General features: G+C 38.6%; 1 pseudogene; it reads right to left on the bottom strand.

Annotated features, from left to right (window-relative positions):
* Positions 1-52,743: 52,743 nt before the first annotated feature.
* Positions 52,744-52,853, bottom strand: LOC116476066 (small nucleolar RNA U13; annotated as a pseudogene).
* Between the last annotated feature and the right edge of the window lie 91,326 nt (positions 52,854-144,179).

Here is a 144,179-nt window from a genome sequence, read left to right as displayed (position 1 = left end):
TGAGATTTAGAGTCATAGAGCCACGTGTCCAAAGTCATAAAATTAGCAAGTGTCGGAATAGATGTATATGCAGGTAGTAAACTGCAGATCTGTGTTTTAGGCACAGGGTAAGATTAGCATCCACTTAGGAGACACAAGGAGTGAGTGTGGCTGGAGGCTGCAATCATAAGGCAAACCTGTTTGCTTGACAGTGGGTGGCTGAGATGCCAAATCTGCGGAGCAGGAAGGTGTACTGGTATCAGTTTGGCCATTCTGCCCACTGTGTGAGTTAGAAGCAACACTTTTCCCAGGGAGTCTGTGTTTAATGTATAAATAAATAATCCAAATATAAATTGCAATCTCACAGTGCCCTCCTCCTTTTTCCACTTTGTGATATAAAAAGCATGTACAAACATATGCTTCTGCTGGATTTTTCTTTGCAGTGACCTCTCTGTGAAGACACTTAAAAACAACACCTCATGGTCTATTTTATGGCCTGGACCTCTGGTTTGTCATTTACAAAGTACAGAAATATTCCACGTGTGGTTGAAGGCGGTGCCAGTACAGATGGGAAGCTTTATTCTGTGGCTGCTCAGGTTATGCATGAATGAAGGACTGGGGTCCAAAAACAAGCTCAGGACTCTGCACAGGAGAGGTGACCATTTCCATTCAGTACTGAATTAAATTGAATTGCAGCCACAAGGAATGCTAGTGACAGGTTGCTTTTAATAAGTGTCCTGAAAAGGGACTATTGTGCTCCCTCCCACACTACCTCCTGGCTCTTAGGTTATTGCCATTATAATTAGTATTAATTATAATGCTATGGCACTTTAAATGCCAATTTCAGTTTGTGACTTAAATAAAAGCAAAACTTTAAAACCACACACATTAAAGTAATCAGAAGGATTTTTAATTTGGTAAAGGAGCAAGCTTTCTCTTTATTGAGGTTCCAGATCTCTGCTGCAATTGCTACAACAGCAGGAAACAAACCAGCAAAGGAACAAACAAAAACTTAAGGCATTCCCTTTTCTCCCTGTGAACCTTTATACTAAGAAGTAGATAATAGCATTTTATTATTACCAGAAGTACCAGGCCACATGATGCATTCTTTTGGAGGGCTTTTCTTGATGAATTCAGTTTAAAAATCTGAGCAGACAGCAATATTATGATCTGAATACAGAAGTGTTCATGCCAGCTGGAGGTTCAAGGTTGGGTTTCCGAATGTGTGAATGATGCCTACAGCTTGCCACCTCTCAGCTAGTCTTTGAATATTAACTCTTCAAACCTAGGAAAAGTTTCCCAGATAACTAAATGACCTTTGCATATTTGAGAAGCAAAGTGGTAATAATTGAACTGAACTGCACTGAATTATATTGAATATTAAGTCTAACAATAGCAAGTAGAGAAAATAATTATATTCTAATGGTTTTCAAAATTTACTGTGCAGTTTCATAACTTTATTACTGTGGACTCAAATAACCTTTAATAAAAATATGGCAATCACAGATTTTCCCTTTCTCAAGGCACCTGCATTCCTGAGGAGAAAGTGCATTCTTTTCTCTATTTCTGTTCTGATTAGTACAGTACTCAATGAAAAGATGAAAAAAAAGTATGCTCCTAAATTTATGGGGGATAAAAATCAAAGCTCACTAGGACATACTTTGTTGTTTCTCCATTATCTTCTCTGTTTACACATGTTTAGTAAAAAATCAGACTCTATCACATATGGGGAGGGCCAGGACTAGGTGAGGTCAATTAGGTGCCTAGGTGTTAAAAAGACCCTTGCTTTTAGGGTCATGCAAGTGTTTGATCCAGCGATGAAGACCCCAGAACCTACAGGACAGGTTTACTTCCTGAGCCTACAGGACAGGTCAGTCAAACGTGAGCATAGGGGGCGTCAGCTCTGGGCCATGCCTGCTAGAGCACTGTGCTACACTTCATTCATCTATACATTAACTAACTTAGCAAATATTTATTGAGCATCTGATACGGACAGTAGTCCCCTCTTATCTTCAGTTGTGCTTTCCATGGTTTCAGTTATCCATGGCCAACTGTAGTCCGAAAATAGGTGGGTTCAGTACAATAAGATCTTTTGAGAAAGAGAGAGAGAATCCACATCACATAGCTTTTATCCTACTCCGTCACTTTACTCCACTTGAATGGCTCTTCTCAAAAGTTACTGATGACCTCCATGTTACTCTGCTGTGCCACTCTACTACTAACATCCTATTTTCAGGCATATCTTTATATACACAGAAAATAATTAAATGCTTTCCATTGAATAAATGAATTTGGGATTATTCAGTAGTAAAAGAAACTGGTGGATGTTAAAAATGCCAATGATGAAGTTAAAAATAGCTCCCTAGGCTGGAAAAGTTGTTTGGATATAGGTCAACAATCCAAAGCCTTCTAAAGAAAGTGGAGAAGATATCTATCAATAAAACAAAATTATATGTGACTCATCAGTAAAAAATTGCCAGGTTGGAAATTGTCACCAAAGGGACTGTACCATAATGGTGTTTAATTCAGTTATTGCTTCAAAAATAGGAAATACATCAGGATAAACAGCTAATGCCTGCAAGGCTTAATATCTAGTTGATGGGTTGATAGGTGCAGCAAACCACCACGGCACATGTTTACCTATGCAACAAACCTTCACATTTTGCACATGTATCCTGGAACTTAAAATCAAATAAAATTTTAAAAAGTAGGAAATGTATTGCTAATATTTTAAAAAATCATTATTTCAAAGAAGCTTCTAAAATGGAAGCGATGTCTCTGGAAGCAAGCAAACAGCAGGCATGGATTCATGGCTACCACAGTAGCATGCAAGATATTTCATATTAATTCACTCTTCTAAATCAAATTTTTTTAAATTTTTTTATTTTATTATTATTAATATACTTTAAGTTTTAGGGTACATGTGCACAATGTGCAGGTTTGTTACATATGTATCCATGTGCCATGTTGGTGTGCTGCACCCATTAACTCGTCATTTAGCATTAGGTATATCTCCTAATGCTGTCCCTCCCCCCTCTCCCCACCCCACAATAGTCCCTGGAGTGTGATGTTCCCCTTCCTGTGTCCATGTGTTCTCATTGTTCAGTTCCCACCTATGAGTGAGAACATGCAGTGTTTGGGTTTTTGTCCTTGCGATAGTTTACTGAGAATGATGGTTTCCAGTTTCATCCATGTCCCTACAAAGGACATAAACTTATCATTTTTTATGGCTGTATAGTATTCCACGGTGTATATGTGCCACATTTTCTTAATCCAGTCTATCGTTGTTGGACATTTGGGTTGGTTCCAATTCTTTGCTATTGTGAATAGTGCCACAATAAACACACGTGTGCATGTGTCTTTATAGCAGCATGATTTATAGTCCTTTGGGTATATACCCAGTAATGGGATGGCTGAGTCAAATGGTATTTCTAGTTCTAGATCCCTGAGGAATCGCCACACTGTCTTCCACAATGGTTGAACTAGTTTACAGTCCCACCAACAGTGTAAAAGTGTTCCTATTTCTCCACATCCTCTCCAGCACCTGTTGTTTCCTGACTTTTTAATGATGGCCATTCTAACTAGTGTGAGATGGTATCTCATTGTGGTTTTGATTTGCATTTCTCTGATGGCCAGTGATGATGAACATCTTTTCACGTGTTTTTTGTTCTAAATCAAATTTCTAATCTTGTTAGGGTAGTGAAAATCAATCTCAGTCCTTCCTGGGGATCCCAATTCCATCAGGATTAGGCTGAAGTCCTGGAGTGAGGCTTACACAGTCCAGATCTTTTATGGAGTCACCTTTAGCTGTCAGTTCACAGAGGTCATTGTGATACGCCTGCTTAGAAAAGTTAACATGGTTGGTTCTTTTGATGATGGGTGCCCAAGAGCATCTCTGCGGAGGCTAGAAGTCCCTACAACTAACATTTCTTTCTACTCCAATGTATCGAACTGCTTGTTTTCCTCAGGTTAGCCCTCTACTCAAGACAGAGAAATGGCAGGGCGAGAGGAGTAGGTGAGGATCCCTGAAAAAAAATACCCGTTTCCAGTTTTGGATAATTTCCCCCTCCTCCAGATAGACAGTTTTTGCCTCTGCCATGACTAACATTCTTCTTCATCCTCTCTTGTATCTACCATTTTAGGCAAATTTTGCTGTACTAACAACAGCTTCAAACGCTCAGTGGGCTTACAACACAAAGGTTTGTTTCTTGCCCTTTTCATGTTCATGTTGATTGGATATGGCTCTAAATCATGCCTTCTTAGTAGATCCAGATTGTTGGAGCTGCTCCTACCTGGTCTCAAGGCGGAGGGAAAAAGGGCAATACCACAACCATGAAATGATCCTTCAAATTTCGGTTTGGAATTGCATACATCATTTCTGCTCGCAATTTATTGTCCAAAATATATCAGACGGCCAAGCTTGATGATGATGGGTAGGGAAGTACATCACTCATTGGGAGAGGCACTGAAAAATTGAGAACAATAACACAACTTGCTATACTTCCCTGGGGGAACATTTAAGGGAAATAAAGTACGACATCTTTTTTTTCTGGAGGTGGAGAAGTAAAAATGAGAAAATAAAACCAGTTAGAATTTTCTTTCTTATTAGCTCAGTTTGCTGTGTAAGCAAGCACTTTGAAGTTATAAAAAGAGGAAATTTGGGAACGTAGGGTCTAACGATTCTATAATATTGTCAATCAGGCTCGAATCAACCATTTAATGCATGTTAACTCATTAAAAAGAACAATTCCATGAGGTAGATACTATTTTTCCTCCCCTCACCCTCTCATTTTTATAGACAGATGAATTTAGGTATAGTGGCAAAGTCACTTGTTAAAGAAAAACAAGTAAAAATTGTGGGTACAGGATTGGGACCCTAGGTGTTTAGCTCCAGGATCTAAGCTCTTAACTATTGTCCTACACTATTATTGAGGATTAGACCCATTCAGACAGTACTTATGGGATCCTAAGATCATAATAAGAGAATCAGTGGCAATCATCTGGCTTCATTCTATATAATATCTTTCTATATATGTCTGAAAAATAGATTTGTTTCTCTGTGTTTCTTTGAAGCTTAAAATCTTGCTGTGCCATTTTGGGATTAAAGCTCAATTAAGAAAATAAAATACTCATGCTATTGGTCTTTTAGCAGAGAGGTTACAGCTATAATCATTTACTCTTAGGAGTCTGTTATCTTTCCAGATGCTCATCTGTGACCCTTCATTAATTTACAGGGATTCCTGAGCCCACAAGCCAGGTCCTGACATGTCTTGCTGTGTGCCAGGAATTACCCCCAAATTATTAAGGCTATATAGGCAGATCCACATCAGATATTTGTGCCCACTTTCCCCTCCCTTTCTTCTATCTTCCTTTCTCTCCCCTATACCTGATATGAGAACTGGGGTGTATGAAAGCAACAATCCCAACATGCATTGCTGCTAGGACCCTTCCTCTTTCTATCACCTTCCTTCTGCTGTACTGAGGGAGGGTACATTTTCCAGGATGAAGTGCCACACTGCCATGTCTGTGCTTATCCTCTTAATTCACACATACACAAACACATAAATCCCAGCACAAACACACAAGGACACATACGTATGTCTGCAGGAATGCACACACATTCCTGCTGCTCTTTTGTTTCTAGACATTGCATTTTCTGAATGTTAAATACCAAGCTGCTGAGACTCGGTACTACACAGGACTGCCTCAAGAAGTAGCATCCAAAATGTAGAGGAATGGCTGCCAATTCCATATATCCCACTTCTTCCTTTTAAAGGATTTTTAAAATGCAGAACTTAAATTAAAACTGTCCAGTTGTACTTTCTTTAGAAAATATTGATACTTAGTAGTCTTTTGAACTTAGTGGTCGAATGTGGAAGAGCTGGTGGCTCCCAAGCAGTAAAGCAGCACCTCTGCTTGTTTGCTTTGCTCTTAGTTCTACCACTCCAAACCCACCCACCAAGACTCTGAACCTGTCCACTCCCTGCACATAGAGACCTTCTAGCTGGGTCTCCCACGCCACCCACCTCCTGCCCATGTGAGCTGAATTTGTGTCTTTGTTCCTTCAGACAACCGTGGCACGACGTCTTATCTTAAGTAACCACCCCACACAGTCAATGGGCTAAGCCTGAGCACTTTGGGTATGGACTTGCTGCACCCATCTGTGGGCTATCTGGCTATCCTCCTGGAAACAACACAGGGAGAGGACAACATTCACCTGAGAGCAGCAACATGTGGTGGGAGTGCTGTTTGCTAAGACATTTCCATGAGGGAGGAGGTGGTACTGAAACTCAACTTGCCCAAGTCCAGGGTACAGGTATGGTTTAAGGAATGAAGAAGAGCTAAGTGCCACCGACCACAGCAGCAACAACAAAATGGAGGTCAAAACAAAGCGAGACCTGCTATAAAGAAGCCATATCCAGTTCAGGAAGGATACAGAACTTCATGCTTGTAGTTTGTGGGTGTGTGTGTGTGGTTTTTTTTTTTTTTTTTTTGAGTCTCAGTCTGTCGCCCAGGCTGGAGTGTAATGGTGTGATCTCAGCTCACTGCAACCTCCACTTCCCAGGTTCAAGCAATTCTCCTGCTTCAGCCTCCCAAGTAGTTGTAATTACAGGTGCCCACCACCATGTCCAGCTAATTTTTGTATTTTTAGTAGAGATGGAGTTTCACCATGTTGGCCAGGCTGGTCTCGAACTCCTGACCTCAGGTGATCTGCCCACCTCGGCTTCCCAAAGTGCTGGGATTACAGGTGTGAGCCACCACACCCAGCCAAAATAGGTTATAATAAAAAGCAAAATTCAGAGCAACTGAGTACTGATCTATTAGGTTGGCGCAAAAGTAATTGTGGTTTTTGCCATACTTTCAATGGCAAAAACCGCAGTGACATTTGCACCAAACTAATAAAAAGATTACCTTTGGCTAGAGGTGAGCTGGACTGAAACTTTATGACAAAATGCCTCTGGACAAGGAGAGTGAGAGAAGAGAAACAAAAGGACATCATCTGTAATTTACTGTTGGTAAGCCTAGCAGCAAAGAGACATTGGTCAATTACTCTGATGATGATGAACTATTAAATTGAGATCATTGTCATTTATACTTACAAATGTTAAACTTGGAAAAGTTATATATGCATAAACCTTTTCTTCTTTCATTTGGCAGATATATATAATTATATCAAAACGGTTCTAGCATACACAAAAAAGAAAATACTTAATATCAATATGAAATGGAGATGTGCTTTTTTCATTCCTCTATACCACAACTCATGATATGTTCTTCACAGATAACATAAGGGTTTTCTCTTGTTATTGAACCCTGTGCTCTATCATTAGGAAGTACAATATTCTGTAATATATAGTATTCTATAATATATATAGATTCTATATATATTACATATTCTATATAATTACATATATAGATAATATATATAATCCATATATATTACATATTCTATATGATATGTAATATATAGTATTTTAAAATAGAATAATTTTTAAAAGTTTCAGGTTTTCTAAAAGTAAAATGAGGGACTATAAGCTCTCCATTGGGATAAAATAGTTTCCCTGACATGCCTATGTTTTTTTATTTCTTGAACATAAATAAATTCCTCTAATCTCTGGTAAAAAAGCAAAGTAAATCATGAAACTACAATGGTAGCCCAATATTTTAGTGCTCCATTCCTAAAACTCTGTTTCTTTCAGAACACTAAAATCATTCAATGATAAGTTGTTAATTGATGTTTTGGGTTGAATTCTCAAGAGTACCAATAGAGGAGGGAAATGAGACAGGAAATAGAGGAAAGTCAAGAAACTATGGATTATAAAGAGGGTTTCCTCTAGGGGCACTTGGGGTCTGGTCTCACGGGGCACTATGGGAGGTACTAAAGAACATGCTTTCTACCTGAAAGTTAACTCATTTAACTGTCATTCATCAATGCCTAAGGGCTGCTCCCAAGGGCCTTGCATCCCTCGCATTTCCAGCCTTCCTCTCACCTATGAAAGAAAGCTCTCAACTGCTTATAGTTATAGGCACACACTGGAATTTTGAGTTTTGAAAGGATATAAGTAGGGCATCAATAGCTTCTATTGTAATTGGTGTAATGTTATAAACAGACAGCTGGTTAAATAATTTTGGAATGCATAAAAACAATTGCTAGGTTGCTTAACTGCACATCTTTTCACATTCTTCTGTGCATTAATATACATAGTGAATCTCAAAGAGGAGGCTGTATAGTATAAAATCTATCCCCAGGCTACTTTGCTATAAAACTATTTTTTTCATATAAGGTCTACTACACATCCTAGCTTATCAGCTTTATAGATGTGTCATGACCTGATTTTACTTTTAATAACCTGTATATTATTTTGTTTACTTTTAATAACCTGTATATTATCTTTCCTGTATAATAACCTACATATCATTCCACTGGAATATAAGTTTCATGAAGTAGGGACTTTGCCTCTTTTGTCACTATATGTAATTTATACTTCAATATAAAATATAAGTAAAAGTGAAAACATAGTCAAACCCAAATATTTGGAAATGGACATTCTCACTTCCCAAACGAAGAAAATGTAATGGAAATTAGAATGTTTAGAAGTAAATGACAATGAAAATAATACATATTAAAATTCATGGGATATAGCAGTATTTTGAGAAAAATTTACAGCATGTATTAGTATATGTGCGTGTGTACATACTCATGTGAAAGCAGAGAGTTTGAAGAATGAAAATTAATGAGCTAAGTATCCAATTTGAGAAAATAAGTTGTAAAAAGAATAATAAAGTGATATTTTTAGCTGTTTTGTATATGCATTGTGAAATAGTCATATTTGATAAAAGCTGATGAGAGACCTCTGATGTTTAGTTCATACTAGCTGCTACCCGCATGGCCCTTGCCCTTGGGCCATGGTCCATCTGAAGGCGTGCAGCTTCTCCCCTTAATGCTAATGTTTGCCTAGTATTTGTCTGGTATATATTTCCCAGCATTTTTTTGTTTTTTTGGTTACCTTATGTCTTCAGCATGTCTTCTCTAAACAGAATAAAGCAGTATGTTTTAATGCAAATTGAGACTCTTTGTTTTTGAACTAGCAAGTGTAGCCCATTGACGTTTATTGTGAGTAATACCATATTTGAATTTATTTCTTCCATATTACCTTGTATTTTTTGCATATTTTTTTCTTCTATTTCTTTAGTGTTTTCCATTGGTTTGAGTTTTCTTCCCTTCCATTTTTGCCTGATTCATTTAAAAGTTATACAATCTGTGACCATTTCTGAATCTGTCAGGTTTTCTAGTACATAAGCATGGTCTTGCTGCGGGAAACAGTAGCTAGGTTGTGTTCACAAAGCTTTACCATGGACAAACTTCCTTTGGTCTGTTGATCCTATGGCAATTGTAGGGGTGGATATCCCTCAGTTCTGCACAGATAGAAATGGAAAACAAGGAAAAGATACAAATCTTAACAGCAGAAGGCTATGAAATGATGAAAGTGACATTTGCAAGCAATGAAGTAATATCTGCTGATTACTTGTTATTTTAAGTAGAGTATAAATGAACTTGTTCAAAAATTCTTTTGACTAGTGACTTTTTCTTGGATTTCTGAGCCTTTTATTTATTGCCATAAAATATTTTTAATTGATTTGATACTGGCGTAGAAAAGAATTTGTCTAAATCAACCAAAACATTCCTTAAATTAGTGTAGATTTGTATTTATCTAAATTCTTTGGGACTTATATGTCTTCCACCCGAAAATACACATTTTCTATCTGTTCTGGAAATTTATTCAATCATTGAATATTGAATAGTATATTGAATATTGCCAATGACCATTCTCTCTATTCTCTCCTTCTTAACTCCTCTTAGATAATGTTGGACCTTCTCATCACATCCTACATGGTGCTCAGAATCTTTTTTTTTTTCAACTCTTCATTTATCCATTTAATTTAAATCACTATATTTTTTTGTTTCAAAACTTCTAGTTTGATTTGTCTTCACACCTGCTCATTCTTTTTTTCAGAGTCTTGCTATTTCTTGATAGGTTCCATATCTGTCATCATTTCAGTTGTGTGTATGTATGTATATTCCAAGTTCTTGGTGGTATTAATCCTGTTGTTTTTTGTGTCTGATGACTTTGACTCATGGTGAAGTTTTCCACATGTTTTGCAACTTTTGAGTGAGAATTAATTTTTCCGCAAGGTTTGTTTTCCATATAGGAACCCGTCATCTTTGCTGGTAGCTATATCTCATGCGTGTATGCATGTGTGATTGTCTGTTAAGTGCCTCAGGGGTATTACAATAAAAATAAATCCATCCAGCTCTCCGAATACTTGTTCCATGAGAGTTTCTGAATTGGCTTAGTTTGCCAAGTTGCCAGAATTGAAAGTAAAATTAGACTACTATCTGCCTTTTTCAGTGTAACTCTTTTAGTCTCAATAAATCTTTATTTCATGACAGGTATTTCTTGGAGCCATTCTGTGGACACTTTAACTCTTTAACTTGGCCAATAAAAACACTTGGTCACAGCATAGTGGTGAAAAAGAAAAACAAACTTTGGAGTTAGATTGTCTCCAGTTGGAATCCCAGTTTTTTTTTTACTAGCTTGGTAATTTTGGCCAAGTTACTTAATCTTCCTGATCCTTGGCTTCTTCATGTAAAGAGAGAGACAGAGAGAGAGAGAGGGAGAGAGAGACAGAGACAGAAGATATACCTGATTAGATTGTATATATATATATGTGTATGTATATGTGTGTATATGTATATATATGTGTGTATATATGTGTATATATATACACACATATATATAAATACTTGGGACATGGAATGAATTTTTCATATGTTAGCTTTTTTCTCCTGAACAGAGATAACTTTCCAGGATTTCAGGCCATCTTACACATTTCTAAAGCACTATTGTTGCATTCTGAGCTAGGGCCTAAAATAACATATTACAATTCAGTTAAATTCAGCTAAAACTGATGAAGTAACTATTCAATACCATACTGCTATGGACTGAATATCTGTGTCCCCTCCAGATTCATGCACTGAAACATATCCAAAGTGATGGCATTTAGAGATAGGGTGTTAATGAGATCAGGAGGGTAGAACCTTCACGATAAGATTAGTGCCCTTATAAGAAGAGATGGGAAAGAGCTTGCTTCCCTTCTCTCTGTTCTTCTCCTTATGAAGACAAAGCAAGAAGATGGCCATCTAGAAATAGGAAGCAGGCCCTCACCAGACACTAGATCTTGATCTTGGACTTCACAGCCTCAGAACTGTGATAAATAAATGTTTGTTGTTTAAGCCACCCAGTCTATAGCAGCACAAACTGACTAATACATAAACATTGTGCTACGTTTCAAGTTAGGCTTTTCCACCAACAAACTAGCAAATTATGTCACCTCCTATGGCCTATTTCCTTAGGGTAAAGATAATCTTTCAGGTCTCTTCTAACTCTTAAACATTTTATGATTCAACGTATTGCCAGGAAAGTATGCTATTTATTTATAAGGGTCAAAGCTATTTCACAAATAGATTCAGGAAGACATAAAAATCCGTATCTTTCCCTTTTTGATAAGCTCCAAAGCCTTGGATAGAATTGGTGTTAAGAACAGAGAGAACAGACCGGGGAGCAGCTTTGTACTTGAGTGATTGCTGGCAGTCCAGTGCAGTCTGACAATGACATTTCACAAATCAATGCAATGATTCCCATCTATCTTTTATCACCAGGGAGATGTACTTCTTGTGAGTTGTAGCATTTCAGACAGGTATTCCCCAGATTCTTATAAAAAGAATAAGATACATGTGAATTGTCATGACTAAAAAGCTTGGATCAACTGGCACTTCACTGTAACAGGAGTTAATTCAAAATAGACATTCATCACGTTTATCACTTTACTCAAGAGAGTTGCAAAGCTACAAAACACACTGGCAAAATCCCTACCAAAACAACTGCCCAGCAACCACTGAATTATTTGCTGATGTTCATGCATGGAACACGGAGATATAATTTTACTTCCAATATCCCCTGACTGAAATACGTATTATTTGATTTTAATGTAGCAAACCTAATTTATAGGTATCTGACAAGAAGACAAACCTCCCACAGGCAGAATTGTCTTTGGCTTCTTTGAAACATTTGTGTTATTTTTACAATTGTATGTCTGCAAAGAAGAATAATATTTGCTCTCATTCTATTCCCAAGAAAAACTTAATTTTTAAAGCCTTTTGGGGGAAAAAGTAATAATAATGCAGGTAATCAAAACATGAAACAAGGTTCAATTTCACTATCATTCCCCTAGATTGCTCCCAATCTAGTGTGTACCAGGAGGGACTAATTCAGTAGATAAACTCAGCAACTACGTGTGCATTAAAAACATCAAAGCAACATTAGTTTGCAAATCATTCCTGAACCTTAATAAAATCATTTCTAATAACAGAACATAGAACGTACAGTGGCCTCCTAGAAGAGTGTGGTTTTGTCTATGTAGATTAAAATATTTCCCTAGTTAGTTGTCAGGGAGAATTAATTTATAATGAGTGTTATACAAAAAAGGTTGAAATAGCTCCTCTGAGAGCACTATTTTATGGATATGCAACCAGAGCTGAACAATTCAAGGCCTTTGCTAGTGCATCAGATTTATAATAAAAGGCAAGTGACAGTCTTTTGGTTCACAGTATTTCTCAGCTCTGATTGGAACCTTATTTCTTCATAAGATCCTTTTAGCTCTGCTAGCACTTTTCTTTCTTTCCAAATCAGGGCTACACACAATTTTTATTTTGTGTGTGTAAATCTTCTATGTTGTGTTTAGTAGTGACCAAATTAAGCAGGCACAAATTCCTAGTCAGCCACACAAATGAAACAGAATGGGCAGGCTTGCCATCAACACTAGGGCCTCATGGTCCCATTCCCAAGTTCCACCACCTAAGGAAGACAGCATATTGAGATACTGGGTCAGGGTATGTGTGTATGCATGTGTGTGTACGTGTGTGCGTGTGTGCATGTGTATGTGTTGAGGGTAGGAAGGAGAAGACAGAAGTTTTTCAAACAGATATAATGACAAATGCAAGGGTCTGGAGTTAAGAAAACCTATGGTGTGCTTGACAAATTAAAAATTTTTAACCAAACTAGAGTAAGGTAAAATACAAGCCGGTAAATGGATAGAGCAAAGCTGGAGAGATATAAATTTGCATCAGAACTCTAGAAATGCAAGATAAATCATACATTTTTTAAAATTTTTCTAAATTCTAAATATAGCTCAGTTCCTATCTACAGGATTGAGGGTATCCATTCTCAGTCCCAGTTTTGTGATTCTTTCCTCTTCCTTGTTGTACTTGAATTCTGGAGTATCCATATTGTAGAAAAGTTAGTGAGGCACCTTTGATGTTTTGTCTACCCTAGCTGCTGCTGCCCTGCTCTTCATCCTTTCTCCACTCCCCATCTGAAGGCCAGCAGCATCACTCTATCCATCATGAGCACTGCATAGACAGGCACATTTTCCATGGATCCCAAGATAAAGCGCTCAGGTCTTAGCATTCAAGAACACACATGCATCTAAGGTCCTAACACCCTTTATGGCCTTGAATATAAGCAAAGTCCTGGTCCCTGCCTTTCATGAAACCCACAGCTTTTCTGTATCCCCAGGTTCACAGTAACCAAGAATTGGTTCTTTCTCTGAGATTGGGTCAAATTCCTCTTCTTCTCAAAGTGTCTATTTCTATCCTGTCTTATATAGACCAGTGCTTCCCAAACAAAGGCATTTGAGGGTATCTTTAGAGACATTCAAAAACACAATGGAATTATTTGTCCCCACTATTACTAGGGCAAGGAGTCCAGAAGACAGACACAGCTTTCTTTCCAGAATGTGAATGTAAGAAATGTTTAGCTTTTCATTGTCTTGAGTCTCCTTCAGTAGACTTAGAAAGACAATAAACTGACTCTCCTGCTAGATGAACCATATTAAGGAGTTTGAACCTTACTTTTAGACTATCTTCAGTTGTTTGCTATAGAATGAGATGAGAGGCAGCAGCAAAGATCCATCTTTTAGGGGCAGTACATTCCATCTGGAAGGTAAAGAACCATCCAACATAACAACAAAAGGATACTCCGCCAATGAGGCTTCCTTAGGACCCAATGCAAAGGAGAAAAGATGTGGGAAAAGGCAATACTTAGCATGCAGGCCAGGAACAGGAAAGAACAACAGAGAATTTTGACACTTTAAGCTGAAGCAGTTGCTGGATAAGTTACTTAGGAATAGGTACCTTTTAAATCCAGGTTGGTAAAAGCAGCATCCCATCAGAAGCACTTTAGTGCTGCACCCCAAAGATGGGGGAGCGGGCAGCTGTTTCTATACTTTCTGCCTCAAGTCAGGGATGTTTCTCACATCCAAGAGAGATGATGAGCCTGCCTCCGTCGAATGGGGATAAAAAGCCTACACCATAGGGTGTTTGTAAAAGTAAGAGATAATATGCCTAAAGTGCATACAGTTATAGTTACTGGGCACAGAGTAGGCACCTAATAAATGATAAGTAGTCTTACTTCGCTGTGTTATCAACTCCTCAAACCCCACACATACACACATAACCACCTCCGATGGCCACATAATAAGCAATCACCTTTTTCTTGTTTTCTTTATTGTTTTAATTAATAGATTGGCCAGTGGTTTGTTTCTTCACATTAAATAGACTTTTCCTGCCAAATTCCATTATGGTGGGCAGGTGTTCTCACACTCCTAAGTTAGCTGTAAGTGATTCTGTATCCTTACTGGAGCATCCAGCTTCACAATGACACCACCATGAAGAATGCTGGAGCTTTAAACTCTTTTATTAATGAGTCATGAGTAGGACAGAACTTGCATCCCTTGACACTTGCTGCAACGATTTCTCATGAGCTTTCTTCTGACCATTTCTCTGGTTTACAGACTGAATGTGTTCTTGTCTGAGATGATCCCAGAGGAATTAACCAAAGAAGCCTAGAACTAAATGAGGGAAGGAGTATGTTTCCAGTACTTGCCTCTGTGGGTGTAATATGACCTCCATGTGTGCCCTGGGACACACAGTGGTGCTTCACTCAGCTTCTGAAGCTGCTGAACTAGTGCCTATTTCAAGGAAAGACTAAATTCTTCTTTCCCCAATGAACTGCATGATGAGAAAAAACAAAAGTCATATTTACTTGGAAGTCCTTTGTGTGCTAGAAATACAAACACTATGAACATTAGTTACAGATGCAGAAGGCCTGACATGAATAATCAGTGGCATCTCCCCAACCACCCTTACCTAGCTGCCCATGGAAGCTTTATCCTCTCTTTTCAAAGCACTTTCAAAGTTACAACTTTTTGATTTTACAAAAACTGTTGTGAAATATATCATTCCTATAAAAGAATATATAATGAGAGTAATTTTAAAGACTAATAATTATGTAAACATTCATAAAGTTTTCCACCCAGATGAAGCAATGGAGCATTGTCATGAACCTAGAGTCCCCTGTCTGTCCCCTCCTGAATTATCTTCCTCTCTGTCCTCAACAGATGTGATCACCACTTTGAATTTTTTGTTAATCATTCTTGCTTTACTTTCCCAAATGGTTGTATTAGGGCTGTCCAGAGTAACAAATGAGTAGGATGCCCATAAAATATATAGGCATAAAATAAATATGCCTATTTATTATAAGGAACAGACTCACAATTATGGACACTAACAAGTCCTAATATTTTCAGGGCGAGTCAGCAAACTGGAGGCCCAGGAAATTGAGGATGTGGTCACAGTGTGAAGGCTGGCAGACTCAATGCTCAGGAAGAGTTGATGTTTCAGTTGGAGTCCAAAAGCAGGAAAAAAGCTGTTGTCCCAATTTTAAAGCCATCAGATGGGAAGAATTCTCACGTGGTTGGGGGAAGGTCAGCCTTTTTATTCTACTCAGGCCTTCAGTTGACTGGATGAGGGCCACATATATTATGGATGACAGTCCGCTTTACTCAGTCTACTGTGTTAAATGTTAATTTCATCAAAAGTTCCTCACAGAAACATCCAGAATAATGTTTGACCAACTATGTGGGCACACTACGGCCCAGTCAAGTTGACACACAAAATTAGCCATTCTATGCTTATATTACATATGAATGTACCCCAGACAATAAATATTTTGTTTTGCCTCATTTAAAACTTTACATAAATAGAATCATCCTGCATGTATTTTTCTGTTATTTTCTTTCACTCAACAACAGGTTTGTGGCATGATTGATTCATGTAGTTTATTTTTTTCCCCCTTCCATTTTGTATTCTACTGTCTGATAAACTACAATGAATTTATCCACTCTGTTCTGATGAATATATCAATTGTTTACGTTTTTTTTTTTTTTACAAGTCTTAGAATAGCTGCTATGATTATTTTGGTGCAAGTCTTCTGTTGCTTTTGTTTGCATTATTCAGATCAGCTCTATCTCTACTAGTACTTAAGATATAGACCAGGCTACTGTAGCAAAGCCCAACAGATCTGTGACTTACACAAGGTAGAAGTAGTTCTCTCTTCCAAAATAGTGTAAGCATCAGTAATTCTGGGCTGTTACCTACTGTACCTATTCAAACATATGCATACACACCTCTCACCATATATAACCCAACACTCCCTTTCTAAGGACCACAGTCCCTCCCTGAAATCCCATGCAGAACTGTGGAATCTGAGTGATGCCCTGTTCACACCACTAGGTATGGCTATGGGACCCCACCACCCATCAATGCAGGCTACTTTTATGTCCACCCTCATCACCCTCCTACACAGTAGTGGAAGATAAATAAGAGAATGACAATAAAAGCTCCCCGAGAAAAAGGGAACATAGGGGACATCCAGCAGTCACTTCTCCATAGGAAAAGTTTAATGCTGCTGGGCAGGCTTTGTGGAGACTTCCTGTCCTGGCAGCGGAGGAAGATTCTTGCTTAGCTCATGTGGATCCTATTGTTTCATGTTTCTGGCAGAAATTCCTTTGTCTTTTGTCCCCTGACTTTGCCATTAGAAGGTGCTTTCCTGTCTATTACACATCCTGTGGTCACATGGAAATGGCTATTGGAAAATGCTTTCTCCTTCGGGAGGCAATGATATTGCTGGCAATTCCTGCTCATCCAGACTTGGGGGCTTGACTCCTTAAAGGAGTCAAAAAGCACAGATTTTTGCAGACTAGACATGTGGGGGTTTTGGCAAAATTCTCTTACGCGTCTTAGACTGCTGGCTTCTGGTCAGTTTCATGTTAGAGTGACCACAGCAAAAGATCTTATGTCAAACAGAGCTGTCCAAGTAGTGCATTGGGTATACTGGTTAGCCACAAACAGATTACAAATACACCCAAAATATTATTTCCCTTAGCCTCTGTTTGAAATGACTGAAATATGCAGGCTGGTCACCACTGGCCATGAGTAGTCTCATTCATGTATGCCTATGGTGATAAAAAGGTTATAGTATATTATAGGGGCATGATGTGGACAGAGTTGGAAAGCACTAATCTAAACAGAGTTTTCCAATTCTGGAGTTTTATTAATGATCTCTGTGTTTTGCCAATCCCACTCTACTTCAGCCTATTGGCAGTTACCTTGAAGTTATTCAAGATAAAGGAATTGAGAGGGAGGGCTGTGTCAGCATGTGGAAAACCTGCCAAAGTATCTCAGGAGATAAATTTACCAGATGATTTGCTGCAGGCCTGAAGATTCCAGCCTGCTGTGTCTGCATTCTCAGAGCCTACAGTGCACCTTCCCAGGGCATGCCATCAAGATTCTGTTCCTACAGTTCCACTTCTAGAGTTGAAATCTGCATGTGTTATGATACTGATATTGTATCAAAGACTCAAACCAGCCAGGAGTTTACTTCCCTCTTATGTAGCAGTGATCACATAAGCAATCCAAGAGGTTTATAGTGTCCAGGGCCCACATGCCTATTTTGTTGGTCTTCCCCTCGACACATGCCTCCATCTCATGGTTCATCTCTAGCTCCTACCTTCACATATCTATTCCAGCTAGCAGGAAGGAAGACAGGAGAGACCTGGACAGACCACATTTTCCTTTTAAGGGCATTATCCAGAAGGGGCACTTGTACTGCTGCATTTTTTCCTTTACCAAGAACTTGGTCACATGAACACACCTGGGTATCAGGGAAGTTGGGAAATGTGGTCTTTATTCTGGATAGCCAAGTACTTATTTCAAGAAAGGAAAATAGCTCCACATATCAGGCTGAAAGTAGCTGTGACTGCCACAATCCTTATGATTTTTCTTTGCTTTATCTAGCCATGATTGAGCATGTTTTAAAAATCTTCTACTATGCCAGTGGATTTGCCAATTTCTCCTTGAGTTCTATTAACTTTTGCTTTATATTTTTTCTAAGCTATATTTTTTCTAAGAGTGGCCTCCAGCCTCCAGCACCCTGGAGATACAGACCTTGATGCCTCTTTAGCTTATTTTGAAGCAATTATACCTATTTTATATCTAGCCTATAATGTTTTTCTTCTTACTTTATTGGCTGCTCAGCTACGGTTAAAAACAGTGTTTGGAAAATAATTTTATTCTGCATTTTCAAGTCTTGAGAAACAGAATAACATTTTCAGTACGGGTAGTCTATAATATTGCAAAAAATGAAAGCTTTCAGAGTTGTATTTTTATAAGCATATAAATGAATATTTGTTTATTGACAAGAAAAGTGGAAGCTCCATAATAGTTTTTGAATGAATACAAATTAATGTGAACAATATAAAGACTATAGAGATGAATGGGACAGTGGAGATACTAGAGGTGGTATCAGGAATTAAATTCAGACTCCAGAACACAGCCATACCCTGACAGGTCTGCGGGCCCTGAGAGGTTATGCATTTGTGCGAGGAATCAATACTAAACTGAAGTAGTAGCTGATGTGGCAATGTATAAGCAACAAAGATCAACTGAAAAAGTGAATTAGCCATGGTTATTGACTACAAATAAAATAATAAAGTTATTATCATTTCCAATTTATTTAAGCACTGGAGATGTGACAAGGAAGAAAATCTGACTTGGGCATTATTAAAGGACAAAAGAAGACATTGGAAGAACCATTTCATAGGTGGTTGAACAAGAGAATGGCAAGATCAAAAAGTGATCTATGGCCTGCTTCCTGCCAAGATGGAATAACAGGACTTGATTATACTCCCTCTCCACCCTACACCACCCTCTACTCTTAAGAGCTAAATAAACAGAACAATATATTGTAAAATGTTTTTCAGACATTAGATAACAAACAGTGCAAGACAGTGGTCTCTGAGAGAGTGGAAATAAATAAAGTGAGGCCTACCATTGCCCCAGCCTATAGCTTATAGAATGTTTCCAGGCCACAGTACAGCAAGGGAAAACCCAGGCAAAGCCTTGAGTTCTCCTTGAGTTGAGGAGTGGAGACAGGAGTTTTCAAGGCTGAGAGATTCCGAATTCACAGCCTAGGGTACCAGAGAAAGGAGGTGCAGAGAGAGAGAGAGAGAGAGGAGAGAGAGAGAGAGAGGAGAGGGAGGGAGGGAGGGAGGGAGAAAGACAGACAGAGAGAGAGAGAGAGAGATCGAGATCCACTTGCTAACTGGCTTATGCATGTGACAAAACCACCTGAGTTCAGGGAAAGAACTACCCAAAAGGAGAAAGTAAAGCAACCCCTGGAATGCGCACAGGGCTGGGATCATTCCTGTTCCCACCAGTCAGAGCAGACTAACCTTGTAACTCACGGAGCACTAGGTAGAGTACTCAGAAGGGTATGCCTCTAACAGCGGAGCAAAATCAGCCCTAGAATAAAGGCTCTTCCGGTCCCATCTTACAAAGCTTAAAAGCAAGCCTCAAAAAGATCCAAGAATTTCCAAGTAACTTATCTGGATGCTAGAAAAAAGTTTATGGATATTGAAAAAAAAGAATATTCAACACCTAGCAATGTAAAATTTAAAAGATTTGGCATCTAAATCTATTAGACACACAAAGAAGCAGGAACGTATGATTCATGAGCAGAAAAAAACAACTTATCAAAGCTGACCTGGAAATAACAGAGGTGACAGAATTAATACCAAGTATATTGAACCAGTTATTAAAACTGTATCCTATATGTTGAAGAAGTCAGAGGAATACATGAGCATGTTAAGGAGAAATCTAGAATAGATGAAAAAGTTCCTGGCCGAACACCTAGGTATGAAAAACACAATGTCTGAGATGAAAAAATACATAGAATGGGATTAAAAAGATGTGTCAAACTGAAACAATGAAATTCAGAAAAATTGATTCAGAGTTTATTTGAGAACAAAGCATGAAGATGACCCCTGAGAAACATAGACTCCAAAGGAATGAGGTCACTGTTCAAGAGTGGGGAAGTTAAAGTTTCAGTTATATAAGCAGAGACAAACATTTTTTTAAAGAAAAATGCTTAAGTTTATTAGTAGTCAGGGAATTGAATCAATAAATATTGATCTTTAGCAGGAAACAAGTAAAAAAAACTTCTATTGCTAACAGAGATATAAGGGAAAAGATGCTTATGCCTCGTAGGTATGATTTTTTTTCTCCCATAATATTGTTAATGTGATGACACCAGTGGTTTCTATTCAGGGAGAAACATGTTGTAATGAAAAGTTTGGTTTATTTGCACTTGGAATACTATTATGTGGCTTAGCCACTTAGTAGTACCATGTCTCAGACAACTCATGATTCTCATGATTCTCTGCTGTGGGCTTCAGTTTAGTCATCAAGACAGAGAGTTTCATCTAAGTTATTAGATGAAACTCTTCAATCTAATTTTCCTCATAGTGAGTGGAAGTAACCATCCTTAGGTGAATACTTTCCTCTGAGGCTGAATATCAGATAATGTATATACAAGGTTTTTGGAAATGATACAATGGGATTCAGAGAATAGTAGGACAAGCTGTGAGCTTTTCAGTACCAGAGTCCCAGAACAAGTTATATAAATTTTCTAAATGTAAATTGCAGTAAAGAAGGGTCTTGTAAAGGAGGCTCGATTTCTTGGTTGCATTTGTTTTTGGATCGTTCTGCAGGCATAGAACAGCACTGTCCAACAGAACTTTCTGCAAAGATGAAGATGCTCTCAGATCTAAGTATTTTCCAATATAATAGCCACTAGTCACATGTAGTGGGTGAGCACTTGACATGTGTGAGTGAAACTAAGGAACTGAATTTTTTAATTTTATTTAATTCTAATTAATTTTTTTTTTTTTTTTTTTTTTTGAGACGGAGTCTTGCTCTGTCGCCCAGGCTGGAGTGCAGTGGCGCAATCTCGGCTCACTGCAAGCTCCGCCTCCCAGGTTCACGCCATTCTCCTGCCTCAGCCTCTCCGAGTAGCTGGGACTACAGGCGCCCGCGACCACGCCCAGCTAATTTTTTGTATTTTTAGTAGAGACGGGGTTTCACCGTGGTCTCGATCTCCTGACCTCGTGATTCACCTGCCTCGGCCTCCCAAAGTGCTGGGATTACAAGCGTGAGCCACCGCGCCCGGCCTAATTTTCCAATTTAAAAAGCTACATATGCATAGAATAGTACTATATTGGACAGGACAAGAAGCCTAGGCTACACACACCTATTATTAAATGTTCATGTGAGGCAGTTATAACCAGATGCCAAATAGATTCCAATGAGAGACGTGAGGTTTGTATTTGCCAGGGCTAAAATGAATATTAAAATGTTTTTGGTGAGGCAAAGAACAGAAAAAGGGAACTATTAACAGAAGATATTAAATTTGAGGAAATTTATCCGACAGTAGAAGCTAAACATTCAGACTTCTCAGCCAGAAGTCCACACGTGCTGGCCTAGGTGCTTTCTCAGGTCAGCTTTTACTTTCTTTGCAGAGGCCTTGCTGCCCAACACATTGTTGCCATTGCAGTCCACGTCTTCAGTCTTCTGGAGGTTGTAGCCTTGGCTCTGCTCTTTTCTCTGTTGTGAGTCTCTGACATGGGCTTCAGTTTATTAGTTAAGGCAGACAAACTTTAGTAGGATTAACACTTTTTTTCTGAGACAGAGTCTCACTCTGTTGACCAGGCTGGAGTGCAGTGGCGTGATCTCGGCTCACTGCAACCTCTGTCTCCCAGGTTCGAGCGATTCTCCTGCCTCAGCCTCCCAAGTAGCTGAGATTACAGGCATGCACCACCATGCTCAGTTTTGTTGTTGTTGTTGTTGTTGTTTTTTGTATTTTCAGTAGAGGCAGGGTTTCACCGTATTGGCCAGGCTGGTCTCAAACTCCTGACCTTGAGTAATCTGCCTCCCTTGGCTTCCCACAGTGCTAGGATTACAGGGGTGAGCCACCACGCCCAGCCACTATTTCTTCTTTTTTTAAGACCAGGTCTCAGGGTATAGCAATTTGGTTACAGATTGCTACATTTTAAGGAAGATTACGTTATTACTCCATGATAGGGTGTGGGGTAATGATCCCAGGAAGTCTTAACTCCAGCACCATTTGGCCTTCCTAATTATTTACAGGAGAAAAAGGCAGAAATTGCAGCTACATGACTTGTGACTCCGGCTGCACAGCCACATGCCTCTTAAGGCTCAGAATAATTTAAAGTTCCAACAACTTTAAGTTTGAATTAATTAATTTCACAGATGCTAGATATTACAGAAGAAAATAGCAGTGAATTTGAAGATATACAGCAGAAACTATCTAAAATGAAATACAGAGAGAAAAATATCTGAAAAATAATGACCATCAGCTGTAGGACAATTAAGTGTAGCTAATATGTTTATAATTTTGATGGGAATGCTTTGTATCGTGATTTTGGTTGTGGCTACATGATCACGTTTTCAAAATTGCAGAAATGTACACTAAAAATAGGGTAGATTTTTCCTCCATGTAAATTATAACTTGATAACTTTAAAAACTGGAAAAAAAAGTGATCAGTAGCAAGCAATTAAACCAAGGTGAACTTCTAGCAAAATAATGCAGGAGGACTCTGCACTTGGTCTATCTTCCTCCGTGTTCAATGTTCTAGGCTTTTACTATTTTATGAGCAGAAAGACCAAGGTTCCCTGTCCTGGCTCTTTCTTTATTAATGATAGGGACCCAGACATGTTACTTAACCTTTTTCGAACTCAGTCAGTTGACTCATCTTGAAAGTGGAGGTAATTTAATTCACTTCCTAACTTAGTTCTACATTGAACAATACTCACTGAGTGCTGATGGAGTGCCAGGTACTGTGGGAAAAGAGACTTACTGGCTGCCTTCGAGGGGCTTAGTCACAGAATCACAGGATAAATACAGCATATCTCTGAAACACTCAGAGATCCTCTGGTCTAACATAAAGCAACTAATGTTCCAACAATGAAAATAACTTCTTGCTGAAGGGTTTTGAATTCATTAGTGTCAGAGCTGTGAGTACCTGTCTCCTGTCTAAAATGCAGACCTATTGTTAATGATATGGTTAAAAATAAAAAGCTGTTCTTGTTCCTCCAGCAAAGGTTATTTTCCCTTTAATTTTGAGACAGTAAATCAGTAGATGCTTGCAGAAGCCAGGAGTACGGATTAGTGCTATTATTATTTTACCTGGATTGTGTTTTTAAAGAATTTCAGTGTCATCTACATCTGAAAATACAGGAATTTTACATAAAAGTTGGGATTTTTAAAAAAAGAATTTTAATATCTGGCTCTACTGGCACTGAAACTCACATTCTGATGGGGTGACAGTCACTGAAAATAAATAGCATTTCTAATTAGCTAAGACCCAGGATCTCCAGTGGCCATAGTCCTTACCCACCCTACCTCTTTTATTTGTTACCTGTTTGGCCCCTAAAAGACCTTATATTTTACAATCCCTGCCTTAAATTTATGAGACTGCTCCCTAATGCCTGATTGTAGTTACCATCCAGCCAAGATTATTTTGGGCACCACAGTCTTCCCAATGAATTGCCAAGGCAGCCATCAACACAAAATATCAACAATATAGGCCCCACGCCATGCTATGATGATACTTAGTGGTTAAGGAACCTCAACGCAGCAAGCTAGACTTTTGCAGCCACATTCATAGATACAGGAGGTGGATCAATATATATAAATAAATGCTAAGGGCATTGATCTTCTATTTTTGATCTGTAAATTAATTTAGAAAACTTTGATTTATTTCCACTTTTCCATTCAGTGGCCAATACAGCAAGATATAATTTCCTTTGCTTTTTTTCTAGTTTTTTTCTTTCTGGCTTTGCCTCAGAGTTCAATCTAGTTTCATAAATCTGCATTACAAGGCAGCACAAACACAGAAAGATAACAATAAGTCATACTGACTCCCCCAAATTTGGTTCTTTCTTTACTAGTACCACAGAAACATTTAAAGCATTGTTAAGCAAATCTGGCCACATTCTCTGAAGTGCTTCATAAAAGGATAAACTAGGTTATGCCTCAGAGTTGATGTGCCCTGTCTGGATATCTAGCTACTCAGGGAGGTTTTAACCTCATTACTGCAAGTTAAGTGGTTTCAACACTGTGCCAAAATACGGCCCCACAGCCTGTAGGGTGAATGCCTCTCTGGAAAGATAAAGCTGAAGTACCAGAGGAAGCTGGATTTTAATAGCAGGGTCCAGACAGGCAGTGTGCAAACCTAACTCCCATGTCTGTTCCTGACCACAGATTCAATGGAGTTGGGAGCCCGGGGCTGGCATGGAGTCTACAGGTAAAGAAGAAAGGAAGTGCTTATTGCATGACATTAAATTGGGTACTGAGTAGTGTGCCCCCAAATTTACGTCTACCTGGAACCTTGATATTTGACCTTTTTTGGTAATAGGATCCTTGCAGATGCAACTTGCAGATGAGGTCATACGGGATGACTATAAATCCAATCACTGGTGCCCTTATAAGATGAGACACAGAGATACAGTGGAAACACACACAGAGGGGAAAAAAAGGCCATGTCAAGATACAGGCAGAAATTGGAGTGCTGCAGCTACAAGCTAAGGAACACCAAGAATTGCTGGCTGTCACCAGAAGCTAGGAAAAGGCAAGGAAGGATGCTTCTCCAAAGCCTTCAGAGGGAGCAAGGCTTTACTGAAGCCTTGATTTTGGATTTCTAGCCTCCAGAACTGTGGAAAAGAACATTTCTAATGTTTTAAGCCATCCAGTTTGTGATCATTTGTGAAGGCAGTCCTAGGAATCTAATATAAATTGTAATGCAAACATGCAATCAAATGAGAAGGGCTGCTGAGGATGCTGGCCAATATTGGGCTTGGTCTGGAAGCAAGTTCAGGACAAGGGTGGCCCTTAGAGTGTGTAGGTTCTTGGCAGAGAGAATGAGGTGGAATAAAGACTTGGCAACACTCATTAGGATTATAATATGTACCATACAATATATGACATACAATACTCCAAAGCCAAATTTTAAGGTCAAATACAGATATCTGAGATAAAGCCTTTCTTTCATCATTATGGTCTAAACCTGTGGATATGCTAATACCTCAGCTCTTACAGTCTGTAAGTCCATAAAAACTCACCTTAAAAAGCAGTGCCCTGGTGAGAAGCATAGGAAGAAAAAGAGATGTCAGAAGGAAGAGAGAGAAGTGAGAAAGGAGAAACAGAGAGATATAGAATGCTAACATGATGTGATTCATGTGGTTCAGTCCTAGAGTGAAGCTGCGGTCAGAAGAACATAATCCAGGTAATCAAAAGCAATTTACAAGAAACTCAAGTTCTTTAGCTGTATCTCTTGACACTAGAAAAGGATTCACTATTTCTAGCAATATTTGTTGAGATTCCCTGTCTTTTTCTCTGCTCTGAACACTACCATCACATGGTGTAGTCGCTTTCCTCAACTCAATTCTTCAACCTCTCCAACTCTTCCTTTTAAGTGCCTCTCAGGCTCCTCTTTTCTTCTTTTCATCCAGATTCTCCATTATGAAAGCCTGAGAGTCAGTCTGTCATTGCAGAACCTTCACTGGGGTGGGGTGGAGGTAAAAAGGCTGTGAAGAAGTAGATGGAATAGGTCAACCCATCATCCTCTTCACTAAACAAGGGCTTGGGGCAAGACTGACAACATCCAGAAATGAATGATTTTGCCTGCCAGTACGTATATGGGTATCAGATTACATTTTGAAACATTAACCCATGCTTCTTTGGCTGACATGTCCCACTGCTCCAAACCTTCTTCTCCCACATTCCCCAGTTCAGGGTAGAGCTGTTACAGCAGAGAGAAATGAAGAGACAATACTTAGCTTTCGAGTTTCAAAGTTAATATCATAAGTGATACAGACATTAGCTTGAAAGAAAAGGGTTTTTTTTTTTAATTTTTGCTATTGGAAAAAAGTAACTATCCAAATGCATGATGCAGTAGTGTGTTGAATCTGTCTCTGAAGTGATAGAGATCTTCTGGACTTGCTGGTATGGGGATGGGAGAGTCAGAGAGCAAAATAGTAAGATGCTGATGAGTGTGCCTGGCATTTCTCCATTTGGGGCTTGGCCTAGAGAGGGCATGGCCATGGGACCAGGGGCTATGTCCCTTCAGCCTACTTCTATTCTCAGAAGTTCTAATGAGTGAGCAAAGACCGACCTTACAATGGCAGCATTTTAGGATAAGTGACAAGCTTCCTCTGTTAGTCTTCCTACTTTCTCCCTCAAGGTTTTGTCTTAGGATGTAATAGAACTAGAAACAAGTATTAACACCTTCAGGGGGTAGTGGTCATCAGCAAGGTGGGCTAGGGGAGCAAGAGCCAGAGAAGGGACCCTGGGACTGTCTCCTTAAATTTTGCACCCCACTCACCTCACCATGTATAGCTCTCTCTTCAGGTCCTCTTCTTTTTACACCTATCAGTAGTTAAGGTGCCCCATTATTGCTAGGTTCACAGCACTGAACTTTTTCTCTTGGTTCTCTAACAGCCTACACACTCTTATTATTAAATTCTGCTCTAATTACCCAACTGGAGTGTGCCATCTGCTTTATTCTGCTAGTCTGACCAATATACATATTTTAAGCACTCAATATGTAACCTTCAGTATTATTATGGTAGGACAGCTGGCCCTCAGGACCATCTCTAAATGCCTCATTTGAACAGGGCTGCTTGAACAGCTGAGTGTTCCAGTCATTTTCAACAGTGCTATTCAAATTCATGTACTTTTTCAGCACCTGCCTTCATCAGATGATATCCATATCCACTGACCTTTGTGATAAAAACATATTTGCATTGCCTCCAAGTTATACTTTGAAGAATTTGTATTCTATAATAGGACAAACAGAGTCAACTGAGCACAGCGTCATCTCAGCAAATTAAGCAACATAACTCCCCGAAATCAATGTTCTTTTCCCCAACCAGGTTCACACCCAGAGTGTAAACTCCCATCTGCCAGTACATATATGGGTATCAGATTACATTTTGAAACATTAACCCATGCTTCTTTGGCTGACATGTCCCACTGCTCCAAACCTTCTTGTCCCACATTCCCCAGTTCAGGGTAGAGCTGTTACAGCAGAAAGAAATGAAGAGACAATAAAAGCAAGCTGCATTTGACTGGGGGAAGAAAATTAAAAAAAAAAAAAAAAAACTAAGTCACTGTGAGATCCATTTTCCATTCTTGTTCTTGTTAGTAAATAGTTCAAGTAATTTCTCCCAAGGATGATTGATTATAATTTTATTCATAAAGTTTGGGCTTTTATTATGTGATTCCTTGTGAAGCTATCTTTATGGAGAAACAGCATTGTTAAGTAAGTTTATATTCCCTGAATGAGACATCAGTCCAAATATGAAATAAGATTAAACTTGACCAGCTTTTCCCCCAAAGTGGTTTGTTCTTGTTTTCATACATATGTAAAAATTATATTGTGGGAGCTACACACAAACCTCAATACAGCAAGTTCCATGATGTGGTGATTAGAATAAAGTTACGGAAAACTATTTGCTTTCAATCTTAAATATATTGTAAACAATTTAGAGGGGTCAGATGAGCTAAATGCATTTTGGCTCTTGCTGGATTTAAAAAAATCTAACTACTTCCACAAATATCTTCTAGTATCCTCTTGTTCTACTTTCACTTCTTTTTTTTTTATTGTACTTTAAGTTTTAGGGTACATGTGCACAGATCAACTCTGTAGTTGTTGCTGTTAAAGGATACAAAATCATGGCTAGCCAGGAGGAATAAGTTCTAGAACTCTACAGCACTGTAGTGTGACCAGAGTTAACAATAACATATAGTTTCAAATAGCTAGGAGGAGGATATTGAATGTTCCTAATAAAAAGAAATAAAAATGTTTGCGATGCTGGATATGCCAATTACCCTAATCTGATCACTCTACATTATATGTATTGAAACATCACTATACACCCCATGAATATGTACAAATAGTATGTATCAATAATTTTTAAAAAAAATATCTCAGTAATGAATGGATTATAAGCTGAAGTAGTACAAACACTTAATTGAGAAAGAGAAGTCTATCTTAGTGACCACTAATCATGAGCCTATGCTATGATCATGAGAAGACTCCTGCATGAGTCTTCTCATCCTTGGATGTAAATACAGAATGGGGATGAAGCCCAGACTCATCCATCATGCCTACCCTTTCTTCTGTTTACTCTGCTTAGCAATTCACTTAGTAATTATCTTCCTCAGCTTCCCATGGTTGGCTCTAGCAGTAATGGATTTAGTTAGTTAATTTTGATCAGAAATATATCAGAACTCCAGTCCTCCAAGTAGTAGGAAAAATCAGAGTGCAAGCTACCAGTTTGAATTGCTGAAAGCTACCAGTTGAATTGTGAAGTGCTGGCAACCATTGTCGAAGGAACAACTCTCTGCAGAAGAAGAGAGTAAAGCCGGCATGAGAGGTGCTGAGCGAGAGCATGGCAACATGATGCCCTGGGTTCTCATGTCATCAATGACATAAACTCCAGTCCTTGCTGGTTATGAGAGTCAATAATTCTCCTTTTGTTAAAGCTGTTTTAGCTGCTTTTCTGTAATGTCTAGCTGGTGGACTCCTGACTAATCCAAAGACAGGAGACCTCAGCTGGAATTTAGGTTTATTTATTCAATTATAGAGCTATGTCTCAGGTATGCCTCGGGTATGTCTACCTGTCTCAGGTATGCTTCTGAGGCTTTGGGGCTCAATTTCAGGCCCAGTCCTCAGAGAGCTTGTTTTTCCAGATGCAAAAGTGAAGTCACCTCTAAAAATTTGAAATGAATATTATCCTTCAAGACCTAAAACATAAAACATAGTGGCCCAGTGTAGAGAAGAGATTATACCAGAGATTACACTCCCTACTGAATTGGAGTTAACCTAGTAGTAAAGGCAAAAGTAGAAGAGAAAAGGAATGAGAGGTAGGGAAGGAGAGCATGAGGTAGAAAAGTACATTCTAAACTTTAATGTGCACTCAAATGCCCGAAGACCTTATTAAAATGAGCAAGCCGATTCAGTAGATCTGGAGTGGGGCTGACATTCTGCCTTTCCAACAAGCTTCCAGGTGACACTCATGCTGCTGGTCCCCAGACCACACTTTGAGTTGTAAGGTGCTTCAGAGTACTTTAAGGAAATGAAAATGGCCTAAAAGACTAATAATAATAATAGCAATAACAATAATAATACCTGATGGATGCTGTTATCATCTAAAGAAAGAATACATACATCAGAAAGGTAAGGAAGAAAGTGGGCAGCAATGAAGTACAGACAAAAGAGAGTCAAAAAAAAAAAAAAAAAAAAAACAAAAAAAAACCAACAACAACAACCAAAAAAACACCAAACCAGAATCACAAAAGCAATGTCCAAAAAAAGCACTATCTCCTGACAAGAAAAAACCCACTTTGCAACTAATCCCTGTTGTGAATATGAATACACTGGTTTCTCCATCTCCAGTGAAATTAAACTTTTGTAATCCATCGTTAACTTCTATACTCATGAAGCAACCTTTTGAATTTTATTTGCCTTTTTGTATGACTTTTCAATAGGAAGAAAATGGGCTTTCCATGCAAAAAAGAATAATCCGCTCCTCATGGGAGCTCTTTTATTCACTGTAAATTATGAAATTGTTATGATGTTTATAAATAACAGCTCCTTGTGAGTTTGATTTGTGAGACTCAGCATCCCTATGTCTAATCATATTCAAATCATTGAATTGGAGTTTATGAGACCATAAAGTTGAGGATGTTTAAACCACCAAGTTTAAATGATAACACTTGGGTCTATTGACAAACATTAAATACTCACCTACTCATCCCATACATATCTGATGTTGCCAGATGCTTTTTTGAAATTTAACATGTCCCATAAAATAGTGGCTTAGGATACTTTCCTCTTTTTTTTTTTTTTTGAGACAAAGTCTGGCTCTGTTGCCCATGCTGGAGTGCAGTGGCACAATCTCAACTCACTGAAACCTTTGCCTCCTGAGCTCAAGCCATCCTCCCACCTCAGCCTTCCGAGTAACTGGGACTGCAGTTGCATGCCACCATGCCTGGCTAATTTTTGTATTTTGGGGGAGTAGAGATGGGGTTTTACTATGTTGCTCAGGCTGGTCTCCAACTCCTGGCCTCAAGCGATCTGCCAACTTCGGCCTCCCAAAGTGATAGGATTACAGGCGTGAGCTACCGCACCTGGCTTAGAATACTGCGCTTTAATTTGTTAACAGGTGGTGTCATTTTATGATTTTCTTTGTTTTTAAGACAACTTCTTTTTTCTAATTCCATAGATCCTGATATTGGAAATAGCCTTTCCTGCATCTTCCATACTCTCTTTTGATGGTTGGGGGACCCATTGCTTTATTCACAATTTGCTTTTCTCCACAATTTTAAGACATTTTATTGTTTGCTGTTCCATTGTACCTTATCCCCCGATTATTCTTTTTATTCCTCTTTATTCTTGATAAAAACAGGAGTGTTGTTTGATTACATTTCTATATAATCAGTTGGGTGTGTGGCATTAGAAGGAGGTTAGTAAAATTCACCTTTCCCATTTATAAACCTCATATCAGCATGTCACACATAATTAGGAACCATTAGAAATGGATGCATTCACTATGCGAAAAGCAGACATACTATGGCTAATGATCATCACTGAGCTTCTTGCTTTTGTGTCCACACGAATACTGTTCTTGTAAACCAAGCTGCTTTGGGGACATCTTGTCAAATGACTCATCAGGGAATACACAAAGAAGGTGAGATGGCTTTTAAGTCACTCTTTTGTTAATCGACGATTTAATCTTCTGTGCAGTTACAACCACAAGACCAAATTAGTTTAGATGCTGATGATATTTTCCCTATTAATTTATGAAAATAAAGGGAGGGAAATTGGGCAGATGGGGGTAAGAAAAATAATGGTTTATTATAGAATCTCCCAGGAGAAAATAAGAACGAACCAACAATTTATTTTCACTTTGTAGCTTTACTTTGATGTGGTACAGCAGTTTAATTTCAGTCATGCAGATCTGCCATTGTGTGAAAATGTAACTCAATTCTCATCAGCATACACAAGTGAGGTATTTGATGTTTGCTTTGTTCTTCCCCACACACTGTAAAGCTAAATATGAGTTCTCACCTTAAAGTTTTCTATGTCTCTTGCAAACTGAGCTGATTTTAATAAAAATTTTTAGATATCTGACTTTTAATCAATGATCCAAACTTTTGGCCTGCATATTAAATATGCCACTCTACCCTATTCCACATCTATTTCTCATTTCCTTTTTTTCTATGTGCATGCCTAAACCCTTTTGAGATAAGATTTATGATCTGGTTTCTGGCAGTCTTAATTTGAAAGGATATTAATTGTTAAACCAGACTATCTACTAATCATATCTTTTAAAAGAACATAGAAAAATAGTTTATTAAATGGCTAAATATATTCCTCATGCTTCTAAGATCTTGTTATATCAAATCCTCAAGGAAGGTCATTGGAGAGCTATTTTAGTAGCTGAATTTCCATCGCAACAGGATATACAATTGTCAAGCACTAAGACCAATGACCCCAAGTGGAGAGATTTGAATATCTTAGTTCCTATTTCTCATAGATGGCAAAGTTCAGAAATAAAAATCTCCACCTACAAAGCATGAAGTTTCTTCCTATAAGCTTCCTGCTGAATCTTCCTGCTTTTAGAAGGAAGTTAACTTGACTTTCAGGTCACAAACCTTAACATGCATGGAGAATATCAGTAGAAAAATGAAAAAGATGTGAGCCAGACTCCCTTTAAATGGTCGAAGAAGAAGAATTGGAGCACTAAATGGAACACTTGTGAGTCAGCATGGAGGGCAGAAAATTGGTGATATATGGGAGGAATTCTATGTTCTATACCCATTGAACCACATGCAAACCCTGGCTGAATAAAGATGATAAATGGCAGTAGGAACATTAAACTCACTGGCTTATTGGAAAATCAGCTCTGCTGACCAGGAGACAGATGGAGCGGGGTCTCTTTTAGGTACATGAAAGAGCATCCTCCACTCAGTTGGGAATGGTTTTTTATGCATTTCCCCCCTCCCTTAGAAATAAAGGATTGATTCAAGGGCAGGACAGTTTAGTAACCAATGTCTAATGGTACACATGATTTTAACTATAGGACACTAGTAAACAGTCACTATTAAAATATGCTGATTTATTTAAAGACAACAGATAGATAAATGTACCATGATAGTTCTGTATCAGGAAATGGCCTACATTGCAGAGATTGATAATTGCCATTCAGAACCATTCTGACCTTCTTTCTTGATAACGAGAATGCTGATGTTTAGCAGTCATAGAGCCAATTAGACAGATTACATTTTCCAAATAGCCATGTGACTTAACATGTAAGCCTAAGTGGTATGTGGAAATGAGAAGGAAGATCCTGGGTCTGCTCTCTCCAAATCAACTCTACTTCCTTCTCCATTATTCTTTCCACCCTGTGACATGGAATTTTATAGAACATATTAATGGGCTCCTTTGACCTTCAACTTCCATTTGGCCTTGGCCAGGAAGGCACCAAGAGGAGAATCTGAAGGATCGGAGGTGATATGATTTGGCTGTATCTTCACCCAGATCTCATCTTGAATTGTAGCTCCCACAATTCCCATGTGTCATGGGAGGGACATGGTGGGAGATAACTGAATCATGGGAATGGGTCTTTCCTGTGCTGTTCTTGTGATAGTGAATAAGTCTCACAAGATCTGACGGTTTTATAATGGGGAGTTTTCCTGCACAAGTTCTCTCTTGTCTATCGCCCTGTAAGACATGCCTTTTGCCTTCCACCGTGATTGTGAGGCCTCCCCAGCCATGTGGAACTGGAGTCCATTAAACTTCTTTTTCTTTATATATTACCCAGTCTCAGGTATGTCTTTATCAGCAGTGTGAAAACAGACTAATACAGGAAGGGAGAGAATTTGGACTATTACTGACTATAAGATTATTGAATGCATTTATGATTTATTTTCAGTTCTTTTTATTCCCAGGATATTTCTAACTAGGGATTTACTTTCAAAAGAGTCTAATTTAAAGTCACTTGGAAAAATGTCTTCTCTCCATGTGCCAGGCTATGAGTTGCTATGGTACATTCCTTTACTAAAAGCTGAGCCTCCTGAATAATCACCCTCTCCTACAGATACAGCTCTCTCTGTAGATTGCAATAACTACTTCCTTTCTTGGTCCCTTTGGGCCTAGTGGTGGTAATGCATCTCTCAACTGATAGTCATGTTAGAGGTATTCGAACCAGAGCAATTCCATCTTGAATAGGTGCTGGGTAAAATAATTCTGAGACCTAATGGGATACATTCCCAGTAAGTCAGGCATTCTAAGTCCCAAGATGAGATAGGAGGTTGGCACACGATACAGGTCATAAAGACATTGCTAGTAAAACAAATTGCAGTGAAGAAGCTGGCCAAAACCTACCAAAACCAAGATGGTGACTACAGTGACCTGTGGTTGTCCTCACAGTTCATTATACACTAATTATAATACATCAGCACGCTAAGAGACACTCCCACCAATGCCATGACTGTTTACAAATGCCATGGCAACATCAGGAAATTACCCTATATGGTCTAAAAAGGGGAAGAGCCCCTCAGTTCCAGGAATTGCCCACCCATTTCCCAGAAAACTCATGAATAATCCACCCTTTATTTAGTATAGAAATAAGAAATAACCATAAAAATGGGTAACCAGCAGCCCTGGGGGCTGCTCAGCCTATGGAGCAGCCATTCATTTATTCCTTTACTTTCTTAATAAACTTGCTTTCATTTTACTGTATGAATTCACTTCGAATTCTTTCATGTGCGAAATCCAAGAACCCTCTCTTGGGATCTGGATCAGGACCCCTTTCTGATCCAGGTATCTGGACCTGGATACCATTACCAATCCAGGTAACGGTCCCAGGTATCTGGCTATCCTTTGTTATTTTTCTCTTAACTGCTCATTCTATTGTCAATAGTCCTTTTATTAAATTCTGTTCACTTACCTCATTTGAGTATACTGTTTATTATCCAAAAGATTATTTCCTTAAGAAGGTGTGGGTGCACACTTCCCCTCCTCATTCTTCCTCCCACTAGTTGGGATGCATGACATGATGTCTGGAGCTGGGGCAACCATCTTGGGTTATCTAGAAGAAAGTAGTGGATGGTGAAGCAGCAGGATGAAAGAAACATTGGTCTTTGATGATCATAGACTGATATATCAGCTTTTATTGTTTTTTTTTTTTTGAGACAGAGTCTTGCTCTGTCACCCAGGCTGGAGTGCAATGGTGCAATCTCGGCTCACTGCATCCTTGGCCTCCTGGGTTCAAGGGATTCTCCTGCCTCAGCCTCCTGAGGAGCTGGGATTACAGGCATGCTCCACCACATCCAGCTAATTTTTGTATTTTTTAGTAGAGACAGGGTTTCACCATGTTGGTCATGCTGGTCTTGAACTCCTGACCTCATGATCCACCCGCCTCAGCTTCCCAAAGTGCTGGGATTACAGGTGTCAGCCACCACGCCTGGCTGACATATCAGCTCTTGAGTATTAATCTCCAATTGTTTTTTACATCTTGCTCCTGTCTCAGACTGTCCTCTTACTATCTACTGCTCATTTACCTCAAAATTTATTTCTTTCATATCAGACATCTCTACTTGCTCAGTGGAATTTTTCCCTAGCTCTGAAGTGGCAAGTCCTTTGAGGTAAGGCTGGAACTTCCATCTAGTCCCTGACCCTGCAGGGCAAAGTGGTATTGTCTTCTCTGCTTCCACATTCACAAGTGGAAGTGAAACCAAAGCCTCTTTGCTGTTGAATTTTCCCTTGATTCATCTAAAATAATTATCTGCTCCAGGACTGTGGCCAGGGGTGGGGAATTAAAGGCAAACATAATCTCATAATCTGTTTCCCCACTTCCAATTTTCCAATTTCTTCTTCTCATAATCCATCGACGTTTATGCAATGTCCCTTTTCCTTACATTGCATCTGGAATTTTCTCTACCCTATACCTTATCAAGTATCATCTGGATCCATGATTAATCCAGCCAGCCCCCATCTGCTAATGGGAACACAAAGAAATTTAGAAATTCCAGTGAATCCCCTTGTGGTAGACTTAGAAAATATTCTAATATTCTTTTTGAGAAAAAATAACACAGTAACTGTGAATACTCATTACTAGGATTAGTTTGTTAGGGAGCTAGCATTACAGGTAATAATTTTGAGGGAATGGGACATAGTTTTGTCAGTGAATACAAGTTGGATCACCGAAAACCAGCATGAGAGCCCTAAGTGCCTGTGAAAAGGTGAAAATGCAGAAGCTTAGAAGAAAACTTTGCAGAAGACAAACTACTTCCATGAAAGAGAGACATTATGCCTATTTCATAAATGACTAATGTAGTTACAAGGTCCTGGTACCCCATTTAGAGCCTTCCTACTATCAGTTTCCTAGCCCAATAAACTTTAAAGTTAAAAGAGGCAACTTTTATTTACTGCCCACCTCCTATGTCCCTTACTTCCTGCTGCTTCTGCTAGTCATTTCTGGGTTTGTCTGTCTACCAGGGGACTAGAGTAGGAACATAAAAGCTCTAGACATGAAGGGGAGAAGAAAAGATACATAATCAAAAGTCTCCATGGAAAAAGACAGCCGGACGAGAAGAGCAGAGGTGTTTGGGGTGGAAAATATTGAAAGCAGTGGTGAAATAAACATTCATAGTGTAATAGTGAAATGTTCATGTTTGAGTCAAATAAATCTGAAATTAACAGTCATCTAATTTTAGAATTTAAATGAGCCACCAGAATCACTGAGGTTTAAATTCCCACCACCTCTCTCACACCTCTGACAGCTGGAACATTGTAACAATGTTCACTTTTGGATATCTCTCATGGTGAGCAAGTTCCTCTTTATGCTTCCACTGTATAAAAATATATAGGGTAATGCAATCACAGCTTTAATTTTACATCTAATGTCACACTGTACATTTAGAAATAAACTATAGTATATCAGAAGGTCACTGGCAGAGTGCTCCTCAAACCCAAATGATGGGGCCTCAGTTACTAAATAAAGACTCACTTTATCTTACTTACGCTGATGTCCAGGAGTGTTATTAAGGTTTTAAATCCAGAATTTAAAATCAAGAAAGCTCTGCATTCTCCAAAGCACTCTATCAGCTCAAAATATTAGGTATGTATTCAACTCTACTTCCCTCAAGCAAAACTAAAAATGTATGGTAACAAAGAAGTAATACCTTGAGTCCCATGTTTGAATAAATTCTGCTCTAGAGGATACTTCACAATAAATTTATGCTTAATAAATATGTACTTTATAGATCCTGGACAAATATCAAAAATAAAACAGAATTAAATGCATCTTCTTACTGAAGGACCTCTCAAAGTTATTAAACAATAAACAATTCAGGTTTCACAGGCATTTTATTATATTTTCTCCATTTTCAGAAACTAATAACTGGTAATTCCTCATGGCACACCAGATGCATGTAGGGATGGGTTCTGGAATTCCTATGTTACACAAGGGAGAGAGAACCATAGCAAGGGACAAAGAAACTGGCTGAGTTGACTCTCAGCTTCTCATGTGACGTCAGGAGGACCATGTGATATTATGCAGGCCACAGTCTACTGCCTCATTTCTCCTTCTGGATTGTGAAAGCACTTAAACCAAGCCTGGTAACTTTCCAGAACCTCATGAAGCATAGTGGCCATATGTGATTTTCTACAACTCTGCTCTTCCCGCCCTTGCCCACAGAGTGGTCCTAATGGCAGAGCAATGAAAAGACGGAACCAGGGTGAAAACACAAATCCACTCCAGGATGCTGATATGATTGCAAATCTTTCCAGAACACGTCCAGAGAAGGGGCTCTAACAGAGCTTCACATCTGGAGTGTCCTGGAGAAATTTCCTTAAAATTTCTATGGAATTTTCCATGGAAACCTTAGAGCACAGGTTCAGAGGTTGCCCCTATTTGCTAATCTGCTTAATCTCTTTTTTTTTTTTTGAGACGGAGTCTCGCTCTGTCACCCAGGCTGGAGTGCAGTGGCTCAATCTCGGCTCACTGCAAGCTCCGCCTCCCGGGTTCAAGCCATTCTCCTGCCTCAGCCTCTCCAAGTAGCTGGGACTACAGGCGCCCGCCACCACGCCCGGCTAATTTTTTTGTATTTTTTTTAGTAGAGACGGGGTTTCACCGTGGTCTCGATCTCCTGACCTCGTGATCCGCCCGCCTCGGCCTCCCAAAGTGCTGGGATTATAAGCGTGAGCCACCGCGCCCGGCCTATCTGCTTAATCTCTTAAAGCCTAGGATTTCCCACACTCCAGCAAACTAAATAGCCATCACTTTCTTGACCTTCAGCTGTCAATCCTGAGGCTAGCACCTACTCTTTGCTCAGGCATGTCTCCACATCTCATTCTGGAAGTCCTTTGAGCCGAATTCCCCAAGCCATGAAGGGGAGCAGTGAGAACCAATATCACAGCACTGCGGGGAATAGTCCCAGGTACCAGCACTCAATTTTGAGTTTTCATGTCACCAATCACTATTAAAGGAGAAAGCACTGCATTGGAAAGAATCATTGACTGTATAAAATTAACATCACCACCAGATGATCAAAGCATTGAACCTCATTCATGAAAATTACAGAAAGAACTTAACTGGATTTTTACAACATATATTGCAGTGTAGGAGATCTTCAGGTGAACAGTTTTTGATGTCAACATAAATATTTAGAAAATATTTAGAAAATCAAACAAATAATATATAACTCATGCAGACCTTTAATTCCTTCTTACTAGGGCATTTGTAAACACTGCTCAGAGTGACTACTTGAAACATTTCTGTCCTTGTCCAGTCTGGAAGCAACTTGTTCTCTTTCCCCAAATCCTTCTCCTCCTTCTCCCCTTCCTCTCTCCTTTCTTCCCTTTCTCCTTTCCTTCCTTCCTCCCACCCTCTATCTCTTGTTTCCTCCTTCCCTTCCTTCCTTCCTTTCTTCTCTTTCATTTCTTCCTTCTTCCTCATTGCTTCTCCTCTTCTTTCTCTCCCTCTTCCTCCTCCAACTCCCATCCTCATCTTTTTTTAATCTCTTTCCTAAATAAAGAATATGTAAATTAAACAGAATGTTTTTCTTTCTTCAGGGAGCTTATCAATTAAAGCAGACAACACTAATACTAATGCATGTTGGTGTATTCATAGAATTAAATATGGAAAAAGGCTCTCTGAATCATTTGGGAAATGGTCTGTGAAGAAAAGAAACTTTTAATTGAATTTTGAATATTTGGAACGTAATTGGGAAACTAAATTTGAGAGAAGTTATACAAGCTTGTTTAAAAACAGTTTTGTTTTTATCAAGTGTGTTTACTGTATTCTGAAGGAAGAGAATCTCAAGTTTGGAGAGTAAAAATGTCTTTCTACTACAGATGACCCATTTTGGTATAAGGAGGGAAGCCAAAGAATTTATTCTAAGGATTTTAGTGCTAGGGATCTAGAATGTCTCTAGTAAAAACTATTTGTCTTGGAGGAAACTGTCACTGTAATATGTGCCCAAACTTGGGGGTAACCAGGAAGGAAGAGAACAAAGGTTCTTTATTACGAACCTAAAAAGAGGCTTGGCAGCATGCCAACTGTCTCAGGCTGCTACCTTCCAGGGTGGGAAAAAAAACTGATTACAGTCTTCTAAACACAATAAGGAGTAATAGAAAGTGGTGAGGAGATGAGGGCGAGAAGATCAGAACTTTGTGGATAGATAAGAGAGTGTATAGGTCTCATGAACTTACTCATTTTATCTTGAAAAACCTGAAAGGAAGGCCACTACCTATTTTTAATTGCCACTCTAGCCTGCACATGACCTTTAAGTATTTGTGAAAATTCTAGCGGATTGTTGATAAAGTTGGCTTGTATGAAAGCCACCTCTTTCTCCCATCCTCTGCTAAAAGTGAAATGGTTCATGTGTTTATCTCTCTGCAAAAGTGCTTGTCCTTTAAAATCAGTTCACTGGTTGTCTTGCAACCTTAGCTCTCCAATGGGCTCCGTAAGTGTTAGCATTTTTATTTAACTTTTTCTCATTGTTAGGTTAAAAGAGATATTCTTTGTAGAATTCTACATTTTAAGTAGATGCAGAGGTTGGTTTTGACAATTAGAAATAAAGCTTTTACGAACATTTGTGATCAAGTCTTTTTGTGGGCATATGTTTTCTGTAAGGTGAAGGAATGGAATGGTTGGGTTGTTTGGTAAGTGCATGTTTTACTTTTTAAGGAACTGCTGGCTTGTTTTCCAAAGGGGCTGTACTATTTCACATTCCCAAAAGTAGCATATGAGAATTCCAGTTGTCTACATCATTACCCATACTTCCTATTATCAACCTTTTTTAAATTTTAGTTATTCCATGGGTAGGTGAGTAGTGATATCTCATTGTGGTTTGGATTTTCATTTCCCTGATGAATCATGATGTTGGACATCTTTTCATGTGGTTATCAGCCATTCTTATATCTTCTTTTACTAAGTGTCTGTTGAAATATTTTTCTTATATTTTATTGGGCTGTTCCTATTCTTAATGTAAGAATTCTTTATATAGTCTAGATAAAAGCCCTTGGTCAAATATAAGTATTGCAATACTTTCTCCACTTTTTTTTATTATACTTTAGGTTTTAGGGTACATGTGCACAATGTGCAGGTTTGTTACATATGTATCCATGTGCCATGTTGATTTCCTGCACCCATTAACTCGTCATTTAGCATTAGGTATATCTCCTAATGCTGTCCCTCCCCCCTCCCCCCAACCCACAACAGTCCCTGGAGTGTGATGTTCCCCTTCCTATGTCCATGAGTTCTCATTGTTCAATTCCCACCTATGAGTGAGAACATGTGGTGTTTGGTTTTTTGTCCTTGCGATAGTTTACTGAGAATGATGTTTTCCAGTTTCATCCATGTCCCTACAAAGGACACAAACTCATCATTTTTTATGGCTGCATAGTATTCCATGGTGTATATGTGCCACATTTTCTTAATCCAGTCTATCGTTGTTGGACATTTGGGTTGGTTCCAACTCTTTGCTATTGTGAATAGTGCTGCAATAAACATACGTGTGCATGTGTCTTTATAGCAGCATGATTTATAGTCCTTTGGGTATATACCCAGTAATGGGATGGCTGGGTCAAATGGTATTTCTAGTTCTAGATCCCTGAGGAATCGCCACACTGACTTCCACAATGGTTGAACTAGTTTACAGTCCCACCAACAGTGTAAAAGTGTTCCTATTTCTCCACATCCTCTCCAGCACCTGTTGTTTCCTGATTTTTTAATGATGGCCATTCTAACTGGTGTGAGATGGTATCTCACTGTGGTTTTGATTTGCATTTCTCTGATGGCCAGTGATGATGAGCATTTCTTCATGTGTTTTTTGGCTGCATAAATGTCTTCTTTTGAGAAGTGTCTGTTCATGTCCTTTGCCCACTTTTTGATGGGGTTGTTTGTTTTTTTCTTGTAAATTTGTTTGAGTTCATTGTAGATTCTGGATATTAGCCCTTTGTCAGATGAGTAGGTTGCAAAAATTTTCTCCCATTCTGTAGGTTGCCTGTTCACTCTGATGATAGTTTCTTTTGCTGTGCAGAAGCTCTTTAGTTTAATGAGATCCCATTTGTCGATTTTGGCTTTTGTTGCCATTGCTTTTGGTGTTTTAGACATGAAGTCCTTGCCCATGCCTGTGTCCTGAATGGTATTGCCTAGGTTTTCTTCTAGGGTTTTTATGGTTTTAGATCTAACATGTAAGTCTTTAATCCATCTTGAATTAATTTTTGTATAAGGTGTAAGGAAGGGATCCAGTTTCAGCTTTCTACATATGGCTAGCCAGTTTTCCCAGGACCATTTATTAAATAGGGAATCCTTTCCCCATTTCTTGTTTTTGTCAGGTTTGTCAAAGATCAGATAGTTGTAGATATGCGGCATCATTTCTGAGGGCTCTGTTCTGTACCATTGATCTATGTCTCTGTTGTGGTACCAGTACCATGCTGTTTTGGTTACTGTAGCCTTGTAGTATAGTTTAAAGTCAGGTAGCGTGATGCCTCCAGCTTTGTTCTTTTCGCTTAGGATTAACTTGGCGATGCAGGCTCTTTTTTGGTTCCATATGAACTTTAAAGTAGTTTTTTCCAATTCTGTGAAGAAAGTCATTGGTAGCCTGATGGGGATGGCATTGAATCTATAAATTACCTTGGGCAGTATGGCCATTTTCACGATATTGATTCTTCCAACCCACGAGCATGGAATGTTCTTCCATTTGTTTGTATCCTCTTTTATTTCATTGAGCAGTGGTTTGTAGTTCTCCTTGAAGAGGTCCTTCACATCCCTTGTAAGTTGGATTCCTAGGTATTTTATTCTCTTTGAAGCAATTGTGCATGGGAGTTCACTCATGATTTGGCTCTCTGTTTGTCTGTGATTGGTGTACAAGAATGCTTGTGATTTTTGTACATTGATTTTGTATCCTGAGACTTTGCTGAAGTTGCTAATCAGCTTAAGGAGATTTTGGGCTGAGACAATGGGATTTTCTAGATATACAATCATGTCATCTGCAAACAGGGACAGTTTGACTTCCTCTTTTCCTAGTTGAATACCCTTTATTTCCTTCTCCTGCCTGATTGCTCTGGCCAGAACTTCCAGCACTATGTTGAATAGGAGCGGTGAGAGAGGGCATCCCTGTCTTGTGCCAGTTTTCAGAGGGAATGCTTCCAGTTTTTGCCCATTCAGTATGATATTGGCTGTGGGTTTGTCATAGATAGCTCTTATTATTTTGAGATACATCCCATCAATACCTAATTTATTGAGAGTTTTTAGCATGAAGGGTTGTTGAATTTTGTCAAAGGCCTTTTCTGCATCTATTGAGATAATCATGTGGTTTTTGTCTTTGGTTCTGTTTATATGCTGGATTACATTTATTGATTTGCGTATGTTGAACCAGCCTTGCATCCCAGGGATGAAGCCCACTTGATCATGGTGGATAAGCTTTTTGATGTGCTGCTGGATTCGGTTTGCCAGTATTTTATTGAGGATTTTTGCATCAATGTTCATCAAGGATATTGGTCTGAAATTCTCTTTTTTGGTTATGTCTCTGCCAGGTTTTGGTATCAGGATGATGCTGGCTTCATAAAATGTGTTAGGGAGGATTCCCTCTTTTTCTATCGATTGGAATACTTTCAGAAGGAATGGTACCAGTTCCTCCTTGTACCTCTGGTAGAATTCAGCTGTGAATCCATCAGGTCCTGGACTCTTTTTGGTTGGTAAGCTATTGATTATTGCCACAATTTCAGAAGCTGTTATTGGTCTATTCAGAGATTCAACTTCTTCCTGGTTTAGTCTTGGGAGGGTGTATTTGTCGAGGAATTTATCCATTTCTTCTAGATTTTCTAGCTTATTTGCATAGAGGTGTTTGTAGTATTCTCTGATGGTAGATTGTATTTCTGTGGGATTGGTGGTGATATCCCCTTTTTCGTTTTTTATTGCATCTATTTGATTCTTCTCTCTTTTCTTCTTTATTAGTCTTGCTAGCGGTCCATCAATTTTGTTGATCTTTTCAAAAAACCAGCTCCTGGATTCATTAATTTTTTGAAGGGTTTTTTGTGTCTCTATTTCCTTCAGTTCTGCTCTGATTTTAGTTATTTCTAGCCTTCTGCTAGCTTTTGAATGTGTTTGCTCTTGCTTTTCTAGTTCTTTTAATTGTGATGTTAGGGTGTCAATTTTGGATCTTTCCTGCTTTCTCTTGTGGGCATTTAGTGCTATAAATTTCCCTCTACACACTGCTTTGAATGTGTCCCAGAGATTCTGGTATGTTGTGTCTTTGTTCTCGTTGGTTTCAAAGAACATCTTTATTTCTGCCTTCATTTCATTATGTACCCAATAGTCATTCAGGAGCAGGTTGTTCAGTTTCCATGTAGTTGAGCGGTTTTGAGTGAGTTTCTTTATCCTGAGTTCTAGTTTGATTGCACTGTGGTCTGAGAGACAGTTTGTTATAATTTCTGTTCTTTTACATTTGCTGAGGAGAGCTTTACTTCCAACTATGTGGTCAATTTTGGAATAGGTGTGGTGTGTTGCTGAAAAAAATGTATATTCTGTTGATTTGTGGTGGAGAGTTCTGTAGATGTCTATTAGGTCCACTTTATGTAGAGCTGAGTTCAATTCCTGGATATCCTTGTTAACTTTCTGTCTCGTTGATCTGTCTAATGTTGACAGTGGGGTGTTAAAATCTCCCATTATTATTGTGTGGGAGTTTAAGTCCCTTTGTAGGTCACTGAGGACTTGCTTTATGAATCTGGGTGCTCCTGTGTTGGGTGCATATATATTTAGGATAGTTAGCTCTTCTTGTTGAATTGATCCCTTTACCATTATGTAATGGCCTTCTTTGTCTCTTTTGATCTTTGTTGGTTTAAAGTCTATTTTATCAGAGACTAGGATTGCAACCCCTGCCTTTTTTTGTTTTCCAGTTGCTTGATAGATCTTCCTCCATCCCTTTATTTTGAGTCTATGTGTGTCTCTGCATGTGAGATGGTTTTCCTGAATAGAGCACACTGATGGGTCCTGACTCCTTATCCAGTTTGCCAGTCTGTGTCTTTTGATTGGAGCATTTAGCCCATTTACATTTAACGTTAATATTGTTATGTGTGAATTTGATCCTGTCATTATGATGTTAGTTGGTTATTTTGCTCGTTAGTTGCTGCAGTTTCTTCCTAGCCTTGATGGTCTTTACATTTTGGCGTGTTTTTGCAGTGGCTGGTACCGGTTGTTCCTTTCCATGTTTAGTGCTTCCTTCAGGAGCTCTTTTAGGGCAGGCCTGGTGGTGACAAAATCATTCAGCGTTTGCTTGTCTGTAAAGTATTTTATTTCTCCTTCACTTATGAAGCTTAGTTTGGCTGGATATGAAATTCTGGTTTGAAAATTCTTTTCTTTAAGAATGTTGAATATCAGCCCCCACTCTCTTCTGGTTTGTAGAATTTCTGCCAAGGGTTCAGCTGTTAGTCTGATGGGCTTCCCTTTGTGGGTAACCCAACCTTTCTCTCTGGCTGCCCTTAACATTTTTTCCTTCATTTCAACTTTGGTGAATCTGATAATTATGTGTCTTGGAGTTGCTCTTCTCGAGGAGTATCTTTGTGGCATTCTCTGTATTTCCTGAATCTGAATGTTGGCCTGCCTTGCTAGATTGGGGAAGTTCTCCTGGATAATATCTTGCAGAGTGTTTTCCAACTTGGTTCCATACTCCCCATCATTTTCAGGTACACCAATCAGACGTAGGTTTGGTCTTTTCACATAGTCCCAAATTTCTTGGAGGCTTTGTTCATTTCTTTTTATTCTTTTTTCTCTAAACTTCCCTTCTCTCTTCATTTCATTCATTTCATCTTCCATCAGCGATACCCTTTATTCCAGTTGATCGCATCTGCTACTGAGGCTTCTGCAATCTTCACGTAGTTCTCGAAACTTGGCTTTCAGCTCTATCAGCTCCTTTAAGCCCTTCTCTCCATTGGTTATTCTAGTTATCCATTCTTCTAATTTTTTTTCAAAGTTTTTAACTTCTTTGCTATTGTTTTGAATTTCCTCTCGTAGCTCAGAGTAGTTTGATCGTCTGAAGTCTTCTTCTCTCAACTCATCAAAGTCATCCTCCGTCCATCTTTGTTCCATTGCTGGTGAGGAACTGCATTCCTTTGGAGGAGGAGAGGTGCTCTGCTTTTTAGAGTTTCCAGTTTTTCTGCTCTGTTTTTTCCCCATCTTTGTGGTTTTATCTACTTTTTGTCTTTGATGATGGTGATGTACAGATGGGTTTTTGGTGTGGATGTCCTTTCTGTTTGTTAGTTTTCCTTCTACCAGACAGGACCCTCAGCTGCAGGTCTGTTGGAGTTTACTAGAGGTCCACTCCAGACCCTGTTTGGCTAGGTGTCAGCAGCGGTGGCTGCAGAACAGCGGATTTTTGTGAGACCACCAATTCAGCTGTCTGATAGTTCCTCTGGAAGTTTTGTCTCAGAGGAGTACCCGGCTGAGTGAGGTGTCAGTCTGTCCCTACTGGGGGGGTGCCTCCCAGTTAGGCTGCTCAGGGGTGAGGGACCCACTGTAGGAGGCAGTCTGTCGGTTCTCAGATCTCCAGCTGCGTGCTGGGAGAACCACTACTCTCTTCAAAGCTGTCAGTCAGAGAGGGACATTTAAGTCTGTGGAGGTTCTTGCTGAGTTTTTGTTTGTCTGTGCCCTGCCCCCAGAGGTGGAGCCTACAGAGGCAGGCAGGCCTCCTTGAGCTGTGGTGGGCTCCACCCAGTTCGAGCTTCCTGGCTGCTTTGTTTACCTAAGCAAGCCTGGGCAATGGTGGGCGCCCCTCCCCCAGCCTCGCTGCTGTCTTGCAGCTTGATGTCAGACTGCTGTGCTAGCAATCAGCGAGACTCCGTGGGCATAGGACCCTCCGAGCCAGGTGCAGGACACAATCTCCTAGTGTGCCGTTTTCCAGGCCCGTTGGAAAAGCGCAGTATTAGGATGGCACTGACCCGATATTCCAGGTGCCGTCTGTTACCCCTTTTTTTGGCTAGGAAAGGGAACTCCGTGACCCCTTGTGCTTCCCGAGTGAGGCAATGCCTCCCCCTGCTTCGGCTCGCGCACAGTGCGCTTCACTGACTGTCCTGCACCCACTGTTTGGCACTCTCTAGTGAGATGAAACCGGTACCTCAAGCAGAAATGCAGAAATCACCCATCTTCTGTGTCGCTCAGGCTGGGAGCTGGAGACTGGAGCTGTTCCTATTCGGCCATCTTGGCTCCACCCCTTTTTTTCTCCATATTTTTGACTTGCCATTTCACTTTATGATGTCTTTCAAAGAACAAAAGTTCTTAATTTTGTTAAAGTCTAACTTCTCAAATTTTTTCTCTTATGATTCATGTTGTTTTTATTCTAGCTAAGAAATATTTGCCTATGTAAAAGTCTTAAGTATTTTCTTTTGTGTTTTCTTCCAAATGTTTTATAGCTTTATCTCTTACTTCTGGGTCTGTGTTCCATTTCAACTTAATTACTGTTTGTAGTGTGAGGTAAGGCAAGAGTCGGTGTTCATTTTCCCCATATAGATAGTCTCATTATTCCAGTATCTTTTGTTGAAAAGACCATCATTTCCCCTCTTAAATTGCCTTCCTGTCTCTGTCAAAAGTTAATTCATCATGAAACACAGGTTTCACTTTCTGGACTCTGTATTCTCTTCCACTGATCTGTATGTTTATCTTTTTGCCAAAACCATATTGTCTTAGTTACTGTAGCTTAATAATAAATCTTACAGTCAGCTTATATAAGTCTTAGGATATGGTTTGGCTCTGTGTCCCTACCCAAATCTCATCTTGAATTGTAATTCCCATAATTTCCATGTGTCAAGGGCAGGACCTGGTTGGAGGTGATTGGATCATGGGAGCAGTTTCCCCCCTGCTGTTCTCATGAGAGTGAGTGAGTTCTCAGGAAATTTGAGGGTTTTATAAGGGGCTCTTCTCCCTTCACTCACACACTCTCTCTTGCCTGCCCCCATGTAAGATGTGCCTTTTCTTCTCTTTCACTTTCTGCCATGATTGTAAGTTTCTTGAGGCCTCCTCAGCTGTGCAGAACTGTGAGTCAATTAAACCTGTTTCCTTTATAAATGACCTAGTCTTGGGTATGTCTTTAAGGAAGTGTGAAAAGGGACTAATACATCTTCCAGCTTCTTTCAGTTTTAAATTTGGCTTTGGCAATTCTAATCATTTGCATTTTCATATACATTTTAGAAATCTTTGTCAATATCTTCAAAAAATTACTGAGATATTTTATGAGGGTTCTCTACAGAAACAGAACCAATAAGGTGTATGTAGTTATAAAGAAGAGATTTATTACAGGAATTGGCTTACATAATTCTGAAAGCTCAGAAGTCTTATGCTGCCAGAAAGCTGGAGGACCAGGAAAGATGGTGTTGTGATTCAGTACAAGGCCACAGGTCTGATAACCCAGAGGATGGTGAGTGTAGAAGATGAGGGGCTGGTGTAAGTTCCAGAATCTGAAGGCCCCAGGATCTCTAATGTCCCAGGCAAGAATAACTCAAAAAGAGAGAAAAAACTTTGCCCTTTCTCTGCCTTTTTGTTTTATCTGTGCCCTCAATGGATTGGCCAATGCCCACCCACGTTGGTAAGGGTAGAACTTTACTCAGTCAACTGATTCAAATGCAAATCTGTCTCAGAAATACTTTCACAGACACATCCAGAATACCGTTTTACCAGCTATCACGGTATCTCTTAACCAAGTCAAGCTTACACGTAAAATTAATCATCACAAGTTTTAATTGAGATTGGGCTGAATTTATAGATCAAGTAGGGTATTTGACTTTTAACAATATTAAGTCTTCCAATCCATGAACATAGTATATCTTTTTATTTATTTTCGTTTATTTAATTTTGCTCGGCAGTGCTTTTTAATTTTCAATGTAGAGGTCTTTCATGTCTTCTTCAATTTACTATGAAATATTTTGTGTTTTTTTACGCTATTGTAAATAATTTTTTAAATTTAATTTTCCATTTTTTTGCTACTAGTATATAAAAACATTGATTTCTGCCTATTAACCTTATATCCTCTAACCTTGCTAAATTCACATATTAGTACTAAATATTAACTTTGTATCCTGTAAGCTTGCTAAGGTTGTTAGTCCTCATTTGTTAGTCTTGGTAATTGTTTCATACATTAATTTGGATTTTCTATGTAAACAATCACACTGTATACAAATAGAGATAGTTTTACTTCTCTTCTCAGCTCTTTATGACTTATTGCTTTATTGCAATGGTTAGAAATCCCAGTACAATGTTATGTAGGTATTGCTGCAATAAGTATTCTTGCTGTGTTCCCAGTTTTAGAAGAGAAGAATTTAGATTTTCTACATATAGTATGAATTGGCTATAGGCTTTTTGTAAATGCCCTTTATCAGACTGAGAAAATTCCCTAGTATTCCTAGTTTGGTGAGAGTATTTATAATGACTGAATATTGCATTTTGATGAATGCTTTTTCTGAAGCTATTAAAATGAGCATGTATTTTTTCCTGTTTATTTTGTCACTATGGTAGATTAAATTGATTTTTGCTTATCTTAGATAAATCTTACCAAGTTATGATGTGTTATTCCTTTTTGTATTGTATAAATTTATAAATATTGATTTGCTTATGTTTAAAGGGTTTTTGTGTGTATTGGTCTTATATTGGTCTATTATTATTAATTATTATTATTATTATTATTTTGTAATGTCTTTGTCAGGTTTTAGTGCTAGGGTTCTACTGGCCTTATAAAATAAGCTGTGAAAAGTTTCATATCCATATATTTTCTAAAAGATTTTTGTGTAAGATTGGTATTATTTTTCCTTGAACATTTTATACACTTCTTAAGTGAAACCCTATGGGCCTGGAGATTTCTTGGTCAAAAAGGTTTCTGATAATGAATTCAATTGAGTTAATTGATGGAAGGTTATTCAGATTTTCTGTTTCATCTTGTGTTAATTTTGTAAGTTGAATTCTTCAAGAAATTTGTTCTTGTTTCTTCTAAGTTGTCAAATTTGTTGGCACCCAGTTGTTTATAATAGTCTCTTCATTAAAACATTTTTTAAGTTTCTGCAGTGATAATTCTCCCTCTACTCTAATTCCTGGCAACCACTGATCTTTTTATTGTCTCCATAATTTTGTCTTTTTCAGAATGCCATATATTTGGAATCATACAATACGTAGCTTATTAAGATTGGCGCTTAGTAATATGCAATTAAGTTTCTTTCATGTTTTTTTCTTGACTTGATAGCTCATTTCTTTTTAGCTCTGAATAATATTCTATTGTCTAAATGTACCACAGTTTATTTATTCGTTTACATACTGAAGGACAACTTAGTGGTCCAGGTTTTAATAATTATAAATAAAACCGCATAAATGTCTCAGTACAGGCTTTTATGGACATAAGTTTTCAGCTGCTTTAGGAAAATAACAAGAAACATTATTGCTACACCATATAGCAACGGTTTGTTTAGTTTTGTAAGAAACTGCCAAACTGTCTTTCAAAGTGGCTGTGCCATTTCACAGTCCCACCAGCAATAAATGAGTGTTCCTCTTTATTCACAACCTCACCACGATTTGGTGGTGTTAGTGTTCTGGATTTTGGCCATTCTAATCAGTGTGTAGTAGTATCTCACTGTTGTTTTAATCTTCATTTCCCTGATGAGGTAATGCAAAACATCTTTTCATATGCTTATTTTACATCTGTATGTCTTCTTTGGGGAGGTATCTGTTGAGGTCCTTGGTGCATTTTTTAATTGAGTTGTTTGTTTTCTTATTGTTATGTCTTAAAAGTTCTTTGCATATTTTGGATAACAGTTTTTTGTCAGATATTTTCTCCCAGTTCATAATTTGTCTTTTCATTGTCTTGAAAGTGTCTTTTGTAGAGCAGGGATTTTTCATTTTAATCAAGTTCAGCTTATCAATTATTTCTTTCATAGATAGTGTCTTTGGTGTCATATGTAAAAAGCCATTGCCCACCCCAAGGTTATCTGGATTTTCTTCCATGTTATCTCCTAGGGGTTTTATAGTTTTGTGTTTTACATTTAGTTCTGGGATCCAATTGAGTTAATTTTTGTGAAGTGTGTAAAATCTGTGCCTAGACTGTTCCCTCCTCTCCCCTCTCCTCCCCTCCCCTTTCTTCTCCTCTTTCCTTTCCTTCTCTCACATGTCCATCTATTACAGCACCATTTGCTGAAAGAACTTTTTTTCTCCGTTATATTTTCTTTGCTTTTTTGTCAAAGATAAGTTGAATGCATTTACGTGGGTCTATTTCTGGGCTCTCTATTCAGTTCCATTGACCTATTTGTCTTTTCTTTTGCCAATACCACACTCTCTTGATTATTGTAACTTTATATAATAATAAGTCTTGAAGGCAGGTAGTACTAGTTATCTAACTCTGCTCTTCTCCTTCAATGCTGTGTTGGCTATTCTGGATTTTTTTTCCTTTCCATGTAAATGTTACAGTTTGTTTACATGTACAAATTAATGTGCTGGGATTTTCACTAAGATTGCATTGAACCTATAGATCGAGTTGACAAGTATTGACATCTGGACGATATCAGCCTTCCTATTCATGAATATGAAATATCTCTCCATTTATTTAATTCTTCTTGGACTTTTTTCATCAAATTTTTTAGTTTCTCATGTAGATTTTGTACATACTGTCATAGATTTATATCTATGTCTAGATTTATATCTAGACAATATATAAATATTTATATTTATATAAATTTATATAAATATAGATTTATATTTAACTTTGGGGGTGCTAATGTAAATATTATTGTGCTTTTAATTTCAAATTTCACTTATTCATTACTGGTATGCAGAAAAGTGATTGACTTTTGTATATTAACTTTATATCCTGCAAACTTGCTATAATCACTTTATTAGTTCCAAGAGAGTTTTGAATTCTTAATTTTCCAAATAAATAATCATGTCATCTGTAAACAGAGACAGTTTTATTTCTTCCTTCCCCATCTGCATACATTTTATTTCCTTTTCTTGTCTTATTGTATCAGTTAGAACTTCTAGTACGATATTGAAAAGGAGTGTGAGGGGGACACCCTTGACTTACTGCTGGTCTTACTGAAAAAGCTTGAAGTTTCTTATAATTAAGTATAATGTTAGTTGTATGTTTTCTTTTATAAGTGTTTTTAATCAAGTTAAGGAAGTTCCCCGTTATTCCTAGTTTGCTGAAATTCTTTTTATCATCAGTAATAGATGCTAGATTTTGATAAATGCTTTTTCTGCATCTATTGATATGATCACATATTTTTTTCTTCTTTAGCCTATTGATACAATGGCTTACATTAACTGATTTTCAAATGTTTTACCAGGCTTGCATACCTGGAATAAATCCCACTTGGTAGTGGTTTATAATTTTTAAAATACATCTTTGGATTCTACTTGATAATATTTTGTTGAGAATCTTTGCATTTATTTTCATGAGAGATATTGGTGTGTAGTTTTCTTATGATGTCTTTTTCTTTTTTGTTGTTATTAGGGCAATGCTGGCCTCATAGAATGGGTTGGAAAGTATTCCCTCTTCTTCTATCTTCTGAAAGAGATTGTAGATTGGTATAATTTCTCCTTTAAATGTTTGGTAGAATTTACCAGTGAACCCATCTAGACCTAGTGGTCTCTGTTTTGAAAGATTATTAATTATTGATTTAATTTCTTTAATAGATATAGTTCTATTCAGATAATCTATTTCTTCTTGTGTGAGTTTTGGCAGACTTGGTCTATCAAGGAATTGTTGCATTTCATCTAACAGGTTATCAAATTTGTGGACATACAGTTATACATAATATTTTATTTTCCTTTCAATGTCCATGGAATCCATAGTGATAGTCACTCTTTTCTTTCTCTTAATCTGTATCCTCTCTCATTTTTTCTTAGTTAGCCTGGATGGAGGCTTATTAATTTTATTGATATTTTCAATAAACCAGGTTTGGTCCTGTTGGCTCTCTCTATTAATTTTCTATTTATAATTTTCTTAATTTCTGTTCTAAGTTTTAGCATTTCTTTTTTATGTTTACTTTGAATTTAATTTGCTCTTTTTTTTATAGTTTCCTAAGGTAAAGGCACAGAGTACTGATGTTAGATCATTCTTCTTTTCTAGTACATATGTTTGATGCTAAAACTTTCCCTCTAAGCACTATTTTCACTGCATCTCAGAAATTTTTAATAAGTTTTGTTTTCATTTTCATTCAGCTTAAAAATTTAAAAAATGTATCTTAAAATTTCTTTTTGACTCTTGTTATTTATAAATGTATTATTTAATCTCCAAGTATTTGGGGGGGATTTTTCAGCTGTTTTTCTGGAAAAAAAAGAAATTTATTTCTAGTTTATTTCTCTTGTGGTCTGAGAGCAGACACTGTATAATTTCTATTATTTTAAATTTGTTAAAGTGTGTTTTATGTCCAAAAATATGGTCTATCTTGGTAAATGTTTCATGTAAACTTGAGGAAAATGTGTAACTGGCTGTTGTGGGATAAAGTAGTCTATAGATGTCAGTTATATCCAGTTGATTAACATCCAATTGTTGAATTCAGCTACGACCTTAGTAGTACTTTACCTGCTTGATCTATTCATTTTTAATAGAGGCATGTTGAAGTCTCTAAAGGTAATAGTGAATTAATCTATCTCTCTTTGAAATCTATCAGTTTTTGACTCATGTATTTTCATGTTCTGTTGTTGGATGTATATTCATTAAGGATTGTTACATCATCTTACAGAATTAACCCCCTATATTACTATGCAATACCCCTATTTATTCCTGATAATTTTACTTGCTATAAAATCGGCTGTGCCTCAAATTAATATCGCTATTGTCCCTTTCTTTTGATTAGTGTTAGCATGGTATATCTTTCTTAAATCCTTTACTTTTTTTTCCACATCAAGCAGGTATGATAGTATGCCAACATTGCAAAGAGGTTTGAGAGAAGCGCATCTCACACATGAGTGTAAAAAACCCAGTCATCACGCTTATGAACCCCAAAAGGATTAAACCTTTTACTTTTATCCTATGTGTGTCGTGGACAACATACATTTGGCTCTTGTTTTTTGATCCACTCTGGCATTCTCTTTTGATTGGTGCATTTAGACCAGTGATTATTGATATAGTTGGATTAATATCTACTATATTTGTTACTGTTTTCTATTTGTTATCCTTGTTTTTTGTTCCTATTTTTGTCTTCTACTCTTTCTGCCTTTTGTGGTTTTCAGTAAGCATTTTATATGATTATTTTTTCTCTTTTTTTTTAATTTTTGAGACAGGATCTAGCTCTGTCACCCAGGATGGAGTGCAGTGGTATGATCCGGCTCACTGTAGCCTTGAACTCCTGGTTCAAACAATACTCTCACCTCAGCCTCCTGAGTAGCTGGAACTACAAGTGTGCACCATCATGCTCAGCTAATTTTTAAATTTTTTTTGTAGAGACAGGGTTTTGCCATGTTGCCCAAGCTGGTCTCAAACTTCTGGGCTCAAGCAATCCACCCACCTAGGCCCCTGAAAGTGCTGGGACTACAGGCATGAGCCACCATGCCTGACCTTCTCTCCTTTTTTTTTTTTTTTTTAACATATCCGTTATAATTCTTTTTTCTCACCTTTTTAATGTCTGCCCTTGAGTTTGCAATACAAATTTACTACTAATTCAAATATATTTTCAAATAACACTACACAACTTTAAGGGCAATGTACTCACTTACGGTAACAAAATCATCCTCATTACCCCCCTCACCCCTGGTATCATTGCTGTCATTCATTTCACTTACACATTAACAAATATAATCATAAGCATATATATGTAAGAACATGTAATCAAATACATTGTTGCTCTTATTATTTTAAATAAACTGTTATCTGTTAACTCAATTAAGAAAAAAAGTTATTTTATCTTCACATGTTCCTTCTTCGATGCTCTTCCTGTCTTCATGACTATTCAAGCTTCTGACATATATACTTTTATTTCTCTCTACAGAACTTCTTTTTAACATTTCTTGTACGGCAGATTTACTAGCAAAAAATTTCCTCAATTCTTGTTTGTCTAAGAAAGTCTTATTTCTTCACTTTGAAAGATAATCTTATGAAATACAGAATTCTAAGATGTTGCTTTTTTTCTCTCAACACTTTAAATATATTTCACCCCACTCTCTTCTTGCTTGCATGATTTCTGAAGAGAAGTGGGATGTAAGTTTCATCTTTGCCCTTTTATAGGTAAAGCAGGGTTTCCCCCCTCTGGCTTCTATCAGGATTTTTAATTTATCTTTGACTTTCTGTAGTTTGAATATGATATACCTAGGTGTGGGATTTTTTGTGTTTGTTGTTTTGTTTTGCATTTATCTTCTTTGGAGTTCTATGATCTTCCGGGAACTGTGGTTTGATGTCTGGCATTAATTTGGAAGAATTGTCAGTCATTATTATTTCAAATACTTCTATTCTTGTCTCTCTTCTTTCTCCTTCTGGTATTTTTGTTACACATATGTCACACCTTTTGTAGTTGTCCCACACTCCATGGATATGCCGTTCTGTTTTTTAAGTCTTTTTTCCTCTCTGCTTTTCAGTTTTGGAAGTTTCTATCAAGATAACTGCAAGGCTCAGAGATTCTGTCCTCAACCATGTCCAGTCTACTAAATAAGCCCATCAAAGGCATTCTTCATTTCTGTTACAATGCTTTTGAACCATAGCATTTCTTTTCAATTTTTTCTTAAAATGTCTATCTCTCTGCTCACATTGCCTATCTCTTCTTGCATGCTATCTACTTTATCCATTGGAGCCCTTAGCATATTAATTACAGTTGTTTTAAATTCCAAGTCTGGCCAACAACAAATAGAGATTGAAGAAGTAAAAACACAACAAAGAAAAGCCCAGCACCAGATGGCTTCACAGCTGAATCCTACCAACTTTTCTAAAAAATACAGCTAGAGAGGATACTTTGAAACACAATTTATAAGGCTAACATCACCTTGATACCTAAGCCAGACAAAGGTGTCATAAGAAAACTACAGGCCAATTTCTCTGATGAATATTGGTGCAAATATCCTCAATGAAATATTAGTAAACCAAACCCAACAACAGGTCAAAAAGATTTCACATCATGACCAACTAGGATTTATCTCTGGCATGCAAGGCCAGTTTAACATTGGCAAATTAATCAATATACTACACCACATTAAGAGAATGAATGATAAAAGCCACATGATCATCTCAATTGATGTGGAAAAAGCACTCAGCAAAGTCTAATGTTCTTTTTTGATTAAAACTCTAAACAGTTTAGATAGAGAAGAAAAGTTTCTCAACATGATAAAGGCCATTTATGAAAAACCTACAGCTCACATTATAATCAATGGGAAAAAAATGAAAGCCTTTTCATTAAGTCTGGTCCAAGACAAGGATGTTCACTCTCACTTTTATTCAACATAGTCTTGGAAGTACTAGCAAGAACAATCAGACAAGAAAAATAAATGAAAGGTATCCAAATAAGAAAGAAAAAAGTAAAATTGTCTCTACTGCAGACAACATAATCTTATATATATTAAAAATCCCAAAGATCCCACGAAAAACTGTTAGAACTAAAAAATAAATTCAGTAAAGTTGTAAGATACAAAATCAACATAAAAATGAGTAACATTTTTATACACACATAATGACCTAACCAAAATAGAAGTCAAGAAATAGTACCATTTATAATTGCATCAAAAAATACCTAGGAATAAGTTTAATAAAAAAGGTGAAAGAAATATACAATGAAAACTATAGAACACTGGTAAAATGAATTGAAAAAGACACACACAAATAAATGGAAAAATAACTTGTGCTTATAGATTGGAAGAGTCAATATTGTTAAAATGTCCATACTGCCCAAAGCAATATTCAGATTCAACACAATCTCTATCAAATCCCAATGGCATTCTTCACAGGAATAGAAAAAATTTGTTTTAATGCTATGGAGCCATAAAAGACTCAGAATAGCCAAAATAATTTTGAGAAATAAAACGTTTGAGGCATCACATTTCTTGATTTTAAATTATATTACAAAGTTATGGTAATCAAAACAGTATGTTACTGGCATAGAAACAGACACATAGACCAATGGGACAGAATAGAGAGCCCAGAAGTAAATTTAAACATATATAGTCAACTCATTTTTGACAAAGGCACTAAGAAGACACAATTAAGAAAGAATATTCTCTTCAATAAATGGTGTTAGGGGGCGGATGCAGTGGCTCAGGCCTGTAATCTCAGCCCTTAGGGAGGTTTAAGCAGGAAGATTGCTTGAGGCCAGTAGTTTGAGACCAGGCTGGGCAATAAAGTGAGAGCCCATCTCTACAAAAAATTTTTAAAAGTTTAGCTGGGCATAGTGGTGTGTGCCTGTATTCTCAGCAACTTGGGAGCCTAAGACAGCAGGATCTCTTGAGCCCAGGAGTTTGTGGTTGCAGTGAGCTATGATCACACCACTGCACTCCAGCATGGGTGAGAGAGTGAGCCCTTGTCTCTAAATAAATAAATAAATAAATAAATAAAGCTGGGAATACTGGATTTTCACTTGCAAATGAATGGAATTGAACCATTCATTTCTGACGCCATACACAAAAATTGCTGAAAATGGATACAATATCTAAACATATGACCAAAAACTATAAAAGTCTTAGAAGAGAACATAGGGGAAAAGCTCCTGGACATTGGCCTTGGAAATGTCTTTTTTTTTTTGGATATCTCACTAAAACTCAGGCCAGAAAAGCAAAAATTCACCAGTTTTGAGGTACCAGGTTTTTTTTTGTTTTCGACCAAAGTTTTTGCAAAATACAATACAAATCTATTTTTATATCATGTCACTATCAACTTGCTACAAATGTTTATAAATGTCTAATCTTAATTTCTAATCTCATTGGAAATAGTGTAAGAACTAATATCCACTACAGTTGCTTGCCGTAGAAACAGGCTTCCTAAACACATGTAGTATAGGCTTTATTTCCTCCCTGCCTCACTTTTCCACTTCCCTACTGGTATTTTCTAGGATCACCTCCCAACTAAGCTACTTACTCTCAAATGCTTGCTTCCACTCTGTTTCTAGGAAAATCTAACCTGAAACATTAGAAAATCCAGCTAAAGTATCAAATATAACACTAATAGGAGTGGTTAGCACTGAGTCAATAAATAAATTAGAATGTTCTCTTTTACTCAATGAAAATGAAACTCATAATCTCTAGATGTGAAACCACTGACTCCAATCCTTGAAGTTTAAAAAGAAAGAAACTAAAAACAAACGTCAGACCCATAATTTATTCCAAAGTGGGGGGAAACTTGATCTCGGGATCCTGATTATATGCTACTACCATCCATCTGGTGAAGGGTTGCCATTTTCTTTGTGAGTCATGTGATTTAATGATTTCTTTTATAATATCACAGTAGGCCATCAAAACAATAACTATTTTTTTCCTTTGGCTTAAATAGGGGCTTATAATTGAACATGAAATGTTTCTACATCAGTTAACATAAACAGTCTCTTCCTTTTTGTCCTAAAATGCCCTTTCTTATCCTGGTGCTTAACTATAATCCTTCAATTTTAAAAAAAGAACAAGCCTAAGCTCCAGAGTGCAAAAATATCATCTAGTTTAGCTTGGAGTTTTTAAAGGAAGTGTACCCCGGATGAGTTATTGGTATACTGAAATTCTTCTTTTTAGTAATAATGTATATTATATAGAGAAATTCAGAAAGATTTTAGCATCATGTAATGGGAAGTATATGACTTTTGAGTTTTAATCCTGACTGCTCTGGCTTGAATTCTGATTTTGCCAGTTACCAAATATGTGATGTGTAAGTTTCTGTGATGGATTTAATGATTCTAAGTATTTCCTAGGGCTGTTGAGATTTAATGATGTAATGATGTAATGGATTTAATGATTCTAAGTATTTCCTAGGGGCTGTTGAGAATTATGATCTATTTGAAAATATCTGGCTCAATTGAAGAGATAAATCAAAAATTATTTTAATGTCGAGTTTTACGCTGATTTCAACAGTTGGGAAGAAGCATATGGAAAAGGAGAAAATTATATTGAGGAGTAAAACAGTATTTCAGTAAAGACGAGAATGATTTAGTGCTAGTGTTGTTTACTATTATTCTACCATACGAACCTTGACAGTCCCCCTTCCCTCTTCTTCTTCAACTAAAGGAAACTGCTCAGATGGAATGTGGTATATTAATCAGGAACCTCTCTGGCTTTCTTTGATTGTGCTCTGTGGAATAAAATGAAGCTCAAAAAATTGAAAGAAAAAAATCAAAATAATGTCTCCTGCATATGAGGCCACAGGACACTCAATGTAACCATATCATAAATCATCAACGAGAAATACCAGTGAAGATCTATATCTCTAGGACAGCTTGGCTCGTTAAAAATATCTAGTGCCACCATTATAGCAACTCTTTAGTTCCTCTTTTCCTTTGTTCAGTGGTAATTGTCCTTCTGCTGAACCATTCATCTCTCCCAGAGTTGTCTCCTGACTAGGAGATGTGTACATCTGGTTCTGAGTTATGGGTTCTCAGCCTGGAAAACCCTTCATTGCAGTTCAGCAGTGTTTAAAGTTAAAGTGAAAAGCAACTAAAAGCATAGAAGAAAATAAATGGCCCCTAGAAAAGTTGATTGAATAAAAAATGGATGTTGATGAAAATATTTTCACTTCCTGCCGTGTTTAATAAAGAAATAATGAAAGGACTAGTTTTAGAGAATACTCATAAAAATATGACAACAGTGATGAAAAGGCCACGAGCATGACAATTTTTTTTGTTTTAAAATGTTAATATCTTTTTTGTGTTATTATACTTTAAGTTCTAGGGTACATGTGCACAACGTGCAGGTTTGTTATGTAGGTATACATGTGCCATGCTGGTGTGCTGCACTCATCAACACATCATTTACATTAGGTATTTCTCCTAATGCTATCCCTCTCCCAGCCCCATACCACCCAACAGGCCCAGGTGTGTGGTGTTCCCCGACCTGTGTCCAAGTGTTCTCATTGTTCAATTCCCACCTATGAGTGAGAACAGAGCATGACAATTTTAAGAGCTCAAATGTAGTTTATCACAGCCTTCTGCAATCATAAATAGGTCACAATGGAACCTTCATAATAGAGTTTAAAGCCAATGAATTAATATGATTATGTTTTCAGTTTTACCAGCTAAAATCAGTGTCTTAAAAAACAATATACAACCTACAAAAATCGTCAGTATTTGACACATCCACTAGGACTACTCATAGCTGTGAGGCGGTACTGAAACTTTAAAAGTTTTAGTCCTTCTCGAGTTGGCAGTTAAATCTCCCACTGGAGATCTGTTTATGCACAAAAGAGATTAAGAGATTTAGTTCAGAATTTGAGGGGGAAAAATAGAACAAAATGCAAAGGCTCAGCCCAAAGGAATATTATGAGTGAATAAAAATAAAACAAGTAGTATTAATATTCTGATTTTCCTTCCTATACTACTTATGGATCCCTTAGAAATAGAATACACAAAGAAATGTTCTAATAACATGAAGAATTTGATGTTAGCTTACAAAAGGAAAAAAATAAAAAAGCAGAGAACAGGAAGCATTACATGAGGATTGGGGCAGTAGGTGTAATAAATGTCTTCCCTGATGAGGTGTGCAATCAAGCCTTTTTCTCGATTTGTAACTACAAAAGCAAGATGGATTTTCTGACTCTCATTCACAGCAGTATGTGATACAAAGATAAAACCCAACTTTTCAGGGACTAGAACACGTGCAGTTTAACTAAAGCAACAACTTTGTCTTCCATAGGACCGAGGCGGCATCAATAGAAAGCAAAGCAATACTCTGTGGATCCGAAGCATTCAAGTTCTGTTTAAAATTCATATAGCAGCTCTTGAATTCTTGACCATTTAAGTGGTTCCATTCAAATTCTCCTTTCCTGTCTGGTTGAATCCACTTAAACTGATAGCCAGTGCAGTTAATCATCCCAAGTCACTACCTGCACTCTTAAAGGGGCATGACCCAACATGATTTAATGCTTCCTCTTGGCCTCATCTCTTCTTTCTTTGAAGGCCACTCCTGGCCTGGTAGTTGGAAGTCCAGAGAGAATCCCTTCTGTCCCTTGAGGACAGTAACAGCACTGAGCCTTGTTAACAGCAGCTTGCAATCAGTCACTCCCACTCTACTCTGGAATACCGGGGGACCAAATTCAACCAACCAAAAACTAGAAAGCCCTGCTTGGGTGGCAGGTGTGAAAGTTAGCTCTTCAATTTTGCACATCACTAAATTCTCTTTAATACAAATGAAGAGTAACAAATGCATTAATTTCATGCCACAAGTTTGAATTTGCTTTCTGGTGCTTGACAATGCAGCGGTTCCCAACACCATATAGAATCTCTTATCTTACAGGCTATATTTTTTAGCATATCCTAGATATAGTGACATTTACACAGAGGTAAGACTTTAGAGAGGTTCAATTCATGCAGGTAGGAAACAAAGCCCATGCTTGAGCGGTTTGCTTTTTAACTCATAGTCCACAGTTATTCCCGGAGCCTCTGCTCAGTTCTCAACTGAGATCTGCAAAGCTGTTGATGGTTTTGCCTGCCGGATTTGTCCTTTTTACTTCCAACAGGAATTCCTTGTTAACAGTCTTGGGAACCTGAAGCCAGAACCCTATTGACGTTTTCTCTAGTTCCTTTTGTCACATACTGCTCTGTAATTCGGGGAATCTGGTCATGTGCAGCACATTTAGCCAGGGCAGATGTTTCTTGCCAGAATTCCCAAGGTTAAGATTTAAGAAGATTTGGTTCAGCCCCTTAACATTTATCTCCTCATATTTAGTCACTGAGTTTGGCAGAAACATCTTTTCCAAGTGTTCAAAGGAAAAATAAAGATACAGCTGAAAGCTCAATACTTCCAATACTAATCATTCATTCATTTTACTTCTTGCAAACTTCTACACCCAAAGTGCTAAACTAGATACTATGATAATTAAAATAAAGACGCACCAACCTTTGCCATAGACAAGTGAAATAAATGATTGAGGGGATGACAACAGGGACAACAAACCATCCAACATTAAAAAAATGCCAAGACAGTAGAAGATTGTGGCTTCAAATGATTAAGTTAGAGAAAGACTGAGGTCTCTGAGACTAGTCAAGAGACACTTGTGAGAAAAGGTGAGACAGAGAGTAGGGAGGATTTTTCAGTTGGTGATGCTCAGAGAAAAGAATGAAGTCCTGGTGACCATTATGAGTTTTGGACTTGGATAAATCCAGGTCAAGTTCTGGCTAAGCCATATCCTAGTTGTCATTTTAAATAAATTGCTCAACCTCCCTAAGCTTTAGTTTCTTAATCTGTAAAATGAAAATCATAATATAGATGTATAGTATTGGTATGAGAAATAAAAGAGATGAAGCATAAATGTTAGCCAGTGTTATATAAGTGCTAGCTAAAGATGCAAGAGCAGGGATGCGTGAGACCTAAACAAAAGCCATTTGTCAGCCTGATGGGGTCAGAGACAACAATGCTGAGAGGTGATCTTGAAAATTTACCTCGAGGCCAATTAAAAGTGAGCTTCAGATATCCAGTCAAGGAATTTATGTTTGGAGATATGAACTCATGAGGAGTCACAATTATGTGGGAAATATGATAAAATAAATGTTTTTGAAGTCAGGCTAGAGGGATGAAAAGTGGTAGCCAAACTTTTTGACACCTTACTCTGTGCCAGGCACTCTATTAAGTGCTATAAGTGCTATCTGATTTAATGATGCTACAGAGGAAGATCAGAGAATGGCTGAATCATTAGGGAAAGCTAAGGGGCAATGGGCGGAATATAGCAGTAAGAGGGTGAGAAGCTCAAGACGCATGATGGCTATAGAGGAAGAGAGATGGAGAAATATGGTAGATACCTGGAATGGGGACAGATGAGAGGGAAGGGTCTTATGTGGCTGATACCCTAAAGCTAGAGAGCATGATTCCTTAATTGAAATGAAAGCCATAGAAAGCAGATGCTGTGCCTAAGAGAACCTCCTGCTGACTCTCCTTTTTTTCTGTCTTGGTTTAGTTCTTCAGCCTCCTCTACTCCAGCTTTTCACTTGTCTTTTTGTGTGTTGTTTGAAAGAATTCAGTTGAGTCCCTTGCATGTTTTTTTGACAATGTGTATGTCCCAAGGCCCACTGCTTTTTTTTTTTTTTTTCAGTTGTTGGTTTCCACCACTCATCCCCCAAAGTGATATAATTGATCTTTTGATTCTGAAGTTTGCACTATATCTTCAGGTCCAAGTTTTACAAAGTATGTGTGAAAAACCCCCCAGAGGCAAAAATGCCTCAGAATTCAAGTAGGACACACTGGGAAAACCATTAATGTGATTTCTAACTTCCCAGAATAAGAAAGAATTAAAAAGTGATAATACATGTTAGAAAAAGAGTAAGGAAATAAATGTTTCTGAGCTGAGAAACACTCTGGGCTTTTCATCCCACAAGAATTCTTTTATAGAAAAGTCATAAAGTACTGAAAATAGAGGTTTGTTCCTGGTTATGTGGTAAGTGATAAGATGGGGCATAATTTTAATGAGCATGTGGCACACCCATTAATTATCCTTGGATGTGAATGTGACCAGGTGGGTTTGCCATAGCTTGACAGTGGATAATTTCAATCACTGTACTCCTGTCCTTGTATCTACAGTTGTCAAGAATCTAAATGACCCATACTAGATAAAATTCATTTCATGTTTTAAAAAAACTTCACCTGCATATTTAAAACACTTAGATTTAAAGCCATACAGAGAAAATTACAGAGTACCACTCAGTAAAATATGGGATTGAAGTATAGTAATGGAGAAAGTGGGGAGAAAAACAACTGGGAATTCAGAGCCACAGAAGTTAAAACTATCAGTGGAAACTCATGTTGTCATGGAAACCTGATGCAATTGAGGGGCCAAGAAAGCCACTGCTTAGCGATAACACATGGAAAGGTTCAGATGCTATTCAGAGCAACTGGAATTGTCTGGGCGGATGACTCTCCCAGAAATCAATAATTGAGTTAGTGAGGCTCTAAAATTTACAAATAAGAGATCTGAATAATGAAAGTAAAGAAATGAGAATTTAGGTAGTCCTGACTAGGAAAAAAAATAATAAATACCTTGGCACATGTAGTACTAAATGGAAAAGAAATAGGTGAAAAAACCCAACTAGGACCAGTGGTAAAAAATTAAGGATAACACATAATTTATATGGAAAAGGGAAAATGGCAAAATCAGTAAGGAACATGCTGTCACTGTAGTATTAATTACACTACAGTGCATTAATTATTAATATATTTATCTCCCCAAAAGACTATGAGCTTCTTTAGAAAGGGACTGGACATGTTTATCTTTACAACCCATGGGGCCAGCTTGAGCACCCAACCAATATTTGGTGAATGGTAATAATCCTACTATTTATTTAAAAATGGACAGTGATACAGTCAGAGTAGCAAGTATATAGCTTATTTCATCCAGTCCTCACCACATCACTGATACCATATCACCATTTTTCAGGGGAGGCAATTCGAATCTCAGAAAGGTTAAGTAACTTATCAATGGTCACAGGGCTAGGAAAGAGCCAAATGGGGATTCAAACCCAGGTTTATTGACCTCAAAGCCCATGTTCTTTACAATACACTCCAATGAATAAATAAAAAAGAAGACACTTAAAAAGCGAACTGGGGAAGTTAGGCTAATAGGTATAGTGCTGTCATCATTAGGTTTAGAATTGAAAGGGAACCTAAAGACTCTGTCGGACCCTTTATTTCATGGATGAGGAGACTGAACTTCAGGGAGGCAGGGCAGTTTGGTCTCTAAAGTCGCATTTTGTGTCTTAAACGCTCCAGTTCTGCTTCCTAAGAATTGCTCCCTCAGTTGGGCTCAGATACATTCTTCTAGTCTTTATGTGAAGGACTAGAAATCAAGGGTTTATGAGTGAGAAGAAAAATGAGAACACGTTGAAGCCAGCCTCATACAGTCAGTACAAAGCACATTATGGAGATCTGTGCAAACACAAGACTATTTTTTACTTCTAGCAGTCTAACTCCTCATGATGACAGCATGCTTCTTTCCTGTTTTTGCTTGCCTCAATGCACTTTTAAAACCAAAGCTGGTCTTTTTCTATTAAAATCTCTGATTTCCTCCTGTTCATTTAAATAGAATTTCTCTAGAATTAAGTGTCAAAAGTGTAGTGTGTTTTCCTGAATAAACAAAAGTAAAATAACTTTCAAAAATTTAAGGCAATCCACTTGATTCTCCAGTGAAGAAAATGATGGTGCTTTTGTTCCATTGCTAGAGATGTAGGTGTCCCCTAAGAAACTGACCACTCTCTAGTGCTCTCTCATTTGTTGGGGGCCCATGAAGGTCACATTTATGAACTGATGTGGAGAGAAAAGGTGGCAGCTGACAAATCCTACCTTGTCCTCTCACTGTAACCTGCTCTCCACTACCTTCGGCATATTTTCCAACTGGAAAAAACCTATTTATAGAATTCTCCTCATGGGAAATAAAAGGTTTTTAAGAGGAAAGCCTGTCCTTCAGGCTTATGGGCATCTAAAGTTAATGGATTGATTAAGGTTCCACAACCTTTGGCTTTATGGCATCCCACAGCCCTCTGCATTGCCCATGGCTAGATCAGCAGAACGGAATAACAGGATACTTACTGGGATTTTTGTGCTGATTGTTGGGGCTCTACTGTTGGTAGCTCCATTATTTACTCCCTTCCTTCACCCACTATGCTCTCCAGGGAGTTCTAAAGTCAGCTTCCAGGAGCAGAACCAGGAAGGACCCAAGAGTTTTTCCCAAAATAATGACACTAGCACTAAATAAAACTGACCTAATAGAGCTCTTTGGAGAGACAGTTTGAAAAATTTGTAAATTCCAGCCATTCCTAAAAAATGATCTTTCTACCATGCATTTCACAGCACACAACCCTCAGTGAAATGCCGTAAAGACCCATTATAAAACATCTTGCTACCGAAGGGGTTATGCTGCAGACGAGGCCACACAAGGCAATACTTGAAGTGACTTGGAGAATGAAGATTTTGCATGGATGAAAGCAGAGAAGGAGATGCTAAAGGTGAAATAGAGAAGGTCTTTAGGTAATTCCGTAAGCTCCAATATTTACTAAACATCAGCCATAGTCCAGGTACTGTGCTATGTCTGGGCTTAGTGCCAACATACATAACACAGGCCCTCCCTGGGGGGTGCTCAGGGCTGAAAACTAGCTCTTTTTTCTCAAATGATTTTTTGATAATGAATAAAATAGCATATATTAAATAACTCAGAAAGTTGATAACATAAAACTTTTGTATAACAAGTACAGTCATGGGAATCTGCTTTTCTACCTATTTATAACTCCATTCACAGTTTTTCAAATTATATCACTTTTTAAATATCACCTTGGATATTTAAAAAGGAATTTCTGAAGTCCCAACAAATTATTCCATTCTTAAGTTATGAGTTTTATGAGAAACATACATACAGGCATACTTCCTAGATAGAGTGGGTTCAGTTCCAGACCACCGAAATAAGTGAAAATCTCACAATACAGTGAGTCACACAAGTTTCTTTGGTTTCCTGGTGCATAAAAAAGTTATGTTTACACCATGCTATAGTCTATTAAGTGTGCAATAGTGTTATGTCTTTAAAAACCATGTACACACATTAATTTCAAAATATTGCTAAAAAGTGCTAACAATTATCTAAGCCTCCAGTGAGTCATAATCTTTTTGCTGTAGAGGGTCTTGCCTCTATATTGACGGTCGTTGACTGATCAGGGTGGTGGTTGCCAAAGATTAGAGAGGCTACGAAAAATTTTTAAAATAAGACAACAGTGAAATTTGCTGCATCAGTTGATTTGTCCTTTCATGAAAGATTTTTCTACAGCATGTAATGTTTGATAGCATTTTACCCAATTTTAATTCTCTATCAAAATTGGAATCAAACTCCTCAAACCCTGTTACTGTTTTATCAACTAAGTTTATGTAATATTCTAAATCCTTTGTTGTAATTTCAGCAGTGTTCACAGTATCTCTACCAGGAATAGGTTCTATCTCAAGAAACCACTTTCTTTGTTCATCCATAAAAAGCAACTCAATGTGTTTGAGTTTTCTCAGGAGATTGCAGCAATTCAGGCACATTTTCAGGCTCCACTTGTAGTTCTAGTTCTTTTGTTATTTCTACCATAATTTTAGTTACTTTCTCCACTAAAATCTTGAATCCCCAAAGTCATTCACGAGGGTTGGAATCAGCTTCCTCCAAACTCCTATTAATGTTGCTGTTTTCATTTCCTCCTATGAATCACAAATGATCCTAATGGCATCTAGAATAGTGAATCCTTTCAAAAAGGTTTTAAATTTACATTGCCCAGATGCACTGGAGGGATCACAATCTCTGGCAGCTATAGCCTCACAAGATATGTTCCTTAAAAAATAAGACTTGGAAGGAGGAATTACTCCTTGATCCATGGACTGCAGAATGATGTTGTGTTAGCAGGTGTGAAAACAATATTAATCTCCTTCTAAAACTCCATCAGCATTCTTGAGTGACCAGATCATTGACAGTGAGCAATATTTTGAGACAAGTCTTTTTTGGGGGGCAGTATGTCTCAACAGCGGGCTTAAAATATTCAGTAAACCATGCTATAAACAGATGTGCTGCCATCCAGGCTTTGTTGTTCCATTTATAGAGCACAGGCAGAATATATTTAGTATAATTCTTAAGGATCCTAGAATTTGGGGAATGGTAAATGAGCATTGCCTTCAACTTAAAGTCGTCAGCTGCATTAGCCACTAACAAGAGAGTCAGCCTGTCCTTTGAAGATAGGAGGCCACATATTGACTTCTCTTCTTTACCTATGAAAGGCCCAGATGGCATCTTTTTCCAATAAAAGGCTGTTTCATATACATTGAAAATCTGTTGTTTAGTGCAGCCACATTCATCAGTGAACTTAGCCATATCTTCTGGATAATTTTCTGTAATTTCTATTAATACATTAGCACTTCCTGCTTTACCTTGCACATTTATGTTAAGGAGACAGCTTCTTTCTTTAAACTTTATGAACCAACTTTTTCTAGCTTCCAACTTTTCTTCTGCAGCATCCTCACCTCTATCAACCTTCTTATAATAGAACTGAAGAGAGTTGGTGCATTGCTCTGGATTAGGTTTTGGCTTAGGGGAATGTTGTGGCTGGTTTGATCTTCTATCTGGACCTCTAAAATGTTCCCCCTATCAGCAGTAAGACTGTTTTGCTTTCTTATCATTTGTGTGTTCACTGGAGTAGCGTTTTTAATTTCCTTCAAGAACTTTTTTTTTTTTTTTTTTTTTTGCATTCACAACTTGGCTAAGTGTTTGGTGCAAAAAGCCTAACTTTTTACCTATTTTGGCTTTAGACACGTCTTCCTCACTAAGCTTAATTATTTCTAGCCTTTGATTTAAAGTGAGAGACATATGACCCTTTCTTTCACTTGCTGACTTGTTGGCTATTGTAGGGTTAATAACAGACCTAATTCAACTGACCTATAGTTGTTTCTCAGGGGAATAGGGAGGCCCAAGAAGAGGAGAGAGATGGGGGAACAGCCAGCCAGTGGAGCAGTCAGGACACACACATTTGTTAATTAAGTTCACTGTCTTCTGTGGGTGTGGTTCATGGAGCCCCAAAACAATTACAGTAGTGACATCAAAGGTCACTAATTACAGATCACCATAACAGATATAATAATAATAACAAAGTTAGAAATATTGTGAGTATTATCAGAATGGGGCACAGAGAAAGGAAGTGAACATATACTGTTAGAAAAATGATGCTCATAGAGTTGCTTGGAGCAGGGTTGCCCTAAAACTCAAAGTTGTTAAAAACATATGATGTGAAGTGCAATAAAGTGAAGCACAATAAAATGAGATATTCCTGTACATCTATATCTATAGCTATATCTAGAGAGACAGACAGAGACAGAGAGGGAGGCAAGTGTTTCTATACATTGTATAGAGGCAAAACATTTTTTAAAGACTAGTTTTTTTAAGAGTTCAGATTTTATGGTTAAAGAATAGAAGGTGGAAATGGCATGACTTTTTGACCTTCCCCATTTTGTACAAGAAAGGAAGGATTATGCCGACCTCAAGAGGAAAGCTCTTCATTGCAAAAAGCCTCTTGCTTTTCTCTCTACAAGTTCAGCTTCAGCTTCAATAGAGCTTAAACCATACATATGACAAATAGAGCTCAAGCAATTAAATAATTTCTGTGTCTGCAAGCTCTACAGACAAGAGATGGAACGCTAGGCATCAACAAAAACTAAGTCAGAATAAAAACTGCTTTCACTGAAATTATAAGATGCATCCTGTTTCTTGTCATTCTGTCCCAGCTAAACGAAGAGACTCTCACTAATCTCAAAGAGAAAGCAAAATGAATGACACTCATGGTGTCCAGGCCTAGCCAGAGCATCTTAAGAATGAGCAAGAAAGCCACTTCATGGAGAAATTAAGCCTCCTCTTTACAGCCTCTGAAAAGGAACTACTAATGTTCTTTCTCTTTCTGACACACTTGTTCTCTTCTTGAGGGTTCATTTCAATCCTTACTGCTATTGTCATTATTTTTGTTCTTTGCCAAGAAAGTTGGATGAGTTAAAAGTCACTATGGATTGAAGTTAAAGATCTGTTCTACTCCAAGTTTTACCTCACTTGTCTCGTGTTATATTTTCTCTTTAGAAAGGTGTAAGTGGTGAACATAATAAGAACATTATTGGAAGTACTACAGTAATGCTTTTTATTTTAAATGAACATCAATTTTAAAAGTCTAGAGTGGCATTTGTTAAGTGTGGCAATTAGACTGTTGACATTAGAAGAATATGAGGTTTTTTTTATAATAGCCTTATTGGGATATAATTTACATACCATACATTTCACTCGTTTAAAGTGTACAATTCAATGGTTGTTAGTATTTCCACAGTTACGCAACCATCAATACAATCAATTTTGGAACATTTTCACCATCCTCAAAAGAACTCCCCCTACCCATTAGGGGTCACTCTCTATATCCCCCCAACCCCCTTAGCTCTAGGCAACTACTGATCTACTTTCTTTTCTATGAATTTACTTATTGGGGACATTTTACATAAACACAATCATAATATATTTGGTGTTTTGTGACTGAGTTCTTTCACTTAGCAGAATGTTCTCAAGGTTTATCTATATTGTAGCACGTATCAATACTGCATTTCTTCTTATTACTGAGCAATATTCCATTGTATGGATGTACCACGTGTATTATTCACTTATCAGTTGACAGACATTTGGATTGTTTTCAACTTGGGGGCTATCATGCATAATGCTGCTATGAACATTTGTGTATGAGATTTTTTTTGTGGAGACATATTTTCAAATCTCTTGAGTATATACTTAGGAATAGAATTCTGGATCATGTGGTAACTCTATGCTTAACGTTTTGAGGAATATCCAGACTGTTTCTAATGTGGCTGTACCATTGGGTATCCCCACCAGCAGCATGTGAGGATCCTAATTCTTCCACGTCCTTACCAACACTTGTTATTATCTTTTTCAATATAGCCAGGCTCGTGGGTCTGAAGTGGTACCTCATTGTGGTTTGGTTTGCATTTTCCTGATGGTTGGGATTATTGCTAAAATATATATTCTTGGGTCACACTGACTGAATTATAATCTATGAGTCTGCACTTTACGGAGACTCATATATCAGTTATCTGTTTTTACATAATAAATACTTACTATTTCTCACAGTTCCTATGGGTCACATATTTGGGAGAGGCTCATTTGAGGTGTTTCTGGTTTGCTATTTCATGAGGTTAGATTAGACATCAGTCAGGGCTGCAAAAATTTAAAGACTTGACTTGGACAGGATGCAAAGTCTGCTTCATGGGCATGTAACTTGTGCAGTCGCCTAAGGCACCATGCTCAGAAAGGCCCTGCATGAAATTTAATACTCTATTATTGCCATCTTGAAATTCGTAATAACTTTATATCTTTGAACTTGTGCTTTTGTGTTACTTTGTATTACTATAAAGGAATACCCAAGACTGGGTAATTTATAAAGAAGAGTTTTACTTGCCTCTTAGTTCTGCAGGCTGTACAAGCAAGGTATCAGCATCTGCTCAGCTTCTGATGAGGCCTCAGGAAGTTTACAATCATGGCAGAAGGTGAAGGGGGAGCCAGTGCGTCATACAGTGAGAGAGGGAGCAATAGAGAGAGGGGAGAGGTGACATGCCTTTTTTTTTTTTTTTTTTTGAGACAGAGTTTCACTGTTGTTCCCCAGGCTGGAGTGCAGTGGTGCAATGATCTCGGCTCACTGCAATCTTTGCCTCCAGGGTTCAAGCAATTCTCCTGCCTCATACTCTGAAGTAGCTGGGATTACAGGCGCCTGCCACCACCCCTGGCTAATTTTGTATATTTTTAGTAGAGACAGGGTTTCATTATGTTGGGCAGGTTGGTCTCGAACTCCTGACCTCAGGTGATCCACCTGCCTCGGCCTCCCAAAGGGCTAGGATTACAGGAGTGAGCCATAGCGCTCCGCCGTGACATGCATTTTTAAACAACTAGATCTCATATGAACTCAAGAATGAGAACTCACTCATTACTGCAAGGAGGGCCCCAAGCCATTCATGAAGAATCTGCCCCCATGACCTACACACCTGCCACTAGGCCCCACCACCAACGTTGGGGATCACATTTCGACAGGAGATTTGGAGGGGTCACACATCCAAACCATGTCAACTTCAGAAATAAATTTCAATGAGACAAGAAAGCATGTATTTACAAAGGACACATGTACAATATGTGTGTCTGCTGTTCCTTGCTGCCCCTTTTACATATAGTAATTGTGATATCCCATGAATATGAAATTCCAGTGGACCCATGACATGTGGGAGTTCAGAGGGACTCAAAGCAAATACAAGGTTAATTATATCATGTTAATGACTGAGTAAGTGGGGGTATTGACAATTCATAGAGGCCACCCTTTCTGTTAGAACCAGAGCTAGCTAGGGCCAGGCGCAGTGGTTCATGCTTGTAATCCCAGCACTTTGGGAGGCCGAGGCTGGCAGATCTCTTGAGGTCAGGAGTTCGAGACCAGCCAGGCCAACACAGTGAAACCTCATCTCTACTAAAAACATAAAGATTAGCTGGGCATGGTGGTGGGAGCCTGTAATCCCAGCTACTCAAGAGGCTAAGGCAAGGGAATCGCTTGAACCCAGGAGGCAGAGGTTACAGTGACGTGAGATCACACCACTGCATTCCAGCCTGGCGACAGAGCGAGACTCCGTCTGAAAAAAAAAAAAAAGAGCCAGAGCTTGCTATGAATACAGAAAAAAGGCAATGGTGTTCTAAGGAGCTAAATGACCAAGAAACCCTATCATGTCCCTTCTTACCCAGCTTACTTCCCTGTTTTAGCCAACCACTAATGCTTAAAACGTGCATAGAGGGAAAGGGTAAGACAGGACGACTATAGTTTATTTTCAGTCTTTTCTTACTCATCAGTAAGCTGACAGTAGAGAATGTTGGTTGAATGTGTGCTTAACAAGCAGAAAAAGAAACAAACATCCAGCTGAGTTAGTTTTAAGCAGTATTTCCAATGTTTTGGTAAGAGTAAAAGGCATATGCACGTAAGAGCTATGAAATAGGAATTGTGTAATTTTGGTGTTTTCACATCTGAGTTAAATGCTCTCATATTTGTATTTAAAAACTGACATTGTGCAATATCATAACAAATGGTGAAATTCCTGATAATAATTTAAAAATTTAATTTTTCTTTACTTAGAAAGACATTAAGTGCAAAAGAAAAAAACACTATGGTGGGCAGAATTCTAAGCTGGCCCCATGATCCATCTCCTCTGTTTTGCCCCATATAATCCCCTCCCCTTAAGTGTGGCCAAGATCTCTGACTTGCTTCTAACCAATAGAATATGGCAAAGATGATGAGCTGTCACTCTCATTATTGGATATATATGTATATTTATATATATAATATGCCATAAATACAACACGTGTATATGTACAAACATAAAAATACATGTGTTATATTTACGGCATATATAATCTAATATTATATTATAGACTATAATGTAGTATAGTCTAGCTGGCATGCACTAGAGATTTCCTCCCTTTGGTTTGAAGAAGCAAACATTTTAATGGAAGAAAGCTGAAACAATTGCATGGCTTCGGCATGCCAAAATCTATCAATAGTCCTCCTACAACTTGTGATGTGGTCCTTATTACAAGTCAGCTCATCAGGTGATTCACTTTGAAAACCTCATTTTAGAGGTGCTTTCCTAGGACCATTTATGGTGCCAACCATCTTAGGTTGGTTTCCAGGAAAGACTCTAAGGGTAATCTGTCTATAGGAGATTTACTTGGGAATCCCCTTAGAAACAATCCCTGTAAACAGTGAGGGAATCAGGACTGAACAGAAGGAGAAGTTGAAAAGCAATGTAGTTGCAAATGTGGCCTGAGCTACAATCATGGGAGCCCTGGTGCTGAGATGGGCCTTTCCTGAAACAAAACAAGGACTCAGAACTTTGTGGCCTTGCCTAGACCAGTCACTGGATGTGGGCTGCCTCTGGACTGGGGGTCGAACCTTAGGTGAAGTGACTCTCTTTGGAAGGGCAACTCTTAGAGGAGGACTCAACTGTAAGCTTCCAGCAGCCGGTATTTCTGCTTAGCTGGGAGAATGAGTACATCCGCCCTCAAAAGGAAATCTGGCTCATGAATCACATCAACTGTAACCAATTCATGTGTAAATTGTAGCGTGAGGGCCCTGTAACGCGGGAATGAATAAGACAGCAAGATTACCTAAAGCATGGTTGCACTGCAGAATCAGTTCATACTAACATGTGTATTACAACAATGCAGAGAAATTTTACAAAGAGTTTCAGAGCAGGCATTCTTATAAAAAGAGTATGCCAGTTGTTCTCAGGACACAGGTAATGATACCCAACAAAATCATCTAAAAATGCCTTCAGAATGCTCTTATCGCAGAAAACACATCAGTCTTTAATAAAGTCTAGTGAAGGTAAGAATAATGTGTTATCCACCTAATACATATATACTGAGCAGAGCACTTGGGGTGAATAGCATGAGGGTTATCAATGTTAGTTTTTGAGGATAAGTTTATTAATTCATTTAAAAAGTTAACATTTGACATACCTGCCATGTCAGCATTTGAGAATTTCTCTCCACCAAGGAATATATCTAGCAAATAAACATATTGCAAAGTTTTATAGTATTTACACGGGAGGGACAACATATGTAACATAAGTAATGATGATTGTAGTCATTACATGCTTTGCAAATTTGTATTCAGTTTTGTAAAAGAATAAAGCAGTCATATTTTATTTAACATGAAAGTAATACAAAGAAAAAATATACATTTATAAGTGGTGGGGTGTGAGGAGATGGTTCTAAAACAGAAAAAAAGGTGAATGATTAGGACAATGTTTATCAATATGTGTTCAATAAATTAGAGTGAATTAATAAAATAAACGTATTTTGTTTATTGTGTTATTTCTGCATTAAGAGGAATAATTGGAACTCAAAGAGGCAGGAGTTAATCAAGCAGATTTGAATAATTAGGAGGCAGAAAAAGAGGAATAAGTGAAAAGCAGAGGAGGAGAATTAGCTCAGCCATGCACAAATTCTAGTTGAATTGGGTATGCAGCACATTTTGCCAAGCAAATTCTATCTCCCTTTCCCCCCATATTATATTAGGCAATTTTTTAATAAGGGAAGACCCTGTCTTAGTCCATTTGTGCTGCTATAACAAGATACCACAGACCAGGTAATTTACAAACAAAAGAAATTTATTCTTCACAGTTCTGGAGGCTGGGAAGTACAAGATCAAGACACTGGTTGGTGCCGTTTAGTCTCCCTGTTTCCAAGGTGGTGCCTTGTCGCTGCACCCTCTGGTGGGAAAAGTGCTGTGTCTTCACAGGGCAGAAGAAACAGAAGGGGCAAAATAGGGTGTGAACTCCCTTCTCAAGCCCTTTTGTTAGAGCACCTAATCCTATTCATAACAGTAGAACTCTCATGACCCAATCACCTCAATACTATTGCATTGGGATTAAGTTTCATCATGAATTTGGGAGGGTACAAAAACATTCACACCATAGCAATTCCTAATAGGATTGTTACGGTTTGAATGTTTTTGTCCCCTCCCAAATTCATGAGGAAATATAGAGTAAGTTGAAATACCTTGGTGGACATATTGGACAATTTGTCTTCTTAGCCATGGTTTTGTGTGCAGACTAATTTCACATCTCTTTCAAAGGATTTTTGCTATTTCACCTTCCTTGCTTTCACAGACTCTTCCTTACATATAAAACTCATCTGACCTCAAACTCCTAGTAATTCCTTTTTTCTTTCTTCTGTTTAGACAATTTGTGAAGATCTAGTATAATGGACTCCATCACTGAACACACATAAAAATTACCTGGAAAGCTTTGAAATGTGTTAATATCTGGATCCCACTCACAAGAAACTGGCTTAGAGTGATCCTGGCCATTAGGATTTTTGAAAGCACGTCAAGTAATTCTAAGGAATATAGCCAAGATCAAGAACAACTGGTTCAATAGACAAGTGGCATCTATGCCAAAAGGCACAATGCAGAACTCAGTGGCTCTAAATTCTGGATGCAGAATTAAGAAACACTAACCTAACTTTCATGTAAATCTCCCTCTCACAAAAAAGTAGAAGTTTCACATAACAGAAAATTAATTCGAGTCTGATGTAATAAGATGGAGGAAATGATGTTTCTTGGCAGCTAATTTTGGATTTTTACTTAAGAAGAGAGTTGCTTTCTTTTTTTTTTTTTTTTTTTTTTTAAAATAGAAAAATATGTCTTCTTTATTGTTTATGAAGATAGTCTTGTTAAACAGTCTTTTCTTTTGATATTTAGAATTCTTTTTTTTTTTAATGTAATAGGCAGTTGCTTTCTATTGGGATTAAAACACTGATAAATTTGTTGGAGATAAGCAAGTCCCTATGAGGCATGGTTGTTGGCTGTGGGCATCCAGTCTTTGAAGAAGATAATGCAACTATTTTGCCCAAGACCAGTAAAAAATGCATTTGGCCTTGGGGGTGAAGGAGGGGGAGGAGAGCAGGGATAAAGCCAGTGAGATTACCAAAGCTGTGTAGCGAACAATGTGCAATGCCCCTCCCACTACCCATCCTCTGCAACCTGCCTGCTACCTTTTGAATCTAGTAAAGCCACTAAACCCACAAGATGTTTTGTGAGAGTAAATCTGTTTTGTGAAAGTTAATGAAAGGTTTCAATTTTGAGTATGAGTCGACGTGGGGGAAAGGAGAGACAGTGCAAGTGAACACAGGTACCAGGGATAGAGAGGACCATGAAGAATTAAAGATTTTAGGACCAATTGAAATTACAGGAGGAAGATCTTGGATTGTCTCTGGCCATGGAATGGGAAGAAGGGGGTTGAGTTTGAGTCAACATTGAGATCTGTAAAGGTCATGGAAACCTCGGTTTACATTTGGATTTTACTTATAAATTCTGCACAATGGACATAATACATAGCTTCTTGCCTCCAAATGGGTAATGTCTATCATTTATCCCTATATTTAGACATCCTTGTGATAAACATTTTGTATGACATGTATCCCTGCCTTTTTGTGAGGCATATGGGAATGGTGCTTATTTTCTACATAGGAAGAGTTATAACATTCCATACTCTGAATTGTGTCACGTAGCTTGGATTTCCACAAGGTCACAAGTTTTAGCTGCTGTTGGGGAAAAATTTTGGCCATGAGTCACAACATGGAGCCTAACTGAAATCCACAGATCCCCTAACCTCAGTGTTAATCAGAAGCGGGAGGGCAGAAAGAGGAGGTCTTGCTGAGGTGCTGCTTGGGACTAACATTAACATGAAACCTTGGCATTTGAGCCATATAAGACAAAGATGGAGAGGGAATGGAAGGTTCCTGTCTTTACGTGCAATTGCCACTGAGCTTCCGCACAGTTTGCCCTGCAGCCCACCATCATTCACTAATTGGCAGAATTTTCTCTTTGTTATTCTGCTCCACTGAAAACACGCTGCAGGAGCAAACTGGCTTGTCAAAGCACTGGTCCCAAGGACACAGTGACTCTTCAACCTGCAGGGCCTTTATGTTTGAAAAACACTGGGTGTGCCAGAATGCTGTGCACAGCCAGGCGAGCAAGCACAGGGTTCAATAAAGCAAAGGATCTCACCTCCGTTCTGCAAAGTCTTATTGATAAGCCCCTGCTTTGCTGCTTAAAATTACCACACAGAAGGACAATCCCACCACAGCTTTGAACCAGAAATTTTTCTCCCTATACATACATTGAAAGAGTAAATTGCTTAGAAAGAAAACTGTTCTTGAAATTTATTTTCTATTTTGAAAGCAGTGGACTATTTGGTAGGGAAGAATATTCATTATTATTTTAACCTGTGTTACGTTACTCAGCTTTATATATATTTTAAATTTAATTATACATGTGCTTTGACCTACAATCTCATATATCCAACTATTTGCTTAACATGTACTTTGACTTCTAGACTCATCTATCCAATTGTTTACTCAACCCTTCAGTTTGGTTGCCTAATGGGCATCTCAAACTAAACATATCTAAAACTAAACTCTTAATTTTCCACATACTTCTGCTCCACCCATCCTGTGAAACCTGTCTTCATCACATTAAATGGTACCTTCATTCATTTCTTTGCTTAGGCCAACACCTGTGATCAACCCTTGTACTATACACTTGAATCTTTTGTCTGGAAGGATCTTCCTCAAGATATCCACATATTTCATGCCATCAGGTCGCTCGTGTCTTCTGCTCAAATGTCGCCTTATCAAAGAGGTCTTCTGAAACCACCCTATGTCCTCTACCTTGTCTTTTTTCATAGCATTGTTACCATCTGAAAATTTACATATTTATTTCCTTTGTAAATAAAAATGTAAATTTTTTAAGTAGAGAGACTTTTCTATTCAGTGCTGTATGCATACATGGGAAGATACTTACGTACAATAGGTCCTCAGAAATACTTGATGACTAAATTAAAGGACAAATAAATGAAATAACTGTTTGAGTGTAGATTCAAAAGATGATTATCCAGCGTTTAGTGTCCACCTAGAGACAAATTGTGGAAGTTGTGATTTGAGGAGACACAGTCAATGAACTTCAATAGGAATCTTTGTAGAGGAGTACTTAAATGATGATTTCTTAGAGGTGTTGTTTTCTTAGGCTATTCTCAAATCTAAAAGAAAAATAGACAAATACTATAGAATTTTATTTAAGAAACATTTGACATTTGCTTTGTGCATGATGTTGTGAGGGATGTGAACATAATGCAGAGTTCTTATTTTAAGAATATTGCAATTTTATGTATTACCACAGCACTAAATTAATCCACTGACATGAAAAACCTTCAAATGTTTTATTTCTCCATTTAACAAAAAATAAACTATTTTTAAGTAATTACTTTGTTGCTACATTTTAAAATGAAACATATACTATAAGCAATTCAAATAATTTGAAAAAGATATGAAAAAAGCAACAAATGACCTCAAATGTCACTACCAGAAATTATCAGTGTTATTGGATGAATGTCTACATAGATAGAAGAAATTATAGAAGTCATGTGGAAAGATAGGGAGAAAAAAATCAGTTGACAAAAATGGGATAACACTATTTACAGTGCTTTAATAAGAAGTCATTAAAAATTTTTTTAATTTGGCAGAAGAAAAAATGAACTAAAACAGAAGGAATTGCTAATTTTTACAAAATTTTTATTTACTACTCAAGATGTTAATTTGTGGAAGAGCCTTTTAAAAAAGAAATTGCACCATAAAGACCATTAAGCTGTGCTGAGTGTGTGTGTGTGTGTGTGTGTGTGTGTGTGTGTGTCTGTGTGTGTGTATTTAGCTAGTTCAATTCAGTTGTTGACAATATGATGCTCTGCTATGAAATAGAATAGCAATGCTATTATCTTCCCCTTTTACATCTACTATTTGTTTGTTGTTTTATTGTTTTTTCTTCTTTAGTTTTTTGTTTTGTTTTGGTTTTTGGTCAGAGTTTACAATTGTCTTCTGTTTTGTAACCATGGTCTTCTCAGTTGTTATTCTTAGTTCTATATTAAGATGGATCCATTGTTCTTAACAAGGACTTCCCAGTATCTAAATTCTTTACTTAATCTCCAGTTGACTGGATTTTGGCAACAATTAGTTTTTTTTTCCACAGGAAAGGCTCATGAGTGCTATGTTTCTAGACTTTTATATATGAGAATGCCTTTTGTGTTGAAATTTGAATGGCAGCTGGCTGAGCCAAACTTTTCTTTCCCAGAGAACTGTGTGACTATTTCTGCACAGTCTCTGATACTAAATTCTACTGTGAGAAGTCTAAGGACAACTTGATCTTTTTTCCTTTTGTTGCTTCAGAAATCTTCACTTTCCCCTCTTTCACTAGACTTTCTTTTTTAGAGAAGTTTTAGGTTCACGGCAAAATTGAACGGAAGTACAGAGTTCCCATGTGTCCCTTCTTCCCCCATGCATAGCCTCCCCTACCATCAACAGCCTGTCCCAGAGGGAAGCATTTGTTACAGTCAATGAATCTGCACTGACACATTATTATTACCCAAAATTCACAGATCCATTATTATCTCCCAGGTCCAAATTCCAAGGATTCACCTTGGTGTTGGACATTCTGTGGGTTCGAACAAACATACAATGATATGTATCCACCATTATGGTATCATATGGAGTAGTTTTTCTGCCCTGAAAATCCTCTGTTCTCTACCTATTCATCTGTTCTTCCCTACAATCCCTAGTAACCACTGATCTTTTCACTTTCTTCATAGTTCTGCCTTTTCCATAATGTCATATAGTTGGAATCACACAGGAAGTAGTCTTTTCAGACTGGCTCCTTTCTCTTATTAATATGCACTTAAGCCTCCTCCATGTCTTTTCATGGCTTGAAATCTTGTTTCTTTTAGCACTGAATAACTTTCTTGATTTTTTAAGTTAAAAAACATTAATCGGAAGTATTTGAATGTTTTTATTCTATATATGTTTTCTTGGTGTAAGGTGTGACCTTTAGTTTTTGCTATTGTTTAATATTTGACATATGGAAACATAGTAATAAAATAAACTCCTCTAAACTTTCCACCTCACTAGAGATCAAAATTTTTCCAGGATTTTTGCTTCTAAAATATTATTCTCTGCTATCCCAGCACTTTCTCTATATCACAGAGATGAACACTATCTTGAATTTTGTTGATCATTCCCTTGCCTTATACAAAAATGTATCTATAAGTGTATGCCTCTAAACTACATATTGTTTAGTTTTGTTTGTGTTGCAATTTATAAAAATTGATTCACAATATGTGCAGTTTTCTGGAACTTTTTCATTCACAATTTTGTTTTCAAGATTCAACTATCTTGTTCCATTGCATGAATAGGACCTAATTCCTTTCTCCTAACAGACAGGCACTTGAGTTATTTCATTTCCTTTATTATAAACAATACTTCTATGAGCACTCTTTTACTTAGATCTTGCTGCACACATGCAAGAATTTCTCACAGTTCTGGAGGATGGGAAGTTCAAGATTACCTAGGAGTGGAATTGCCAGATTGCAGGTCATGAGAACGTTTATCTCGACATAATAATGCCAAAGTGTTTTGCAGCATTGTTACTAATTTACATTCCCACCGTCAGAATATAAAGTATATGCTTATCCATATTTTTGCCAATGCTTGGTGTTTCAGACTTCCTACTTTTTGCCAGTTTTGTAGATGAAAAATAGCACATTATGGTCTCAGTTTTCATTTTTCTGTTTACTAATAAGGCTAGGAAAGTTCTTACATGTTTATTGGCCATTCATGTTTTCTCTCTTAGAGGATATCTGCCCACATGATTGACCTATTTTTCTGTATGATTGTTTTCCTGTTTTAAGACATGTAGCTACATCTTTTAATACATTAATGATATTGTTTACAAACATTTTCCCATTGTTTTGGTTAGCCTTTTCATTCTCTTTATTATAACGTCTGATGGACAGAAAGTTCTTGATTTTAATATGGGCAAATTTATCAATCTTTTCTTTTTACGTTTAATGCTTCTACTACAGTCTATTTGTGTCCTCCCAAGATTTATATGTTGAAATTCTCATTTCAAAGGTGATAGAATTAGGAAGTAGGGCCCTTGGGAGGTGATCAGTTCATGGGTGTAGAGTCCTCATGGATGAGATTAGTACTTATAAAAGAGACCCAGAGAGACTACTTGTCCCTTCCACTGATGGGGACAGGAGGCAGAGATATTCTAGGCAGAAAAGGGTGGGTCCCCGGTGAAAGCTTGACCCTCAAGTCGAAAACCCTGATACCGCAGCCCAAAGTGAGAACTTACTTCCCTGTTTTCCTGCTCAAATGTTGCCTTTTCCAAAACCACCTGAGGCCCCTCCCTGCCTCATCCTGTGCCTATAAAAACCCCATACTCAGCCAGCAGAAAGAGGAGAAGCAGCTGGACATTGAAGACTGCATCTGGATGTCAGAGAGAAGTGGCTTGACTTCAGACGGACAGCTTGACAGGGTAACCTCAGAGAATAATCTGGTTGGAGATGGCCGGATTTCAGGGGAAGACTACCTTCCCGTCCCATCCCCTTTTCACCTCCCCTTCCTGCTGAGGGCCACCTTCATTGGCAATAAAATCCCCCACATTTACTGTCCTTTGATTTATTCATGTGACTTCATTTCTCCTGGATGCTGCACAAGAGCTAAGGTGCCCATAAGTGTGGATACAAAAGGCCGTCACACTTGACCTTTGCCCTCACTGGTGGAAAGCAGCTGCCTCATGTGAAAAGGCAAAGGGCCCAAAGAGCTGTTAACACTTAAGCGTCTGTAGACAGCAGAGCTAAAAGAGCACTGTAACACTCCCTCTGGGGCTTTAGGGGTTGTAGGCACCCCGTCAGACACTGCTGTGGTGCCTGCAAAGGGTTTGGCTCCTGCCAGTGCCCCAAAGCACTCACCCCAGCTCCTGCACCCCTTCCCCTGGGTGCTCCCTCCAGTGAGGGGTGGAACACAGTGGGTCTGGGTGAGTGGAGTTCGCCCCTGCTGGCACCAAAGTGACTGGCTGGTGGTTACAGTGTTCGTGCACTCCAGTTCCCGCCTCATTCACTTGTATGCTCCCTACCATGTGGAGCTGAAAGCTATAGGCTGGATAAATGAGGCACCACCATCGCAAGTCCCATGAAGGGGTCAAGGAAATATCCTACTTCATCTGGGGTCCCCTCTGGGATACATCAAAAGGGTGAGTAAATGACGATCTGCCGGATCTGTCTCTTCACTGAACTATGCCATTTGCAGAGGACAGGATGCAACCCTGCCACCTCTTTCTTTCAGGTGAGAGGAATGTTGGCTCTGTTTCCTCTCACAGAGGTATAGCCATCGTGTGGAACTAGAATAAAGTCCTGGGGCAATTGAAAGCATCTTGTCAAGAACACTCCTTGTTGTTGCTGGAAGGCCTCTAGACTGGCCCCCATCCCTGACTGCCTATTAGGGCATCTACCAAGACCCCTAGACTTTTCTATGGTATCTTTCCTTTCCTTTTTTCATGGTTTGAAATGGCTTCTATCCCTTCTTTTATAATGATAAAAGAATGCCATTCTTTCAGAATGGGCAACCAACTATCTTCACCACCCTCAATCTATACTCCTCTGGAGTGTATCCTTAATCACTGGGACCACTTTGACCCTCAGATTCTGGAGGAAAAATGCCTCATAGCTCTTTGCACAAAGCTTAGGCCAAATTATGATCTGCAGAAAGGACTGGCTTGGCCTCAGGAAGGAACCATTCATTTTGATACCATCCTGCCTTTGGACCTTTTCTGTAAACGTGAGGGCAAATGGTCTGAGGCTCCATATATGCAGACTTTCTTTACCTTGCAGGCTAACCCAGACCTTTGCCAACAGTGTAGGATTGATCCAGCCTTCCTGTTTGCCATCTCAGGGGAGGCTGCAAGGGGCAATCCCAGGGAACTAAAGAAATGAAAAGAAACAAACCCCAGGGGTACCTCCAACAGGGGAACCAACTCCCTTTAGCCCTGCTCCTCCATGTCCATTCTATACTCCCTGTCCAGTTTTTTTATTCTCTCTCTCTTTTGCCCCTCCTAGAAATCCTCACCCTACACAAGCCCCAGTCTCACTCTTGGCCCTCCAACAGATGCCTGCTGAATTTGGTCCCAGTAAGGTCCAGGTCTCCTTTTCTGTACAAGACTTAAGAACAATTAAGTGGGTATCTTGGCAAGTCTTTACATGACCCTGACAGATATATAGAGGGTTTTCAGAACTTAAACCAAGTATTCGAGCTGTTCTGGAAAGACATTATGTTACTTTTGAATCAAATCCTAACACTGAGAAGCAGGCCACTTTGCAAGCGGCAGAGAGATTTGGGGATGAGCTTTGTATCACATATAGTGTCAGGGAAGGGGCCGAACTTTGTCCAACTGGGAGAGACACAGACTCTAAATGGGATCCCAGTGACAAGATGGGAGAATGGAAGAGAAGATATTTTCAGGTGTGCATAATAGAGGGCTTATGTAAGATTAGAACTAAGCCTCTCAACTATACCAAGCTATCCATGATAGACCAAGGATTTGATGAGAATCCCACTGCTTTCCTGGAAAGGTTAAGAGAGGCCTTGATAAAGCAACACCTCTGTATCTCCTGATTCAGTTGGGGGACAACTAATTCTAAAGGATAAATTTATTACTTAGGTAGCCCCTGATATCAAGAGGAAGCTGCAGAAACAGGCCCTGGGACCAGATAGTACTTTAGAGAACCTCTGAAAGTGACCACCTTGGTCTTTTAGAATAGATTACAGGAATAGATTCTTGAATTTATTAAATCTGAGTAAAGGCCTGGGAAGCTGACAGAGTTACCTCCAGCAACCCCAAAGAGCACCAAAAATACCAATGTGAAGAGATCGGGGACCTCAAGTTAAAAATCACAAAAGAGAAGCGTTAATAATTAACCTTCCATGGATAGTCTTTTTATGGTCTTGCCTATGATTGCTGTTCTTACCTTCATTCTGTTCTATACCATGGGGTACAGTAATGTTTTCAGAATGATTAGTATATTTCACTTCTTATTTCTGTTGTCCTTGGCACTAGATTCTTTCCTTTTAACCCCTTGTTGTATAATACACATATTTGATCCATGCATACTTAACCTTCTAAAACTTGTTTCTTCTTGCCTAGATGCCATTGAACTCCAAACAGTCAGGCAACTGGCACCTTGGATGATGGTTCCCTTTTGCTGGGGACCCTTAGGTAGACTTCTGGGAGGAATCTGACTGCCTGTTCTCCCCAAAACCACACCCCCTGTTAGCAAGAAGTAGCTAAAAACAGGCATCGTCCATATTCTAGTGGCAATTAGATGTGCCTCTTCAGTCAGGGGAAATGACGGGGGCAGGAGGCAGAAAATTTCTAGGCAGAAAAGGGTGGGTCCCTGGCAGTAGCCCCATCCTCAAGCCAAAAGGCCTGAAACTGTGGCCCAAAGTGAGAACTTCTATCCCTGTTTTCCTGCTCAAATGTTGCCTTTCCCTAAACCACACATGGCCCCAACCAGCCCCGATCCTGTGCCTATAAATACCCCAGACTCAGCTGGCAGAGAAAGGAGTAGCAGCTGGATATCGAAGACTATGGCTGGACATTGGAGAGAAGTGGCTTGACTTCATAGGGACAGCTTGATGGCATAACTTCAGAGAAGAAACTGGCTGGAGACAGCCCGACTTCAGGAGATGACCACCTTCCCACCCCATCCTCTTTTCAACTCCCCTTCCTGCTGAGAGCCACTTGTTTGGTAAAAAAGTCCCCCACATTTACCATCCTTCAATTTGTTTTTGTGATCTGATTTCTCCTGGACACCGGACAAGAGCTCAGGTGCCACGATTACAGATACAAAAGGCTGCCAAACTTACCCTGTGCTGGCGGAAGGCAGTCACCTTGTGCAAAAGAGGGCCCACTGAGCTGTTAACACTTAAGTTTTCCATAGATGGCAGAGCTAAAAAAGCACTGTATTGCACCCTCTGGGGCTTCAGGGGTTGTGGGCATCCTGCCAAGACACTGCTGTGGGGCCTGTGTGGAGTTTTGCTCCTGCTGACACCCAAAAGCACTTGCCCTGGCTCCTGCACCTGCTCACCTCCATGCTCCCTCCTGCGAGGGGTGGAACACAGGGTCCCAGTCAGTGAAGTGAGTTTGTTCCTGCCAATGCCAAAGTAACCAGCTGGTTCTAGCATTCATGAACTCCAGTTCCTGTCTCATTCACTTGCGTGCTCCCTCCCATGAGGAGTTGAAAGCTGCAGGCTGGGTAAACGAGGCACCCCTATGGCAAGTCTTGCAAAAGGGCAAGAGAAATATCCTGCTTCGCCATCATGTGAGAACACTGCAAAAAGACCGTCTATGAACCAGAAAGTGGGCCCTCACCAGACAATCTGCTGGTGCCTTAACCTTGAACTTCCCAGTCTCCAGAACTGTGAGAAATAAATGTTTATTGTTCATAAGCTACTCAGTGCATGGTATTTTGTTATGGCGGCCTGAACTAAGATAACTTCTTCATTTAAGAAATGTTTTCCTTATACCAAAATCAAAGAGGTATTCTCCTGTATTTCCTTCTAAATGCTTTAAAGTTTTGCCGTTCACATGTGAGGCTTTAATCTATCTGGAAATTATTTTGTGTACGGTATAAGGTAGGGATACAATTTTATTTTTTCCCATATAAGTAACTAATTGTCTCAGCAGTGTTGTTAAATAGTATTTCCATAATATATCAAGTATCGATAAATGTGCATATATTTCGGGGTTTTCTTTTCTGTTTGTAACACAGGCTGCCCCAATACCACACTGCCATAATTAGTAAAGCTTTCTAATAAGTATTGATGTGCATGGGGTAAATTCCTCTCCCTCATTGTCCACTCTGGGATTTTTGTTCTTTGATATGCCTTTTAGAAATAACTTTTCAATTGTCTAAAAATTCAATTTTTTTTTTTTACTGGAATTGTATTGACACTATAGATCAGATTAGGCAGAATTTAAATCTTTATGATATTAGATCTTTCTATCTGTATATCTGATAAATTTAACAAAGTAAGTCTTCTTTTATGTCTTTCCATAAAGTTTTACAATTTCTCCAAACAGATTTGGCACAATTTGTTAGATTCCCAAGGATCTTATATTTTTTCATTGCTATATTAAATGTTATTTTTTAAGAAATAACAAAGTTTTGTTGATATTTAAAAATGCAATTGATGTTTGTATATTGATCTTATATATACTCATTTTGCTGTATTCTCTTTTTTATTCTAGTAAATAATGTAAATCACCTATCTAAAAATAATGAGCATTTTATTACTTTCATCCTGATCTTTATGCCTTTAATTTTTTTCTTCTTTTCCTCCTAAATTGACAAGGGGCTTTGGTAAATGTTTAATATACACAGTGATAGAGCACCTTATGTTGGTCTTAATTTTAAAGGGAGTACTTCCAACATTTCTCTATTAATAATGAAGTTTGCTTTAAGTATTTTTAGATAGTCTTTGTTGAGAGAAAAATATTTTCTTCTATTCTCAGAGATTGCTGAATTATTTTTAAGTTGAATACGTGTTGTATTTTATCAAATGATTATTCTGCTTCTATTTAGTTGGTATGTGACTTTTCTTCTTTACTTCATTGATGTGATGAATTACATTTAATTTTTTCTAATGTTAAACCACTCTTGGCATTTCTGGGATGAACTCAGTTACATGTGTGACATAATACCTTCTTTTTATTCTACTAAATTTAGTTTGATATTTTGTTTAGGCTTTTTCCAACTATGTTTATGAAGCAAGTAAAGGGGAGGTTATGAGCAACCTGCCAGGCTGTGTTTTACAATTAGTAGGTATTGCTACTTGAGTGCAATACTTGTATGGCAACAGATATTTACTAGCCATTCAACGGATACTTTTTATATTGATAATGAAAGTAATAGAGTTGACAGAGTGTCTTTTTCTACTGGAAAAATACCACTTTAAGATTATGGTTTGGAAGATAAGGGGAAGTCTTCTCTGATTACAGAGCCCATCATAGATACAATAATTACAGCAAGTCTACATGTTTCCAAGTAATGTCCACACAGCCAATAGAGAATAAAAGCATTTCCAAACCAGAATAGTATTTCTAAGGCTCTAAAATATCACAGTGAAAATTATTTTTGGGAATGGAAGGTCCTTGTTCACAGAGTAGAATTCCCCGACTTTACATAGAATATTGTATCTCTCTAAGAATACATTTCACTGATAGTCCCAAATGTTGCAGTGGAAATTCAAAGGGACAAGATAATTGACAGTTCCCTCAATTCAGCATGTCCCTTGTTATCACAATAATTATACCCACTGTTGTCCTTATATTCCTTACCTTTCACCTTGACACTAACATCATAATTTATATGTTTTTCTAACTAATTTTAGATATGAAATACAACAGAAATAATCTCATTTTAAGGTCGTTATAATGCTTCCTATAATAACAGTATTTTTTCATTATTTTCTTTAATCATTATTGTAGAATTTAATCTTGTTCTATCATCACATTTTGCAATTTGTCATATTTCTTTATGCCTTGATTTCACATACCAAAAGTATATCAAAATCAATCATATGAAATGATAAAGCAACTTCAAAATAGATAATTTAAAAACAAAGAAAAGTATGCATTGCTGAAAACTAAATACACATCTAAATGCATGTAACGCAAAAGGGCGCATTAGTATGGTTTGAGAACTCAGATTATTTTTACAAGTAATATTTACCTGGAAATTAAGAAATAGCAAGAAAAATAAAAAGAACAAATGGGCCATGACATTTTCTGTCTTCGAAAAGGAGAGGATTTCTCTCATTATTCTCTCAATGTATTATTTTTCCCCTTCAGGATATATAAGAATTTTAGAAGCTAACAGGTGAATTGCTTTGCCATGATAAAAATAGAAAGAGGGCTGTGCATAGGAATGTGTCTTAGGCTGTTCCTTTGATGAAATGGCCTAAACCTGGAGATATAGCTGAACATGGAACATGATGAAAGTCATTTAAATTCTCGTATTGAAAAAAGGCTAAGAAACAAAAAGGAAAGCCTTCAAATGAGATGTAATATAAGGGTTGATTCTGTTTATTTCTGAGGTATATCATATGAAGGGATGTGTCACATTATAGTGTTTGTCATGATCGACTGTCATAGTTCATGTTATTTTCAAGAGTCTTGTGCTATATCCTTCTAAGTACATGATTCACTGTGTGGCAATTCCGATCTTGAATGCTAATAATCCACATTTCTGTCACTGATACTTTTCATTTGTCATTTATCCAACATACTCACTTCTATCTGACTGTAGGGGAGAACAATGACAGCTATTCCACGAAGAGTAAAGTTGCAGGTAAAAAAAAATATTTTTTTTTGTTTTAAAATATTGAAGGCAGTTTGAGGCATTGAAGATAATTACCCAAATGAGCATTCACTTTAAAGAATCAACCCATGTTAAAGCAGCTTCTTACACTTTCTGCCCATCTAGAATAGCTTTGGGGTATTGACAAACCTTCATGGATAGCCCATGACACACAGCGAGAGAATGAATTTTTGAAAGAATTCACACATTTAAATTAATATTGGCCTTCTAACTCTGCGGGAAGCCATAGAATTTTAATTTGGACTTTATGGGCTTGTTCAGTGCCCTCTACAATTCCCCTGGATTTTAATGAAATATTAGAGCTGATAAAATAATAAAAAGCGCTGACCTAGAAAGAATACTGAAAAGTCCATCTTTATATTTCTTATTGGTAATGCACCTATGGTTACCTATGTATTTCATTAATATTTTTAACTGGACATATTACAAAGGCCAGGGATAAGACAGCTATACATACTCCTGATACCATGACACTAGGTAAGTCTCCAGTAAGAGATGCCACTCCTAGGCAAATGGGAGCACGAAGAAAAAAATTTCTAAATTAACTGAGTTAAAATCTGAAGTTACTGAATTATCCCAGAATGTATTAAGGTTATTTTTCCCTGTAATCAGGCAGAATAGAGTTTCAAACAGAGATTAAGTTGAGTTATAGACTAATAAAGAACATTATTTTCTTTCCCACACATGAATTACTGGCCAAAAAAATGAATACCCACTACAATTTCTTTGGCTTGTGTATTAGTTATCTGTTGCAGTGAACAAATTATTCCTAAATTGTGGCAACTTAAAACAATTATAAATATTTATTTCACATAATTTCTGTGGCTCAGGAATACCAGGGTAGTTTAGCTATGTGGCTCTGAATCAAAGACTCTCATGAGATTGCTGTAAATATGACAATTGGGAAAACAGTCATCTGAGGGATTGACTGGGGTGGGAAGATCTGATTCTAAGACAGCTTTCTCAGTCATTGCCAAGTCAATACTGGCTGCTCACAAGAGGCCTCACTTCCTCACCACATGTACCTTTGCATAAAGCTGCCAGAGTGTCCTTATGGCCTAGTGGCTGACTTCCACCCAAGTGAATAATTCAAGAGAGTGCAAGGCGGAAGCCACATATCCTGTAGTATCTAGCCTCAGAAGTCACACACCAGCAATTCCACAATCTCGTATTTGTTCCAACTGGTCAATCCTATTTAATAGGGGAAGTGAGCCTCACTGGGGGAAACTTAGAGGCTGCCTGCCACAATTTGCAAACTAGAATGGCATATTGTTTAGAAGGCATTTCAGGAGTAACTATAAACATGCAAATGATATTTCAAAGAATATGCATTCAGATCAGCATACCCAGCCAAACAGTCTGAGAACTCAGTGTTGTATTGTTTTCTTGTTGGCACATTATCTGATAAAAATAACAGGCTTTTCAGTGGCACATAGCTGTTATTTTTCCACTCCAAAATGTAGTGCAAATGTCATTTTGCCAGTCCTCACACAATGCTAAAGCATAGGTTCCTTACTAAAAGTCACAGTATGTTAGAGAATAAGGCTCAGACTGAAATCATTTCACATACATGAAGCATTTTGTCTACATTTCGTTGTTACTGCAAAGAAGAACCAATGAAATAAGAGAATGGAAATAAATGTCTGAGTAAAAGAGCGATGCAGTAGTTGCACCTGGTTGGCAGTATTATAAAATATAGCCTTCTTTTCCAAAGTAAAATCAGCAATAAAGGAAAGAGAATTAAAAACAAAGATGAATCTCCAACAGGGCCATCTAGTTAAACCTCTTAATTTTACAAATGAGAAAACTAAAGCCTAGCAAATTTAATTGACTTGTCCAAAGCCACACAGTAAATTAACCAGTTATATATTCAGAGGAGATTTCACAGGCCTGGGGCTCTTTTCCCCAAGATAATTTTGAATTTCTGAAACATTGAAGAACATGTCAAAAATACAAAGTTATATCAAAACAGTTATTTATTATCAACTAGATAAATAGCCAAAGTGATTGCTTGGTAGACGGAAAGATTCTCAATATTTTTGGAAACATAAATTTGGTCCAACAACTTTGCATTGTGAAGACACCTCAAATCACTGGAGGAAATCTTTGTTTCTAACTTGAAAATTTCAACTTGAGATATTGTTTTAAATTAAAGAAACATTTTGGCGCTCCTAAGAAGACATTGCTACAAAATAAACTACTTCTGTTTCTTTTTCTTTTCAAAAATGCTCTCATGAAAATAAAGAAAGTTCTTTAATGTAGGAAGCGCTAATCATAGAAAATAATTTTACATCGTGCCAAAAATTCTGATCAGATGAAACTATTATTTTGTAGCTGCAAGTCTCTTTAGTTGGCATTTTACAAGTGTGTTTTAGGAATTGTTTTCCAAACGGCAATGTGACTCATTGCCTGCTTTTAACTCTGAACTGTCTGCTTCTCTTTAGTGTGTAAAACTTTGATTGTTATAATTTTATTTTCATGCCACATTACCAGGGAAATCATTTATTTCCAAACAAACAATTGCTGTCAAAAGGCAGAAGATGCACTGTTTATCTTGGCTTCTAGTGAATGAAAATAATTCATAATAGCCTATGGTATGGTTTCGAAATGCCGCTGCCTCATATGGAAACCAAATGAGCATAACATATGCTAAATGTCAAATCTTAGTTTCTAGGAGGTAAAAGAGGTGTTTGGAATAATTGATTAGAAAATGTGAAAATTAATGAGCTCTGTAGATGAAGAAACACAGTAATGATACACACAGACATGAATTTCTTTATATAATAAGGCATTTACTGAAATGTACCTACTATTAATTGAGTAGCTACTATTCATCGTGGATGGTGCTGTTATTAGGGGTTTAAGGTTGAGTTTGGGTTTTAGGGCTCAAATTCTATTACTTACCTCTTCTGTCCTCCAAGTTGTATGCTAACGGTATTAAACACACAAGGAAATATGGCCAAATATCTCAGAAAACACTAACTAATGAAGACTGCTCTAGCAAAGACTTTGTAGCATGGCTAATGCCAAGAGGATTAAATAAGGTCTTAGCCTATACCAATATCCACCCCTTCACCTCCACCCCATTGGAAAGACAATTCAAAATACATTGAGCAGGGTCAGTGTCAAGAAACAAGAAATTTTTAAAATATCATATACTTTTTGCCAATTCTTACTCTTTAGCTCCCTAGGCTACCCAGCCCCCACTAGCCTGGGCTGTTAACGCTTAGGAAGCTGCCATGTGAGATAAAATGGAGCAACAAAGAGAGGGGTGGCTTTCTTCTATGGGAGGAAAGGCCCTGGTGCAGCCTGCCTCTGTAAAGTGGATCAAGATCCATGCCCAGGTGGCCCTATTGTTTGAGAACAGAAAGCCCCAGGGAAGGCAGGGCATGGTGGCTCACACCTGTAATCCCAGCACTTTGGGAGGCCAAGGTGGGTGGATCACCTGAGGTCAGGAGTTCAAGACCAGCCTGACCAATATGGTGAAACCCCCATCTCCACTAAAAATACAAAAATTAGTCAGGTGTGATGGCATGTGCCTGTAGTCCCAGCTACTCGGGAGGCTGAGACAGGAGAATTGCTTGAATCTGGGAGGTAGAGGTTGCAGTGAGCCAAGATCGCACCACTGCACTCCAGCATGGGGACAGAGTGAGACTCTGTCTCAAAAAAAAAAGAAAAAAAAAAAAAAAAAGAAAGCAGAAAGCCCCAGGGAAGAATGCAGAAAGTGAATGTGATCAAGGTGCCTGCCATCAGAAGCAGGAGAAAACACCAGTAACTGATGCTCCTCTGCCAGCAATGCAGTGAATCCATCTGCTAGTGAACTGTAACCCAATGAAAGCAGGGCTCCAATCAAAAGAAAGAAAAAAGAAAGAAAAATTTATACAGTCTAGTAAGAAAGTTGCAGTTGGGACCATAGATATTTCTTTTTATATTCCTCTGACTGGGAAAAAGAAAAGAAGCTTGGGAAAAATTTGATTTTCCCTTTGGGCAAGGCTGATAAATTCAAGGGAGAAGGAGCCTCCCTTCTTATCAGATATCAGCGTGCCTCTTAAGGAATTTGGAATCCGAAAGCTTGGGTTCAAACCCCACTATTAACTAGCTGGATAAACTTAGGTAGTTATTTATCATCTAAGAATCTCCGTTCCCTATAAAAACTGTGAGTATCACTTTCCATTAGCTATGAGGGCCAAAAGGATGCTCCCTGTGAGTTTAGTTTGAGAAGTTCTCTGGGCCAATCCTGAACAGTTCTGGGAGTCTCTTAGAGGTCTCCTGTCTCCCAAAGGAAGAGGTGACAAACAGGACAGGATCGAGCACTAGTCTTGCAACATGAAGCCTATGTGCCTAGGAGAAGCTCCTGATTTTAGGGGGGCACACTGAACAATATTTCTAAGTCCTCCTGGGTTTTCCCAGGACTAGATTCTACCCTGATTCCTTTAACTGTTCCAATTTCCCTAGGTTGGAACATCTAAGGTGTGACTCTTCCTACAGCTCTAGGGAAAGACCTGTTTTCCCCTTGCAGTTGTTGACTGAATTTCACTACAAAGACAATGCTGCTGGCTGGCTAGTCATAACAGTGTGTCTGCCAGGAAATGCTATCATCACCTCTTGAGTGTCAGCCACAAGATCACATGCCCCTGGTTTAATGCCATGTGCACTGTGGCTTAGCTTCTTCTGGGGCCACTGCATACCTGAGTTAGCCCTGTTGAATATGGCCCACATGTTTCCAGTTTTCTCTCTGATTTCCCCTGGTTTGCTGTTGAAGTTAGAGCATGCCGCCTATTTAAGGCTATGGTTCACCAATCTTGAGAGGTCTACAAAAGTGAAGGGCCTGAACGTATTGTAAACAGCGCAATAGCACCAGTCAGGGATGGACAGCGGTGGTTCATCTAGGCAGTGCCCTCTACCTGAGTACAATATAGCTCAGACATATGTATGGCTTTCTTTTAAAGAAGGCAAGCTCTTTCCTCCACCAGAAATCTCCTTGCCCTCAACAGCAGGTCTAGGTCTCCTCTGTTCAGCCCACCCAAGCAAAAGTACTTTCTTTGTGATAAGTACCTATTACATGTTTCTTTCATTGACCCCACCATATTCTAACTATTGCTTTTTTTTTTTGTAATAAGTACCTTTTACATATCTCCATTGCTTCACTGATGACACCATAATGTATTAACCACTACTGGGTTTAAGTCTATTTTTCAATTTTGTTGCAATTTCATAAGGCCAGGACCCTATATTAGCTATCTTTGTACTCTCAGTACCTAGCATTTTGCCTCAGGAATATTGGGCCTTCAATAAATGTGTTATATCAGTGGTCTCCGAATGTTCTGGCACCAGGGATCAGATTCGTGGAAGACAATTTTTCCATGGATCGGGGATGGACGGATGGTTTCAGGATGAAACTGTTCCACTTCATTAGATTCTCATTAGGAGCAGCCAACCTAGATCCCTCACACATGCAGTTCACAATAGGGTTCATGCTCCTATGAGAATCTAACGCTGCTATTGATCTGACCAGAGGCAGTGCTCTGGCAGTAATGCTCACTTGCCTGCCACTCACTTCCTGCTGTGTGGCCTAGTTCCTAACAGGCCATAGACCTCTACTAGGGGACCTCTGTGTTGTATGACTGGGCACATAGATGGATGCATAAATGAATAAATGAATTTTACAATTGGACTGAGGTATGATGGCATATAATGTACAAGATCAGTACCTGTCCATCGCAGACTATCATAGTAATATGGGAAACCATTGTCAAATCCCAATCGACAGGGCAAGATGTTACTGCTATGACATGGATTCCCTCGCTCCATGTTTTACATCTCTGAAGTGGGGAGGCATCTCTCAATCCCTGCTGGTCAGACAGCAGTCAGGATGTGGGTGCCATGGTGTGTGCGTGCATCCAGAGTAGAAAGGTGGGTGTCAGTGGTTTGGATGGAATTCCTGGAAAGGTTGGTTGGAACATTTTCTTAAAAAATGCAACACCACCAACACTCATGATGCTGTAGACGACAGTTTTATGTGAAAAAAAAATCATGATATCTACTGCCTTGAGTCAAAGTTTTCCAGAGAGTCAGTATCTGAATGCAAAGAAGTTTTAGGAATACTTTAACCAATTTAATTTGCTTATGTTTTTCTTTTTTAGAAATGCATAAGAGTGCTGTATCATAAAAAGTTATGCCTAGACAAGTCTAAAATAGTTCTTCCAATAAGTAGAAAATAAAAAATTTAAGTGAGAGAAGGATATTATATAAACTTAACTGGCAGTTTTCTTACTTTTTCGATAATTATAGTCAATGACATTATATTCCATGAAATACGGGGTACTTGCTGTAAAATTAGTGATAGTTTTCCTCTTTTGGGAAACAAATGGGATTAGTAAATTGTAACTGTTACCTCTTTTATTGAAGTAAAGGTACACTGAGATCTGCATGTACCTTTCTCAGAAAGATGAATTTCACACTGTGGCAATAAACAGAACACATAATGTTTGCAAATTTCCTGGGAGAAGTTTCTCTATCCAAACCTGATCTCTGTCGTTGTATAACTATGCTGCTGAGGAAAAGAGGACAGGCCCGGAGGAACCACATTAAAAACAGTCGAACGTTTTCCTCAGCAGTCAATCACTTCCGCCTCTCTATACTTCCCAGCCCCCGCCCCAAAAGGGAAGTAACCAAAAAGGGATAAAAGGCCCTGTCCTCAGTCATTCTAACTTTGAGGCAGACATGAGGTTGTTGCCAAATCCTCTTTTTCTTCACATATTCTTAGATAATGAAAAATAAAAGGAAAATAACAGTAACAAAGGAAAGAATCTTATTAGCAGACAGCTCAACAATGAAAGGGAAGTAGAAAACTCTTTGGAGAGTCTCTGGTGTCTCTTCGTGTCCTGAACTTTCTGCCTTGCTGCTAATGTTAAAGAACCAAAATTAGACCTCACCTAAGTGGAAGCCAACGCTGATATTTTGGCAAGGGCCCAAAACACATAAAGGGGTACTAGGACTGCTAACCCTACACTTTCTTCCACTCTCAACCTGCTCCATGACTTTCCAATTCTTACCCCCAATCCTCCAGTTGCCCTCCAAAAGAGAGAGAAGCAGTACTGGCACCGGATAAACGATATCCTTTGCCCATGTTACACGGATGATGCATATGACAGTGAAGGGTCCTGGATGTAATGCAGCCAGTCCCTGCCCAGTCCCTGCCGATCCAAACAGAGGAAAGATGTGACTAGAGGAATAAATTAAAAGCTCCTTCTCATATGGATGTCCCCAGTGTGCAATTACAGCAAGGTCTGTAATTTCTAGCAGTATCATTTAAGTTCTTGCCTTTTCAAACGCCCGCGGTAGATTGTAAAAATGCTGATTTACCACCTTTCTTGGCCAGTTGTGTCTGGAAATGCTCACCCTACTCCACCTGATGCTTAATAAAAAAACTGGTGTCCGAAAGGGTTGGAGGTTCATCTCTAAATTCCACCTTTGATCCAAGAGGAAAAAAAAATAGTATTTGTTGCTTTGGGAGTCCAAAACAAAGAAAGCAGGAAAGAGAAAAGAAAACATTTGATATCCCAGGAGTGCCAAGTCCCAAATCCTCTCCAGCAGCGTCCTCCAATATTTGTAGTCCCTGTCATGTTGGTGGCCTTTGCTTGGGTACCCAGCTAGGCTCTAAAATTTGATAAACATGTAACTATGTTGTTTTAGAGAGAAGCAGCTACACATGCCACTTTAAAGAAATTTAATTACTGTATCTTTTTCTTCAAACATGTGGGGTTCTGTAGAGAGTTGGACACCACCCTGGGCAGGTTCCACATGGCATGGCAGCTGCTGTGAGCAAAGGGGAGGGTGTGTGCAGGCCGTGAGGTAGCGTCTCGTCTAAAGGAAATGAAATACTGCATGCAGAGGGCTTATTAAAAGCTTCATGCTTGAAAAGTCCGTAGTAAAGGCAAGTCTTGGGAAGCAGACAGTTTCCCCTTTTGCTGGTCATGTTAACTTTATAGTTGGAAATGTGAATGCAATTTTGACATTTGTATGGACTCAGCAGGGGGAAGAAAGATAGCGAAGCATGAAGCCAGTTTTTATTGGAAAAACATGACCCAGACAAAGCTTCTCAAGGCATGCTTTGCCAGTGACTAAGGTGCAGTCTTCTCTTCTGTGGGTTCTGCATCCCACATTGTTACAGGTATAGTAAATTTAAAAAAATACAGCAGCTCAGTACTAGCAGGGGCCGTGGCTCTCCTTCTAAACGAGCCCTACAAAATGACTCTAGAATTTTTTTTTCCAAGATATTTCAGGACAGTATAGTCCCAGAAGCAGCAAGACAGCTTACTGTGTCCCTCAAATGTAACTTTTTAACAACTTAACTAGCTTTATTTTTTTATTTTAAAAATAAATGTTATGTTTAAAATTTTTGGATTAGTAATTCATGTATGTGGTACAAAATTCAAAAGGGGCAAATAACTGAAATGAAAGTCTCTCTATACCTCTTGATAGTGATTCCGCTCTCCTTAGGAGAAACCCATGTTACCTTTCTTGCAGATAGTTCCAGAACTCTATGGTATATACCAGCATACCCGATACAACATTTTCTTGTTTGTTTCTTTTATGGGATTTTTTTTTTCCATTCAAAGAGGTTTGATAAACAAACGTAATGAAGTTGCTAAAATGGATAATTTTTAAACCAACCTGATGAAATGGATTATTTTACAAGATTCAATCAGATATTTTAAAGATATTAGCATGTGACTTCCCAACTTAAAACTGTTTTTTAAAAAGTATAGATGCATTCATGAAATCCACCCAGATAAATTTCAATGCGAGAATTTCTCCGGCTCCTCTTGTTTTTCTTGAGATTATGCTTTCTATCAGCAGAACTTTTTCTCTTATTTTCATAACAACCTTTATATATTCTCACTGATGTTCATAGCTTCCTCCTTTATTTAAAAATTTAAGTAATCTTTCAAGGGTTTCTAGATGGAGATGACAAAAATCACAATTTTGTACATGGGCCAACAGAAATCACTTATCTCTTGTCAACTCTAGCTGATCATTGGCAAGAATGTGAGAAATTGTATTACCATGTAAAAAGATCACTTGGCTAGGATTTAAGTGGACTCTGATCTATTCATTCAAACCTCATTTGTATCTGGATCTCAACAAGACTTCAAAGCTCTCTGGCCCTTCTTTTCTTTCTTTCTTTCTTATTTTTTTTTTTTTGTTGTTGTTGTTTAATAAAATGAGGGGAAATCCCAATGAGAGATTTCCTGCTGAAGCATTCTGTTTCTTGCCTTACACTTTCCAGGGTTTTGCCCATGTGATTCTAGTCCCTAAAGTCTCAAATTGATTAATGCAACAAGCTCCTTTTCCTCAAGTTAAAATAAAAAAGGTGAGCATGGTCAGATTGAGATTTGCTAGACAGTTCCTTATTTCTTGACAGAAAGTTGAGAAATTCAAAGAAACATTCTCAGATGGTGTCAATTCATTTTTGTTTCATTTGATCATGTAGGCCTTTTCAGCCTCAGTGCCTCCAAAATTTATGTTTCATCCTGAATATGGGGCGGGCCCTATTCTTGGTGCAGATGCAGGTCACTGGGCACATCCCCCGTTCCTGGGTTCTGCCACGAAGCTGGAGTAGGACACTGACTTCTTCTGTCCAAATTTGCCTCACCAACCAGCCTGCATTCTGGGTGACTGAACTGAGCAGAGCTGTGTGTGAGGACCTAAGACAAGAAGGGCTGGTGGGCTGCAGAGATTGGAACTGAGAGGCATGTGAAAAATTCTTTCCAGGGTTAGTAAGCAAGGCCAGGAACTCCACACCTGGCCTTGTGAAGGAGTAGACAAAGATGTATAAGTATGAGGCAACATATATTTTGTTCCACTAATTGTTCCCTTTGAAACTTCTAATATGTGTTTCACTCAACACATTTGCATTAAAGGCAAATTGTATCCTAAGCATTATTCTAGGTGCCAGATATATAGCAGCAAAGAAATCCCACACACACACAAAAAAAATCCCTGCCCTCATGGAGCTCATATTCTAATGTTATGTTCTCTTTATTCTTTTTCTTTCTTTTTTTTTTTTTTTTTTTTGAGATGGAGTCTCACTCTATTGCCCAGGCTAGAGTACAGTGGTGCAGTCTTGGCTCACTACAACCCCTGCCATCTGGGTTCAAACGATTCTCCTGCCTCAGCCTCCCAAGTAGCTGGGATTACAGGCACCTGCCACCGTACCCAGCTAATTTTTGTAATTTTAGTAGAGATGGGGTTTCACCATCTTGGCCAGGCTGGTCTTGAACTCCTGACCTCATGATCAACCTGCCTCAGCCTCCCAAAGTGCTGGGATTACAGGCATGAGCCACCATGCCCGGCCCTCTTTATTCTTTTTCTAAGCTAAGTCAGTGTCTCAACTAGCTCCTTTCTGTTGATGTAAGATACCCTACTCTTCTAACTTTTACAGCTGTACTTGTATTTTGTACAGTATCAAAATTTTTAACTTTCACATTCTGTTTTTTCAAATATAAATAGGTCTTCCATGCTTTGTTTAAATAGTTTCATATGAAAGTCAAGAACCCATAAACAGCCCGGGCGCGGTGGCTCACGCCTGTAATCCCAGCACTTTGGGAGGCCGAGGCAGACGGATCACGAGGTCAGGAGATCGAGACCATCCTGGCTAACACTGTGAAACCCTGTCTCTACGAAAAATACAAAAAATTAGCCGGGCGTGGTGGCAGGTGCCTGTAGTCCTAGCTACTCAGGAGGCTGAGGCAGGAGAGTGGCATGAACCCTGGAGGCGGAGCTTGCAGTGAGCTGAGATCGCGCCACTGCACTCCAGCCTGGGCGACAGAGTGAGACTCCGTCTCAAAAAAAAAAAACAAAATCCATAAACAGATTTACATTATCATAACTATGTAAATGCTGCTAACTGCAGAGCCAAGAAATGTACTATAATTATACTTCCTTCTCTTAAAGGTCTCATGGCATGACCCCTGAATCAATTAATGGAGAATATTCAAACTCCAAGCACCAGGGTAAAATAAATTCTCTGTTCTTGTACATAATGAATTAAACGTTTGAAATCATATCATGGCACCGACAAAGATTCTCTCTGTGGCCAAACCCTAGCCATGCTCTTCTGAGCCATTTCTTAGCTGGGCCTCAACCTTGGCCTATAAAGATTTAAGCAAAAAACCCACAGTTTCTAACAGCTCGAGGCCACATCCCCAGGATGACTCTATCCTCCCTTAAAAGCACCTGCCTGAGAAAACTCAAAGCTGCCAAAAGTACTTGCTGCTTGTTCCAGGCCAACACCTGAAGAAAAACCTGTCTCCTAGTCTCTGTAGGATGGTAGGAGCCTAACTTTCCAAAGTTCCAGTTAGCAAATCCATGTGGTTTCACTTGGATTAATGACCACCATGCTCTTCCTGCTTTCTGTAATTTTCACTTCCTTGACTCTGTTAGAGCTCCTCTCAGTCTCCCTTTTAAATACCTAGTCCTCACTGCACAGGTCAAAATGGAGCTCAGCTCCCCTCCTGTTAGTAGTTACTGAATAAAATCTGTTTTCACTACTTTAACAAATGTCCAGCTGTGTTTATCTTTGATACCACGTGAAAAAATTGTGACATATTTTACTTTATTTCATAATATCCAAACCGTAAGTTCTTGCATAACCTTTTGTATTTCCTGAAGTCTGTACTTGCTTTCTTTTTTCTTGTTGATAGAAGAATGATGCACCCTCACGTTCTTCTCAAGCTTTTCTTGACTTTCAATCGTATTATACAGTGCATGGAGTCCTGCTTTTAACCCAGTGATGTCCCTCCCTGAATCTGTATTTCCCTGTTTCAGTTTTCTTCAAGGTCATCCCAGATGGGATTTCCTAAGATGGGATCTTAGGAGGCCCTGAGACATGTACATCTAGAAACATCTTTATTTTTGCTCTCATACTCACTTGAAAGGTAGGCTGAGTAGAGAATTATAAATTAAATTAAAAAGTAAAAACACAAGTCACAGGCTAGGAGAAAATATTTGTAATACACATATTTGGAAAAAAGACCCAATCCCAGAATATATAAAGAGCTTCTAAAAATCAATAAGAAAAAGAAAGAGCAACGGAATTTTTTAAAATGGGCCAATACTTGAACAGAAGATAATCAAGTGACTAAGATGTATTTAAGAAGTTGCTCAATTTTAACGCTTATCAGGGAAAAGCAAATTCAACCCACAATGACATGTCACTGCACACTGACCAAAATGGCCATTGAAAAGATTGAGGATGGCTGATCAGAAGCAGCCTGTGTGTGCTGCTCTCACAGAGAAAAGAAAAAGGAACAAGTAAATACAACACCTTCGGCTGAAACATCCAGGTGCACACACTGGAATTCATCAAGTAAACAACTCAACCCGTGTAGAACGGAGAAAAGTAAGACAGGATGACTGCCAACCTGGGAGTGACATGGAGCCAGGGGAGGTCCCCGCTCTGCAGGAAAATGGTGAGTGAGTAAGTGAGAGACCCAAAGGACCCACACTTCTTCCACAGATCCTTGCAACCCTGGGGTCAGGAGATCCCCTTGTGAACCCACTCCAACAGTGCCTTCAGGCTGACATGCAGAGCTATGTGGAATCTGCGCAGAGCTACATGGAATCTGTGCATAGCCACCGGCACACAGAGAGTCCTGGGAGCTTTGGACCCCTAGGCATCCTGGCCTTAGCAGCTGCAGCACTGGAAAAAGGGGAGGTTAGCTTCCCTCAAACATCCCCAGGAAAGGGGCCAAATCCAGGGGGCTGAGCAGCCATGGTCTGCAGGCCTCACTTCCACTGCACCTCACGGGCTAAGACCCACTGGCCTGGGACTCCAGCCACTCACCACCAGTGTTCTCAGGCTAGCAGCAGCTCCACACCTCCCTGACACAGAGCTCCCAGAGGGAGGGACGGGCCACCATCTTTGCTCTTTCGTTGCCTTTGGGCACTGGAGAGCCCGAGGTGAGGAGGCACTAAAGTGGACCCTCTGCACAGTACAGCCATCCTATGGAAAAGCAGCCAGACTGTTTTGTATGCTGGTAGCTCTGGAAAGTACAAGGTGACTAGGGATTGGCAAAGACTCACAGCACAGTGCAGCCACCATACAGAAAAGTGGCTGGACGATTTTTTATATAGTTCTCCAATCCCATTTCTCCTCATTGAGAAGGACCTGCCAGCCTGGGACTCCCGCTGGCCCCCACCAGTCTTCTTGGGCTGGCAGTAGCTCCTCACCTCCCTGAAATGGAGCTCCCAGAGGAAGGGGAAGTCTGCCATCTTTGTTGTTTTGCAGCCTTGGCTGTTGCTGTCTTCAGTTCTCTGAAGAGTCCAAGATGACTAGTGACTGGTGCAGACTCACAGCACAGTCAGCCACCCTATGGAAAACTAGTCAGACTGTTTTCTATGCAGGTGCCTGATCGCATTTCTCTTTACTGGGCAGGACCTCCTGATCTGGGACTCCAGCCACCCTCCACTAGGGCTATTGGGCTGATAGCACTTTTTAACTTCCTGGAACAGAGGTTCCCAGAGGGAGGGATGGGCTGCCATCTTTGCTGTCTTGCAACCCTCGCCTTTGCTGCCTCCAGGCTCTGGAGACTGCAGGAAATAGGAGTTGGAGTGGATCCCCATCATAGTGCAGCCACCTCGCAGAAAAGTGGCTAGACTATTCCTCATTGCAGGTCCCTGTCCTTGCTTCTTCTCACTGGGCGGACCGCCTGACTGCCGCCTCTCCCTGCCTCAGCAAAACCACCTTGCCCCGGCCTGAACATTTCAATCAGAAGGAGCTCTGCATTCCTCTAAGGAGGAAATACCAAAGTCAACCTGTAACCCCTTTGCCATTGCAGCTACAGTGGTACTGCCCTAACCGCCCTTGGACTGGGGAAAGAACAAAGGGTCTAGTTGCTACACTGGCACATCCAGCACACCACAGCCACCATATGGAGAGGGAGTCCAGTTCCTCTTCCCTGGATATCCCCAGCTCCCACTCTTCACTGGGCATCTTCTTACTTCACCCAAGAATAGCTGCCCCACCCACGGCTGAGCATACCCACTGGTAGTGGCACTGAGTGTTCCTGGGGAGAGGCTCCCAGAGGCAACCAACATCCCCTCTGCCACTGCCACAGCATCAGTTCTGCCCCTGCTTCCCTCAGTCTGCGGAAGAAACAAAAAGCCCAAGGGCTACACTCAAACTTACAGCATGCCACTATCACCATGCAGTGAGGAGACCAGCCTCTCCTCTGTGAGCCCTCAACCCCCAGCTTCCCAACAAGTAGGGCACCCAGCTCAGGCCAGCAGTGCAGCTGCCCCATCCTCTGGTTGACCACTCCCAGTAGCAGTGGCTCCACGTTTATCAGAGGTGGAGCTCCCAGGGGCAACCAAAAGTCCTTCTACCACTGCCCCTGCTGCCCTTGGACTGGGAAGGAGTAAAGTCTCAAGCTACCTTATCCATACTTCCAGCAAGCCACAGTTGCCCTAAGGAGAGGAGGCCACTTTGTCTTCCACAGTTCCCACCCACTCCCCCTGCTCATCACCAGGCAGGCCTCTCCCTCATTCCCCCTCCTGCCTTTGGCCCACAGTGCAGCACCCCCATCCTGGGCAAATCACACTGATTAATTGTAGCTCTGCATCTCTCTGGGATGGAGCTCCAGGAGACAAGTGAAAGATCCTTGGCAATACCATTGCTAAGGTCCCTTCCTCTGTTGCCTCCAGACTGGGGAGGGAACACAAACCCTGAGGTCACTCCAGAGCTGTGATGGGCAGCCCAGGAGGGCCAAGCCATGATCTGCAGCCAGCCCTCAAGTGGGAGAGGAGCCCACACTTTCAGAGCATTGAAAGGGAGCATGGCTGCAACTGTGAGGAAATACAGAGGAGCAACACAACTGAGAAAGAGCCCATCTACTGACCATTATGCTTAAGTGCCACCTACTGGAACACACCCCAAAACTTCAACTCCAAAAATAGTTTGCTAACATACCAGCCTATGAAACCAAAGACAAGAAGTCAAATACAAATAAAAACCCTGCACAAACCTCTGGCCTTCTGAAAATATCCAGAAAAGGAATCTACTGACTGTACTCAATTTACACCACAGTTAAAGGAACACCCACACACAGAGATGAAAAAGAACCGGCACAAAACTCTGGCAACTCAAAAGGCCAGAGTGTCTTCTTTCCTTCAAATGAATGCACTCATTCTCCAGCAAAGGTTCTTAATGAGGCTGAGATGGCTGAAATGACAGAAATCAAATTCAGAATATGAGTAGGAATGAAAATCATCGAGATTCAGGAGAACAGCAAAATCCATTTCAAGGAATCCAAGAATCATAATAAAATGATACAAGAGCTAATAGACAACATAACCAGTATAATCATTCTCAGCAAACTGTCGCAAGGACAAAAAAACAAACACCGCATGTTCTCACTCATAGGTGGGAATTGAACAGTGAGAACTCATGGACACGGGAAGGGGAACATCACACACTGGGGCCTGTCGTGGGGTGGGGGGAGGGGGTGGGATAGCATTAGGAGATATACCTAATGCTAAATGACGAGTTAATGGGTGCAGCACACCAACATGGCACACGTATACATATGTAACAAACCTGCACGTTGTGCACATGTACCCTAAAACTTAAAGTATAACAAAAAAAAAAGAACCAAATTGACATGATAGGGCAGAAAAACACACTACAAGAATTTCATAATGCAATCCCAAGTATTGACAGCAGAATAGACCAAGCTAAGAAAAGACTCTCAGTGTTTGGAGACTGGCTCTCTGAAACAAGACAGCCACAAAAACACACACACACAAAAAGAATGAAAAGGAATGAACAAATCTCTAAGAAATGTGGGATTATGTAAAGAGACCAAATCTATGCTTATTGGCATCCCTGAAAAAGAGAGAAAGCAAGCAACTTGAAAAACATATTTCAGAATATTGTGAATGAAAAGTTCCTGAACCTCCCTAGAGAGACCAAGATTCAAATTCAGAATATGCGAAGAACCCCTACAAGATATTACACAAGAAGACCCCCCCCACCAGGACACATAATCATCAGACCCTCCAAGGTCAAAATGAAAGAAAAATGTTAAAGGCAGCTAGAGAGAAAAGTCAAGTCACCTACAGAGGGAAGCCTATCAGATGAACCGCAGACCTCTCAGCAGAAACCCTATAAGCCAGAAGAGATTGGGGGTCTATATTCAACATTCTGAAAGAAAAACTTTGTCCAACCAAGAATTTCATATCCAGCCAAACTAAGCTTCATAAATTAAAAAGAAAGACAAACAAATGCTGAGGGAATTCATTATCTTCAGACATGCATTACAAGAGCTCCTGAAGGAAGCACTAAATATGGAAAGGAAAGATCATTACCACCCACTATAAAAATACATTTAAATACACAGACCAGTGACACTATAAAGCAACCACACAAACAAGTGTGCATAATAACCAGCTAACAACATGATGATAGGATCAAATCCACACATAATAAAACTAACCTTGAATATAAATGAGCTAAATACTCCAATTAAAAGGCCCAGAGTGGAAAAGTGGATAAAGAAGCAAGACCCTTTGGCATGCTGTGTTCAAGTGACCCATCTCATATGCAGTGACACAAATAGGCTCAAAATAAAGAAATGAAGAAAAATCTACCAAGCAAACAGAAAAGAGAAAAAAGCAGAGGTCGCAGTCCTAACTTCAGATAAAACAGACTTTAAGCCAACAACTATCAAAAAAGACAAAAAGGGCATTACATAATAGTAAAGGGTTCAATTCAACAAGAAGACCTAACTATTCTAAATATATATGCACCTAACACATGAGCACCCAGATTCATAAAACAAGTTCTTAGAGACCTATGAAGAGACGTAGATTCCCACACAATAATAGTGGGAGACTTCAACACCCCACTGACAGTATTAGACCATCAAGGCAGCAAATTAACAAAGATATTTAAGACTTGAACTCAGCAGTGGATCAAATGGCCTTAAAGACATCTACAAAATTATCTACCCCAAAACAACAGAATGTACATTATTCACATCACCACATGGCACATACTCTAAAATCAAGCATACAATCAGAATAAAATAATCCTCAGCAAATTCAAAAAACCTGAAGTCATACCAAACACATTCTTGGACCACAGTGCAATAAAAATAGAAATAATGACTAAAAAACTGCTCAAAACCATGTGATTACATGGAAATTAAATAATCTGCTTCAGAATGACTTTTGGGTAAATAATGAAATTAAGGCAGAAATCAAGAAGTTATTTGATACGAACGAGAACAAAGACATAACATACCAGAATCTTTGGGACACACCTAAGGCAGTATTAAGAGGGAAATTCATAGCACTAGATGCCCACATCAAACATTTTAAAAGATCTCAATTTAACGACCTAACATTACAACTAAAAGAACTAGAGAAGCAAAAGAAAAGTAACCCCAAAGGTGGCAGAAGACAAGAAATAACCAAACTCAGAGCTGAACTGAAGGAGATTGAGACTCAAAAAACTAGAGAAAAGATCAACAAATTTAGGAATTGGTTCTTTGAAAAAAATAATAAGATAGACCACTGGCTAGACTAATAAAGGAGAGAGATGAAAATAAACACAATTAGAAATGACAAAGGGGATGTTCCCACTGACCCTACAGAAATACGAACAACCATCAGAAAATACTATGAATACCTCTGTGCGTACAAACTAGAAAATCTAGAAGAAATGGATAATCTCCCAAGACTGAGCCAGGAAGAAATTGAATCCCTGAGTAGACCTATAATGAGCTTCAAAATTGAATCAGTAATAAATAGCCTACCAACCCAAAAAAAGCCTAGGACCAGATGGATTCAGAGCCAAATTCTACCAGATGTACAAAGAGCTGGTACCATTCCTACTGAAACTTTTCCAAAAATTGAGGGGCAATGGCTCCTCCCTAACTCCTTGTATGAGGCTGACATCATCCTGATACCAAAACCTGGCAGAGACACAACAAAAGAGGAAAACTTAAGGCCAATATCCTTGATGAACATTGATGCAAAAACCATCAACAAAATACTAGCAAAACAAATCCAGCAGCACATCAAAAAGCTAATTCACCATGATCAATAAAGCTTTTTCTCTGGGATGCAAGGTTAGTTCAACACATACAAATCAATAAATGTGATTCATCATATAAACAGAATTAAGGACAAAAAACACATGATCATCTCAATAGACATAGAAAAGGCTTTCAATAAAAGTCAACATACCTTATGTTAAAAAAAAAAAAAAACCCTCAATAAGCTAGGCATTGAAGGAATATACTCCAAAATAAGAAGAGCCAGGTATGACAAATCCACAGCCAACATCAACTGAATGGGCAAAAGCTGGAAGCATTCCCCTTGAAAACTGGCACAAGCCAAGGATGGCTTCTCTCACCACTCCTATTCAACATAGTACTGGAAGTCCTGGCCAAAGCAATCAGGCAAGAGAAAAAAATAAAAGTCATGCAAATAGGAAGATAGGAAGTCAAAATATCCCTGTTTGCTGATGACCGTGATTCTATCTCTAGAAAACCCAGTAGTCTCTGCCCAAAAGCTCCTTGAGCTAATAAACAACTTCAACAGAATTTCAGGATATAAAATCAACATACAAAAATCAGTAGTGTATTAGTCTCTTTTCATGCTGTTGATAAAGACATACCTGAGACTGGGAAGAAAAAGAGGTTTAATTGGACCTACAGTTCCACATGGCTGAGGAGGCCTCTGAATCATGGCAGGAGGTGAAATGCACTTCTTACATGGTGGCGACAAGAGAAAATGAGGAGGAAGCAACTGAAACCCATGATAAACCCATCAGATCACGTGAGACTTATTCACTATTATGAGAATATCACGGGAAATACTGAACTTCATGATTCAATTACCTCCCCCTGGGTCCCTCCCGCAACATGTGGGAATTCTGGGAGATACAATTTGAGTTGAGATTTGGGTGGGGACATAAGCCAAACCATATCATTCCTCCCCTGGTCCCTCCAAATCTCATGTCCTCACATTTCAAAACCAATCATGCCTTCCCAACGGTTCCCCAAAGTCTTAACTCATTTCTGCATTAACCCAAAAGTCCACAGTCCAAAGTCTTATCTGAGACAAGGCAAGTCCCTTCCGCCTATGAGCCTGTAAAATCAAAAGCAAGCTAGCTACTTCCTAGATACAATAGGGGTACAGGTGTTTTGTATATACAGCCATTCTAAATGAGAGACATTGGCCAAAACAAAGGGGTTATAGGGCCCATACAAGTCTGAAATCCAGCAGGACAGTCAAATTTTAAAGCTCTAAAATTATCTCCTTTGACTCCAGATCTCACATCCAGGTCATGCTGATGCAAGAGCTGGGTTCCCATGGTCTTGGGCAGCTCTGCCTCTGTGGCTTTGCAGGGTACAGCCTCCCTCCCAGCTGGGAGGTCCCTATTTGAGGGTAAAGGGTGGGAGGAGGGAGAGAATCAGAACAAATAACTATTAGATACTATGCTTAGTACCTGGATGATGAAATAATCTGTACACCAAACTCCCATGACACAATTTTATCTGTATAACAAAACTTCATATGTACCCCTGAAGCTAAAATAAAAGATTTTTCAAAGAAAAGATTGATAATACCAGATATTGGAGAAAATGTAGATCATGTGAAACTTCAGAATACATTGCTGATGAAAGGGTGAAACTGAAATACCATGTAGCAATTTCTCATACATTTTAACACAAACCTACCTATGACAGAACAATTCCAATTCTAGGTATATAATCAAAAGATATAATTAGTATTTCTCAAAATCTTGTGCAACATTGTTATTGAGGACTATTTAATTATTTCTTAACAGCTTCAAAGTAGAAACAACCCAATGTCCATCAATAGGAAAATGAATAAATGAATTATGCTATAATAATGTAATAGAATACTGCTCAGTAAATGAATGAACTTCTGATCCATTTAACAACTTGGATAAATATTAAAACTATCATAGTAAATTTTGAAATCAAGACATAAGAAGTATATACTATATGATTAAATTAAATTTCAGAAACAGAAAAAAAATCAACTGTGATAAAAGTCGGAATTTTGATTACCTTAATGGCGGGGAGTGATGGGTATTGACTGGAAAGGAGCATTAGGGAAGTTTCTGGAATGATAGAAATAGTCTATCTTGATGAGGTTGTTAGTGACACAGATATATATTCATCAGGCTGTACAATTAAGATTTATGCATCTTACCCCATGTGTTATACCGCATTTTAAAAAGAAAAAAACAAAAAGCAAAAGGATTCTAGCTTGAAGATGCTTTTCCTTCAGTACTTTGAAAACTTTTCTTGTCTTCTAACATCTATTGATGTTGCTAAGAACTCTTGTGATGGTCTGATTCTCATTCTTTGAAGTCAACCAGTTTATCACTTCCAGAAGCTTGAGGAATATTCTTTAAACTTCTTGTTTTTAAATTCCATGAAGATGTCTCTAGACAGGAATCTTTTTTATTCATCTCATTTGCTCCCAAGTATCTCTTTTCATTTCAAATCCTTGTGCCTATCTTTATCTTTGGGATATTTTTTCTATTAGCTTTTAAAGAAATTTCCATCCTGTTATGGATTGAATTCTACCCACCTCCAAAAAAACATGTTGAAGTTTTAACTCCAAGCACCTGCAAATGTGACTTTATTTGGAAATAGAGTCTTTGCAGATGATCAAGTTAAGATGGGTTATTAAGGTGGGTCCTAATCCAAGAAGATTGTGTTCTTACTAAAGAAGGAAATGTTGACATGAAACAGACATGTAAACACAAACAATGACACAAGAAGATGAAGGCAGTGATGGGATGATACTTCTGCAAGCCAAGGAACACCAAAGACTGCTGGAAAGCCAACAGAGCCAGGAGAGAGGTGTGGAACAATTCTTCCTCAGAGCCCTCAGAAGGAGCCGACCCTACTGACATCTTGACCTCTGACTTCTAGCGCCCCCAGAACTGTGAGATGATAAATTTTTATTGTTTAAGCCACTCAGATTGTGGTACTTTGTTATGCCAGCCCTAGCACACACACTTTCATTAAGACCTATTGTTCTTAAACCCTTCCTAGTCAGAAGATAAATATTTTTGAATTAAGCCTCTATGCTTCATTTTTGTGTTCTCTTCCTATTTTTCTCTATGTTTTGTAGATCCTCTGCATTTATAGCAATTATACTTAATCCAATTTTTAGGCATGCCAACTGGTTCTGTGTCCCTATTTCACAGCGATTTGATTCTATTTTATGGATATAATAGCTTCTCGAATCTTGTTGAGGGTACCAAAGGATTTCTTTAAAAGTCTTCTTCTATTTTCTGAATTGTGTCTATTTTCTCTGATAACTGTGGTCCTTTTCTTTCATAGTATTTGTTTTCCACATGTGTTTGATCCTCCCTGGATGAGTCATATTAGTAATGAGTGTGTCTGCTTCCTCCTCTGTTTAGTAGGAAATTTTTATTTTTCCTCAGTAGTCCCCTCCTTGGCAGGGGAGTCTACCTGTAAGATCTGCGTAGGAGGGTCAGACAGTCTGAAAGATCAGCTTTATGGACAGTGGGCTATAGGTTGAATGCCAGAAAGAGGAATGCCTTCTTCTGAGGGGTCAAAAGAGTTTCAAAAGAGGGCATGGCTTTTCCTAGATTATCTTTAGAGAAGGATCCGGAGTCAATGGCCAGGCTGCATGAAACTCTGCCCGGGGCAGGAAGCAAACAAGGCTGCTGGGCACAGCCCTTTATTCCATTCTCCCTTTTTGACCTCTTCTGCTAAGTCCTCTTTTATCATTCCTGTGACTCCACGCCCTTAGCCCCTCCAGGCAGGTGGATGCCTTCCCCCATTCCAGACCCCCCTAGCACATCCTGTGCTTTTCCACTCTGTTTCATTTGTCTACATGCCTCCAACCACATTTCATCTTCCAGAAATCTCTTGCAGTCTCTCGTCTACTGCAGTTTCCATTCTTATTCTCTTTCTACTCTTGAAAAAACTTTTATTATCATTTTAATATATCCTCTAGAGGGAGGGAGTTGACTGTGTTGAATCTATCTTGAACTGAAATGTACGTTACTCCTTTTTTCAAAAGTAAATTAATCTATTTAGAACAACCTGATTAGATGCTAAGTATGATTTAGGATATTACCCAATAGAACTCATTAATGCAGCACGGTCTCTTTATTGCAGATGATTCCCAAATCTCTACTTCCACTGTCTTTCCATCTTCCCATGTACCTGCTGGTCATTTCCACATTTTTGTACACTTTTTCCCTCATGTGCACTAATCCAAGCCCCTTCTCTACTGCCTGGGTCCCTCAAAAACCCCTTTTCCTGTCATGGCAGCTCCCTCTGTTTTTCTACAGGCTCTCCCCACATCCACAAAGACTGTGTACTTCCTTTATAGTTAAGGATTCCTCTCATCCCCTCCATTCTTGCTTTCTATTTTATTCTGTTTTGAGTGAACTCTTTCATTTAACTCAGCTCGTGCTCAGAAAATAGAGGTGACTAAATATAGTAACCTGCATATTGACTGCCTTCCTGCCAGGAGAAGGGCAAAGGAATCACCTCTCTACACCAGCAATATTTTTTCCCTTTACACAGATGTGCTGCTATACCTTAGCTGAACAGGAAACTTGTGCTGATTAAACTTTTAAAGAAAGGAAAATATATTTGTCACGGGGAATAATTTAAACATATATTTTTAAGGGTTGAATGCAAAATGCATATATTCTTAGAGCTAAAATGAGTTTCAAGTCTAGTAGATCAATTCTAATCTTTCCTGCTCTGGAGCCATTCTGCTAAAGTCCCAACCCCATCTCATTTCATTCCTTTCTTTATGTAAATATGACACTACAAGAGCATGCAGTATCAAATCGTCACCATAAAGACAGGATCTTCTGATAACTGAAATATATGTGGGTAGACATCATCCACACACCCCCTCAAATGTCATTGTGCCTGTGTGGTTTTAGTGCTTTTCTTATGTTTGCAATATCAGCTGTAACCAGAAACATAAAATTGCTATCAGACTGAACTCATGATAAACCTAGTTCAAGAATTTAAGTTCTTTATGCTTTAGGTCATACTCATGTATCTACTGATATATGATTGTACAATTTACACACAGACACTTGGAAAACGCAACTTGCCATTATGTTGTAACCTGTGGACCTCTTGGGTAAGAATAAATTGACTAGAGAACAAATCCGAAGTCTGTTAGGGAGGAGGAAGCAGAGAGAGGGGTGGTGATGGAGGGAAGGGAGGTATTTATATTCAGTGAAGTTTTGATGTTAAACAGAAAAGCAATCACAGATGGTGTCTGATTACAGTTGGATTACTGCCAACAACTCACAGGTAGATACCGCAGGAAAAACGAAATGTGACAGCCATAAACATCATTCTCAAACCCCAGTGCCCTTCAAAGACTTAGGATTATGCTGTTTCACTGTTGCTGATGGATATACATGTAATTCTTTTTAAGAAACCTCACATACCAAATTTGAATGTATTGAATAGGTACGCTAACCAGAACATATTTCTTCACAGAAGAAGCCCCTATTTCACAAAGTGATTTTACAAAATAGTACATTTCTTTAGAAATTTAAATTTTAATTTATTTACAAAATTAATTTTTCATGCAGCCTTCAGTTCATTCGATCACTCCTAAATGTTTGTTGATGACTGCCAAGTCATGTTTAAAAAACACATCAATTTATGTAGAGCAAGACTAATATATAAATCAGGACAAGCCAAGATCCTGATTTAACATGGTGTCCTTTTGTTTCCACCTACAAAGGTGACAATAATTCAATTTGTGCCCCTCAATCAGTAGGGGCTGCTACTTGGCCACTGATACCTAGGTTTATTGATGACATCTTAGGTTGCATCTTGATGGTCTGTGATTCTCTAGCTTTAAAATGTCTTCACAAGTTAACTCAAAATGGAAAGCCAAATAACATATGATCTCAGTTATAAGTGGGAGCTAAGCTATGGGTACACAAAAGCATATAGAGTGGTATAATGGACACTGGAGACTCAGAAGGATGAAGGGGATGAGATGAAAGTGAGAGATAAAAAACTATATATTGGGTACAATGTCTGCTACTTGGGTGATGAGTGCACTAAAATCTCAGACTTCCCCACTTGACAATTCACTAATGTATCCAAAAACCACTTGTATCCCAAAAGTTATAGAAAGAAAAAAAAAAGATAAAATGTCTTCACAAATCCCTGACAATCCACTGAAAATCAGGAATATCTAATTAACCAGCTGTTTCTCCATTGTTCATCGATGCAATGAAGTCAGCTGGTTTCTGCTGGAATACGATGGACTTAAACTAAATATCATCAATGGGAAGGGTGTTGGATTTTTTAGACAGTAAAAAGGAAGGTCATTTACTGCAAAAGAGAAATTCAGAGTCCTGAGATGCACTCTCAATTTCGTCAGGGTCATGTTTAAGCAAAAAGAACAATGACAAACCACCTTTCATTTCTGTGGAAAGAAAACCAAACTGTTACTATGAGTAGGGGATAATTAACATTAATTCATATAGACTATTCTATCCTGAAGAGCACAGGACTAGAGATTGAGATCCAGGGCCAGACTACCTGGGTATAAATCCTACATCTGCATTACCTTCTTATAAGCAGGGTATGTATTTTAAAGCAGTTACTTAACCTTGCTGTGTCTCAGTTTCTTTGTCTTTAGTGGCAATAAAAATCATGCCTTTGTCATATGGTCATTTTTGGATTAAATGAGTTTAAGACAAAGTGCTTGGGAAAGTGTCTGGTACAATAAGAACAACTTAAGTGTTTGCTGTCGTCATTATGACAAATACCTGCTCTATGCCAGGTGCTTTACATTAAGGAGTCCAATCAGTCCCTCCAGGTGGATAGTAGATATTATTAACTCTACTTTGCTTGATGTGAAAAAGGATTTCACCAGCCTGGGCAATATGGTAAAACCCTGTTTCTACAAAAAAATACAAAAATTAGCCAGGCAGCACGGTGGCACGTGCCTGTAGTCCCAACTACTCAAAAGGCTGAGGTGGGAGGATCACTTGAGCCTGGGAGGTCAAGGCTGCAGTGAGCCTGAGTGACAGAGTGAGACCCTGTCTCAAAAAAAAAAAAAAGAAAAGAAAAGAAAAGAAAACAGAAAGAAGGAAAATGGATTTCAGAGGCGATTTCAAGTCTTTCTAATTCCAACCCATCTCTCATCCCAAGCAGCTAACTAGCTAACTGGCTGATTTTCTCACTTCTCAACTAGTTTTCCTAGTGTTCTATGAGAAAGTCCTGGTCAGACTTGGACAGCCACCCCAAAGATGCTCCATCTGCTCCCGTCACCCTTACAGGGGAAGCAGCTAGTGCTGTCACCCAGAGCAGGGCAGCCAGCTCTGCAGGGAAGCCAGGGGACAGATGGAATGATCAGAGAGCCCTGGTCCCAACAACTTTCTCTTCCCGATTATCAGAGAGGCTTCCCGCAGTGGTTTCCAATCAGGGGTGTGATTTTCTTTTTCTTTCCCTTTCAAAACGCTTTAATTTTTTCATACCATATTTAATATTTCATTGTTTCATGTGGATGAAAGGAGAAAAGCTTGTTCTGAAAAATATATAACTCCTCTTTCAACAGAAGAGATCCATTCCAGAGCAGTGTTCACAGCCAGTGCTGCCAACTTCAAAAATAAATGGTTCTGATATCTTCAGAAACCACATTTTCATATTTGTTCTCTGAAGATTGGAGAGTACTTTTTAATAAAGCTCTAGTTGTGATAAATGGTTGGCTCAAAAATAGCAGGCAAAGGCTCAGCCAGTGCAGTGGCCTAGGAGCCATCACAGTGAGTAATTTGCCTATATAAACAGGAGCACCAAGGAAGTCTTTTGTAAGACTCAACTCTTTTTGGCTGGGTGACTTTATTTTCCATTATGGTCTTATCTCACCGAAGGTGATTTGCTTGCAATTCAGACTGGCTGACTCTGGTACAAACATAACCAGATCTAACCTCAAATCTAAATCAGAAGAGCAGATATTCATCTTCCCCATCATATTACAGTATTTTTAAAACACAGTGTCAACCTAGCTTGCACATATTTATTTGTAACAAGGCTTAGGGCTTGGAAAACCTTTTGGTTTAATTTCTTACACACAGTGATTGGATATAAATTAATTTTTATGACAGAAGCATACATGTTTAAAATAAAAAGCAATCTCTTGCTGCAATAAATGGGGCCTCCAGATGTTATCTCAAGCAAAGAAGAGCTAGGAGAAGTTAAGTTGGCTATATAGTAAAAAAAAAATGACAAATGTCTTCATCTTACCTCTCTGACCTCCTCAGACCTTTAATCCAGCTCTACACCACAGATGACTGGAGGCAGGTGGTCTCACAAAGGGCTCTGAGGTAACTACTAATCATTGACCTAAGTGCTGCTTGAGCCTTCTGAATCACAGGTGAAGTGCTTCACGTGGGGAAGCAGAAGTGTCTTTATAGATTGAGAATTGATTAAGGAAAAAAGGCCATGTGACCAAGCTAGAGCATGCCTGATAACAGGTGCTATTTGGGGCAGACAGCAAGAGAGAAGGTGTAAAGGTGTTGCCTTTCCTTTTACAGGCACTGTTGAGAGAGTGCTGAGCTCTTTTCCAGCTAGAGGACCTGATGTACAGAATACAGAAGAAGAGGCCTAGTCCACTCCTCTCCACTCCTCCTGCCCCCTACACATTAATTAGTTAGAACTCTGTGCCTTAGGGACCAAATCTCATTAGCTTGCAAAATGTAGAAGATCATTCTCAGTCCCTAGCTCTAAAGAAGGAGGATGTGGTGGATGTTTTCTTTCTGCTTTCTAGATGTACTCTCTGTCTTCTTCTCTCTGCCTTGTATCCTGGGAGATGAAACTGTTATGAATTGTATCAGTGGGCTCCCTTGCCCTCTGGCTTCCAATTGGGCTCAGTTAATGGGAAGCATCAGCAAGAGACAAAGGAAGACAGAAGATAAGTGAGATTGAGGTATTGATTCCCTGAGCCCTTCCCTGTGGGGTCACTGCAGGTTGGCTGCCTCCTTCAACCCACAGCACAGCTCCTGTTTGATCCATCTTCCGTGGATAGGGATCAGCCTTAGAAAGGACACTTTCTGACCCTCCCACTGTGAAAAGACAGGAGGAAGCAAAGTTACATCTGATGGAGTTGTGGGTAGGAGTGTCAGGAAATTGAGAGAGCTCACATGATAGCATCCTTTCATCCCACTAAAGAAGGAGGCAGATGCATTACTGATACACAGGAGAAGGAGATAGTAGAGGTGAGGGTTGAAGGATATGGGGAAAATTGGAGAGTTGACACAGGCATAGTATGATTGAGGCATCTTTAAAGACTGTATAAAATTAGAAGACATGATTTTGTATGGTGTCAACCTCCATGTGCAGCCCTCAGAGCCATGGAAGTGGGAGCAGAAACGGCAAACATTCAGAGAATTGTAAAGTTAGGAGTTCACCAGGCAGAGGAGCTGGGAAAAAAAGACACTGAGGACTTGAAGACTTTAGCAAGAGAGTGACTCTAAAAATTTGCCTCAGGGTCATGATGGGAAAGAAGATGATGTGGAGATGACACTTGAAGGAACAAGCGAGTGGAGATCACAAAGAGACTGAAGAGCAGATTGGTGAGAATAACAGAGAGAAGGGGATGAATATGGATCTGTGACTAGAAAGTGTGAGGTTTGGATGGAGGGAAGTAGTTCCCCAGGAGGACAAATTCTAGGGTATGATCACAGAAATGGAGTGGAAGTCATTAGAGTTCAAAAGGTCAAAATTGGAAAGTGTTTTTCATCCAGAATGATAACAGATCAGAATGACTGATGCCTAATCTTCAGTAGCTTGGAACAAATGAAGGGTAGGTGGTTGATGACAATGTGGGTAGAAGGTGGATGATATGAACTTCAAAGGAACTTGTTTTTGGGCATAAGCAGGTAGGGTAATGGTCTAAAAGCAATACGAGGGAGCGGGAGCGTGCCCACTCTACCCCCTGACTCTAAAGTATGTGGAGATTGGTTAGCTGCCTCTCAATAAAGCTTCCAGGAAAGCAGCACTCAGGGGAGGACCAGGTTTCAGCATAGACAGGAGATGAAAGAAACATTTAATGATGAGGTCAAGGAAGTGGAAAAAGCCATTTGTCATGGATCAAGCGTGCAATGGAATAAATTAGGATAAGGAAATTAGAGAGAAGTTGAGTTGAAAGAGAGATGGCCAGAACAGCATACTTTTTAGCCAGTGGCCTTTGTAGAGATGTAAGGAATGATGGATTTGGTTAGCCTTGTGTAATCCAAATGGACTCAGTACAGCAGTATCCTGGAAGAAGGCTGGGGAAAGGAACACACCCAGTTCTCTCTGGGAGAAGTTAGATCAGACTACAGGATCGATTGATCATAGAGGAATTTCTCATCCAGTGAGCAGGCTGGATGAGGATTAATTAATCTGTTGAATACTTACTACAGTGGTTCTCAAACTTTTTGGTCACTGAACACCCTTTATAGTCTTAAACATTATGGAGGCTTCCAAAGAGTTTTTGTTTGTCTGGAATATATCTATTTATATTTACCATATTAGAAATTAAAAGTAAAAAAGTTTTAAAATATTGATTTATTGTGTTATTATAAAAAGTAACAAACCCATTTCCTATTAACATAACTATCATTTTGTAATAAAAATTAACTTTTTGAAAATATTTGTTTCAATGGGAAACTATGTATTGTTTAGAGGACATTCCTTCTGGGTTACCAATGTCTAGTCTTTCTTTTCTTCGAGCTGTTTTATAACTGTAAATTGTAGATGGCTATTAGACATGCAAATTCTGTCTGATAAAGACTAGATTGGAAAACCCTGTTTGCCCCATTTACAATTAATTTTAATCTACCTTTAGTCCATATAAATTTGAGTTTAGCTTCTTATTTGAACTGTTTGTAATATCTGCCTAATTCCCTCATTGATTAATGAGTTGAATAAAGTCGTTAGCCCATGTTTATTTTTACATCTGTATGAGAGTCATGATTTTACTTTTCTTTTGAAAATTATCTTCTAAGAAATTGTATTTTCTAAAACAAAAAAGTTAATGAGAAGAGTGGAGTTGTTTTGTACTTTTGCAAATCTTTTTAATGTCTGGCATAAAAGAAGACAGCTGGTTTCTCATATCTGCTGCTACAGTCAATCTGCTGTAGATATGTTGTTTTAGTTGAAGTATATGAAGAAAATCTGGCCTCTCACAGATATGTATTTGGAAAAGGGAGTAGAATTGTAATAGCCTTTTCAGATAATTGTGGATATTCTTCTTTAATACTGCATCAAAACTTGCCAAGTTGTATTTTTTTAAAGGTTAGTTGCAATGTCAAATCTGAAACCATTTTGATGAATTTTAACTGGACCATCTTCTACTCTGAAAGGAACTGTTACCCATGCATGATTTTCTAACATTGGTCACTTGGAAAGTATTGGTTCACTGAGTTATGCATATCTTCCAAACATTGGCACATTTTGTTATATAATACAAAAAAAATCACATTGTTAACATCACCATCAATTTCATTTTAAAAGGCCTTAAATATTAGGACTCTGTCAAACTTACAGGTGGATGTGTTTCTAAAATGCCAGTTTCCACTTGAAAGCTTGAATTTTATCATTGGCAACAAACACAGTGAGTTGTTTTCCTTAAAGTGACAGGCTCACTCACTCATTCTTAAGAAATATTTGCCAAATATTTAAGTCTAAATAACCATTGTTTGCTTATCAGTCATTCAAGTAAAAATGGCATTTCACAAAAAGTGGCTGGTCTAGGTTACAACTCAAACAAGTGCCTTCCTCAAGATAACCACCATACTTCAATATGCAGCAGAATTATTTGATGTGTACTTCTCATTTTGCTACAGACTATTAAAAAGACACTCAAGGTTTGAGATTTAAAATTAATAATGTTTACTGTTTCACCAAGGATACTCTAAAATGAAACTGATATTTTCTTTTACAGTGAGTGGGTGGCAATGAAAAATCCAACTACTACTAGCTTAGTAGCACTGCCTTGATTGATTATAAGGTGCCAAGTTTTATCCAGTATTGCTTTTGCATCATCAGTGCAAATTTCAATATGGTAAAAAGATTAATAATGTTTTGATACTATTATGAAAGTACTTTTGTGTTTGCAGACCCCTTAAGAGGGTCTTAAGGACTTCCCCAGGGTCCACAAACAACTTTGAAAATGCTGGTCTTCCCAGAATCTCTTGCATATCTCCTTTACTAGAGGAACTTGTACCTCTGAAGTGACTTCTTGGCTGGTGTGTGAGCTGCTCTGGGATGAGTTCATCTCTCTTTCTCTGGGGCTTGGCATAAGTAAGTTAGCACTGAAAGTTTGTTAGAAGAAGTTCACCAGAGTGGGGCTGAAAAGACAGAGGGATCAACTCTACCTAAGGAATCAGAAAAGGTTTAAATAAGATGACATTAAAGTGAATTTTGAAGGGAGAAAAGGAGTTTGACTGGTGAAAATGGCAGAGAAGAGCATTGTAGGTAGAAGGAACATAATACATTCACGAGACTTTTGCCATATTTCGTTGATTTGCCAGATGAAGACACCCATTATGCTGATGGACATGTAAGCCTTGTATTGTGATACACATTTAGGTTAGAGAGAGATTTGAGAACCATCAAAATATCGGCATTAGTTAGAATCATGGCAGTGGATGTGATCCCATAGGAAAAGTATGTAGAGTGAGGGACAGTGAGGGTAGGGCGATGGAAATCTTTCAAAAATCTCTTCTTTAAAGGTGGACAGAGGAAAATATAACAGCAAAGGAATCTTTTGAAAAAGACCAGTCAGAAATTGGGTTTGGGATTCTGCAGAGAGTGGAATCCTGGAGTCAAAGGAGGAAAGAGTTTAAGGAAGAAAATGGTGTTCCAAAGTGTCAAGAAGCTCAGGGACATCAATATTGAAAACTGCCTATTAAGAGGTGGTAATGATGAAATGATTGGCAGCCTTTGCTTGGACAGCTTAATGTAAGCAGCGAGGTCAGTCAGAAACCACATTACATGAAGTGAAGAGTGTGTTCAAGGATGATAAGGGGGGTGGGAGGAAAGACCGTTAATGGCCCTTAAGAAACTTGGCTATAAAGAGAAGGTCAGAGTAGAAGAAGAATATAGTTTCAGAGGAGTTTTTTCTTTTTTAATGTAGGAAGTATGTATATATTTATAGCCTATGGGACATGATCTATAATAAAGAAGACAATGAAATTAAAGAAAAGCGGAACTAATAATGAGTGGGTTTCGAAGGAAGAGACAGGATAGCCTCCAAAACATAGTAAAAAGGCCGGGCACTGTGGCTCACGCCCGTAATCCTAGCACTTTGGGAGGCTGAGGCAAGGGGATCACTTGGGGTCAGGAGTTCGAGACCAGCCTGGCCAATATGGTGAAACCCTTTCTCTACTAAAAATGTGAAAATTAGCCATGTGCAGTGGCACACGCCTGCAACCCCAGCTACTCGGGAGGCTGAGGCAGAAGAATCGCTTGAACCCGGGAGGCAGTTTGCCGTGAGCCAAGATCATACCACTGCACTCCACCCTGGGCGACAGAGCAAGACTCCGTTTCAAAAAAAAAAAAAATAGCAAAATGAAACCAACCAAAATGCTAGGAAGTGATACCACTTCTCTGAGACTGGGGACAAACACAGAAACAGATAGTTAAGTTTACATCTGTAGAGCAAGAGAGTTGAATATTTTCACATCTAGTAACCTCTGTTCTCTTTATAAAATAGAAAGCAAGTTGTCTCTTTGCAGTGAGGTTAGTGGAACACAGGAAGTGTCCCAACCTGGATTGCTGAGAATTCCTCCTCACCCACCCTCACACACACACACAATGAAGTAATAGAAAATTAGTGCTTTATCATGTGTGTTTGAGGGTGAGTGAGGAGGAATTCCCACAATTCCAAGAAAGCAGAAGAGAGAAAAAAGGGAAGCAAGACAGGGAATCATGTCCAAGTATAGTCCAAGAACAAGGATGAGAAGACACGTTACTGAGATAGTTGTGTTTGCTATCAAGTATAACTGATTATGTGACATCAGAGGTCCATCTGCAGAAGGCAGTATGAAATATCGCAGGACCATCTGGGAAGGGAGTGAGAATGAAGAGGAAATCATTTTTCTAGCAGCTCCTATCTCCATTGGTTAATGGTTTGTCCCAGAGAGTGTCCACTCCCCTGCACTACTAGTTTGCTAACACCTCAGTGCCTAGCAGGTTCCCAGGGAAGCCCCAGGGTGGGAGGTGAGCTACTGAGTCCATGCAAGGATGGTGGGTGAAACTAAGAGCAGATGGTTGCAGTGGTGGCTGGGGCAAAGCCGGGGACCCACCACAGAAGGCAAGCCAAGAGGTTCTGGCATGATGTGTAAGAGGTGCCTGAAACAAGAAGTTAACTAGAAAATAATAGTGAAGACTTCAATAGTCAACTGCCCATTCTAAAAATGAGCAGCACTGATGCACATTAGATTACATACATTGATATTGGCAATAATTTGAAAGACTAGATTATTTTCTCCAGCATTATCAAGTAGTCCAGATATAAGAATGATGTAATTATATCGTAGGGTTTAGAGTGGAGATTTCTTGGATAGGATTAGTTGAAGGTAATAGGAGATGATGTTGCAAGTGAGAAATGAAATGACCCTTCATAAAAATTTGAAGAAGGTGAGGAAGGAATCATGTCCAAGAGTAGTTCAATAATGTCAGAGAAATGGACTGGAATTCCTAACATACTTGAAATCTGGTTTAGTGGGATTGAAAGGATATGAAATTTAGGTTATGGAACAGCACAGTGGAATTTACTATTTTGGAAGTAAAATTCACTGATGAATTGACAAGAGCCATTCTTGAATTATAGGGATGAATTCATAAAGCAGAATCAGAATGAAAATCCCTGACTTTAAATCAAGGATGTTGGATATTAACCACACGGAAGTCTGTCAGGATGATAGTAAGAGATGAGGAAGTGATGTGAAGCACGATGCCAGAATTATCAGGGAATGTAGGAAATTGAACTTGAGGCTGGTAGATCCAGTGACAAGAAGGTAACATTCACTAATTCTATTGTCTAGCAGTGCTGAGTATCAACAGCATGCAGAGCACCACACTAGGTGGTGGGAACATGGATGAGTAGAGAGTCCTCATAATCCCATAGGGAGACAAACGAGAAAACCAATACTATACTACAGTAAGTTGTGTGTTTTAATGAAGTTACGTACATCATCCTAAGGAAATCATAGTAGCTGAGTCTTGAACCTAAGTCTTGAAGATTAATTGAGAGTTTTGCCAGTGAAGAAAGAAGGAAAGGGAATTCAAAGCAGTGGGAAAGACATAGTCAATGCCACTGAGAAGCAGATTCAGCAGAAAGAGACCAATAATTATTGATGAATGTGATTATCTTGACAACTTAAAAATATAATGATTATGTGTTGACTGTTTAGAAATTTGTCCAATTTTAAAATGTTTGTTGCATTGTACACGTCTACTACATATCAATATGTAATTTAATTATAAAAGTAATTCACACCCTCCATCTGTTTGTTTTCTTGGCATTCACATGTTTTAGCTCTCTGGAGCTCTGAAGAAGGATTACAGAAGTCAGTTCCAGGTCATCCATCTGGTCTCAAACCCCAAAGGGTGTGATAGGAGATAACAGGTCTCTTCAGGACAAGGACTGGGTGCTCTGGTCTGGGATCAATAAATTACAAATGTCCACTCTAGAGTACTGAAGATGAGCATAAGAAAGTTGTAAATGAAAATCAGGGTATTATCTTTAGAATTGTCTGCTTATTTTAAATGGTATACACTGGTCATTTCCCCTTTCTTTTACTACTTTTGGAGGAAGATTAACTCGTTGTATTTTTATGGCATTGGTTGCACTTCCAGTTTTTAGAGAAGCAACAAAAAGGGGAAATGGCCTCATAAACTGTCATTACGACACGTACAAGCCCTTTAAAATGGTCCTGTGAATAAGTGATCAAATATTGAGGACCTTGAGATGTTTCCCTGCCTATAATGCTCACTAGCTGATGTGCTACCAATATCATTCTCTTACATTCAGTTTTAGATCAAATAGTGAAGACAGCACAGGATAGTGATGAAGTCCAGTAGGCTTGGGTTAAGGGTTAAAGTCATGAGCTAGGTACTGGCTGTAGGACTAAGGTAAGAACTGGCTACAGGCAGATCTTTGAAATCCCAGACATTCAGTTTCCTCATCTGTAAATTAGACCTAGGCTTAGCTTTGATGGGGTGGATCCGAGCTCCCCCAGATCAAAAGCCTCAGTCAGCAGGAGTGCCCTTACAGAGCTTTGACGCATGCTTGTGGAGTGCTTCCTGGAGCTATAACTGTTCCTCTGTGGACCTTCCCAACTGTCTGCTGTCTATGGTGTCCCTGATCCTGGGTCCTCCTGCTTAGCTGCCACATGACCTACCTGTGTTCCTCCATCTCCTCCACCTAAGAGGCTTCAGAGCCTTCATCAGATTCCCAAAGGGACCTGTGATCCAGAAATGGTGGGGAAAACACTCACTATGCTGGCTCCTCAACAACGACATAACCCATTTCCAACTGCAAAGCATGGGGATAGGCAGGTGAGAAAGAAATCTTTTCTATCCGTGAAGTTAAAAAGTACAAGTTGAGGAGTGTTGTTCATTACATTTCACCATGTACAAAAGCAAATGTACTATTTTCAAGAAGGTTGTAGAGCTGTTTTCTTACTAAATCATACTCTGTCTCTCAGTAAATTTTTCTGAACTTAAGCAAAGCCCTGGCAATAATATTTTGTAATCCAGAAGAAAATCCAAAATATATTCACACATTAGATCTCATATCATTGGTTTTAAGGATATGATTGCTAAAGGATTCAATCTCTCATCACAGAGAGGTAAAGGAAAATTAAATGATTCATGGAATTCTCTCCAGGGACACATGTTTCAAATATTTCTCAGTAATATTTCACTTCACGTAAGTAGCTTACATTCTTTACACCTCAGCTTTCTTATCTATGAAATAAAAAGTTTGGATCAGAAGAGTGCTTTTCAAAATATGGCTATGAAACTCTGAGCAGAATCTTCAAAAATTTCTATTTTAATTACAAATTTTCCAGATGAACCTCAAAAACATCATACTAAGGGAGAAAAGTTCAACACAAAAGGCTGTATATATACTGCAAGATTACATTTATATGAAATTCCCCAAACAGCAAAATTACAGGGCTGGAAATCAAACAGGTGATTGCCTGGGGGTTATAAGCGGGGGGAGGGAAAGGAAATAGATTGTAAAGGGGCATGAAAAGCTTTGTAGGGTGATGCAACTGTTTCATATCTTGATTGTGATGGAGATTTCATGGCTGTATACAATTATCAAAATTTGCCAAGCTATACACCTCAAGGGAGTGAATTTTGCTGTATTTAAGTTATAAAGCAGCCAAAACTTGGCAAATTCCTGGGCCTTATCGGAATCTGAAGTTTTAACAAGCTCCCTCGATGGATGTTTTATTCACTAAAATTTGGGAATTACTGAATTTAATAATGTATTCATCTCTTACAAATTTAGAATTCCATAAAACTCCACATTGGGTGACAGTGGCAGTGTTACTTGATGTCAAAGATAGATGACAAAGGATATTTTTAGCTGTTATGCAGACTATGAAATATATGGAAAACTAAGAACTCTAGAAGTTAAAAAAAATTCTTTTTAAGGTTGGCAAACTTCTATCAACGGAACAGATTTAGAAGATTAGGAAGAAGGACTTAGCGTGGGAGATAGAAGAACTTCTGGGGCTGGTTGTGTTACCTAGTCCATGCCTGGACAGAGTTCCTTTGCCTCTGGCTACATGTACTCATTCTTGAAATTCAGGAGAATGCAGGTTTGGAGAGCAAGATGAGCCAAAAACAGTTACTAGTATTGTTTTTTTCTTTCTGTCCCTACAAGCATCGTTCTCATTCCTGTTAGTCTGAGTTTTTTTTATTTTTTTCTTTTCTTTCTTTATTTATTTATTTTGAGACAGTGTCTTGCTCTGTCACCCAGGCTGGAGTGCAGTGGCGTAGTCTCAGCTCACTGCAACCTCCACCTCCCAGGTTCAAGTGATTCTCCTGCCTCAGCCTCCTGAGTAGCTGGGATCATGGGTGCGCACCACCACGGCCTAATTTTTGTATTTTTAGTTGAGAAAGGGTTTCACCACATTAGCCAGGCTGATCTGGAACTCCCAACCTCAGATGATCTGCCTGCCTCAGCCTCCCAAAGTGCTGGGCTTACAGGCATGAGCCACTACGCCCAGCCTGTCTGAGTTTTAAATAATTTTTGTAAGCTAATGAATCCTTTTCCAAATCTCTCAGGCCTATCATATTGTTAGAGATATAAAACACAATGGGCTGTCAGAAGTTCCCTGGAACACTGCTAATTATCCTCAGAAGAGCTGAGCACAGAAAGGCCTGGAATTCTAGCTCTTCTGCCATGCATGTGGATTATGACATCATCCAAGTTAATTGATTGCATTCCTATCTACCTTTCTGTTTGGGACCATGTATTATTCAGAATTTTTGTTGTTGTTGATACAAAACAAGAAGTGCTCACCCTTTGGAGCAGTGCCCTGGTGTCTGAGATCACGTTATTGATGGTTAAGTGCTGTCAATAACTGGGAAGGGACCAGGAGCTGCCAGTGGTTGCCTGGAAATGGCCTTAAAGTGGGCAGAAGAGGCTATGAGAAGATCCAAAAACCAAAGAGGATTTCAACACTTGGAGCATAATAAACGAACGATTCTTCAACAAACAAATACTATAGATAGAAAGAGTCATGCAGTAAGGCCAAAAGGGGAAGCAATAAGCTAAGAATGACCAGGCTCAAATATAGAAACATAACCCAGGTCACTTTGGCTAGCCAAGGAAAAATACTTCATAGATTCACTCTCTCCCGCCTTCTTTTGCTGCCTAACTGTTTGTTTTTGTCCTTCCTTCCCCATTCCTCTCTCCCTGCCTTCTCCCCTTTCTTCCTTGATTCGACATTTAAACGAACACCTTTTGAAAACAGGTCCCAAATGGGACTGGAAAAATGCAATGAATATGAAAGTCACAGTTCCTATGGAAAAGCTCATAAGCTGGCGGGAGAGCCCAATAGATGAACAATGACAATTAAACATAAAAAGTGCTTTAGTGAAACCAAGTGCCACAGGAGCCTGAGGAGCAAGCACCTAGCTCTTCGTAGGGAAGCTTTCTTACCTTATACCAGTGGTTCTCATGGAATGGAGATTTGTGCCTCCCAGTAGACATTTGGCAATATCTCAAGACATGTATGAAACAAGGACAAGATAGCAGGCATAGAAAGAAAGAACCTTCAGATGGTGATGTAAGTCTAACACTTGTAGAAGGAGAGAGAGAAGGAAGAAGGCTGACCCCAGACTGCAATGCTGCCCTGTAAAAGTCTTGGTCAGCCTGAAGAGGAATCCTTGAGTAGGGATTGTCCACTATAGGAGTCATATGTTGGGTAAGAACGGCCTGTCCCTAGGATCCCAGCATGCTCAGTCACTGGCTGAGAGGTTCTGGGAAAGACAACAGTCTTGGCATGAATGCATGGTGGATATGGAGATGTGGCCGCAGAAGCTGTCAGCTAACAATGCTCCTTTCAGCAGGGTCTCTCTAGATGGGAGATTGCTTGGTGCACCCCCATGACCATCACAAATAGACTGTGTGTTGCTAAGCAAGAATTGTTAAAGGCCTCCATCTTTACTCCAAAAAGCTAGGCTGTACTTCTCCCCTGATGAAGGAGGATGTGTAACACCCGCAAATCTTCCAAAAGCCTTTTTGTTGATACAGCTACTGCTCTGATGTTTTGTTATTTGTCTATACAATAATGGAAGAAAGACTTTTCCTTTTCTGTTGCAAATTAAGTGAAGAAAATTTGTGATTATACGCCACTCTGAGACCACAGTTTCTGCCCCTGGAATGTTAATAAAAAGGATCAAAGCATGCACATGCGCACACAGCCACACACAGACACCCACACCCACCCACCCACACACACGTTTTTCTGAAACGATTACCTATCGCCTCCACAGGGCATTGGTTATAGTTTATGGAAACTACCTTTCTGTGTACAGGCCATAGACAAAGGATAAGCTTGAACTCCAGGGTGCAGGATCTTTTGGATATTTGAAGAATCTTTTCTTGGTAGATAATGGAAAGCAACACAGGAAATATCTGATGTTTTGTGTCATTTTGTTTAGAAGAATACAAGGTGGTAGTGACTCTGACTAGCTTCAGTCTCTCTTGGTGTCTTGATTTTGGCAGGTCCTAAAACATCACGTCAGGGGAGCCATCTGCCTTTTGTGCTTGCCCCTTACGAAGAAAACATGGTTCTTCTATTATGTCGTTGATTGCACTGGAGCCTAGTGAGTTCCTCAGGAAATAATGTGAACATACTCAAAACAAATCTGTGGTCCCAGCAACCAGCCAGAGCATGCTGTCCATGGAATTAATGCAATCAGCCCTCTCGGTTACAAAGAAGACCCCTTATAGTCAACAGCTGGCATTTGAACACGTTCACTGTTTAACAATAAGGAGTCATGCCAGTGTTGTGGATTTAAGAACAAGATGTGGAATAGTGTGCAATCCTACGTGGAATTTCTTAAAACCCCACTGCCAAGAGTAACTCCTTTGAAATAGAAGAGAGACAGTAAAATAAAGAACGAGAGATACTGTTTTTAGCTCACTTCCCATCTTTGTGTGTGTGTGTGACATTTTGAGGAAAGTAATTCCGAAATTAAACCTCACAGTGAAAGTGCTTTAGTTGACACCCGGCTTCAGGAAATTAGAAAAGGACAGAATTCATTTTGCCAGCAAGCTCATCACATTAATTCATAAAATCCCCATATCGAATGACCCTGTATCAGACACTGTCCCTTTGGGGAACATCACACAGGAGGTAGTTTATAGGAAAAAATTCTAAGTTTCCAGCTCTCATATATCACACATAGCCAGAAAGCTGAGGAAGCAGGGGTTCTTATATTGTTATTTTTCCAGAGGATTCGATATATTTATTTTATCTAGAAATGATTTTTGGGAAAAAGACAAGCTACTGCACTATGCCTCATCAATGTCAGAAGAGTTATCATACACAAACACTCAATAATGACTTTAAAAAGTGATTATGAACTAGTTCATTTCTCAATGCAGCACACACTACAGTAATAATCCAAATTGCCTGTGACTTATGAGTATATTTGGCAACAACCACTAGTTCCCACTGTAGTGTGAAATTAACACCACAGACTGTAGCTGTGGCATTTATTGAGCACAAGGGAGCTGATTATAGCCTCATAAATTCAAAGGCAACCTCTGCTATTACTTAATTAGAATCAGTATCGATGCATAAATTACAGTAGCAATAACTAGTACTGTTACACTTAAAGATTTGTCAGCTTCCTTATTATATAACAACTCCTGATTTTTCCGCATAAACCTATAATTTAGGGAGGTTATAAGTTGTCTGTAAAAGTTGTTCAGAGAGGAAAGTTGGCACGTGGTATCTTGGAGGCCAGTAGTGTTTTGTTTCTAAGTAAACTTTTAAAATATTAATCTTGTGCTGTTGCTTTTTTTTTCTTAAGAATAATACCACTAAATCCCTAATCCGCCCCTAGTAATAAATTGTTTTGGCTACATATGCATGTTTTTAGAGTATAAAACTTCATTTTAAAACAAGTGTTGTCTTAGTACTTTTTCTTTGGGGATTCTTTTTATTTTTAAAATTATTATAAAATAAACTTTGCACACACACACACAATGAACATAGACTATTATCCTCCGATTTAAGTTTTATTCTCTGCTAATGTGTATAATACATTCACACAGTTGAAATCAATAGGTACACTTTCTTTGGGGTCCAGTTTTTTAATTTTTTGGCTTAGCATGTTCTTGTACACACATGGGCCTCATCAACATAGCCCACATATGGCTTAGTATTCTATCAGATTAATCTTCCAAAATTTATCAGAAAAATAAAATCATCAGAGTCAAATGATAGCCTTGCATAATGCAAAGATGTACTCCAGACAGAAAGGTAAGTTTTAGCCACAGGAAGAGACAAATGTGATAAATCATCAGGAAAATAGTTGATCAGGAATGTGGAACAGGTCCATGAAATAAAATGAATCCATTAATTTGTTGGCACTATACTGTGTTTTTAAATATCATTTGGATAAATTAACTATTTTTCAACTAGATGTTTTTCTGCTGTGTAGATGCTACCTAATTCATTTACAAAGTTAGAGCCACACTGTTTACAAAATGAGAAACTGCATACAAAGAGGCAGGATAGCTTGCTTTTTGCTTTCAGTGACACTCAATAATCTTTTTATTCTCAAGATAGATATAGTTTATCCTTCAGCAGTACAATATTTCTAAAAAAATCACACTTTCACATTTGTTTCTGTATAATTGTTTTAAAACATACCAGGCTGATAATTTGAAATATAGTCTATATTATTGCTAATATTAAATCACTACCATTGTTATTATTATTAGACATTCCAAAAAGTGCTTTTCCAGCCTGCCTTTCCTTGATCGTTGTTGGGGTGTAAGTGTCTTAATGGTAGGAACATAAAGTAAACAAATTTTTTTTCTCAACTCCCAGAAATAATTGTTACTTATTCTGGGCAAGTGAAAACATAAACAGCTATTGTCAAGCCTGCACTGGACTGTCATCAAGCATGGATTGTACAGGCTTTTAAAAAAGTAAACTTCAGGGGCAGATTTTAACAAAGAAATTCAACAATAAATACCACACTCAGTCTGTTTTGTTAGACCAAGAGTTTACCTGACCCTACGACTTAAGACCAGGCTGAGCCATCTACAGATCATACAAATGACAATCAGCAGGCATGGGCTTCTGGATGTTGTATCACTACACATTGATGCCCCGACTCATGAATCTGTCTGCCTAAATGACAGATTTGTGTTGGCTCTCTTTATTTCCATCAAACACTTATAAGCTGTTGTGATGATGAGTGGGGAAAAATATTGCTGGACAATGGCAGCTGTAATAAGCGTATGGGTATGAAATGCAAAGAAATTACTGTAGACAAGCTCAATTTATCCAGAGGGAGGGCAGAATATGAACTTTTGCCTACATGGAATAATTTCTGGGCTTCTGATATGCTCCTACAAGCTAAAAAGAAGGCAAAGAGCTTTCTTATTTTATATTTTAGGCTAGCAGTCATTACGTTAGACACTAAAGCTGAATTGCAATGCTGAGAGGAGTGCATTTTAAGAAATCTAGATCATTGTACATTTTGGAAAGAAAACTAGAAGAAGGTTAGATTTAGTTCAACTTTTGAGTCAGTAAAATAATTACAAGCATTTTGTTTGTAATAATGGCGAATGTTGGGGTGTAGGTCAACATAAACTTGCATCCACAGCATCGCCTCCTTTTACTTCCTCCTTCCTAAATCTGCTGGTGGTGCTGGGATGTGTGTAACGATGCAAATGGCAGAGGCCTGGAGAAGATAAGAAAACTGAATGCAACGGCAGCGGGAGCGGAAAGAGGAGTTTGAGGAGGAGATGTGTAGAGAAGAAAGCAAGACTGGGAAGAGATTCCTCACAGAGTAAGACTTTGGAAAAACATAGAAAAGAAGACATCCTCTCAGAAGATTTGTATGATGTGCTGTGGAACTTCAAAGGACTGCCAGGAAAGATCACCTCCCTTTTAAGGCTGGTTTTGAGACCTATTTGTGTTTCTACTGGGTACAGCAGCAAGCTGAGATGAGCCCTAAGAGCTGCATACAGGTTTATATTTTAGGATGAATAGGTTTGGGATCCTTTTCTTTGTGCATATTTTAGCAGAAAAACATATTTAAAAAGAGTATAACGAGTCCATTTTAGAGTTTCAGTAGAGTTGCTAGATTTAACAAAAATAAATGTCCAGTTAAATTTGATTTCAGATAAACAACAAATAATTGTTAGTGTAAATATGCCTAATATTGCATGGGGTACACTTATGCTAAGAAATTTGTTATCTGAAATACAAATTTAGCTGGACAGCCTACATTTTTACCTGCTAAATTTGGCAATTCTACTGTAGGGTGGAGTAAAAGATAGGCAAGGGGAGAAGGGTGCCTCATGATCATTATCTTCTCTATTTCTGAAGTCAGAACTTAATTTGGCAGTGTTCTCCCTCTGGTTTTAAAAAATGAGAATTTTTTTTTTAAGTGATGGGTTCTCACTCTGTTGCCCAGGCTAGGTTGCAGTGGCACGACCATAGCTCACTGCATCCTGGAACTCCTGGGCTCAAGTGATTCTCCCACTTCAGCCTCCCAAGTAGCTGGGGCTACAGGCTTATGCCACTGCACCTGGCCAGAATTTCTTTTAGTAAGAAATATGAATGTTTGTTTACTAACAACTAGACATCTGCTAGTAACATGTTAATATAAAATGATTAAGGCCTGAATACATAAAATTTAGGAGAATAAAAATCGATTTCTTCAAAAGGTGATTTAATATAGTTTATCACCAAGAGCCGTAAAAGCTCCAAATGACTTGCTAATTTATGTAAAGTAGAAATTCTATGATGCAACTTTGCGAATTTGCCTAACTATATAGCTGCATTTACTAAATTTCTAAATCCACAATACGCTAGAAAAATTGGTTGTCATGTCAACTTTCATGTGCTATACTGAGAAACTTTATTTTGTCTTTTTTTTTTAAAAAAAAAGCCAATTACACAATAAAGTCAAACAAATTTGACGCAGAAAATGAAGAAACAGATACTTTATAGGTCTTCTAATGTACATGGAGTAATATTAACCAGCCACAACCAAACATATCCCTTTTGGCACCTTATTACCAAAGATGTGACATATTGAAAATAAACTATTAAAAGATATTGCCTTTGCACTCCTTGCTCAAAAATTATATTGAATTCATATTCATTAAGTGGCCACAAAGTACACTCATCTGTGCTATACTGAGTGTCCTTCAGGTAAGATCACTGATTCTAGGAGCACTTGGTGCATGAAATTTCTGGATATCTGAAATACTTTTTTTCTCATGAGGCTTCAACCTCAACTCACACTAATATTCTTTAATGGATGACAATGTTCATCATAAGTTAGGGACAAAATTTTTCCCCTTCAATAAAGAAATGCTACCTATATATCCTGTTGCCAGATATTTCAGGTCAACTTTTACTGCCAAACAGTCCAAATGCCATTATCTTTTATGAAAATAGTTGTGAACAATAACAATAATAATAATAATAGGATGAAAATGATGATATCAATAGCAGATACTTACTATTTGGGTCTGCCCAGCATCCCTTCCCAAACATTTTTTTGGTAATTCTACCTCCTTTCCATTGGGAACTACTGTTTCTTTCTCCATATGGCTTTAGTGAATGCATCAGTTACAGTGCACAACACACTCACACACATGCACATACACATGTCTCAGAGACTGGCTCAGCAATGGTCAGATTTGATCACTGCATAATACTTTTAGAAAATTATTCAAAGGGATACTTTTCTAAAGCTCAAACCAGCTTTAGAAAAACCTAAGCTTTGGAAATATATCCCTTTGTGAATGTGTCTACAGAGACACGAGAGACATTTCATAGACACTCAGAGAAAAATATATTTTCTTTCCTCTGTTACTAAACTGAGATTAGTCTCTGGTCATGTCCCTGTCCCTCATTTAATAACTCATCTGCAGTAGAGATCATAAAGCCAATGGACATTAGGGCAGCAGAGATGACAGACATGCTCAGAATTCCTGGAGCCTCTGAGGACAGGTCTTCATCTCAACACTCGACGGGGCCCTCCAGCCACAAGAATCAACAAATTTCTCTTCTTCTTAAGCCATTTTAAATATGTACAGATACATATGGCTACTATTTATCAAGAATTAATTTAGTGCTCTAAATTCATATATTGATATGAATTATATATATGCAGAGTTGGGAATTTATATACATATGATGACTCTTCAGATTGCAAGTGGCAGAATACCATTATAAAAATTCTTCTCAAAATTCATAACATTGGGTGCAAATCATAAAAAATACAATAATTCTTTTTCTCCTACTGCTGATTCAAAACGTACTCATGAAAGGAGAATGCCTCTTTATAGGTTATTCTAGCAAATTCCAAGAGAAGATATTGATTAGCTAGATTGAGTCATAGGCAAAAATCAGACCAACACTATGGCCAGAGGGCATAGAGTATACCGGCCTCCTGGGTCATGTGACCACATCCATTACCAAACCATGGAGAACAAGAATAGGAAAGGAAGAGTTCCTTAAAGAGACATTGAATAGGAAAAGAAAAAGAAAATAAGTGGGTCACTACAACAGCATTATTTTGTTTCATCCAGTTATCATCTCTATGAAGTAATATTTACCTTCATTTTGTGACTTTAAAAAAAATAGGTCTACAAAGGTTCAGTCATTTGTTCAAGTAACTTGGGTAGTACAGAGAAGCTGGATTTCAAATCCAGGTCTGCCTGATTCCAAAGCACCCTCTCTGTTCTGCTATGACACAGTTGGAAAGGGAAACTACAGAAGGTGCTAGGCTTAACTGGTACCCGGTTGCCTCTGGTGGTTGCAGCAGGGAATCTCACACATGGCTGCATGGGGGTGGAGAGTGAACACTTGGGAGGAATCTGATCATTAGATTTGGAACTAACCAGTTCCTGTCCAGGAAGCTGATTATATGAAGAAAAGGAGTTTAAAGTGTTATCTAATGGGTGTCTTGCTCCATTTGGGCTGCTATAATAAAATATCATAGATTAAGTGGCTTATAAACAAAAGAAATGTATTTCTCAGTTCTGGAGGCTGGGAAGTCCAAGATCAAGGCAACAGCAGATTCCGCGTCTGGTGAAGGCATGTTTGCTGGGTTGTAGATGGCACCTTCTCATTGTGTCCTCACATTGCAGAATAGGCAAGGATCTCTCTGGGGTCTATTTTATAAGGGCATTAATTCCATTCATGAAGACTCCACCAATGGGACCTAATTACCTCCCAAAGACCTCAACTCCATATACCATCACATTGGGAATTAGGTTTCAACATCTGAATTTGGGGGAGATGCAAACATTCAGACTATAGCAAATGGAGACAGCAGGCTCCCTGTAGCCTACTCCATGGATAAGGATAGAGGGATAGCAAGATTAGATCATCAGATAGACAGTCAAAAAAACCATGTCAATGAGGAAAATGGGTGAAGCAAAAGGAGTAGGGTGAATCTGAGCAGCCCCTGATAATTTTACTGAGGAGGCAAGTGCATCATGCTTCCTAAGATGGTCTTAAAAGGTTATTTCTTTCCTTATTGGTTTCTAGGTGGCTCTAAGCATGCTATTCCTGTGAGAGTCAGGAGTGATTACTGAGGAGAGATTATCATAATATTTAACAAGGTATTGAGCCCACCAATCATAATGTTAACGTTTTAGTTGGTGGAGGCATGAGTGGAACCAATGGAGGTAGTCAGGGCACCAAGGCAAAAAGAGGGGTGGGTGGGAGGGATGGACAATGGCTGTTTATTAATTAGTAGGGTAGTATTTCAATATTTTTAACAACCAACAAGGCCATTATGGATGCTTGACTGATGAACAGACACTCTAGATCCACCCTTTTCCTTGTGAGAGCCAGGAAGCAGCAACCACTTTTCACTAGAGCCCCCCTCTTCCCACTGCCAGGCTTCTTGGGAGTCTGGTCTACTACAGGTAGACCGGGTGGAAAGAGCTGATATCCAGACACACACCTATTTCCATGTGGCCAAAGCAGGCTCTTAATGTTTTCTAGATGTGAAGGCATTTCTCTGATGTTCATTCTCATTAATCTTGATTTTTTTTTTCTCTTTTGCTCAGAGTAGCTGTCTCTGTATTTCACTAGAGGCTGAAGATGAACAAAAAGCTCACACCAGATGCTCATGCATATTTCTGCATGTGTACTTGAAAGAAAACCCTTTCGGAGGAAGCAGTTTCTGCCAGGCCAAGTTGTGGAAGGAGAAAATGAAACCTGAAAGGTTGAAATGAAGGACAGAGGTAGAGGCAGGGACCAGGGGAAAGAGTTAGTATGAGAGTTGAGAGGCAGTCAGGATGCAGGTAGGTCAATTAGAGCCAGGTACAAAAGTAAGTCATGCCCAAATGGACTAGAAAAATCAATAATGTATAGAATCTGGGAATTATAGAGGAAGCAGAATCCAGGATGTGGTAAAGTATCTAGAAATCAGATCTGTACATCCTCAGTGGAAGCAAACAGGCATAGGGCTTGCCTCAGAGTCAAGACATTTTATGAGATGAGCTGTAGACAACCTGGTGTATCAGCCCCCAAGGCACTTAAGTTCTTTATGTTCATATAGGTCTCCCCAAAAGAAAGGTGGATAAGGCTGAGCTGGACTAGATCAGACTGGATTGAGTTGAATCATATTGACCTCCAGTGGCTGGATCTAGTCTGGCTGAGGAGACAGGCCTGATAAACACAATCAGAGGGTCAGAGAAGAAAAATCACTTAACTTTCCACACTCTGAGAACAGGTTGGAAGAGGAAAAAGAAAACATTTGATTTCTTAATCACCAGATCTGGCCCCAAGCATCTTGTGTTTAATGTCTGAAAAGAGTATCTGGTCTGCCAACTTTCTGTTTTGCACAACTGCCCAAATGCATTACAGCTGTTCGTTAAAAAGCTCCTGATTCTAAACAAACTGCACATCTTAGTCCTATGATTTGAATGCCATAGGAATCTTTATGTTCTTTTTTTGGAAAAATCTAATAACCTCCCTTTCAGAAGTTGATTCTTCTTCAGTGAGCTAGAGTTGTAGGTCTTCCAAAATTCAGTCTGTGCTTACACAGGTAAGTCTAGTTCTACTAGACTTAGGCCATCTAGGGCTTCCACTTCTAGTGATTGGAGATACAGTTACTCCACGATCTTAGAGAACTTCTGCACACAGACAATCTAACAGTGTGTCCTGGAATAAGTTGGTGTTCACCAGAAAAACATGGAAAAGATTTTTCTGGTTTACTAAACGCTATTTTTACATTTCTTCTTTTATTGTTTGCTTTTTTGTCCCTACACAGAGAAGCCTTCTGAGATTTCCTTACAAGTCTTATTAACCTGAGATGACTTTACACTGGCCGTCTACCCTATAATAATGTTAGAGTTCAGCTGAGCATAAGATATTTTCATGGGTTATATGCAGTGAAATGTGGCAGAAAAGAAGACTAGAGGAGTGACTTTATAAAACCCAGTTCCAAGGCCAGGGACTGATGTATTTCTACGGTAGAGGTCATCTGCAGTGGAATGCAGGAGGAATTCTGCCCTAGAAGTCATTTTAAAGGCTATATGTCCATTTCAGTAGCCTGGTGGACAAATGAAATTTAAAATGCATAGGAAATTACAATACATGGAAAAACCAGTAGCAGCAGAACCAACTGGGTAACATCATCAACCAGTTCTACATGTGGATTCAGAACCGCAGCCACCTTTTTGAAAGAGAATTAGCATGAGCAAGGAAGGCCAACTGCCTCCACAGCCACTCTGCTAGATTTTGAGTTTATTCTATATAGTTAGAATTAGTGGTAGAGAAAACTAGGAGAGGCAGAAGGTAGGAGCAGTGTCAGGGTTACCATTGATGCCCAACCTAAAAATATATAAACAGGATTAACATACCAAATTTTGTCTAGAATCTAGTTGGCAGCAAAGGACACTGGATTCTAAGTAGAATCCTGGCAATATTTTGATCCCCCTGGGGAAAGGACAAGGCTATTCATAATTAGGATGAAGACAGAAACTGACCCTTCAGTTCTTAAGCATTTGGACATCAACTCTGAGCAATTAGAGAAGTCAGAGGTAGCACAACTTAGCAGGGGCTGCTACTTGGCTCGTTCCAAATACATTACATCAACATCAAGCAAGAAATGATTAAATATTAAGGAAGAGTGGATGCCAGTATGTAATGGTGTCCATCTTCTAAATCAGTGGTTCTCAAATGTAATGTGCACAGGAACCATCCAGGGATTTTGTTAAATATGGATTCTGATTCAGTAGGTCTGGGCAAGGGCTTGAGGTTATGTGTTTCTAATAAGCTCCCAGGTGATACAGTTGGCCCATGGACCACACTGTGAGTGGCAAGGGTCTAGAGCAGTGGTTCTCAACCACACTGGCCACACATTAGATTTGAATAGTGCTGATATCTGGGTTCCATTCTGGAGACTGATTTAATTGCTCTGTATTCAGCTTTGGTTTCCGATTGTCTAAAGTCTCCTCCAGGTGATTCCATTTAGGAATCCATTTACAGCTACTTCTATTGGCTCTCCAGGGGGTTTACAGATTTTTTAAATTAATTTTATTTTTAATTCTACCATTAAGTTCTCTACTGATTGTTCTGGCGACTGTAAGTGTTCAGAGTTTTAGGCACTCTGGGTATTTTTTCAGTCATGGAATATTTCAGAGTAATAAATCTTATTAATTTTCTATTTTGTAATTTGATTTGGAAGTGATGACACTGTATATCCCAGAGATTTTTGTTTGTTTTGCTTTTAACTTTTTAAAAACTTACTATAAAATGGACTTTTCAAAATAGTTCTTTATAACCGTGGGTAGGTTGGAAGTTCATATATTCTCTTTCAAAAAAAAGCATTTCTTGTCTTCAGCAGTCTTCTCACAGACATCTTCTATTGTGTCCATTTACTTGTGTTGCTTGGATTGCACCCTAATGATGTATTTGTTCTCTCATTGCCCTCATTGGCTTGAGCCCACTGCAATAGCACATTCTTAGGAAGTTGATGCCTTGTTTAATACCACATATTTCTCTTCTTAGAGACAGGGGGTAAACAAGGACAACTGTCAGTTACAAGATGTGTGGAACGCATAGATAATCTAGCACTCTATTGGGAAGATTGTTTGTATGAAGAAGCTCCAGGAACTCTCTCTCTCCACTTACATCATCCATTCTCTTAAATCTCACTTCTTCCCAGCCTGCCTGCCTCCTCCACACCCATTTCACCCCTATTCACTATCATCACAGAACAGAAGGTTTGCATCAATTAAGAGACTGGCTTACGAGCACTTTGATTCTCTACTAGGCTGATTTTTTCCCCTATTTATTGTCATTCTGTAGCATTCCAGAGGCTATTTCATCTTGGGCACTATGCCTACAGTTGGGATGGGCTGCCACCAAAGGGATCCTGGTTATGTCCTTGGGGTATAAGCAGCTTGATTTCTCCTGAGCAGAGATGAGTCAAATGTATGTGTGATTTTCTTCAGGAATTTTTTTAAAATAAAATTTTAATACAAAAATATATGGTTGTTTTTCAGTGGACCTTACAGCGGTGTTTTTCAGATGAAAATCATTACTTATTAGGTGGATGGTGAAATAAATTGGTGATTCTTGATCAGCATTGTCTTTAATACATAAGAATGAAGGAGGGAAGACAAAATATTATAGAATACCCCACATTGTAAGGGTAAGTGTATGGTAGACCCACCGGATAGCAATAACTTAAGTGTAATCTGAGAATGTGGTTGCACCTGATCCACATAAACTGCATGCATCTTACAAATGAGAACAGTTCTCCTGTTCAGCCCACTGCCACTGGAATGCCTTGTATGTAAGTCCCCCCAATTAAACCCTGTGTATTGTTTTTTGGCTCCAGGTCTCTTCTTTGGCCTCTCAAACCTGGTGTCATCCCTATTAAAGCCAGCGGGGGGTCTGGCATGAAGGTAAGTATTATATTTTTTCAAAAACTGAAACTCCTGTTTCAGTTATATACCTGTAAATTTTATTTTTGCTGTTGTGTTTTAAAAGATTGAAAGCCATCGTCTTAGAGCCATCATCTGTCAGCTTACCTTTACTCAAAATCTTCCAAAAACTATAATAACTCAGTGATAATTTACTATGACTTCAAGATTCGGATAAGTCAGCCAGCTGTTTTGGTACAAAAAGTCGATCTGCACTTATATTCTTTGTGACCCCTCTCATCAGTTAAATCCTCAAGTTTCTATTTCTAATCAGGTTGTAACATTGGATTTTTGTTTGGTTCTCTTTTGTCTTGTCTCTCCTTATTGCCTATTGGACTTCCTAACCATAGAGCTCTTTCTATTCTGCAGTTTACTTATTTTTTCCCCCAATCACTTTGAGACCCTCTTCAAAGTTTTTTGAAGCTGCTGTTTCCTTTATAGGAGAAAGGAAGCATCAGCTTTACCATTGTAAAATAAAAAGCTGGAAAGGAACAGAAATCCTATAGTTGCTCTGTGTTCTGGACTGCTGTTACCTTAGGGAGTTCACAAAGGGTTCCCATGAGGTAGGATGGTTTGAAGGGAATCACTTTGGATCCTCAGCCTTCACATATTTTCTTTCCTAAAATTGGCTGGACTGAGAACATCTTACAGTCAAGCCGTTTCTTTGCTCTCTTCCACTTTACAGAAGAATAGCTCAAGTCTCACTGTATCTTAATATGGTGCACTGCTTCAGGGTGTAAAAACCTACAAGGCACAAAATGAATTTAAAATGCTGGTGTGTGAGTGTCAGGAAACTGAATGACTTTAAAGACTGAGTGACAAATTCATGTGCATATCAGGTAGTTTCCTAATCATACTTTTAAAAAATGGAAAAAGAGCAAATTTGTGCTGATTCTAGATCATTAAAAATAATTTTTCAGAATATATCATGTGATTTTGGCAAATAGTTCAAAAGGAGTTCTAAAATATAAATGGCATTGTAATAAAACTATTCTCATTTACGTAACAGGTAAACCATCATACATTACATCTATAAAAATTAAAAACTACAACAGAAAAGGTGCTGAGCTCTTTTGAAAATAACAAGAAATATTCATACTAATGTGAATTAATCAGAAAATGCTTCTATCTCCTTAAAGGATTTATTTCCAATAAACTTTTACATTTTGTATTTGATACTTTTTATAATTTATATAAATTTATGTTGTTTTGAGTACCTGCTACTAATCATCGTAATGATAAATTAATGAAAAAAATTAACCCTTAGAGCCTTACAGTTACAGGAAGTATATTGATATGTCAATTTCAGTTTAATTTCATATATTTTTTCCATGAATAACTCAATAAAGGCAATTAATTAAAGTCTTTCCATTCTAAATATATATTACATTAGGATAAAATTCAGAGTGGGAAATGTAATAAGAATATACTACTGAAGAGTGCCTGCTCATGTATTTTTTAATGAATGATGATAGATATAAATTCATATGACATTTAGATTATATTTAATACATTTTAAAACATAGCAATTTAATTGTAAATATCAATATTAATATCTTTTACAGCTATTTACCTTTATGACAAAAAATTTAGATACATAAAATATAGAAAGGGATACTTTTTGAAAATAAGTTTTCAAAATTTTTTAGAAAGTACACACAAAAAAATACTTACAGTCACTGATCTAATCCTCTTATGGCCTATTGTCAGGAATCTATGAGACCATCCCAATATAAGAATATTTATTTCTTACGAAAAAATCCTTTTACAAATCTTCTTTTATAATTTTCCTAGTAATAAAATACATGCTGAGTGCAGCCTTTCATCACCCAGGTTAGTCTGAGTTGGTATGCTTGATATGAGTTGAAATATGGACTGTCAACATTGACAGAGCAAGCAGCATAAAATCAGGTCCACACCAACTTTGTAATTTAGGATGTAGCTCACAGCTGGGGATTATCAGCAGTGTGGTACATTTGGTATCATGATACTTTAATTAATAGTTCCTAATAACCAGGCACTTTTTTTTTTTTTTTGGAGACAGAGTTTCACTCTTGTTGCTCAGGCTGGAGTCCAATGGCACAATCTCGGCTCACTGTAACCTCCACCTCACAACCAGGCACTTTCTTTAGGGGAGTATGTACAACACCAACAGGTAAATGAAATTTTAAAAACGGCAAAAAAGTTGAAATCAGAATTTGGTCTACTGTTTAAGATCTTGCACTTTGCTCAAAGATCTCTAACAGTGATGGCAAAAAATACATAAAGGTATTTTTTCCTAATAATGAAGAAAAATGACGTGGGAAATACCAGTGGATAAGAGTTTTCAAAACTTTCTTAAGAAAAAAAACCCAGTAGAAACTAACAGAGGCAGCTAGTTTCCGATGCTATTAAAGGAAGAAACCAGACATACAGCAAAGAGGCTGTAGATTTAAGACTGAAAAGTGGCACCAAAAAGGGAGATTATATTGAAAATGTGTGTGATGAACCGATATCCTATAACTTTTATCCAGGTAAAACTAAATTAAAGGATATTTCCTTAAGAGATAACTCAATTAAAAATTTCTAGTTTTCATTTATTTTAATTTTTTAAACCTTTATTTTGGGTTCAGGAGTATGTATGTACATTCGTTATATGAGTAAATGGCATGTCACAGGGGTTTGGTGTACAGATTATTTTGCCACCCAGCTGACATGCATAGTACCAGATCGGTAGCTTCTCAGTCCTCACCCTCCTCCCACCCTCCACCCTCAGGTAGGCCCTGGTGTCTTGTTCCCTTCTTTGTGCCCATACGTACTCAATGTTTAGCTCCCACGTATAAGCGAGAACATGCAGCATTTGGTTTTCTGTTCCTGTGTTAGTTTGCTTAGAATAACGGCCCCCAGCTCTATCCGTGTGAAGAATAGTTTTAATTTTTGTTGTCTTTTGGCCTCGAAATTATCTCTTTCCTTTGGAGTCACCTATCCTGATGATTTACCTTGATTCAACTTTAGTTAGCTTATCGACATTACATGCTACAAGCTTTCCACAAACAACGTTGATCCTTGGTTACCTGTTCTCTCTTAAGAGTGAGGCAGTCAAAGGGCTGAGTAGAAGTTATGTGTGCATGGAGGAGGTTTGCCAACTAGAAGGTTCTGTTTTAGGATGAACAGTTATACTTAGATACCCCTAATTTTACAGTAAGGAGACCTGTGCTGTTGAGTCTTAATACCTGTGTCTGGAAGGTAAATTGAGGAAACTTCTAAGAATATAGGACAGAGAGATAAAGAGTCAGAAACAAATGAAAGAAAAGAAAAAATGACAGTAAAGTTTTATGTGGGAGACCCAACATCTGTCTAATGAAAATTCTAGAAAGACAGAATAGAGAAAATAGACAGAAAACTTTCAAAGAAACAGAAGATAATTTTCTATAGCTAAAGAAGCTAGAATGGGGTTCTTGAGTGCCAGTGAAATGGATGAAAATAGCCCCATAAACATGTGATCATGAAATTTCAAAAGACCAAGAATAAACAAAGGATCCTAAAAGCTTTCAGGTCATGTACCAATAATCATAATTATAGTGGCTCCAATGTTTCATCAACAACTGAATGCTAGAAAACTAAGCAATGCGGTCAAAGTACTGAGAGGACTATATTCAGCCAATCTCTCAATCCTGTGCGAAAGGCGAATAAAGATACTTAGAGAAATGGAGGACTCAGAATTCTTACCTCCCACTACACTTTCTAGGACATAATTTGAAGATGCACCTTAGGAAAATGAGGGAGTAAACCCAGAAAGAAGAAAACGTGGGATCCAGGAAAATAAATCTAATTCAGGAGAGCAGAGTGGGGAAGTCCTGGGATGACAACTTGACAGCAGAGACAGAGCACAACCTCAGGTTCTGAGATCTCTGTGGGAAGAAAAGGCAGAACGTGGATAGATTTCTAGCACCTCACAAACTTTCTTACATCACGGCATGAATTTAAAATGGCAATATTTGTCTAGCACAATGAGCTAAATAAAGGAGGCTTCATACCCCTGATGAGCCTTGGGTTTGCCTTACCCCAAACTGAGGTGTCAACTACTGATACCATCAGTAGTTGGAAAGCTCTGAATTACACAGCATTATTAAAGCTTGGATAACTTGATCATATGACAAAGACAACTGGTGATTTATTTTAAAAAGAGAGTAAGAAAATACAATCAAATCTCTGACAGGAACAATTTCTTTGGAGTGATATTGATTCATGGAGAAAAAAAATGATATGCGTGCACTGTTTGACTCTGCAGCAGAAAGTATTTACATAGTCATAATATGATATTATGATTTATTGATTTTCACCTTTTACAATCAAGGGTACATCAAAGGAAAAAGGTATAAAATGTAAATATTCTTAATATTGACAATATTAAAGGAAAGATATAGCTGATTGAGGTTGAACAATAAAAAGAGAATGGGGATATGTGGAAGGAGAATAATGATTTCATCTTATTAGTTTGGGAGCCAAGAGATGCTGTCTATAAAGTGAAAGCCTTTCTGCAGATTTCTGCCATCTGCCTTCAGCTACTGAGTTCTTAAGGAGATGGAATGTCAAGTCTTTAACCCTTGGGTGTCCTTGACTGAGGGAGATGCAGTGTGAAAAGGAGAAGCACCAGCCTCCAAGGTACCAAACAGGTGGAAATTAAAAACAACTGAAAATGGCATTGGAGAACTCCCTGAGAAGAAAAAAAGACAAAGATGTCTTGTTCCAGCTGCCAAACTGCTAACAGGCATTTTAAAAAAATGCTAAATGTTGAAAGAAGGGTAGGGGTATTCATATGCTTTGGCTCTGTGTCCCCACCCAAATCCCACCTCCAATTGTAATCCCCATCATCTCCATATTTCAAGGGTGGGACCAGGCAGAGGTAATTGGATCATGAGGGCAGTTTCCCCCATGCTGTTTTCATAACAGTGAGTTCCCACAAGATCTGGTGGTTTTATAGGCATCTGGCATTTCCCCTGCTTGCACTCACTGTGTCCTGCCACTCTGTAAAGAAGGTGCCTGCTTCTCCTTTGCCTTCCGCTATGATTGTTAAGTTTCCTGAGGTGTCCCCAACCATGTGGAAGTGTGAGTCAATTAAACCTCTTTCCTTTATAAATTACCCAGTCTTGGGTAATTTCTTCATAGCAGTGTAAGAACTGACTAACACAGGTAGATTGTGGTTTATTAAAGAAGAAACAGGTTTTAAAATCCTGTTTAAAGTTTTATAGATGAATTATATAAATAGAAGAGAGGTAGGGGAGATGAGTAGTGATATAAAACAGCTAAATCCTCATGTCCTCATGATTCATGGCAGGAAGTCAATGAACACTGTCTAATTTTGATATTTCAAGAAGCTGCACCATAAACATATAATTTAGACATATGGGAATAACCCCAAAAGAAATAAAAATGAAAGAAGTTTACTACTGTGCCCCCAGTGCCTAGAACAGTAGTTGGCTGACTGTATATGCTCAATAAATACTTGCTGAAAGAATAAATTTTCTGAATGATGTGCAGGAATGGAGGAAGGAATGAGGGACTCTGACACTGTTGCTGATATTCATTAAAAGCCTGCAGCAGTTCCATTTTTCCCTCTTTCCTTGCTAACAGAATCCAGATTTCTACTCCTGAAAGAAAGTGATCCCATCTCCAACCAAGGAGCAAATCCTGATTAGTCTATTAAATCATGGTAATCCTATACTTCTAACCAGTGACTGGATTAGAGGATGACCAATGAGATGTGAAGGAAGGATTATTGAGAGGCAGCTTTACTCTTCTTTCTCTCAAAATTGATATGTCTGAATTTGATATCTGGACAGATATAACTCTCTTGTGACGAAGAAGAAGGTAGACTGAGGAAAAGAGCAATATTCACAGAATGGCAGAACAAAGAAAGAACCTGAGTTTTTGATGATGTCATTGAATTAGCAATTAAATAACATTAAATTCTCAACATGTCTTGAATGTAAGATAATAAATTTTCCTTTTTGTACCAAGTAGTTGAGTTGGGAACTTCTGTTATTTGCTCTCAAAGCATAACAACAGATAAAAGTCCTTCTGGACTTTTTGATATTAGTAAACATATGCCTGTGTTAATGTTTATAAAAATAAATCAAATAAGGCTATATGTAATTTCATCCAATAAAAATAGGAGAATATTTTTTAAATTTTTTATTTAAATTGTTGGGTCCCCTAAATTTTGGTGGCCAGGTATAATTTGTTTGTGTTGCTACAAATGAACATCTGAGGCTGGGTAATTTATTTTTTAAAAGAATAGGTTTATTGTCTTATGGTTCTGCAGGCTGTATAAGAAGCATGGCACCAGCATCTGAATCTGGTGAGGGCCTTAGACTTTTTCCACTTATGGCAAGGGGGGAAGAGCAGCCAGTGTGTGCAGCGATCACATGGTGAGAGAAAGCAAGAGAGAAGGGAAAGGTACCAGGCTCTTTTTAACAACCAGCTCTCTAGGGAACTCTCTTGGGAACTAAGAGTGAAAACTCACTCACCATCCCCACACTCGCCCCCCAGGGACGGCATTCATCTACTCAGGAGGGATCCGCATTCATGACCCCACCCCTCCCATTAGGCCGCACCTCCAACATTGCGAATCAGATTTCAATATGAGACATGGTGGGGCCAAAGGAACCAGATCCAAACCATAGCACCATGTTTCATGACCCAGTTATCCTCTCCTGTGTTGTGACTCTAATTATTGTCTTTCAAAACAAATTTTGCAAATTCTCTTTCCCTCCAGTTTTATAACTTTAGAAATTTTTCCACTGTAAACACCAGTTGAAAAGGACACCTTTTCCTGGTAACAAAAAGGAAATTAGAGAATGTGGCTATATTTGTCTATTTAGTTTCCTAATCATGGTATTTATTCTTTCAACAAAATGTGAGACAAAGTTAATGGCTGAAAGGGAATGAAATAAAATTAATGTATGAAATGAGAGGAAAAGGCATAAAATAGTTATCGCAAAGACGAAAGAAAATAAATTACAGATATAAAAAGATGTTGAATGGAATATTTCCAATTATGTCAGAATTTCAGTTAAAGGACAAAACCTGAGAG

The sequence above is a fragment of the Hylobates moloch genome, unplaced genomic scaffold, assembly GCF_009828535.3.
Source record: "Hylobates moloch isolate HMO894 unplaced genomic scaffold, HMol_V3 SCAFFOLD_10, whole genome shotgun sequence".
NCBI classification, from domain to species: domain Eukaryota; kingdom Metazoa; phylum Chordata; class Mammalia; order Primates; family Hylobatidae; genus Hylobates; species Hylobates moloch.
Note: the sequence above shows the minus strand (reverse complement) of the source record. Positions and strands in the feature narration are given on the sequence as shown.